This window comes from Cetorhinus maximus, chromosome 25 (assembly GCF_964194155.1).
Source record: "Cetorhinus maximus chromosome 25, sCetMax3.hap1.1, whole genome shotgun sequence".
NCBI classification, from domain to species: Eukaryota; Metazoa; Chordata; class Chondrichthyes; order Lamniformes; family Cetorhinidae; genus Cetorhinus; species Cetorhinus maximus.
The window spans coordinates 29,600,328-29,744,506 of record NC_135903.1 but is presented as its reverse complement, the minus strand read 5'-3'; the positions used below and the strand labels follow the sequence as shown (position 1 = coordinate 29,744,506).

General features: G+C 45.2%; 1 protein-coding gene across 1 annotated transcript; it reads left to right on the top strand.

Moving 5' to 3' along the window:
* The first annotated feature begins 48,719 nt into the window (after positions 1 to 48,719).
* LOC144667997 (G protein-activated inward rectifier potassium channel 1-like) lies at positions 48,720 to 128,584 on the top strand. The gene is made up of 3 exons (XM_078529694.1): positions 48,720 to 49,905; positions 74,454 to 74,670; positions 125,904 to 128,584. The coding sequence occupies exons 1-3, from the start codon at positions 49,240 to 49,242 to the stop codon at positions 126,506 to 126,508; spliced, it is 1,488 nt and encodes a 495-aa protein (XP_078385820.1). The 5' UTR covers positions 48,720 to 49,239; the 3' UTR covers positions 126,509 to 128,584.
* Positions 128,585 to 144,179: the final 15,595 nt, after the last annotated feature.

Genomic DNA, 144,179 nt, shown 5'->3' with positions numbered 1-144,179 from the left:
CATTATTATGACCCTCCATTTTCTGCTCGAAATGATGGAGGATGCATAATGCATTATCAGGGAGGAAGAAAACCCATGCTGTCATCTCTTTCTAATATTGGCATCCTGGCCCAGAGCTGTTAGGGAGGAATAGGAGCCTTTTATGGTCCCCACATAGAGCATCCTTTTCCTGGCTACTTGAACTGTGATTGAGACCATGAGTAACCTTCTATGACTAACCATTGCTAATATATTTTCTCCTTCTCTAGCGTCCTCTTCTTGCCTTCCTAATGCATCCAACATTTCCTGGAATGTGAAGAATGGAGCCCAATTCAGAGACAACTCATTCGAAGTTCTTTACTTGCCATCATACATTTACCCTAGCTGTTAGCGACTTGGCTGACTGCCTCTTTCAGTGATGTTAAATATAATAGAATGTTATCATTTTATTGCCAGGGAAATAGAATTCTAAAGTAGGGAGGTTATGCTTCAGTTGTACAGAGCACGCGTGAGACCACATTTGGAGTACTGTGTACAGTATTTGTCAACTTATTTAAGGGTGTAAATGCGTTGGAAGCACTTCAGAGAATGTTGACCAGACTAACACCTGGAATGAGTGGGTTGTCTTATGAGGAAAGTTTGGACAGGCTATGCTTGTATCCGCTGGAGTTTAGAAGAGTAAGAGGTGACTTGATTGAAACATATAAGATCCTCAGAGGTCTTGACAGGGTGGATGTGGAGAGGACATTTCCTCTTGTGGGAGAATCTAGAACTAGGGGCCACTGTTGAAAAATAAGGGGTCACCCATTTAAAACAGAAATTAGGTGAATTTTTTTCACTGAGAGGGTCATGAGCTTTAGGAACTCTCTTCTTGAAAAGGTGGTGGAAGCAGAGTCTTTGAATATTTTTAAGGCAGTGGTGGATAGATTCTTGGTAAGCAAGGGGGTGATAGGTTGTTGGGGATAGGTGGGATACAGATTTCAGGTTACTATTAGATCAGCCATAATCTTATTAAATGGCGGAGCTGGCTCGAGGGGCTGAATGGCCTACTCCTGCTCCTTGTTCATATGTTTGTAATATACTAGACAGGCAGGGCACATGGCCTGGCCAAAAATCTTTGAGTGTCTGCTAATTCCTGAAGCAGAGAGGAGCAGGGAATATGTACCTTAATCATCCAAGAATATCTATTGAATCATTTACCTTTGGGAATGTGTTCCAATATTTTAGGGGGATTCTTTTTATTAATAACCTTTTTTTTATTCATTCACGGGATGTGGGCTTTGCTGGCTGGGCCAGCATTTATTGCTCATTCCTAGTTTCCCTTGAGCAGGTGGTAGTGAGCTGCCTTCTTGAACCGCTGCAGTCCACGTGGTGTAGGTACACCCACAGTGCTGTTGGGAAGGGAGTTCCAGGATTTTGACCCAATGACAGTGAAGGAAAGGCGATATATTTCCAAGACAGCAATGTGAGTGACTTGGAGGGGAACTTCCAGATGGTGGTGTTCCCATCTATCTGCTGTGCTTGTCTTTCTAGATGATAGTGGTTGTGGGTTTGAAAGGTGCAGTTGATGGAGCCTTGGTGAATTCCTGCAGTGCATCTTGTAGATGGTGCACACTGCTGCCACTGTGTGTTGGTGATGGAGGGTGTGAATGTTTGTGGATGTGGTGCCAATCAAGCAGACTGCTTTTTCCTGGATGGTGTCAATCTTCTTGAGTGCTGTGGGAGCTGCACTCATCCAGACAAGTGGGGAGTATTCCATCACACTCCTGACTTGTGCCTTGTAGATGGTGGACAGGCTTTGGGGAGTCAGAAGGTAGTTACTCATCACATGATTCCTAACCTCTGATCTGTTCTTGTAGCCACAGTATTTATATGCCTTGTCCAGTTCAGTTTCTGATCAATGGTAACCTCGATGGTGTTGATAGTGGGGGATGATAATGCCATTGAACATCAAGGGGCAATGGTTGGATTCTCTTTTGTTGGAGATGGTCATTGCCTGGCACTTGTGTAGCATGAATGTTACTTGCCACATGTCAGTCCAAGCCTGGATATTATCCAGGTCTTGCTGCATTTGGATATGGACTGCTTCAGTATCTGAGGAATCGTGAATAGTGCTGAACGTTGTGCAATCATCAGCGAACAACTCCACTTCTGACCTTCTGATGGAAGGAAGGTCATTGATGAAGCAGCTGAAGATGGTTGTGCCTAGGACACTACCCTGAGGAACTCCTGCAGTGATGTCCTGGAGCTGAGATGATTGACCTCCAACAACCACAACCGTCTTCCTTTGTGCTAGATATGGCTCCAACCAGTGTAGAGTTTTCCCCCTGATTCCCATTGACTCCAGTTTTACTAGGGCTCCTTGATGCCACACTCGATCAAATGCGGCCTTGATGTCAAGAGCAGTTGCTTTCACCTCACTTCAGGAGTTCAGCTCTTTTGTCTATGTTTGAACCAAGGCTGTAATGAGGTCAGGAGCTGAGTGGCCGTGGTGGAACCCAAACTGGGTGTCAGTGAGCAGATTATTGCTAACCAAGTGCGGCTTGATAGCACTGTTGATGACGCCTCCCATTACTTTACTGATGATGACTAATAATCTGACTACTAATCTACTGACTACTAATTTTAAGATTAATCTTCATTTTATGATTTGGCTGTGAAAGCTAAGCAACTACCGAGCAAGTACTGATTGTTTTTGTTTGAAACAAAGCGAAAAAGCATTCTACATCAGTTCCAAAAGCAGTTCCAAATCATTGGTGTTACGAAAGCTAACTTAACTTCTTGGCCAGATCAGAGGCCAGGAACTCAAATCCTAGCCGACCTCGGAGTTTCCATGCATGCATGGACCGGGAGCAGGCTGTGCTTGTGCAATTCAGCATTTTAGGTTCCTTAGGCCAAGGGTGTGGGCCCAGTGCACCTGCACAAAATGGGAAAATGGCATGAAAGTCCAGGCCATAGGACCAGGAGCAAAGCGCCATTGCAGACAGGTGTCCCAGGCAAGGGGTCAAGTAGAGGTCTCAAAGGGAGAGGGAACAAGAAGAGATCCAAAAATAAGAATTACAGGCAGGAGACAGGGACAGGGAGAGGTCCCAGTTAAGTTAAGAAGAAAGAGGAGCAGAGAAGGAGACTCAAAGCGGTTGGCAGACTTTAAGTGTGAGGGCTCGAGAGAAGCCCTGGCAATTGAAGAGGGCTCAGGGAGAAGTCCTGAAGATCTAAAGAGGCAGCAGAAGTTGGTGACTCCATGCTTTGGGCCCTTGGGACGAGGGTACCCATTTGGTGCAGTAGTATTTGGCTCAATGTGATTGAGGAGCTGAAGTTGTGCTTGTGAGTTGAATGTTTGCTCGGGAATCCAGGGAAATGGAATCTCGGGAAACAAGATTGAAACCCTGCGAGATGGGCCATTGTTGAGGCTGTCCGAGTTGGAGTGACTTTTGGAGAGAATTCCAAGGTGAGATCTTCGAAGGTGAAGGCTGGAATCCCTCATGAGAGACACAGAGTTTCAACAAAATTGGTGACTCAGTGTTTACTGACATCTGGATGAAGTTGTTGAGAAATCCATGGGACCCGTCTTGGTCCCATCTGCCATTTATTGTTCAGTGTGGCGTAGTTTGCCTGTTGATTCACATGTACCTCATATTAACCCTGAATATTAGAGTATGAGAAAGATACTATAAAATGTTTTACCTTCTGACCTTTATAGTAAAGTTTATTTTTGTTTGTTTAAAATCTGTGGAATCTTGTGGGCTTTTTCACTTAGCAAGTGTCTTGGATATCAAACATTGTCCACTATAAACAAAACGTTATTAGTCCCTAACGGAATCGTACCAAACATTTGGGGGTCGTGTCCTGGATCATAATAACGGAAGGATGCAGTTTACCATCAGTTTGGAAAGATTGTACTCAGACAGGTAGCACTCTTACCTCTGAGTCAGAAGGTTGTGGGTCCATGCCCCAATCCTTCAAATTGAGCATATAAATCAAGTTGACACTGAAGTGCAATACTGAGGGAGTGCTGCACTATGTGAAGTGCCATCTTTTGATGAGACATTAAACTGGAGCTCTCTTAGCTGTAAGAAATTCTATGGCATGATTCAAAGAACAATGGGGCAGTTCTTCCCAGTTTCCTGCTCAATATTTATCTGTCAATCATCATCACTCACATAAATTGTCTGGTTACTCATTTCTGTTTCTACAACCTTGCTACCCTGCTGTGCTGCCAACATACAGCAGTGATGACACATCAAAAGTATTTGCTGTAAAGCTCTTTGGGATGCCTCGAGGTAGCAAAAGCAGCTATATAGAGTTTTTTCTTTAGATGCACTGTCATGGAGATACACCAGCTGTTAAGTCAGCCACCCCTCCACAGAGCTACTAAGTGAGGGCTGGGGATGGACATTCAATGTGAAATGCTCTTGCAAGCTTTCAACAGGCGGAAACACTCTGGTCACTGGTTAATTGATATAATCCCAACTGAATGAGTTGTTTACTGTTTCTGTATCTTCTTTATTTTCCAAATGTTTTTTGCTGCATATGCAATCTGAAGCACTGTGGGACTGGGTTCCACTTAATTACTGTCAATGGATAACTAATTTAGCTGCTAGACTACATAACAATCACAGAAAATAGTTTCTGTTATACCATCATTTGAATTGGTGCTTCCAACACAGAACATTAGGTAGTGTGAGTATAGATGGGAATTTGGGCATGATGGTCAATGCACTCCATTATAATTCATGCACAGGAAGATGCCAATTACATTCAGCTATCACCCCTGTACCCACTGACCCTACATTAGCTCCCAGTCCACCAATAGTTCAATTTTAAAATTCCCATCACTCTGCTCAAATCCCTTCATAGCCCTACCTTTGTAACTCCTCCAGCCCTACAACTCTCTGCGAACTCAATATTCCTCAAACTTTGCCAGCTTTCCCAACTCTGTTCAGGGCACCACCGGCAGTCGTACCATCTATGCCCGAACCCCTGGAATTCTCTTTCTTAGGCACCATGCCTCACCATATCTCTTTCCTTTTTTTAACTCGCTCTTTAAAACCTACCTCTGAACAAACTTATGGTCGCTTGTCTTCATGTCTTCTTTGGTTCCGAGTTAAATGCGTCTTATGTATCTGCAGTGAAGCAGCTTGGGATGTTTTATGGCATTAAAGGCTTTATATAAATGCAAATTGTTCTTGTTTAAATTAGCTCTGCAACTTTAGCGCTAGTTATAAAAATCTACTCCAATATCATTACATACCCTCTCAGTTAGAAATGGCACACTTGCTGGACTGATGGTAGTAAGGGAGAAAAAGGAAGTGATCAGTTTTCATTTTATCATCCATCATGTTAGACACTTTGTATAATGCCACCTGGCACATGTGAAACCAAAGAAGATTTGAACTGATAGTACAGGGGAGGTGGTGGTGTAGTGATATTGTCACTGGACTAGTAATCCAGAGACCCAGGGTAATGTTGTGGGGACCTGGGTTTGAATCCCACCACACCAGATGGTGAATTTAATGGTTCAATTTTTAAAAACCTGGAATAAATCTAATGATGACTGTGAAACCATTGTCAATTGTCATAAAAACCTACCTGGTTTACTAATGCTGTCCTTACCCAATCTGGCCTATGTGTGACTCCAGACCCACACCAATGTGGTTGACTCTGAAATGGCTTAGCAAGCCTCTCCCTTCTCAGGGGCAATTAGGGATGAGCAATAAATGCTGGTCTAGCCAGTAATGCCCCCTGCCCCCATCCCATGATCGATTAAAAAAAGGGCTGACAGTTAAGGTGATTTTGGGTAAATACTGTAATTAATGAGTTAGCAGCTTGAATTCCCAATGGGTGCTAATTTAATGCCAGTGTTGACAAGAGAGGATCTGCAGAAATTCACCCCTTAGTTATTTACCCTTGTTCATCTGTACTTTAGCATTCAGTTCTGAAATATAGGTCTTGTGGCACCATGGGGAGCCTCCCTGTCTCTGAGGCAGAAGCTCTGGGTTCAAGTCCTATGCCACGACTTGATGATAAAGGAAAGGTGCATATGTAACACGGCCAAACAGGTTGAGTATCAATTTATAAATCCTTCCAACATATGCCAATTGCAGGAGGTATGGCATTCATGTATAACTGTATCTTGCCACAGCAACTCAGACTCTTTGGGGGCTGGATGGCTGGCGTGGAGCAGATTGTGGCCAGCAGCACAAATCCCTCTTCTGGCTGGGGAGGATTCAGAACTAGCCTCCTTGCCCTACCTGTGGTGGTTGTTTGTGATGCTGTGGATCAGACATGCCTTCAGGTACAGAGCTCAAGAAGAGGAAGACTGAAACATACCAACTCGCTGTCCTAGTTAAATCTTTTTCCGAATGTTTATTCTTCAATTGGTTCATTGTGTACTTGCCCTGCAAAATGCAACCCTGAGCCATGCGTCTTAGGAAGGTCACAGTATGATCTGTGGGGCGTTGTGAAGCAGTGGTGGGGAGTTATGATTATCCTAGCGTACTTGGGGAATGTGGGGAATTTTCATTATTTTATCATTTCTTTCCAATGTTCCTTATAATTTTATTCCCTCACCGATCCGTGGAGGAGCTCAAGAATAACATTCACAACCTTTATACAATGACCTCAGTTGGAACTGTGACAGTGTGACGGGTCAGAATCTCTCATGTTTAAATCTTTCCATAGCCCTGACCTCCCCTATTGCTGTAACCCCCTCTGTTCTATAACCCACCGAGATCTCTGTGCTCCTCCATGCATTGGTGAGGGGATAAAATTATAAGGAACATTGAAGAGAATTGTTAAAATAATGAAAATTTAGCTTACAGCACATTCCCAAAGAAGTTTATTTTTCACATCTAGCTGAAACCTACACTTTCATGGTGCCTTTCCTATAACAAAGTGTTCAAAGACATTTATAGGGCTGCTAGAGGATAAAAGCAGCAAACTTGATGATGGATTAGACACGGAATGCAGCCAGGTTCAAGCAGACCATCGGTCGCATTTAGCCTGATTGAAGAGTTAAAGAAGGGGACATCACAATTTATACATTCTCTTGTGGAAGCTGAACAGAATTGTTTTAATATTATTGATGTTACATCGAGGCCTATTTAGGACTTGGCAGTTGAATGGCAGTTATAGATTTATAGGTGGTGATGAAGAGATAAAATTAAGGTGTCATGTGGAAGTCATCCCTTTCCCCACATAAAACTTCACTGAATGACAACGTCTTTATGAGAAGTAGCAGGGAACTGAAGTTGGCCATGTGGGCCTTAAAACACTTACCAGGATACAGCAGCTAGTGTTGTAAAAAGTGGTAGGGGTGGGGGTAGTGAGGTGGCAGTGTGGCCTCTGCCCTTATTCTCTTCGCTGCTCTCTGTGAGGATTCCTGTGCTGAGGGAGTTGTTCTGCATCGTGGATCAGAAATCGGAGCCTTTTCAACATATGCAGGCAGGTGGGTAGTTTTCTGTCTGACTGATCAGCATTGGACACAGTGTTCTGACTCTGCTCGGAAGTGTTGGGCCAAGATTCCCACTATCATGTGTGTGAAGAAGCGCTCCCTGACATTATCCCTAATGGCCTATCTCTAATTTTAAGATTATGTCTCTTTGCTCTGGACTCTCCCACTCTCCCACCAGAAGGAATAATTTCTTTGTCTCTAGCCTATCAAACCCCTTAATCATGTTAAAAAACCTCAATTATCCATAACGTGTGGGAGTGGGGGCAGGATTAACACAACCGGTTATATCTCTTGTTCATCAAATAGTTTTCCTAAATCAAAGCATTTAATAATGGATTCCAGTTTTGGCATACATTTTGCCAAATACTAGTAACTGAAATATTTTTAACCTTCGATTTTCATGTGATATTTGTACTTCATTGAAAGATGATGATGAACTGTTGGCAGAACGAACTTGCCTGGGACATACAAGTTTGCAGAAATGAGTAAACGGTGAAGTATGCAAATTATAATCTAATGAGACATCCACATTCTAATAGCCAACATTTGTTTTTAATGAACTTTCCAATACTTACTTCATGATAATACTTAGGAGAAAGTTAGAACCAAGCCATTGGGCAGAATTTTGCCCTTGATGGGCGAGTGGGCCCAACTGACTCAGTGGTGGGTGGGCAGCCAATTGCCGCTGCCGAAACGGGCTGCGCCACTATTTTGCACGGGCGGGCCAATTAAGGCCCGCCCAGTGGGTTAGCGACTCCCGTGGAGAACGGGAAAATCGTCACGGAGGCGGGTGGCCTCAGACTGCTGGTTCCAATGGGGAGCCGGCAGTCTGTATAAAGAGTGGCCAGGCAGCCTGCTTGAGGCAGTGCACCGTGGCCACTCGGGGAGAGAGAGAGGCAGCTACAGGACAGGAGCAGGAGGAGGGGGGCAGGATGCAGGAGAGGCCAGTGGGGTGGGGGGGGGGGGGGGCACTGTGCCCCTCGCCTTCTCCGATGCCTGCCTTGCTGTCCTCCTCCAAGAGGTGTCCAGCCGTCGGGATATATTGTATCCGGAGGATGGGAGGAGGAGGGCCCCCCATGTCACCAGGCAGGCGTGGGAGGAGGTGGATGACGCTGTAAGCGCCCATGATGATGTGCGGCACACAGGCACCCATTGATTTGCTGTGATCTGGAAGGGTGAGGACCATGTCAGCCTTGGCCATTTGACCCAGCAGGTAGCCTTAGCCTTTGAGCGCCCCCCCCACCATGTCTTGCTGTTGTTACTGCATTGGGCATCTGTCGCACGCTGGGTGGGCAAACAGATAGTGACCATGCTTACATCAGCCTTAGTGGTTGAGGAGTAGATGGATTCTCCCCGCATCATATGTTGGTGTTTGTCGCATTTGAGTAGCCTGGGGGCAACCTGCAGGGGAGGCAGCTAGACACATACTCAGAACTCCAACACATGTCTTACTGATGGTGCTGAGATGGTGGAGGGGGAGCCTCAAGGTGTCGTGGCCAAGAGCCATCTGCTGGCCTCGGCGCCGCACCTAGTTGCGCCTCCTTGCCATGGGCGCTAAGACCCGTGTGTTATTGAAAGTGATGGACGCCGAATGTGTCCAAGGTGGCCGTTGGGGGAGGGGGTTGGGAGCAGCCGTACTATCTTCTGGTGACTGATCACCAGTAGTGTCGACAGGAGCCGCTGGAGGCCTCAGATGGGCCACAGTGGTTGGGGTGCGGCGTGCGTGTGCAGAGTACATGAGCGATCAGCCCCAATAAATCCTCTTCTATGTTCTGCAGGCAAAAACAGAGAGCAATAGCTGGGAGCGTCTGCGGACTGGTGGTGGGCACACCCTGCTCCAGCGCCTCATCACCTTCCAGGAGCAGGCCATGGAGCTGGGGAGGAGGCAGGAGGCCAGGGCGGCGAGGCTGGGGTCCAGCAGCCAGGTATTTGAGGTCCACAGTTCCCTCCACTCTGTCTCCCCACCATCCAAACCACTGATGGTTGCTGCAATCGTTAATGCTGAAACACTGCTCATTCACAGACTGAGACACTCTGACGTGTGCCCCTCATCCCCTTGAGGATTCACGTCTCCACCACCTTCCAAAGTCGCCTTATCCCATTTGTGACCACTATTCCCATGGTCTAACATGCCATGGCATCGCTGCTGCACAGGCAAAGACGTTTTGCATCTTAGTGGGGTTTGAACCTCCATCACCCTTTCAGCCAGTGCGTCCCACATTACTCTGTCCAAAAGGTCCTCAGCACCTCAGCTGTGAACCTCATGGCACTCAACTTAGATAAATGCCACCACGTTACTCATCCCTGCGCCAAGGGGAAATGTTGCCTCTGCCCACCCGGTCTATGCCCCTCATAACAGTATGAAGGTCAATAATGTGACCTGTCAATCTCCTGAGCTCCACGGCAAATGTCGCAACTGTTTGCGATGTTTCCTCAGCCCCGCAACTATCCAGGCCAGCATGCATCCAGGTCAGGTACTTCTGCACTCTGCCCACTCCAATGGTACATAACATGCCATGTGGCATTCCTGAGGCCATCTGACCAGCCTGTCTATATGTGCGTCTAATGTTTGGGCCTCCTCTTGACTCTTTCCCACCTCACCAATGTTCGTCTCCTTAGGCTCTTGAAGGCTGAGCGACTTATGAGGCTGGGGGGGAAAGGGATGGAAGGTGTTACTGACTGAACGCTAACTGATCCACTGTCCTTGTTGTTAATTTCAGCATCACCACCGCATGGCCGTGGCCAACAAGACCGCAGCCCCCCCTCCACACCTGAGGGCCAAGACGTGCAACTTACGGCACATCATTTCAGCCAGCCAGGCACCAGTGCAGCCACAAACACCTCGGTGGGGAATTTACCGTCGGCTAGTGTCCCGGGTCACAGTGGAGAAGGCACTTCACAATCGCTGGAGGAGATGGCACGGACAGAGAGTGCCGATGGTGCCAGCAGCCGGAGGACTGCAGGAGACCAGGCACATGCTGAATCTGGCAGTAATGATGTGCCTCTGGAGATGTCACCAATGCAGCAGCTGCAGGACAAGCGGTAGGAATCGCGTTTGCATCTGGCAGGGTTGCATGAGGGTGTGCTTCAGTTGGTCTCTGTGATGGAGGAGTCCAGGCAGAGTGCACGTGAAGGCATGAACCTCAGGGCAGAGCTTCAGGCTTCCTCCACTGAGAGATTGGCGACTCTCATGGAGAGGGGGTTCAATCGGATAGAGACTCTCCTGATTGGGTTACGCTCTGACCTGCAAGCCCTCACAGCGCTAATGGCCACGGGTGGTCATTCCCAATGTGGGAGATGTTCTGGGCACCAAGTGTCGGCGCTCGGTGCCCATCCATCTGTGGTGAGCAGGGAGGTCCAATGTGACCTCACGTTGGCGCAGCAGCTGCCTGTCGTCGCTGCGAGGTCCTCTCAGGGCACTCTGGATGAGGGCAGCAGCTCCTCCCCCCCTCTGCCAGTCAACGTTGCATCCGTTGAGGCTGCAACAACTGGGGAGGTGCCAGTTCTGGAACTGGCCACTCCCTCCCAGGCGGGGCCAGCACAGGCTCCACGGGCCAGAGGACGCCCGCCAAGGTCATCGAGGCCAACAGGACAGCAGAGTCGGCAGGTTGTCTCACAAGCCACTCCGAGCGATGGGGCGGCACCAAGACGTAGCGCCCGCAAACGAAAGCATAAGGCACGTTAGGCACTCCACGGGTTTGTCACTGGTGATTTTGTGTTGGCCTTAGATTAGGGAAAAATATACTTATGTTTGCCATAGAGACATTTCTGTTTTATGTTAGACAGAATAAAGTCCACTTTTCTGACCACGGCTGAGGGTGTTTCCTTTGTGCTGCATTTGTATGTTTCACAGACTTATCATGAGTGTTAGAGTAGACATTGATGTTTCTGTACTAGGCCCTTAGTTGCAGCTGATGAAGTGGAAGATGTAGCACCTAAGTGCCACGTGTGGAAGCGTCAGGCAATGCTGGTCCTGCAGATCCATGTGTGTGGAGCTAGCTGAAGGATCGTTGGATTAAATTGTCCCGGGTGTCCCTGCCTCCTTGGTGTAATAGCGGGTTGGCGTGCTGCCCCTCATCATCGCCCTGTGCTTCCTCATCCTCTGAGCCACTGCTAGATTCATCATGTGCAGCCTCATCCAGGGCGTCAAGGTCTTCATCGTCAACTGCATCCCCCCTTTCCAGCGCAAGATTGTGCAGAGCGCAGCATGCTACCACTATCAGAGAGACTCGATCTGGGGGGTACTGGAGTGCGTCCCCTGAGCGGTCCAGGCAACGGAAGCGCATCTTGAGAAGACCGATGGTTCTCTCCACCACAGCCCTTGTGGAGCCGTGGCTCCTATTGTAGCGCTGCTCAGCTTCTGTTCTTGGATGGCGGAGAGGCGTCATGAGCCACCTTCTGAGGGGATAGCCCTTGTCACCCAGCAGCCAACCATCCAGCCGAGCCAGAGCACTGAAGAGACCCGGCACCTGGGAGTGTCTGAGGATGTAGGCGTCGTGGGAGCTGCCTGGGTACCTTGCACAGACTTGTAGAATCTGCATCCTGCGATCACACACTATCTGCACGTTCATGGAGTGGAATCCCTTCCTGTTGACAAAGGCATCGGGCTCACCTGCTGGCGCTTTGATGGCCACATGTGTACAGTCTATAGCACCCTGGACATGGGGGAAGCCAGCAATGGCTGCAAAACCTCTGGCTCGCTGTGCCTGACTTGCCTGGTCACAGCGGATGTGGATGAACGTCAATACCCGTCTGAACAGAGCATCTGTAACCTGCTTGACACAAGTGTGGACATCTGATTGGGAGACACTGCAAAGATCACCCACCGAGCCCTGGAAGGAGCCAGAGGCATAGAAGTTGAGGGCAGCTGTGACCTTTAGAGCCATTGGCATGGGGTATCCACCCACACATTTAGGGGAGATCTCAGGGCCAATCATCTGACAGATATAGTTGACTGTCTCCCTTGAGAGTCGGAGCCTCCTTCGGCACTGCACCTCAGTCATATTGAGGTAGCTGCCTCACCGCCTGTATACCCTGGCAGCAGGATAGTGGCGTCTTCTGCGGTCCCTTCCACCTTGGACAGCCTCTTGGCCCTGCACCCCTTGTGCCTGCGCCTGGCCTCCCAAAGGTCGCTCCCCTGGAGGCTGATTGTCCAGTCCTGGCCTCCTCCTTATTCTATCCCTCTCTTCCTCCTCAGGGGAGCTGCCTCCAGTGGAGATGTCAGCACCCATACCCCCAGGCTAAATGGAGGCCTCCGGAAAGCTGCAGGCCCAGGAAAGATTACTGTCTGCAGACTGGTTTCAAACTAGACAAAAAGCTCTTGGAAATCAATGTGAACTGCTAACAATCACACAGGTAACTTTAAAACACTTTCTGCATTAAATACTTCATGGAAAACATGAACGACCCCTCTGAGTCCACATATCCCGCCAGGGCATCAGTTTTAATAAAAAATCAGTTACCCGCCTGCCTGTTGGGCCTGTGCGCAGAGCCGAAGTTCACACGGGCCCCTCAAAACCATCGACAATTGGCAAGTTAAGGGCCTTAATGAGGCCTTTAATTATTGGCGGGCGCGCGTCCCGCTGCTGTGCGCACCCGCCGACCTAAATATCGCAATGCCGCGCGCTGACATCGGGACGCTCGCGCGACATTTTAAGCGCTGATGTGCGGGCTCCGCCACCCACACGTCAACCAGACGATTCTGCCCATTGTTTCCCAGCCCAGACACACACACACACATCAAACTCCAGCCCCCACTTCCCACACTGAAAACCTGTCACAATTTCCAGAACTGCAATTGAAAACCCTTAGCTGATTTAATTAGCTGAAGTGCACCTCAGGGATAGGAGGTTTTCTTCTGAGGAGATTTATGCATCTAACTCCTCGCATTTTCAGCCATAACGGAAACGCCATCTGCTGCCTCATTAGCAGCAGATGCCCTTCCAGTCCCAGGTATTGCCTACAAGACCTGCTTTAAAATCTTCCCTTCTGCCTGTGGAAAGCCTTACTTATTTATCATATCTTTAACTCATCCAGCCAAGGATTGTACTTGCACTGAAGGCGTATGCAGCAAATATTTGTTGCGTTCTTTTTCTAAGTCAGTGCAATTTTCTTTCTTCCAAGCCATTTTGCATGGCTTCCACTGTAGTTCTCTGCCCGAAAGCAGGTTACTCAGTGATTATTTGCTGAAACACAGTAAAGTGTCATGATATTTTTACTATAGGTATGACACGGAGGAAGAATCCCCCCAGTCTGCTACAGCTAGAACAGCGAGTGAGCCCCACGCTGTTGGTATTAATCAAATCCCCGTACTAGCTAACCGGCTCCACATTTGCACGTGCAGGTGCCTAAAGAGACAAAGTGGCAGGGAGCCATGCATGTGAAAATACTCAGTGAGCCTCCCAATTACAATCCAATCGCACTGCCAGTAAAGGTTACTTTGAGCTCTGTTGGTCTGAATTGTTCTTAAATTGTCTTGAAAATCACCCATCATGTTGTTCATGGTAAGATGAATAAGATGCTCTTTTATGATGGCAGATGGGTTCATTTTGCTGTGAAAATGAATGCACAAGTAAGTTCTTTTAATGTCTCAGAGTCTAATTGTTGTTGCTAAACACAGCTTGAGGTCAATAAGAGTTCGGTTGGAGAAGCTTACAAATCAGAAAGCGCCTTTCATTAAAAAAACCCTTAGAATTTTGAAGTGCAATTAATAGTATCAAAGTTTTGCTATATAGATAGATTCCATATAGATAGTTGCCCTGTAATTCACATCCTTCCTCAGGCAAGAGGACTGGCAGATAATCCCATGAGAACATCTGCAATCATCCACAAACAGACTTCAGGGATATCTTTGATTGATTGATGTAGTTTCTCTCCCTCTCTCTTTCTTTGTGGAAATTTTTTCATCTCTCCTCTGACTTTTCAGTTGGCCTGATCAGGATTTTGAATCTTGCCAAAGGAGCTGCAGATTCAATTCTACACTGAACTCTAACATTACTTTAACGTGTAATTGGATCATCAGAAAAATTAAGCCGTGACATAAATGGCCCAGAAGTTGCTGGAAATCTCATTGCAAATTCATGGCTCTCGCCGTGTTAAAAAATAACATTTTGTGGTGAAAGACTGTGGGCAGAATTTTCTGCCTGTCGGGCGGGCGGGCCCGACCCAATCTCCGGCGGGTGGGGAGATGATCCCCGCCGGAGAAGTGGGCCCCGCCGCCATTTTACGTGGGCGGGCCAATTAAGGCCCGCCCAGCGTGACATCCGGAGGGAAGCGCTATGTGCTCCTTGTGCGGGTGGGAGGGGCGGTGGGATTCCCCAAAAGCGAGAGTGCACTCTTTTGTGCATGCGCACGAAAGAGCGCACATCTCCCTGAGGCTAAGTGCTGCCTCAGGGAGATGGCTTACACTTTTAAAAAGATTAAAAATAGAAATAAAATAAAAAATTCTTAACATGTCCCCCTCATGTGACAATGTCACATGAGATGGGACATGTTCATAAATTACAGTAAAACTTAATTAAACTGTTTAAAACCCCGCATGAAACCTCATCCCGCCGCTGGATGAGGTTTCATGTTTTATCTATTTGCCGCCGGGTCTCCTGGTCTGCCCACCAACCTTAAGGTTGGACGGGCAGGTCCTTTAATTGATTCAATGATCCTGTCAATGGCCTCAGTGGCCATTGACAGGTCGGCGCGTCCACAGCTGATTTTGCTGCGCCCCCGCCTTCCTGAAAATTTAAATGGGGCGGGATGACGTTGGGGGTTCCGCCCGACGTCATCCTGCGTCAGTGAGCGGGCCCCACCCCCTGCTCGCTGACAGCAAAATTCTGCCCACTGTTTTAATATGTTAAAGGCACTATACAAATATATAAACTGCTGTTGTTGAGAAAGAGAATATGCCATAAATTGCGAGTTGGCATCAATTAGCGCCGCTCCACCATTAGCCTTATGTAATGAAACTCAAATACTTACCTTAATCTAACGTCAGAGGTCAGGACCTCCAGGCTTTTTGTTAGAAGTTTATGATGTTAAGTTCTTGTAAAGAAAGTGCAAAGCCATTGTAAAGAATCCTTCTTTTCTGAGGAGGGAAAAAACTACAAGGCTATTGGGACAGTAACTAACTGAATAATCAGTTAAAGGACTCAGTAAGGTAATCACTTAGCAGAGCTGCTACTGGAAGACTGAGTTTAGGGAACACATTTGTTTGCTCCGCAGTTGAAGAAACAGTGATTTTCGAGTGAAACTTGCTCTCTTCCAAGGGGAAAGGGGTGATGAAACACAGATACTTACCTTAATCTGAAGTCAGAGGTCAGGAACTCCTGATGAGCTTTGAGCCTTTTGCACATGTGCCGGCTGGGAAATGGCCTCACATGCGCTGTTTGTTTATTTTTCCTTCTTCAGGCTGGGAATCAGTCCTGCACAGAAGCAAAGAAGGACAAATGATGCAAAAAGCAGGTCAGATGACCTGAACTGGAGCACCATCACCAAGCACATATCCCAGGGAGCAGGACACGGGAGAGAGGCAGGGAGAGGCCCCAGAAGGAAGTCTCAGGTAAGGGACAAAGACAGGAATCAGGAATAGTGCCCGTTAAGTTAAGCTAAAAGAAAAAGAGCAGAGAAATAGGCTCCAAGTTAAAGAAAGATTTGCAATGAAGTGGAAGCCCTGAAGGTCCAAGGAGGCAGCTGTAATAAACTTGGTGTACCAGACTTGAAACAGATAATTTTATTTGCAGAGCTCTTGTAGAAGCTATATACTTGAACCAGGTCCATGACTAGAAAATGCCACCCCTGAGATTACCTGAATTTAGGGCTGATTCGTCAGTACAATCAAGTGGCCCCTAAAAACAGTAGGAAAGGTTTTACCCACAATCACTGCATTCCTCCTCCTTTAATTTTTAAAAAATATTTCTTACTTACAAGAATATCTTAATCCACACCATATACATATAAACGCAGGTCATGCAATTATAGATTAAGTCTCTGAGGTGGTTTTCTAATTTGGTCACAGCAATGCAGCTCTACAATTTGAGATTCTTCCAATGGATCGACATGATGCAGCATCAGGGACATCCTCAGACAGTGGCAGGTCAGAATGAGGTAATTCAACAGACACATCAGGTATGTCTATTCTAAACTGATCTGTCACCTCAGAGATTAAAGGTTCGACATCAATTACAGGTGGAATAACTGGTGGTTGGAATGTCTCTCTACTCCTTAAATGATCCACATGTTTTCAAACAATCTGGTCTTCCACTTCCACTTGGTGTGACAAGGGTCCAGTTTCAGAGACAATTATACCAGGAACTGATCTTTCTGCTAAACCATTGGATGGGTGATGATATAGTGCTGTTTTAACATATTTAATTCAATTTAAACTCATGAATCTCTGGAATTCTGTATTAGTGAAGGCAGTATCGTTATCTGAAACAGTGACTTCTGGTAGGCCATGCACACTAAAACATTGGTGCAATTTTTCAAAAGGTGCATATGGTGTCAGTGTCTAACTTCATACACATCCACCCACTTAAAATGTGCATTGCTGACCAATAAAAACATGGTACCTAGAAATGGACCTACATAGTCTGTATGTAGTTTAACCCAGGGTCGACGAGGCCACTCCTACAGATGCAGTGGAGCAGAAACAGGCAACTTGTGTTGTTGCTGACACTGGAGATAGCAATTAATCATTCTTTCTATATCACTGTCTATACCTGGCCACCAGACATAGTTTCACGCAAGCATCTTCATCTTCAAAATGTCTGAATGGCACTGTAAAGCTCTGTCAAGAGTGGTTCTCTTCCTTGCAAGGGGACAATGACTCTTGATCCCCACAAGATTCCATCTTGACAACTTGCTGTCATTGTGGGCAGAATTTCACAGTTGGCGTGCGGGGGCGGGCCCGAAAAGCATGCGCATAAAATGACGCGCGATGACATCGGGCGTGTGCCCCAATGTCACAGTGCCCCATCGCGATATTTCGGGTGGGCTATGAGTTCGGAGGTGCGCCCGCCATTAATTAACGGGCCAGCTAAGGAACTTGAGGCAGTAATTGAAATCGAAATTGCGCAGCCTGTGCGATTTTCAGGCCGTCGCATGGGCGCTATGGGCAGGCAGGTAGACCACATTTTTAAAAACCTCATCCATGGGCGGGATAAGAGGGGTGAGTGGGCTCGCGAATGCGAGTTGTTATTACTTACTGCTACTTGCTTGTGTGAACAGGACAACTTCATTTCGCTTCAGAGCTGCTTTGACAGAAATAACAGGCTTCAGTTCAGGACTCTGGAGGAGTCATAACACTTACCTGGGGCCTTCCAGGTATCAGACAGCCTTCCCTTACCCTGGGAAAGGGGATTGTGGTCTCCGCTGGAGGCACCTCCTCTGAGGAGGAAGATAGGGACAGAAGTGGGAGGAGGCCTGGTGTCCCTATTCAGCCTCCAGGGGAACGAACTGTGGGAGGGCTGGCACAAGGGGCGCAGGGCCAACAGGAAGTGCAAGGTGGAAGGGGCCGCTAAAGATGCCAATATCCTGCTGCCAGGTTTACAGCGGCTATGCAGCTACCTCAATATGTCTGAGGTTCAATGCCAAAGGAGGCTCCGCCTCTCAAGGGTGACCATGACCTCCATTTGTCAGATAATCGGCCCTGAGATCAGCTCCAACTGTGTGGGTGGACACCCCATGCCAGTGGCGCTGAAGGTCACAGTGGCTCTCAACTTCTATGCCTCCGGCTCTTTCCAGGGGTCAGTGGGTGATCTGTGTGGAGTCTCCCAATCAGCTGCCCACAGTTGCGTCAAGCTGGTGACAGATGCTCTGTTCAGGTGTGCATTGACTTTTGTTCACTACCACATGGACGAGACCAGCCAGGCAGAGCAAGCTAGATGTTCTGCAGTGATTGCTGGGTTCCCCCATGTCCAGGGTGCAATCGACTGCACACATTTGGCCATCAAGGCCCCAGCAGGTGAGCCTGGTGCCTTTGTAAACAGGAAGGGCTTCCACTCCATGAACGTGCAGATACTGTGTGACCACAGGATGCAGATTCTGCAAGTCTGTGCAAGGTACCCAGGCAGCTCTCATGACATTTACATCCTGAGACACTCCCAGGTGCCGGGGCTCTTCAGTGCTCCAGCCCGGCTGGATGGATGGCTGCTGGGTGACCAGGGATATTCCCTCAAAAGGTGGATCATGACGGCTCTCTGGCATCCAAGAACAGAAGCCAAGCAGCGGTACAATAGGAGCCACGACTCCCCAAGGGCGGTGGTAGAGAGAACCATCTGCCTTCTCAAGATGCGCCTCCTATGCCTGGACCATTCAGGGGGTGCACGGCAATACCCCCCAGATCGTGTGTCACTGATAGTGGTTGCATGCTGTGCTCTCCACAATCTGGCGCTGGAAATGGGGGACGCAGTGGAGGAAGAAGATGTTGACGCAGCTGTTCTGGCAACAGACGATGAGCCCAGTAGTGAGTCTGAGGACGAGCACGGTCAGAAGAACACTGAGGGGATAGACGATGATCTGGGCAACCTCCAGGGAGGCAGGGACTCCCGGGAGGCTTTGATCCAATACTCCTTTAGCTAGCCTACCAAAGATGAACCACTACCACATGCCAGGGCTGCAGGCTCCATACTCGATACCTGACAGGAACATTTGCTTGGTGTACAACATGCACTATATGCAATTTCAATAAAGCTCAATGACAAACAAGTCACTCATAACATCATGGGTTCTCCTGCACCTGCAGAACTAATGAATCTTCCAGAGGCTTGTTGAGAACAAACACATTTACTGCTTTGCAGCTTGGCATACATAAATCAAAGTAAATGAAAAGGTGTTCAACATCACACCAACTTAAAAACAACTTAAAAGTGGGGCAGAAGAAAAACACTAGTGATAAGCCCGTGTTGTGCTTAAGGTGCTTTAAGTTTTCGCTTGCAGGTGCTATGTCTAGGTGCTCCCCCCTCGCTGGCACCGGCATTGGAGACAGCGTGCTGACTCTGCTGCCCTGTTGCCTTTGATGACCTTTGAGGGCGTCCTCTGGCCTGTGGAGCCTGTGCTGACCCCGCCTGGGAGGGAGCGGCCAGTGCCACGGCTGGCATCTCCCCAGCCGCCGCAGCCTCATCGGATGCCACCGATACTGGCAGAGGGGCGGAGGAGCTGCTGCCTTCATCCGGAGCGCCCTGAGAGGAGCCTGCAGAGACGACAAGCAGCTTGTGCGCCAACGTCAGGTGGTTTTGGACCTCTCTGCTCACCATTGGTGGATGGTCACTTAGCTGGGATTCTGGGTGCCCAATCCATCTCCCACACTCACCACCTGAGGTCACTGCCGGTGTGAGGGCTTGTAGTTCCGGGCGCATCCCCAGGAAGCCCTGATTCAGCTCCTGGAGGAGCCTCTCCATGAGAGTCGCCACTCTCTCCATGGAGGGGGCAGTGCGCTCGGCCATGAGGGTCATTGCATTGCTCATGCTCCACAAGGACTCCTCCACAACGGAGACCATGGCACGTATGCCCTCTTGTATCTCCGCCAGATCCTCCCGCACACCCTGCTGGACTTCCAGCATCTACTGCCTCAGGCACATCATCGTTCACCAACTGAGCATGTGCCTGGTCTCCAGCAATCCTCCGACTGCCGGCGTCCTGGGCACTCTCTGCCTCCGCCTGCACCTCAAGCGAGTGTGAAGTGGCCTCACTGCTGTGCACCGAGATACTAGCCGATGATCTTATTCCCACCGAGGTGCTGGTATCTGTGCTGGTGCCTGCCTGGCTGAGAGGGGGTGACGCTGGTGCCTCCAGATCATCTGTGCCCTCAGGGGTGAGTGGCGGTCCTTTGGGCTCCTGAGACCGAGGGTGTTCTGGTGAGCCTGAAAGGAAGAACAAGGACATCTGATTAGCTGAAGTAGTTGCACTGTTACTGTGCATGCCTGGCACCTGGATCAGGGTGCCCTCATCTTTCCATTATCAACGGGGATTCCACGTTAGAGGCTGAGATCAATATGCAGTCAACAGTGGAATGGTTACAATGACAAACATTCTGACCTCAGTGCACTGCACTCTTACCTCCCTGTGGCACCCCAACCTCACTGCGGCCGGTTGATCTAGGCACATGGCACCTCTCCAGCGCCAGTACCTCCTGCTCGTGCCTGGTAAGGATGAGAAGGTGGGCCGGCCCTCTGTTAGTCCGCAACCTCTCTGAGCTATTGTGGGCTGCCTTCTCCTGAAAGGGAGAGAGGAGCATTGATTAGTCCACCTTATACCTGCAGCGCTATTGCAGCCTGGCCAACCCCAACCTGAGGAACACCTCGCAGGGCTCAGCCGATTCGTGACCCTGGAGACACAAAACACTCATTCCAAGCAGCCAGAGCTCACCCAGTTTTTTTTTTTTGCAGCTTTGTAGAACTGAATGTAATTATTTGTAGGTCTGCAGCTCCCTGAAGCAGCTGTCTGCCTTCAGGGAGTTCCCTCGCAGCGCTCATCTGTGCCTGCAGTGACGTCATCGTCTACCCTCTCCTCACCCCCACCCCGGCAGCGCCGAGCTTCTCAGCGCGCATTTCACCCGGGCTGGCCAATTCATGGCGTGAAATCGTGGCCAGGGGTCAATCAGGGTCAGGGGGTCCGTTTCCCGGCTGCTCCCCGGCCTGCCGATCTTGCGCGCCCGATGACCGAGAAGGTCAGGCCACATGAGCAGGATTTTATGTCCTGCGGGTGGGTGCACGGCCTACTCGATTGGGCATAAAAATCGCGTGAGATGACGTCCGGCGAGCATCCCGACACCATCGCGCATTTGTGCGATATTTCGCTTGGGCCAGCGCGCGCATAATTGGGAAGCGTGCCTGCCAACAACTAAGCCCATTTATGGCGCAATTGTCTGCGATTTTTCATGGCCCATCCAACCTTACAGTTGGTGAACAGACCAGTCGGCCAATTGGCCTTTACATTTTTCATCAAACCTCATCCAAGGGCAGGATGAAATCTCTGTTAGGAAATAAAATAGAAAGAAATTGAAGGGGACAGCATTTTTATGAGGTGGGCTTGATTATAAAGCATGGACATTTTTTTGCCGCTTTTTTTAGAGCTTTATTTCATTATTTGCAGGTCTGCAGCCCCCTTGATGCAGCTACCCACCTTCAGGGAGCTCTCTCGCAGCGCTTACCCGTGCCTGTGGTGGCATGGACGCCCGCCCTCTTCCCGCCCCCCACCCAGCGCTGAGATTACCAGCCGGCGTTTCACACTGGCTGGTGGTTAATTGGCCAGCCGAGGGAAAACCGCGTTCGGGGGTCGATCGCAGTCGGGGGTCCATTTCCCGGCCGATCCGGGACCCGCCGATCGCGGGTGTCCGACAACCGAGAAGCTCAGGCCACGAAGCCAGATAAAAACTCTCAGATTTAGTTACTAGGAAATTAACACGGGGCAGGGTTTTCCCGTTGGCGAACGGGGGGGTGGGGCCCGCTCGCCGACACGTAAAATGACGCGCGGTGACATTTGGCAGAACTCCCGACATCACCCCGCCCCATTTAATTTTCAGGAAGGTGGGGGCTCAGCAAAATCAGCTGTGGGCCCACCAACCTGTCAATGGCCACTTGAGGCCTTTGGCAAAGTCATTAAAGTAATTAATGGACCTGCCCATCCAACCTTAAGGTTGGCGGGCAGGCCGGGAGCCCTGGCGGGCATTAGAAAAAGCATGAAACCTCATCCACGGGCGGGATGAGGTTTCATGTAGGTTTTAAAAAATTTAATTAAAGTTTTTGAACAAGTTATGGACATGTCGCAACTCATGTGACAGTGTCACATGAGGGGACATATCAGGGATTTAAAATTTTTTTTTGATATTTTTGACAGTAGAGCCAATCTTCCTGAGGCATCACTTTGCCTCAGGGAGATGAGTGCGCAGTCCCGGCTGAGGGAATCTCCCCCCAGCCCGCATAGCGCTCCCGCGCGGACATCACGCTGGGCGGGCCTTAATTGGCCCGCCCACATAAAATGGCGACGCACCCCCCGATCGATCGGAGGCGCACCCGCTCCTGAACCCCCCCACCCCCCCACAACCAATAGGGGGAAATTTCTGCCCATTGTGTTTTAATATTTTTCAAGCAGCAAATTGGTTTTAATCTGGATAGCATGTGCCCTTAGGAGAAAAATATATAATTTGTACTGGAATAAAATCACTCAGCTCCTTCACAATTATTTTTCTTCAGAAGTGCGTAAGTGGCGCACTTCAACTTCGCCCCCGACGGGGGGAACATCCTGCCCACGGCGACAAAATCTAGCCAGTGAATAAATTTAATAATTGCAAGGTCATTTTTTATGATCCTTGCTAAACACAAACCAAAAATAAAACACAGTTTCTTCCAAGAATTAAGCTTTGAATACACACAAGCTCAGACACCTGACGCAGATGTTTTGCTCGTTTCTCCTACTGTGACCTGGTTGAGAGCTGACAATATTCAAAGGTAAAACTGTGCCCACCCCAGACCCACCACCTCCCTCCCTCTCAGGAGTACAAGCGATTCACTGAATCTCTCTACTTATTGAATATGTTTTTGTTCTGCTTCTCTCATATAACCTCCAAAACCCTACAAGTTACACTCTGAATTAGAAAATAAGCAGGTAGGCTACTTTTTTTCTATTCATTCACAGGATGTGGGCTTCGCTGGCTGGGTCAGCATTTATTGCCCATCCCTAGTTGCCCTTGAGAAGGTGGTGGTGAGCTGCCTTCTTGAAACGCTGCAGTCCATGTGGTGTAGGTACACCCACAGTGCTGTTAGGGAGGAAGTTCCAGGATTTTGACCCAGCGATAGTGAAGGAACGGTGATATATTTCCAAGTCAGTATGGTCAGTGACTCGGAGGGGAACTTCCAGGTGGTGGTGTTCCCATCTATCTGCTGCCTTTGTTCTTCTAGATGGTAGTGGGCATGGGTTTGAAAGGTGCTGCCTGAGGAGCCTTGGTGAATTCCTGCATCTTGTAGATGGTACACACTGCTGCTACTGTGCGTCAGTGATGGAGGGAGTGAATATTTGTGGATGTGGTGTCAATCAAGCAGACTGCTTTGTCTTGGACGGTGTCAAGCTTCTTGAATGTTGTGGGAGCAGCACTCATCCAGGCAAGTGGAGAGTATTCCATCACACTCCTGACTTTTGCCTTGTAGATTGTGGACAGAGTTTGGGGAGTCAGGAGGTGAGTTACTTGCCACAGGATTCCTAGCTTCTGACCTGCTTTTGTAGCCACAGTATTTATATGGCTAGTCCAGTTCAATTTCTGATTAATGTTAACCCCCAGGATGTTGATAGTGAGGGATTCAGTGATGGTAATGCCATTGAACATCAAGGGCTGATGGTTAGATTCTCTCTTGTTGGAGATGGTCATTGCCTGGCACTTGTGTGGCACGACTGTTGCTTGCCACTTGTCAGCCCAAGCCTGGATATTGTCCAGGTCTTGCTGCATTTGGACATGGACTGCCTCAGTATCTCAGGAGTCGTGAATGGTGCTGAACATTGTATAAACATCAGCAAATATCCCGTCTTCTGACCTTATGATGGAAGGAAGGTCATTGATGAAGCTGCTGAAGCTGGTTGGGCCTAGGACACTACCCTGAGGAACTCCTGCAGTGATGTCCCGGAACTGAGAAGACTGACCTCCAACAACCACAACCATCTTCCCTTGTGCTCGGTGTGGCTTCAGGCAGTGGAGAGTTTCCCCCCTCATTCCCATTGACTCCAGTTTTGCTAGGGCTTCTTGATGCCACACTCTATCAAATGCTGCCTTGATGTCAAGGGCAGTCACTCTCACCTCACCTCTGTGGACATAATTATGAAGTATCAATATCAAATCCATCGGTGTCATACAAACCCTTTGTAGAGTTGACCTACCAGGATCTAGCATAAAAGTGCTTGATCTTCTGCAGGTTTCAACCCAGCATCATTAACCCTTGTTCTGCCTGACGTTCAAACATCTCATGTGGAATCTTGCACCACCAAAGGGGGATTTGTAAATTGCCGAGTCATGGCTGCACGTTTTTGTGGATCCTCTGTTTTCAGTGTCATAAATTTAGAATTCTTTCCATGTACACAAATGTGAAAAGATGTGACAAAAAACAGCAGTGTAGCTCAGGGCTGCAGTACCGCTATGTCCTGGTGGTGGCAGTAACGAGAGCAGCGACTTTGAAATGTGGGCAGATCTCCAACAGGAAGTTACAGATGTTGCAGCTGTTTGTTTGTGAAGAATTACTCTATTATGATCTTCACCTGTTAAGAATCAAGTTATCATTTCCAGCCTGACCTTTTGTCATTGTGGTAAACTGTTGAGCAAACCTCTTCCAGGAAATGGAAATCCCAAACGTGTGGACTCGGGAGGGATGTCCCAGATTTGAAATGAATGGCTGAGGCAGGTTCAAGTTTCATAAGTGAGAAGGCTTTAGGACCGGAACAATGATGATATAACTTGCAGTAAATTTTGCAGCTTGTACTCCTGCAGCGGAGAGAGTTGAGGGGTTTGGGGGGGGAGGGCAAAGTTATACTTTTGAATATTGTCAGCTCTCAGCCAGGGTACAGTAGGAGAAATGAACAAAACCTCTCCGCCAGATGTTCAAGCTCATGTGTATTCAAAACTTGATTCTTTGAAGAAGCTGCATTTCATTTTAATTTTGTGTTTTAACACTCAAGGATCATAAAAAGTGACCATGCAATTATTACATTTATTCGCTGGTTAGATTTTTGTCACTGTGTTAATCTCCTAGTAACTAACTCTGCAAGCTTTTATCTGGCTTTACGTGTTTGGTTCCATTTTGACCAACAAAACCTGGGTTCAAATCCCAACATGGGAGATGGTGGAATTTGAATTCAATAAAAATCTGGAATTAAAAGTCAGGAGATGACGATCATGAAACCATTGTCGTAAAAACCCATTTGGTTCACTAATATCCATCCTTACCTGGCCTGGCTTACATGTGATTCCAGTCCCACAGCAATGTGGTTGACTCTTAAATGCCTCCTGAAATTCCTTCTGAAACTCAGTTGTATCAAGCCACTATGAAGCCTAAAAGGAATGAAACCGGATGGGCCACCTGGCATACACAGACTGCAGCGGTTGGAGAAGACAGTTCACCACCACTTTCCCAAGGGCCATTAGGGATGGGCTATGAATGCTGGCCTTAGCCAGCGATGTTCACATCCCATGAACGAATTAAAAAAAGGTTACCCAGGGACATTTTGCAGGCTGCTCAGGCTACTGTCAATACTCAGGCAGATCGCAAAGCAGGAAGCTAAAATTGAAAATATAAATTATATGTATATTGTACAGGAAGGGAATTAAAGTATGTGACATACACATGGGGCTATGGGAGAGACACGAAAGAGAAAAACAAAGTCTAAAAAGGAATTATATATATATATTTAAAAATCTGTACCATTAATTTTCTTTTCATGGAATATACTTATAAAATTAATTTTTCAGGCCAATGTGGTTGTGCAGCACAAATTACCACTTTTTATACCATTAAAAACTCAATTACTCCTGATTACATTAGTCTTAATGTTTTCACTTGTCTTTAGTATGAAAAGTGGGTTGATACCCTAAGTTCATGCCATTACAGTGAGTCTTGGACAGAATTCATCGGTGACTGCAATAGCACAACGTGTAGAGGAACAGGTTATCACCAACAGCAGCCTTATGGACATCTGCATTTAATTGCACATATGCAGATGCAAGATGTTTCTGTCAGTTTTACCCTGTAATAATGTCAACCATTGACTGTCTCACCACTATTAATACAGCAAAATCAGGGTCAGTAACTCAATGAGAGTGGATTGGGTACTTTTCAGGCTTAATGCTTGAGTGTTAAAATGGTGGTGTTGTTTGCATGCCTATTGCCCGATTTTCCATTCCACTGAATTTTAGAATTCTCATCCCTATTTTCAAATCCCTCCATGGCCTGGCCCTCTCTAACTTTGTAATCTCCAATAGCTCCACAGCTCCCCAAGATATCTGCGCTCCTCTAATTCTGGCCCCTTGAGCATGCCCAATTTTAATTGTTCCATCTTTGGTGGATGTGCCTTCTGCTGCAAAGACCCTAAAACTCTGGAATTCCCTCCCTAAACCTCTCTATCTCACTCCCTCTATCTCCCCTTGTAAAACATTCCTTCAAATCCACATCTTTGATCAAGTTTCTGGTCATCTGCCCTAATACCTCCTATTGGGGCTCCATTTCAAATTTGTTTTATACCGCGTCTGCTTTTGAAAAATCTCTGATATATGTTTATTGGCAATATCAATCAATAGGTTTGCAAATGGACAGGATTTTTCTACCTTATTCACAGTGAGTGTTAACAGAATCCCAGCAGTGATTGCGACCTCAGAGAGGTTAAGCTCGTTTTATGTTAAGGCGCTAGATAAATGCAAATTATAGGCAAATAACAACACGTTAAAATTTCCTAAGGGGTTCTGTGATCTCTGGCTGTAACTTTGGTGAAAATTCTTGAGATATGAAAGAGATACTGTATCTCGGGCTTCAGTTGAACATCAGTTGAAGTATGAGAGGAGATGGGATGAGCTTCCCCAGATATTCCAAGAGAACCCCACTCTGACAAACAAAATGCTCTTAAATTATAGTCTTCCAAGTTTGACCAGCAAAGCCTGATTCGATTACCCATTCTAATCAATTAATTGAGCTCCTGCTCTAGAAAGAGATAAATCTACGATATATGTTTATTGGCAGTATCAATCAGTAGATTTGTAAGTGGACTGGATTTTCTACCTTATTCACAGTGAGTGTTAACAGAATCCCAGCAGTGGCTGTGACCTCACTGAGAGGTTTGGATGACGCTCCAGTCATTGTCATTTTATCATTATCATTTAAAATCTACATCTCATAAAACCACTCTCAGAAATCATTCCCAGTTTTTATCCATTACCAAAGCCTTTGCCATTGCTCACAGTATGTTGGCTGGTGCATTGTGTTAAAACAGGCAAAGCACATTGGCCCAGATCTTCCAAGGAGGGGCAATTGTCGTCGAATTGCTGCTCCGCGTTTCGGGCCTGGTCTTCCGAGTCCAGCTTTTGTTTTTCTCTCCACAGATGCTGTCAGACCTGCTGAGTTTTTCCAGCACTTTTTGTTTTTTGCTTCAGATTTCCAGCATCTGCAGTATTTTGCCTTTAACATACGCTAGAATTTTCCAGCTCTTCACTCCGGTGGGATCTTCCAGTCCCGCCGACGTGAATGGCGATTTCAATGGCTCACTGGCCCCACCTTGGTGGGCTGGAAAATTCTGAGAGGTGTTGCAGGTGGCTAAACTGATATTGTTCATTGTACAGTGTCGCCCAACATCAAAATTACCTCTATAACTATTTTTGTGACCTCTAAGGAGTAAATCTGCTTAATAAATTCTGATTTGTACTTATAAAGACTTTTTCTTTCCCACGGTCATATGAATGCGAATGAAATTGATGCTAGCAGGAAATCAATAAAGAAATAATGTAAGGATGGAACCGCAACTCTATATCACATCAATATGTGCCTTGAATTAATAAGCTGGCGATAAGTCTGGTCAATCATAGTTACCAGAAAGGCCTTTGGTCCTTGAAAGAAATGTATTAATATCTCTTGTTAGAGTAAATACCATTACTGCCAAAAGTAGTTTCTCACTTTACATTATCAATCCATAAACTTACATTTCAATTTGAATCCTACCAAGGTGTAGCAGGTTTTGATTTATGTGAAACATTTTAAAATATTTCCACAAGGGGTCACTCTTTGACTAGCAAAAGAGAATCATTTTTTTAAAAAAAATTGTTATATAAATTCTAACAGCAATTGAAAAATAGAGTGTAGTGAAGAATACAAATCTATACCCCAAGTCATCTTCTTCATTCTCTTCCTGTGCTTATAGCACATGAGGCAGACTGAGCACATACTCACATCTGCTTTCCATAGCTTATTTCCCTCAACCTATAGCCTCTGGCGTCAGGCTTATGGCCTGTCACTAGCCTGAAGTCAGAGGCTATAGGTTGAAGAACACCACTCCGTAATCAAACATGGCTGACCAGGGGTCTCTCCAACTCTTACTACCTGCCATAGCCATATTGGAAGGATTTGCAATCATAGTTACCAGAAGGGCCTCATAACCAACCTGTTCAGCCCTGCTATGGACTTCCATGGCCATCAAGTCCTGGAGTAGGACTCAATCCCAGAGATTCTGGTTCAGAGGCAGGGACACTACCCACTGCACCATAGCACCACACTCCCAGTAATCAATTAAATTATTCCTCTGTAAACCCAATGAGATAATGTTCCAAAGACCATTAATATCCACTTGTGAAGTCACAGCAACCTGCCCCGAACACGGGGATCCTACATTGCAGAAAGATTGCCTCAGCTCCTATCACCTCTCTCTTTTCATTAAAATTATAAAGAACTGAAATATTTAATCCACTTCAACATGTTGAAAAACAAAAGTTGCCACTCAGTACATCCAGGCACAAAATAGTTTTTAAAAATGAATAAAGCTGTGTGACGCCCGGTTAACAATGGGCGGATTCGTCCCAGATTTGCACCAGATGTGGTGGTGGGCGGGGAAAATGACATTTTACCTGCTGGCCATGATGGTGGGGTTTTATGCAGTATCGTCCCAAACCCCATCTCATTGTTTCTGCACTCCTGGGAGACACACTGTTTCAATGGTGGGCGGCCTCTCATTCGCCCGCCTGGCATCACCTCGCTGCTTCATCACGCCGGACGCCATATTTAAAGTCCAGCTGCAAGCACACGTCTCAGTGTTTCCACACCACAACTGCGGCATGGAAGACAGGATGGCCCTGAAAGGCAAAAAGACTGCAGCCCCCCGCCGACTTCAGCGACATGCCTTTTGGATGCAGTGGAGTCCTGCCGGATGTCCTATACCCCCTGCTCTGGCTGCAAGATGGGCAGCAGCATCACCAACCAGACTTAGGAAGTGGTGGCAGTGGTGGTCAGCACTTATACCCTTCAAATGAGGACAGCTACCCAGTGCTGCAAGAGGGCGAATGATCTCCTTCATTCCACCAGGCTAAGTCACTATTCTCATCAATCTCAACTCACACTCACAAACCCATCACACACCCATGGGGCCCTCACTCACTGCCAGTTCAAGGGACATCACCATTTGCTCTCTCACACACACCTTCATTGTCCTCACCCCGTCCATGGGACCACTCACTGCCCACACATGCCAGGCATACTTATCATCAGGCCTGGCAGGGGTCCTGCTTACGCTCTCTCCATCTATTCACGCAGGACAAGCTGCCTCACAACAACAGGGAGAGGTCGCAGACCGGTGACGAACTGGACCGGTCCTGTGCTGATGGTGAGGTCGGCGGTGCTCTACCAAGTGAGGGTCCAGCAGTGCAACATACATCAGACACCATGCTGTGAGTGATGTGTCCTGTTTCACAGGCCACTGCCATGCACTAATTATCTCTCCTTGCTTTCACAGGCACATCTGGGAAATAGCCAAGAGAGTCCATGACCCAGGGCCTCTAATCAAGCCCCGAAGATGCCTCGGAAGGCACATTCCTTGAAGTCCTGTCACAGCGCTCACCCACAACCTCCACCAGCACAGAGACACGCACCTTGGCGAGACCCAGCTTTAGAGTAGCCTCGGGATCACAATCTGGTGAGCACATCGCACTGTCTGATCCACAGCAGGCAGCGGCAGGGACTTCCCAGGTGTCCGGCACTCGGAGGAATGCTGGAGGCCAGAAATCTGCTGAGTCTGCGTCAGGTGATGAGCCTCTGGACTTGCTCATGTCACAATTACTGGAACTGCAAAGGCAAGCTCGGGAACATCAGGAAGGGATGTCAACTGCACTCCCCAGATTGCAAGGCCTGATGGAGGACTCCATCCACCTTCAGACTGAGGTAATAGTGCTGGCATTGCCAATGCACCGAGGTCAACACTGGTAGGATGGCGGCCGCCAAGAAGACCTTGGTCCAGGACATTGTTCCTGCACCGCTGAAGGCCATGGTTGGCCTCAGCAATGTGCACATGAGAGGGGTGCAGGTCAGCCTGATCTCACTCCAGCTACCCCTTTTCCTCAAGGAGTCAGCCTGGGGCCCTCGGGCACCCATAGGGAGCAGGATCAGCAGGTGCACATCCCGGGGACATCCATCCAGGTGACTCCGAGGATGTCCGGCCCATCCGAATCCCCTCTTCCTGTGACTTCAGCAGCTCCAGCTCCACAGGCCAAGGAGGGTGACACTGCCACACAGCAGGACCCTGAAAGTAGGCCAGGGCCCTCCAAGTCTCAGCCCTCCAGAGGACGCCTGCCAAGGTCAGGACAGACAGGGTGTAGCAGTCACCAGGCTGCCTCCACCTCCGCTGTGGATGTCTGGGGAGCACCAAGATGTAGCAGCAGGGATAGGAAAGTTAAGAAGAATTAGTTGCACAGCCTGAGCATGGGTGTTAATCACTTGTGTATAATGTTCACTGTTGTCAATAAACTCCCAAGAATGTCTCCCTGCCTATGACTCCTTGTTTTGATGAGTAGTGTTCTTGTCACTCAGATGTGAAACCTTTCTGCACAAGATAAAGTCATGTGTCTCAGCCCAGAGCCTCTTCCCCATGCTCTGTGCAGCCTCCGGACCAAAGTGATGGTCCAGCCTCACACTCTTTGGACACATTACCAATACCTGCACCTCGGTGGTGCTGGCCATTGCTGCTAGAGTGTATTGGACAGGTGTCACAGAGTTCCGTCATTCTCTCTGTGTGCTCTGAGCACCTTTAAGATGGGGCTGGCCCCCATCTCTTCAGGATCTGTGACCAGTGACGCTGTGTTCCTGAAGGGGTCAGGTGCTGAAGGCAGACAAAAGATCAAATGTTTCTGAAGTTTCATGGCTGCGATTCTATGATATGACCCTAATCACAGAGCTCAATCGAGCTGCCCTCAGCCAGACAGGAGTCAGACATTCTCAGAGGCTTTGTGAAGATCTGTGGAGTGTCCTCACTGCATGTCATCATCATCCTCCTGCAATGGAGTGGCTATTTAGGCCTCCACTGCGTCTCCAGAGGGTATTCGCGCTGCCATAAGCCAGACTGGAGTCAAACATTCACAGATGCAATGTGGGGATTTAAGGGGTCACCTCACTGTATGTCGTCATCATCCTCCACAAATCCAGCAGCTATGAGGGCCTCCTGAGTGCGCCTGCCTCGTCCAGCAAGTGCGAGGGCCTCATCCCTGTTATTGTCACCTCCAAGGACCTCCTCACCCTTATCCCTATCGGCGTCCTCCTCATCGCGGAGGAGACCTCGAGCTCGTCCATCTCCTCTTCAGCCAGCTCCTCTCCCTGTTGCAGCACCAGGTTGTAATGGGCACAGTAGGTGATGACGATGCGTGACACCCTCTGCGGACTGTATTGCAGGGCTCCACCAGACTGGTCCGGGCACCGGAACCTCATTTTCAGCATCCCGATGGTCTCTCCACCAAGTTGCGAGTTGCTGCATGAGCCTTATTATAGCGTCGCTCTGCTGCAGTCTGAGGCCGCCGCACGGGTGTCATCAGCCATGGCCTCTGCAGGTAGCCCTTGTCCCAGAGGAGCCATCCCTGCAGCCTCTGTGGACCCTGGAAGACGCCAGGGATCTGTGACTGACTGAGGATGTAGGAGTCGTGCACACTCCCTGGAAACCGTGCACACACCTACAGAATTCGTTTCTGTTAGTTGCACATCAGCTGCACATTCAGTGAATGGAAGCCCTTACAGTTGATATAGTTCACGCCGTGTTGCAATGGAGGTTTGGGTGCCATGTGAGTGCAGTTGATCGCACCCTGAACCTGTGGGAAACCCAAGATCTGGGCGAATCCAATCGCTCTTGCATCCTGGCTGTCCTGGTCCCAGGTGAAATGCACAAAGTTTTGTGCCCTCCCGAAGATGGCATCCGTGACCTCATGGGTGCATTTGTGGGTGGAGGCTTGTGAGATCCCTCAAGGCGGGGTAAAAAGCTTTGGAGCACTTGGTGGCACTTTGATGTCTCTGCATTGCTTGGGTGGGCAGATAAACTAGAGGCCCGACTCCAATCATATCAATGTGGCTGCACCTGAACTGCCTGAGTTGCAGAGGAATGGTCACTTTATACAGGTTTCCCTAATGCGTGGCCTCTTCCCTCACCCACACTATCCCCCCCACCCCTAATGCTTGTGCGCTACATTCAACAGCAGGCGCTTGACCACTCCTGCCCAACAAGTCGCCTCAACGGCAGGGCTGCCTTTAACCCTGACCCGCCAGTGCCCCTCAAGCTTTAAGTCCAACAGGCGACCCTGGTGAGCGCTTTACAACGTTACTATGTACTCACCTCCGAGTTCCCCTCAAAGTGCACGCCGCTTATGTGCTGTTGTGAAACACGTCGGCTTGTTTTCCCGCTGACGTGGACGGACGATCCGGTGACATGGGGGGGAGGGGGCAGGTGGGAAGGAGACAATTCCGGCGGGCAGGCCTAATAATGATACGCTGATGTATTACTATGATGTACCTGACGTCTGATGGTGTGAAATGTGGCCCGCCATTGGCAGGCTGAGCAGACAATCGCAAACTGGTTTCACGCTGTCATAAAACCGATTGTGCCATATTGTCCGCTCACACCACTGAACACGCCCGATGCTGGTGGGCAAGGGAAATTCTGCCCAAATGCTGGAAGGGGTAGGTTTTATGGATTTAATAAAACCTCTGGCTTCAAACGATGGATTTATATGCCTCAATAGGATGAAAATAGGTCAGATTTTATAATGGCCACTTCACTGGATTACTACTCATGTAACAAATAGAAAAAGTTACCCACGTGTATCTTATAACACAATTTAGGACGGAATCATCTCAGGATTGCACTATAGCGTGATAGCGGGCCGCAATGGCAGGTTTTACCTGCCGGCCGCAATGGTAGGTTTTTGCACAGTAACGTCCGCTTCCTGACTCATTAATTATGCAGCCACAGGAAACAAGTTATCTCGCTGCTGGATGGTCTCTGAATCGCCCACCACTCCGTTACCTCACCATTTCCTCACTCCGGGTGCCATATCTAAACTGCAGCCGCGCACACAGTTCTCAATGATTGCAGCCCAGGCCTGCGCCAGTGAAGATATGGTCCTAAAAGCCAAGAGGAGTTCAGTGACCGGTCACTGGAATGTCTTTTGGAGGCCCACCGTGATGTCCTCCAGCCCCGCAGGAGGTCCAGCAATCTCACCACTATAGCTTGGGAGGCGGTGGCAGTGTTGGTCAGTGCCAACACTGCATACAAGAGGCCAGCCAACCAGTGCAGGGAGAGGATGAATGATCTCATCTGTGCCACCATGGTAAGGCCACCATATTATCACTCTAAACTCTCACACTCACAAGCCCATCACACATTCACTGGCATCTCACTCACTGCCAACTTAAGGGACATCACCACCCATTCTCACACACACACCCAAACATCTCCATCTGGCCTCATCTCCTCTGGAGATTGCCTCCTCAGCCTTCACCATCTTGAGGCCACTTGCACAGGTCAACATGTGCCCCCACACACACCCTGGGATACCCTCCTTCCCCAGTACAGATCTTGTCCTGCAGCCTCTTCCCTTGCCTGAGGCCACTTCTCCCCCTTCCCCAAGCAAGCCCTAGCCTTGCAGCCGTTGAAAGCCACCCCCACCTTACCATTGGTCTGGTAGGTAGATACCTGCCCAGGAGCCCCCTCTAAAAGTGATGTAGTGCTCTCTGTGAAGCCTGGTGCTGATGATCGCCAGTGCTGCCCGAAGCAAGATAGGTAAACAAACCTCACAGTTCTGAGTGAAGTGCAGCTCACCAGGTGCATGTCACTTATGTACAATTGTGAAACACGTCGGCTCGATTGCCCGATGATCCAGCGTGGGGCGATGATTCCAGCGAGCAGGGCTTATAATGAGATGCTAAAGTATTGAAATTAGGTTCCCGTCGTGTGGCAGTGGGAAATGTGACCTGCCATTGATGGGTGAAGCGGACGATCGTAAACTGGAATCACGGAGGCCTTTTTATTGGACTTCTGGCCATTTTGTTTAATTCATTCACCGGATGTGGGCTTCGCTGTTAGGCCAGCATTTATTGCCCATCCCTAATTGTCCTTGAGAAGGTGGTGGTGAGCTGCCTTCTTGAACCGCTGCAGTCCATGTGGTGTAGGTAAACCCACAGTGCTGTTAGGGAGGGAGTTCCAGGATTTTGACCCAGCGACAGTGAAGGAACGGTGATATATTTCCAAGTCAGGACGGTGAGTGACTAGGAGGGGGACTTCCAGGTGGTGGTGTTCCCATCTGCCCTTATTGTCCTCTCACACCCGCCAGGACACCCACCACCAACAGGACTGGAAAATTCCGGCCTTAGATTTCATTTACTCCCAGATATTAACTATGTAATAATTTGACTTAAAAATTTATGCACGAATAATGTTTAGAACTATTTTCCCATTGCAATTTTTCTTATCTTTCTCTAGTTTATTGACATTTCTTATCTGAATTGATCCTGCTTGTTTCTCTCAAGGCCTCACTCATGCTTTCCATTAAGTTATTTTTCATTCCTGCACCCTCAATGTGTCAAGAACAAAATTTATTGTACTATCTCTTACTCAAACTCATTCTTCCCATGGGCCTCAAAACTGTGGAACTTCCTATTCCCCTTGCCACAAGAGTCCTACTATTTGCAGTCTTTAATAAAAAAACTAAGTTGTTACACAATTACCTCACTGCCACTTCTCTCTCAATTCACCTCTCGTATTCTGTTCAATGCTTTTGGGATCCTGATCTATGCATCATAGCCCTTTACCAACATTTCTCAGTTTAGAAGTGGAGAAATCCTATTTCTTTGCACATTCTGCATCATCCTTTCATCAACTTATCAAAGCATCTTCCCTATGTAAAAGGGAAGACGCAGTTTGGATGAATTAGGACCAGAAAATAAGCATTAGTGCTTCGAAAACTCCTGACCATAACAAGGATTCAAAATGTCTCTTCAGGTCTCTCTATTATGGTAATTCTAATACCACAAGAGAGGACACATGAGATGCACTATAAGCCATCGCAACAGTAATTGCTGTTCTCAGTTTTTGAATATTTAATTATTGTTACATTTAAAAGTTCCAAGTAGATGAGAAGTGCTAATTGAATGCAGGGTAAAGCATCATGTGATGCCAAAACTCACAAATACTTCATGTTATTATTACAGGTCCAAGATGGATCTATGCTGATATTGGCTATGGGGAATGGGCTAGCGATTCAGCCCCTCAAACCAGTTCCACCGTTCAGTTAGATTGCATCTGATCTGTAGCTTTATTCCACTTATTTCTCCTTGCATCAAATCCTTCGATAGGTAACCCTGTTGAAGTGCAAAACGCTTGCAACTTAGGCTTTCATCCTGGGGGTTGTTGACTGATGGCCACATTACAGAATCAAGTGTCTGCACAGTAAAAAGCACATTGAATTAGCTCTGAAGTCTCTGTTGTTTGCTACAACCTGGCATGTTAGAACAAAGGTTATGGAATCTTCACTTTGCAGATGTTTCATGAATCCAATACTTTCAGACTGCCTACCGTGGAGTAAATAAAAACAGGGAATGTTATCAGAGGGCATGTAACCTGCTACCCCTCACAGGAGCCAATGATATAGGTCTGAAAAAAAAACACCCCTGGCAATTCTGTAGCTGGAGATCTACTTTGGTCCCATATCAAACCCCACAGTTAGTGAAGGCGGCTATACTCCCACCTAATTGAACCCACCTACATTTCCTTTGTAACTCTTTACCCTGTATGAGTCACACAAATCAGCACTTGAATGGACTAGAAAAAAGTACCATGCCCCAAAAATCCATGTGTGATTCTGATGGTTATGTTGGGATCATGTACGTCAATTCCCTCCAGTGTTGACATCAGATTTTATGGGCTCAGTAAGATGGCATCCGGTTTCAATGTGGTGGGGGGGAACTGGAGTCCAGCTCCCATAGGCAGCTGGAAAATCTGGTGCCCAGATGAAGCCCAGAGCCATTCACATAGAAATTGGGAGCTGAACAGTCGCCTACACCTCTGGGGATGGCTGGCAGGAAGTGCACACCCAATGCAAGTCAGAAGCTTGCCACCTTGGTCAAAGTCAAAAAAGCCCACATGGTGCCCATGTTTGAAATGCAAGGGGCAAGTAAGGGGCCCAACATCTGTTTGAAGCTTTCTGCTACAAGATTGGTTTGCCCTGAGGCTTCTGGCACCAGATACATTCAGGAGATTGAAGGGATTGCCACAAACTGCATCCAACTGGGTCACATATTGAAATATTATTATCTGAACATGAAGGCAGGAAAAACAGGAATGATTCTCCAGGCCACACATTCAGAGGACATGGACCACTGCTGGCCACCTCTCTCCTCACTACCCCCTTGGGCACTGTTAATTCCTAACCTGATTGCTGCTCCCCTTATCATACTTAGAAAGGAAGATGGCTGTGTTTGTTGATGCCCAATCATCTCAGTCCCAGGACATCGCTGCAGGAGTTCCTCAGGGTAATGTCCTAGGCACAAGCATCTTCAGCTGCTTTAGCTATGACCTTCCCTCCATCATAAGGTCATAAATGGGGATGTTCGCTGCTGATTACACAAAGTTCAGCACCATTCGCGACTCCTCAGATACTGAAACAGTCCATCCCCATATGCAGCAAGACCTGGACAACATTCACACTTGGGCTGATAAGTGGCAACTAATATTCTCTCCACACAAGTGCCAGTCAATGACCGTCTCCAACAAGAGAGAATCCAACCATCTCTCCTTGACATTCATTGGTATTACCATCATTCAATACTCCACTATCAACATCCTGGGGGTTACCATTGATGAGAAACTGAACTGGACTAGCCATATAAATACTGTGGCTACAAGGGCAGGTCAGAGGCTTTGAATTCTGCGAAGAGTAACTCACCTACTGAGTCCCCAAAGCTTGTCCACCATCTACAAGGCACAAGTCAGGAGTGTGATGGATACTCTCCACTTGCCTGGATGAGTGCAGCTCCAACAACACTCAAGAAACTCAACACCATCTAGGACAAAGCAGCCTGCTTGATTGGCATCCCATCCACCACCTTCAACATCCACTCCCTCCACCACTGATGTACAATGGCAGCGGTGTGTACCATCTACAAGATGCACTGCAACAACTGTCCAAGGACCCTTTCACAGCACCTCCCAAATATTGACCTCTACCACCTAGAAGGACAAGGACAGCAGATACATGGGAACACTACCACCTGCAAGTTCCCCTCCAAGCCACTCATCATCCTGACTTGGAAATATATCACTGTTTCTTTACTGTCGCTGGGTCAAAATCCTGGAAGGTTCTCCCTAACAGCACTGTGGATGTACCTACACCACATGAACTGCAGCGGTTCAAGAAGGCAGTGCACCACTACCTTTTCAAGGGCAATTAGGGGTGGGCAATAAATGCTGGCCTAGTCAGCAATGCCCACATCCCATGAAGGAATAAAAAAAATGTAGCCCATTACTTAGCCAGCGCACATATCATAATACCAGGCATGATGGATTAGAGGGTCTGCAATGAAACTTGCCTGATTTTCTGTAGGATAGCCTGCCTAATAGCTGCACTATCTACCAGGCCAGATATTCCCATGTCGCACCTGGCATGGAATGCTCTGTGACAGAACACAAAGGCAGAAAATTATCCCTTTACCTCATTAATCAATGATAGTTTAAAAAAAAAATCCGTGTTGTAAATGATTGGAAATTTAACACTGAAAGTCATTTTTTTAGTCATCAGTTCAAGTCTGTGCAACTTGCAGAGGTTATTAACATTTATATATATTTCCCAGCTGAATTTTTATGTTTATGATGTTTATACTTTCACAATAACAGTATGAGTAATGGCAGATCCACTAGTTTTAAAATTACTTATAACTGAAGTACCACATCTGCTACCTTCCACTGTCACCACTTTCTTTGCGAGTGGCTAAGCAGACTGCAGTTAACAAACACCAGCCTATGTGTCATGGCAGGGCACAGGACAGTGATTGGTGGCATAAATTCATTGTTCTATCTGTCATTCTAGCTAGTCCACAGAAAGATTGGAAGGAGCGGAGATCAGGTGGCTGAGGGAATTAATTCCTGATTGATCAAGTTGAATGAAGCCATTTTTATACATACATTTCAATTGTGTTTTTTCTTTGCAAGCAGCAAATTTGTTTTAATCTGGATAGGATGTGCCCTTAGGGGAAAATATATAATTTGTACTGGAGTAAAATGACTCAGCTCCTTCACAATTATTTTTCCTCAGCAATGGTGGTCAGAAATGTAAATAATATTAGTTACAGTGTAACACAGAAGTCCTGGGTGAGGCCAGTACTGTGTTATACGCTTACAAAGCTGAATACTTATTCTAAGGTTTGGACAGAGTTGTGTTTGAATAATTCAAGTATCTAGTGAAGAGGTTGTTGAGAAATATTAAAATTATACGCTATAGTGGAAACCCCATTATATGCAGTGAGAGTTGGACAAATGAAGGATGTGACAGGATTTATTGTGTTACCACTGATTACAGAAAGAATATCATTTGGACTTTTTTTTTATTCCTTCATGGGATGTGGGTGTCGCTGCCTTGGGCAGCATTTATTGCCCATCTCTAATTGCCCTTGTTCAGAGGGCATTTAAGAGTAAACCACATTATTGTGGATCTGGAGTCACATGTAGGCCAGACCAGGTAAGGACAGCAGATTTCCTCCCCTAAAGGATATCAGTAAGCCGGATGGGTTTTTACGACAATTGACAATGGTTTCATGTTCATCATTAGACTTTTAATTCCAGATTTTTATTGAATTCAAGTTCAAACCTGGGTCCCTAGAGCATTATCCTAGGTCTCTGGATTACCACTACACCACCAGCTCCCCCCATAGTACATTAAAATATTGCAAGGAATGTTCTTATGATAATAACAATTTGCTGTCCTTCAGTGTTACACATTTACTACAGGCCTACAATAACCACAAAGATTGGACATCTAAACAATTGTAAATCATACTTGGTAACCAGTTTACCTTTTAAATCTAACATGTGTCATTAATTAAAATGCCAGTATTGACCAACACGTGTACTGGTCATATTGGATTTGGAATTCCTTGGCTCTGTTATTGCACTATATGCCTCATCTTAGAAGGGACAGTCAACCTTTGTTTTGTATGATGAGTCTATACCTCTGTTTTCAGTTTCCTTAATTCCCTGATCTCCTGGTGTAATATACAAGTTGTAACTAGGCAAGCTAATGGATGGTTTCCAAGCATTGGTCAATGATGGTGACATGGAGTTGAACCTCCATCATATCCTTTGCCCTTCATTTTGTAGAGAAGTTATCTTGGTTTTTCTTACTGGTTCCTTATAATAATGAAATGCGATTTTAAAAAATGGGAAATGATACACAAACAAATATCCCAATGCCTTTGGTCCAGAATGTTGACACTGCTTTCAAACTCTTGAAAAATGCCTTACCATAGACCGTAAGACCATAAGGAGTAAGCCATTTGGCCCATCGTGTCTGCTCAGCCATTCAATGAGATCATGGCTGATCTGATAATCCTCAACTCCACTTTCCTGCCTTTTCCCATAACCCTTAATTCCCTTACTGATTAAAAATCTGTATATTTCAGCCTTGGATATACTTAACGACCCAGCCTCTATAGCCCTCTGCGGTAAAGAATTCCACAGATTGACTACCCTCTGAGAGAAGAAATTCCTCCTCATCTCTGTTTTAAATGGGAAACCCCTTACTCTGAGATTATGCCCTCTGGCCCTAGACTCTCCCACAAGGGGAAACAACCTCTCAGCACCTACCCTGTCAAGCCCCCTAAGATTCTTATATGTTTCAATAAGGTTGCCTCTCATTCTTCTAAACTCAAATGAGTACAGGCCAAATCTACTCAACCTTTCCTCATAAGAAAATCCCTCCATACCTGGGATAAACCTTGTGAACCTTCTCTGGACTGCCTCCAATGCCAGTATATCTTTCCTTAGATAAGCGGACCAAAATTGTTCACAGTATTCTAGGTGTGGTCTAACTAGTGCCTTGTATAATTTTAGCAAGACTTCCCTATTTTTATACTCCATTCCCTTTGAAATAAAGGCCAACATTCCATTTGCCTTCCCTGTTACCTGTTGAACCTGTATGTTAGCTTTTTTGGGGTTCATACACACGGATTCCCAAATCCCTCTGTGCTGCAGCCTTCTGCAGTCTTTCTCCATTTAAGTAATCTTCAGCTCCCCTATTCTTCCTGTCAAAGTGCATAACCTCACATTTTCCCACGTTATATTCCATCTGCCAAGATTTTGCCCACTTACTTAACCTGTCTATATCCCTCTGTAGACTCCTTGAGTCATCCTCACCACTTGTCTTCCCACCTATTTTTGTGTCATCTGCAAACCTAGCGACAGTACATTCACTTCCCTCATCTAAGTCATTAATATATATTGTAAATAATTGAAGTCCCAGCACTGATCCCTGTGGCACTCCGCTAGTTACAGGTTGCCATCTTGAAAATGCCCCCCTTATCCCAACTCTCTGTCTTCTATTAGTTAGCCAATCCTCTATCCATGCTAATATACTACTCCCAACACCATGGGCTCTTATCTTATTAAGTAGCCTTATGTGCGGTACCTTATTGAAAGCCTTTTGGAAATCCAAATATATTACATCTACTGGTTCCCCTTTATCTATCCTGCATGTTACCTCCTCAAAGAATTCTAATAAATTTGTCAGGCATGATTTCCCTTTCATGACGTCATGCTGACTCTGCTTGATTAGATTATGTATTTCTAAATGCCCTGCTATTACATCCTTTATAATAGACTCCAACATTTACTATACTTGGCTGGATTTTCTAACCAGTGGGATGACCCATACTTGGACTAGGCAAACAAGGGATGGGGACATTGGGCAGAGAACCACATCTTTGGAATCTTGCACAAATCACAGTGCAGATTTTTTTGGTTGGTCTTTGTTGTGTAAAAGATTCATTTAAATATTAAATTCCACGATAATAACATGAAAATGAGGCTGGCAAAATGCCCCAGTGTTCTTGTGGGGAATGTACCAGCTGCTCAGCTCCCCAAGTGAAAGATCTTTGAAGGGAAAGCAGGATGCATATTTTCAGGAAGTGACTATTTATAGTAGTGCTGCTATATATTTCATTGCAGCAATCTAAACACTGAAAATTTGCCGTGGATCAAGTGCTATTCTCTATTTTTGCTTTTTGGATATGGAGAGGAATGCAAGACAGATTTGTTTGCACTAGAGATAGACAGCTTTCATCTAACCTTACACGCAACTGGGACTGTATATATAACAGGCATGCCTACCTATATTAGAAAATAAGAAATAGAGCAGGAATAGGTCATTTGGTACTTTGAGCTTCCTCCACCATTCTCCATGATCATGGCTAATCTTCTACCTCAATTTCACCTTCCCACACTAGTCCTATATCTCTTAATTCCCTTAGTACCCAAATATCAATTGATCTCTGTCTTGAATATGCTTAACAACTGAACATCCACAGCACCCTGGCTTAGAGAATTCCAAAGATTCAAATCACTTTGAGCGAAGCCATTTCTCCTCATCTCAGTCCTAAATGGTCCACCTTGAGACACTCATCCCTAGTTCTAGGGAATATCTAAGGGAAATTATTTCCACAGGCACTATTTAATCAAGGAGGCAGTGATGGGAATATGCTACCTGTTGGAATCTAACCTGCAGATGACTGCCATCAAAAGAACTGTGACTGTAAGTGTTGTCAAGGTCACCATGTCCTTTTGGAACTTTATGCTTCAGGCTAAATCAAAGCTTTTGACGGTGTATTAATAGCATTAGTCATTCTGCATTGTATGGCTGCATATCACTTCATGTTGCCAGGGTTAATACCATCTCCAACAATGCCAACAACATGTCTTTATATAATGCCCATTAATTTGTAGAGCTGCCAAAAACAGGGGTGATGAGTGGGTGATACATTCAGGGACAGAATACGTGTGACAGAGACAAATTTGTGTTTATAGAGGGTGGGAGACCAAAAAAGAAAGCATTGGAGTAATGATGCTTTGAGATGCTGGTTTCATCTAGAGGAGGGCATCTCTAATTATTTCTTCAGGACTTTTATAAATACAGTGCACTTGTTAGTATCCCTTCAAATACTATTAACCTTGTAATAAATTGTTATTCTTGAGTCCATGAGCGAGTGAGTACAGCACAGAGACAATAATAATAGAGGCTCGAGTAAAGATTGTTAAGATGGAAATGGTAGACAGCTCCCCAACACATATGAAACCAGCATCTCAAAGCATGTTGGCAATATGTCATCTAAAGGAAATGTTTCCTCTCCAGCTTTGAAGATATGGATGACCATGTTGAAAAAGAAGCACAAAGAAGAGGCAAGAATATAAAATTACTTTGAAGTAGGAACACAGCGTATTTACTTATATGAGGGTAAGCTGCAGTGTAAAAGATATACGATGTATTCAGTGACAACTTCAACTCACTTGGAGAATGGTTTTGGGCACCAATGTTGGAAGGCAAAATTGAAGGAAGAAAGACTTGTAATGCCTTTCCCAACCTCCGGACGTCTCAAAGCGCTTTACAGCTAATGAAATGCAGTCACTGTTGTAATGTAGGAAATTAATGGAGGAATTCCCAAAATCTTCGGAATGCCCATTTTCAGATCAATGGCCACCAGACACGCTACCAGTTTTGTATGAAGTGCAACCAAGACGTTGCTGGTCTGAAATGATTTCAATAGCGCTGTGACAAGATTGGTATAATTGTCATGGGGTAAGATTGTATTGCTCCTTTGAATGCTAACTCAACCGAAGCTGAAAGGTGATGTTGTTCTGCTCAGTTGTGTTTAAACATCAAAGAAAAGGAATCGCTAAAATCCAAGGACCCTCCCATGACTTACGACAAATACTGCAGAATTATGAAAACTGAACGCAATCATCTGAAATAAGTCATCATCAGAGACTTTGTCACAAAGAATTTGTTGGTGCTTCAAGAATTTCAGATATTGACCATGAATTTCCTTCAGGGCCTGCAAAATTAGCCATATGCAGCATATAGGCCATAAGCAGAAAGCAAGATTGGACAGGACCAGGAAACAATGGGCCCTTCAGTTTTGACCGGACCTGGGTTAGATGCAATTCTTATCTATCTAAAACTTAGCTCTTGATTTAGTAACAGTCCATACAGAATGAACAGATTTCCCATGACTCCAACCTCCGTTCTATCCTTCCATCTGGATGCTGGGAAAACTCCAACATACAAGTCACAGTTAGAATGGATGTGAGGCCTGTGTGGTCATGGCCTGCAAGATCCTGGAAACCTGCCAGCAAAAGATTTGACTGGCCCTCCTATAAAGGGATCTGAGTTGTTGAGGTGCTTGCACTGTTGGAGTGCTGCCTCAGAAAGCACAGAGCCCTAATGACGACACAAACCCTCCGCCCTGATTTCAGGGTTATTGCAGTTAGTTATCAGATGCTTGCAATTCACCAGTTATCTATGTAGAAACATAGAAACATAGAAACTAGGAGCAGGAGTAGGCCATTTGGCCCTTCGAGCCTGCTCCGCCATTCATTATGATCATGGCTGATCATCCAACTCAATAGCCTGCTCCCGCTTTCTACCCATACTCTTTGATCCCTTTCGCCCCAAGAGCTATCTCTAACTCCTTCTTGAAAACATACAATGCTTTGGCCTCAACTACTTTCTGTGGTAACGAATTCCACAGGCTCACCACTCTCTGGGTGAAGAAATTTCTCCTCAGCTCAGTTCTAAATGGTCTACCCCATATCCTCAGACTGTGACCCCTGGTTCTGGACTCCCCCACCATCGGGAACATCCTTCCTGCATCTACCCTGTCTAGTCCTGTTAGAATTTTATATGTTTCTATGAAATCCCCCCTCATTCTTCTGAACTCCAGTGAATATAATCCTAATCGACTCAATCTCTCCTCATATGTCAGTCCCGCCATCCCAGGAATCAGTCGGGTAAACCTTCGCTGCACTCCCTCAATAGCAAGTACATCCTTCCTCAGATAAGGAGACCAAAACTGCACACAATATTCCAGGTGTGGTCTCACCAAGGCCCTGTACAATTGCAGCAAGACATCCCTGTTCCTGTACTAGAATCCTCTGGCTATGAAGGCCAACATACCATTTGCCTTCTTTGCCGCCTGCTGCACCTGCATGCTTACCTTCAGCGACTGGTGTACAAGAACACCCAGGTCTCGTTGCACATTCCCCTCTCTCAATTTATAGCCATTCAGATAATAATCTGCCTTCCTGTTTTTACTACCAAAATGGATAACCTCACATTTATCCACATTATATCCACATATCTGCCATGCATTTGCCCACTCACTCAGCTTGTCCAAATCACACTGAAGCATCTCTACATCCTCCTCACAGCTCACCCTCCCACCCAGCTTTGTGTCATCTGTGAATTTGGAGATATTACATTTAATTCCCTTATCTCATTCATTAATATATATTGTGAATAACTGCGGTCCCAGCACCGATCCCTGCGGTACCTCACTAGTCACTGCCTGCCATTCAGAAAAAGTCCCGTTTATTCCTACTCTTTGATTCCTGTCTGCCAACCAGTTTTCTATCCATCTCAATACACTACCCCCAATCCCATGAGCTTTACACGCCAATCTCTTATATGGGACTTTGTCAAAAGCCTTCTGAAAGTCCAAATAAACCACATCCACTGGCTCCCCCTCATCAACTCTACTAGTTACATCCTCGAAAAATTACAGTAGATTTGTCAAGCATGATTTCCCTTTCATAAATCCATGCTGACTCTGTCCGATTCTGCCACTGTTTTCCACGTGCTCCGCTATTAAATCTTTTATAATGGACTCTAGAATTGTCCCCACTACTGATGTCAGGCTGACTGGTCTATAATTCCCTGTTTTCTCTCTGCCTCCCTTTTTAAATAGTGGGGCTACATTAGCTACCCTCCAATCTGTAGGAACTGTTCCAGAGTCTATAGAATCTTGGAAGATGACCACCAATGCATCCACTATCTCTAGGGCCACTTCCTTAAGTACTCTGGGATATAGATTATCAGGCCCCGGGGATTTATCGGCTTTCAATCCCATCAATTTCCCCAACACCATTTCCCTACTAATACTGATTTCTTTCAGTTCCTCCCTCTCACTAAACCCTGTGTTCCCCAACATTTCTGGTATGTTATTAGTGTCCTCCTTTGTGAAGACAGGACCAAAGTATGTATTTAGTTGGTCAGCCATTTCTTTGTTCCCCATTATAAATTCCCCTGTTTCTGACTGTAAGGGACCTACATTTGTCTTCGCCAATCTTTTTCTCTTCACATACCCATAGAAACTTTTACAGTCAGTTTTTATGTTCCTTGAAAGCTTACTCTCATACTCTATTTTCCCCTTCTTAATCAATCCCTTGGTCCTCCTTTGCTGAATTCTAAACTGCTCCCAATCCTCAGGTCTGTTGTTTTTTCTGGCTAATTTGTATGCCTCTTCCTTGGATCTAATACTATCTCTAATTTCCCTTGTAAGCCATGGTTTGGCCACCTTTCCTGTTTTACTTTTGCGCCAGACAGGGTGTAGCCACCACCAGTCTTGCAACTAAGGGAGCATGTAGTTGTCAAGCACATCCACAACTATAATGGGAAATTCATCACACAAGCAGAAAACATGATGAAAAATCATTAAAAACCCATCAGCAATGGAGCTGTATTATTTAACAAAATTAATTCACTGCTACTGCGCCCCAGATTTTCACTCCGAGGTCGGATGCACAGAGCCGTGGCATTTCCCAGCTCCGCGAATATGACCCAGAAAGGAGAGGCCTGGAAGTTGGGACTTTTGATCCGGGAAAGTGGGGGAGGCAGCTGGATTAGAAGTCAGTCCCTGGAACGAGCGCAGAGGTTGGCCGGATGTGGAGGCATGTTGGCCAGAAGGCCTGCCTCTGTGCACCAACGCTGTTGAAAGGTTGAAAAAAGTAAAACACAAAACATCCCTCCAGCCCTCACGCCACTCATCCCCCCACATGCTCCCCATGCCCCATCCGTGTCATTCATGCCCCTGTACAGATCCCCATGCCCCCCATACCCTCCTTGCCAAACTGTGCCCCTGTATCCATAGCAAGCAATATTTTTAAATACACCAGACATTGTTTTTTCAAAAATGTAAAGGGCAGGCCTTTTAAATGCCTTGACAGCTTGACTGCTGTCTTTGACAGTTGTTTTTGACAGGTTCTCTTGATGGTCTTGACAGATCCTGTTGACAGCCTGGACAAATCCTCTTGACAGTTCTGACAGGTCCTGACAGTTTAGGCGGTTGAATTTGACAAGTCTGTTGACACTTCCAATGAACTTGATTGACAGTAATGAGTTTAAGCACTTTTTACACACATTTATGCCTTCTTTTGACAATTCCAAAGGGCACCTGACCTCCATCAAAGGTGTCCTGGGACCAGATCCAAAGGGGTATCTTACCTCTCCAAAGGGTAACCTGGGTATCCAAACAGATCTACAAAGTTCAAACCAGATCTGCACACTCTGGATTTCACACTCCTGGCCTTCCAAAATCCCGCTTCAGTGGAGGCAGATGATGATTTCAATGGCCAGCTGCCTCCACAAACCATGCATGTGTGAACCCCGGCCTGACTCTATTCCCGCCCCTGTGAAAATAGGGAGTCCCGTGTTCGGAGGCGGGATTTCTGATTTTCAGGCACGCCCACCATTTTCACCACGATGGAGAGGCTCTCTGTTGTGGCGAAAATCCAGCCCTATGCCTTTCAGTCTGTCATCCCTTCATTATGTAGAAAATACAGCACTAGTTGCCCAGACACCAAACAGTAATATATGTAGCATACAGTTGACAGGAATGGAAAACAGCAGAGTCACAATGATCAATTAATCCTAGAGGGAAAAAAGGGGGAGTTTTGAATTCCTCTGCCTGGCATGAACCAGGCAGACTAGGAGTTAAAACATAAGCCATTTGGTTGCTCTTCATTTCCCACAGAGCTCACTGAAAAGACTGAGCAAAAAAGAACCCTCCTACATCTGTTTCCCTGCCTCCAATTGCTGGTCCGCAGCTAGTTAAGGATGTGTAGTGTGGAATGTGTAGTGGGGGAGAGTGGTAGCAGGCTTCTAATGGCAGGTGCTGTAATGCCCTGTTGTATAAAAGTTGATGGAAATCAAGATCTTCGGTGGTCATATGTGTCAGATAGTTGACTGTCCTTGCAGGCCTTCCTGAACCAAGTGGTCTCCCTTAGTAACATTAACATTAATGAGCCTGAGCCCCCTCTGGAACTGTCCCTCACTATGTTTTGATTGACTCTACGATGGTTGACCTGTTGCCTGGGACAGTAGCTATGATTGTGAGCTTATCAGTCCCTATTCATAACAACATTAAACGATCAATACCAGAAATATCTGGAACTATTCCCAACTCACCAAATACTCAGTTATTCCAGGTTTGAACTACTATAACTGTTAACTGTTTGATGTACCTCCTGCAGAATGCAGTATTAGTTTAAGACAATCTTAAATCCATGATCAAATTTTCACCAGCAATTCTAACTCCCCTTTCTCAGGGATTTGGATGCTTGGAGCATGGAAGTTTAATCTGTTGCTGCTTTGATGGATTTACCAATTTTTTATACAGGTCTTAGTTCATAAGGTTTCACGAACAGGAGAATGCTAGGTCTTAGGTCTGTGTCCTGAAATTATGTGATATCAGACGCTTGTGTGAAATTCCTTTGCTATTTCATTGGAGATATTAACCCACCTAAAACCTCTGCAAAATCACACGAGAAGGATTTCAGACAAACACAAAGCCCACCACATGCTTGGAGAGCTCTAGTTTCTTTAAGTTTTATGGATAACTCCTAACTGTAGGGGGCAGCATTATGTTTAGTTGAAATAATATTCTCATTTTCATCTCAATCCATTATAAACTGATATTTGTTTTCTAAAAAAATCTGGATTTTATGATGCTGCTTAGACTTTTCTTGTTCTCTTTATTCAACCAACGTATTTCAATTAAATTTATTCAAATTACATCTTGGAATAAGGACTTTTTATTTGTTACGCTAGACTGCTATAATGATCATTAAGACATCTAGTTAATGAACAACAGATCCATAATTTAATTTGAAATGATAATCGGGGTGATACTACTTGATAGTTTTCTGGATGTCTGAACTTTGCATTAATAAAATGATTTGCGATCTTCACTTACATTATTTGTTTCTGGCTCTCCTTTTTAGTTATGTTTGCTTCATGGTTCCATTTCCCAATCTCATTTTCATTTTACTTTATCCTTTTATGTGTTCGCCACTGTTTTTTCTCCCTGTTGTTCACTCATTCTGTTTATCTCTTCCCTGAGGGACCATTGCAAGGCAGCAGCCTGCTCCAATTGGTCAACCAGCTGCCGTGTACAGCTCCTATCTCCAGAATCACCGTGATGCTGGATACAGTTCCCAGGGAGTCCTATAACAATGCTGCACATTCTCCTGAGCCTTCTACCTTCACAGAACACCACAAGAGCAGCTGAAGCGAGGACAGCCCCCAGTTTCCTACATTATCTGGAAGCCATTAAGCCACCTAGCAACAGGGAAACATCTTTCGAAGTGAAAATTCTAGGCTACCTAGCAACTAAACAATGTTATTTAGTGCCTCTCTAACTTCCAGATTCGAAAGGGGACCTGTCTCATAACACAAAGACTAGGGTTGCCTCAAGAATAAAACAACACCGGACAAGGATTGATGGTATCAGTGTGCTGCTGAAAGAATGTCTGCACTCCGTAGAAAATTCGGTGAAGACTATCAAGTTGTGAATACTTCCCGGATTTCCACCTACAATGCTCCCGTGAAAAAGAAAAGGCAAAGGTTTGTAGACAAGAATGGTCGTTGCAATGTTCAGCATGGGAACTTAGGCGGAGAGACAAGTAGGTACATTTCTGACTTGTTCACTACTTTAGTGGATCTGAAGTGGAGATGGAACCTCCTAATCTTCATTCTGACTTACACAATCGCCTGGCTAGTGATGGCTTCAATGTGGTGGATCATAGCCTACATCCGAGGAGATATAAACCAGACCCATGGCGAGAACTATACCCCGTGTGTGGCCAATGTTTACAATTTTCCATCCGCTTTTCTTTTCTTCATAGAAACAGAGGCCACTATCGGTTATGGCTTCAGATACATAACCGAGAAGTGCCCTGAGGGCATCATCCTCTTTTTGTTCCAGTCCTTGCTTGGTTCCATCGTGGATGCCTTTTTGATCGGGTGTATGTTCATCAAAATGTCCCAGCCAAAGAAAAGAGCAGAGACTTTGATGTTCAGCCACAGCGCAGTCATCTCCCAGCGTGATGGCAAAATGTGCCTGATGTTTCGAGTAGGGAACCTTAGAAATAGCCATATGGTCTCTGCACAGATGAGATGCAAAGTGATAAAGGTAAGCACAAACTAACTAATTTGCCAATAGAAGCCACTGCGATGTGTTCAAATAAACCCAGACACTCTTAACTGGATTTTGCTGTCTGGATAATATGTTAGGCTGAACTGATATAGTTCTTCAACAAATGTTTTATTGCAAGGTTTTGTTGTAATCGGTAATGGAAATGGTTGCAAATTTAATTTTAAAGCATTTAACATGTACTGGCTGAAACATTTAAGTGGAAGAAATGTTGTTCTCAGGAGCGTTCAGCAGTGGAGGAGTTAACAAAGAAAGTCAGTACGGGGACTATAAGTGCATTCAGTACTCGTGCCTCCTTCAAAATTAGCTTCACAAACAGACTTCGTCAGAATATGTTCAAATAATATGAATATTCCCTGCTCCCCAGATGTCTCGGAAGATATTGAAATGGTTGGGGAGAGTGGGCTCAAATTTCTGTTGCTGATATTAACAGCTAACGCTTAATATGACAGTAAGGCATTTGCTGTTCCTCTATCTTGCTGGAGGTGCTATTCAGTGTGTTAAAATATGGAATTTCAATAAGTTGCTTGTGTCTATATGGTTGATTCCTAATTTGAATTATTAGTCAAATAAAAACAATGGCCGCAAAATTCAACAGATGTGAATCCTGGCAGCTGGAATTTACAGAATGAGTGGAAGACACCACAGTGCCATAGACTAGTTGGATACAGTGTCTTTTGGGATTCATCTTTGAACACCCATTTGACCATGGCCAGAATTTTATGCTCCTCCACCAGCGGGTTTTTAGGTGGGGTGGTGGGGCTGGAGCGTGAAATTGAAGGGATGAGATTTCCTCTGGGTTCCCGCCTGCCTCTACTACACAGCCATTTTAACCTGGGGGAGGCAAGGTCTCAGGCGGGAAGCCTGGTCTTACCTCAGTTGAGGCCCTAGGGCTGTTTCCTGCCCAGCCTCAATTTTTAGGCTGGCAGGAGGATTGAACATTTGAGGGGGAAGCCCGAGAAAGAGCAGAGTTAGATCCCGGGTGGGAAGGTGGGGGTGCAGTGCCTCCATCAGAAACCCCCTTCTGATTGGTGGCACCGCCCCCACCACCCCTTAAAGTCCAGTGGCTTCCAGACCTCCCTCAACCCCAGGCCTCGCTCCTGAGACCCTGGTCGCCCATTTTGTGCACCCTCCCTCCCCCCCTAGGCCTTCCATACCCTCCCTGCCCTGGGGCCCCTTGAACTTACCTGGGCCTCCAGTGCCCAGACTTAGGCTCCGAAGTCCTCCTGCATTTCTTCCTCTGTCCACTGCAGTGCTGTTGCTGCAGGGAGTGGAGAGCTGTCGGCCAATCTGATTGGTCAACAGCTCTCTAAGGCGAGACTTCCTTCCAAGTGAAGGGTAGAAGTCCCACCAGCGGCCTCCTGATGCTCATTCGAGCATGAAATGGCTGAGGGGCACTCGGGGTTGGCAGGGTCTCCTCGCATGGCAGAAAGCGAGACCCCACCTTCCGATAAATTTAGGCCCATGTCTTCTGGAAACGCTGGCAACTGAGCATTGTTGGGCAGATGTTGGGGGGGTGGGAGTGAGGGTGTCGGTTATCCAGGCCTCCCTCTGACTATTAATTCCTTGGCCAGGGGTCAGATCTTCAACAATTTAAAAAAAAAAGATTGGGAGGGAGATCTTTGGGGAATCAAGCCATATGTCTGTCCTGGCGTCCTTTGTGGGGCCCACACAAAGTAAGAAGTTGCATTGATATTGCAGCCTCCTGGATGCGCCAGTGCTTCACAGCCAAGGAAGTGTTTTGGAAGAGCGGCCGTTGTTGTAGGGAAACATGAGAGCCAATTTGTACACAGCATTTTTGGTGCTGTTAATTGGGAAATATATGTTGGCCAGGACAAGCTGCCTGTTTTTCTAATAGTGCCACAGGATCTTAAGCATCCACCTGAAAGGGTGGACAAAATCTCAGCTACTGTCTCATTCGAAAGATTGCACCTTCAACAGGCCATCCCTCCTTCTGTACTGCTCCAAAGTGCTGATTGAGATAATGGTGCCAAAGGGAGGATTTTATGTAGCCCACAAGGAGGAGAAATGTTGCAAAGTGACTGAATCAGGCTGGATGCAAATTAAATTTTGACTTTAGATTAATCAGCGGCGTGTTTGCAGTGTATTGGGCCTCACACCATCCTGTGGTGGATTCGTAATTGCAATACATTTGCATGCAGTGAATACTCAGTAGCATAAAACTTTTTCAGTAAAGTCCTACCTTTAAAATAAAGTCAGTGGCGCATGAGAATCTTGTTGCACCCAATTCACGTTTGTTTAATGGTGGCGTGCACCCAGGCGGCTTTGTGCTGTTGTGTCTGAGGTCAGTGGTTTTCCTTGTTGAACTCTACAGCAGAAGAGAGAGGGGCAAGAGCATGGCAGCTTGCATGGAGGTTCAGGACTGGCAAGGGTGAGTCAGTAATGAGTTGGGGGGGGTGGGGTGGAATTGTTTCGGACACATAGAAGAATGGAAAAGGGCTCAAAGGGAGGACAGAGGTTGGGGAGAGGGGCATGGAGGAATGAAGTGGGAAGGGCCTGGCATCTTGGGTGTGGTGGGGGTTGCTGAGAACAGTCAGTCAAGGTAAAAAAATGAGCGGCCGAAAGGACAGTGTTAGTACTGCCCAAACGTGGGTCCAATCGCGGACTGGCAGGGCTCTTCCAGGGTTTTGAGTTCACCTACAACATTCCTGTTATCCCTACTGAGGGTGATCTTGGACAATGTGACTCTTGCCCGAAAAGCAGTGTAGACTGGGTCATTGAATTTGTTAGATATGAGTTAGATAGATTTTTGATGGACAAGGTTATGAGGGGAGGACAGGAAAGTGGAGTTGAGACCACAACCAGATCAGCCATGATCTTATCAAACAACAGAGCAGTCTTGAAGGGCCGAATTGCCTACAACTGCTCCTAAGTCCCATGTTCCTCTGTTCCTCATGTCCTTTACAATGCAAAGAAGGGAGGGCCAGCTGAGCCTGCAAGTACAGCCACGTCCCACAGGGTGGTCAGTACCACACTGGACACTAACATGAACATTCAATAAAGAGTGAACAGAAAAACACAATATTGTTTCTTCCACAATAAAGGAAACGTCCCCAACACTCCTGTAACTATCAATGCATGCCAATCATGAGGCATGCCAGTACCTTTAGATCTCTCACTAAGCTAGACTCAACATATAACGATGAATAAAGTGAAATCAATGCAATGTGAATTATTTACAAGTGAAATTTAAATTTGCACTCTCGATAAATCTTATGTTTATGGCTATGAGTTTGGGCAAGGAAGTTACTGCCATGATGAAGAGCCTCCTCTGTTTGACCAGGAGGCTCTTTTATGGCCCACCCACAGCTGCTGCATTGTCGGCTGATGGCGGGTTTCACCACTGAAAAGCAACTGCCACTGCGTGATCCTACACGTCTCCTGCGCACGCCGCCGCCATTTAAAATTTTAATTAGAATCACGAGGGAGACAGCAAAAAGAAAGAGAACGGAAGTGGTGCACACTTCCAATTCGGCCAATAGAAACGCACGCCACTGACAAAACTCTGCCCAAAGTCTTTGGAATGGAACTTGAACCCATGCATGACCTTTGAACTACTACGGCCATTGCTACCACTGAGGCAAAGTTGACACCTGGCACCAGGATGCCTGCAATCACTTGGCATGCCGTCCACCACTACAGCGCTGCATCTACTAATGAGGATCAGGAGCAGGAACATCTGACCGAGAGAGTAACCTCGCCACCCCCCCACCCCGCCCCCACCGGTCCCTCATTTGCTTTGGATGGGGCAGGTGGAAACGCAGCAACACAACTCGCAGAAACAGCTGAGTGCCAGCAAATCCGGCTGCCATTCTCCTGGGAAGCTCTGCCGAAACTCCAGTGGGGAATTGTTGGAATTTTTGGGTCACGAAATTCTAAAGTACGCTTGGCTGATTTGTCTCCCTTGGAATCATGCGAGCTTTTGTGCAATTTCCATTTTGCATGAGCGGCTGTTTTAGGGTGCAAAGTTATTTACCAGAATCGTAGTGAAAAAAAAAGCTGTTGCACCCTCAAAATCAATGGTATGTTTGGAAGTGTGCTTGTTAAGTCAAAAGGTTAATTAGAGTTTCAAGTGATTGCCATTGTAAAAAGATTAAAAGTTAAAACACTTGAGTACGACTCGAGAGTGAAGTCAAAGTCCTGAAATATAGAGCAGGATTTTCCATTTGACGTGCAGGGAGTGGGCCCCACACGTCCGCGCGTAAAATGACGCGCGGTGATGTCGGGCGAGCGTCCAGATGTCACCGTGCGCCATCGTGATATTTCACTGGGCAGGCGCACGATGAAGTCTGACACGTGCTCGTCATTAATTAACAGGCCACTTAAGGCCTTTTAGTCTTCAAAACGACATCGATTTTTCGGCGCCCGTGTGATCTTTGGGTCACCCCACGGGCACAACGGGCAGGCAGGTAGGAGACTTTTCTATTAACCTCATCCACGGGCGGGATAAGAGGGCTCAGTGGGCTCGTGAATCTGCTTTGTGAAGTATTTATTGCAGAAAGTCTTTTAACCTTGCCTGTGTGATCTGCAGTAGTTCAGAACGCACCCCAGCATCTTTTTCGGGACTCTTGACCTTCAGGTCAGCACTCTGCAGTGAGGAATCTTTTCTGGGCCTGTAGCTTTCAGGAGGTCTTGCCTTAGCCTGGGTATGGGATCTGATCTGTCCACTGGAGACAGCTCCTCTAAGGAGGAAGGGAGGGCTAGAAGGAAGAGGAGGCCAGGAGTGCACATTCAGCCTCTAGGCGAGCCACCTTTGGGAGGACAGGCTGAGGCACAAGGGGTGCAGGGCCAAGAGGTTGTCCAAGGTGGAAGGAGCTGCAGAAGACGCCACTATCCTGCTGCCAGAGTAGACAGGCGGTGAAGTAGTTACCTCAATATGACTGAGGTGCAGTGCTGAAGGAGGCTTTGACTGTCAAAGAGACAGTGAACTATATCTGTCAGATGTTTGGGCTGAGATCTCCCCTAACTGTGTGGGTGGACACCCCATACCAGAGGCTCTGAAGGTCACAGCTGCCCTCAACTTCTATGCCTCTGGCTCCTTCCAGGGCTCGGTGGGTGATCTTTGCGGTGTCTCCCAATCAACTGTCCACACTGTGTCAAGCAGGTTACAGACGCTCTGTTCAGACGGGCATTGACCTTCATCCACTGCCATTGGGACCAGGCAAATCAGGCACAGTGAGCCAGAGGCTTCGCGGCAATTGCTGGCTTCCCCCGTGTCCAGGGTGCAATAGACTGTACACATGTGGCCATCAAGGCGCCAGCAGGTGAGCCCGGTGCCTTCGTCAACAGGAAGGGCTTCCACTCCTTGAACGTGCAGATAGTGTGTGATCACAGGATGCTGGTTTTACAAGTCTGTGCAAGGTACCCAGACAACTCCCACGACGCCTACATTCTCAGACACTCCCAGGTGCCGGAGCTCTTCAGTGCTCCAGCTCGGCTGGATGGATGGTTGCTGGGTGACAAGGGCTATCCCCTCAGAAGGTGGCTCATGACGCCTCTCCACCATCCAAGAACAGAAGCTGAGCAGCGCTACAATAGGAGCCACGGCACCACAAGGTCTGTGGTGGAGAGAGCCATCGGTCTTCTCAAGATGCGCTTCTGATGCCTGGACCGCTCAGGGGACGCACTCCAGTACCCTCCAGATCGTGTCTCGGTGATGGTGGTTGCATGCTGCGCTCTCCACAATCTTGCGCTGGAAAGGGGGGGACGCAGTGGACGATGAAGATGTCGGCGCAGTGTCTGCGGCTGCACACGATGAGTCCAGCAGTGAGTCCGTGGATGAGCATGAACAGGGAAATGCTGAGGGGGTAGACGCTGACCCGGGACTACTCCAGGGAGGCAGAGACACCCGGGATGCTTTAATCCAATGAACCTTCAGTTAGCACAACACAGATGGATGACCAGGACCAGCCTTGCCTTGCGCCTCGATACTTGATACCTGTGCAAAATCTGCCAGGTCATCAGCAGGAACTAAGGGCCTTGTACATAAAGCTGAATGTCCAAAGAAACACTCATGATGCTTTTCTTAAACATACGCATGCAGAAGAAACAAGCCACCCTTAAGCTTTCATTTCATGTTGACTCTGCTGCCCTGTTGGCCACAATGACCTTGGTGGTCGTCCTCTGGCCTTTGGAGCCTGTGCTGGCCCCGCCTGGGAGGGAGCTGCCAGTTCCACAGTTAGCATCTCCCCAGTCACCGCAGCCTCACCGGATGATACGGTCACTGGGAGAGGGATGGAAGAGCTGGTGCCCTCATCTGGAGCGCCCTGAGAGGTGCCCGCAGAGACAACAGGCAGCTGCTGTGCCGACGTGAGGTTGCCTTGGACCTTCCTGCTCACCATGGATGGATGGGCAACGAGCTGGGAAGCTGAATATCCACACCATCTCCCACACTGCCAGTGACTAGCTGAGGTCAATGTCGATGTGAGGGCTTGCTGGACCGAGCGCATCCCCAAGAAGCCCTGGCGGGTCTCCTGAAGTAGCCTCTCCCCGAGAGTCGCCACTCTCTCCATGGAGAACGCATGGCGCTCTGACCTGTAGCTCATTGCTTCGGCAATCGTCCGCGTAGACTCCTCCACCACGGAGACCAAGTGAAGCACAGCCTCATGTATCTCCCCCAGATGCTCCCGCACACCCGGTCGCATTTCCTGCAGCTGCCACGTCGCGGACGACTCCAGAGGCACATCATCAGGCACTGACTGAGCATGTGCCTGGTCCCCTGCAGTCCTCTGGCTGCTGGCGACATGGGCACTCTCTGTCTCTGCCAGCTCCTCCAGCAACTGTGATGTGCCCTCACCATTGTGCCCCAGGACACTAGCCGATGTTTGAATTCTCACCGAGGTGCTAGTATCTGCGCTGGTACCTGCCTGGCAGAGATGGTGTGACGCTGGTGAGACCTCAGGCCCCTCAGGTGTGAGAGGGGGCCTCTGCTGCTCCTCCTCCCAGCCCTGCTCTGATGATGCCGAAAGGAAGAACAAGGACAGTGGATCAGTTAACGTGCAGCTAGTGACAAACTTCAGCCCTGTACCCTCGGCTCATTACGCGCTGAACCTTCCAGAACCAATAGCCCAGTAATGTTGCAACAATAACTAATTTAACAATCTTCAGTGCTATGGCTGTTGGGAGGACAATGCGGACATCACTGTTGGCCTTAAATACCTGGCTGTGCCACCCCAGCCTCACCAACGCCGCTGGGTGCATGATGCCTCTCTAGCTCAAGGGCCCCCTGCTCGAACTGGCTTAATATGGAGAGCTGTGCCTGGCCACCCCTAGTCCTCGCACACTTGGACACGTTATGAGCATTCTTCTCCTGAAAAAGAGAGAAGACTATTCATTAGGGCAAATTGCACATGGACCCTGCTTGCGCACGCCAACCAGAGTGGGGCTGATCAGGCCTCCAGTGCCTCCTCTCCCCACTGCTGCTGATCACTCAGACAAAGATGCTAAGCCTGCTCCCTAGCCCCCCACCGCCCCCTTGGACACATGCTGCCTACATCACATTAGGAACCACACGGTATTTCCTCCCATAGCAAGGAGGCGCAACCAAGTGCGGCATAGAGGGCAGCAGATGGTTCTTTGCCATGACACCTTGAGGCTCCCCTTCCACCATCTCATCACCCTGAATAGGACATGTGCTGGAGTTCTCATTACGCGCCTAGCTGCAGCTCCTCCAGGTTGCCCCCAAACTAGTCATGTGCGACTAAGAACAACACATGCTGCGGGGGAGAACTCATCTCCTCATGACCCACTCAGGCTGACCTCAGCATGGGCACTATCTCCTTGGCCACCCAGCAAAGGAAAAATGCCCTAAATGATTCAATGCAGTCACGACAGTAAGACTTGGGGTGGGGGTCCTCAGGGGGTAAGGCTACCTGCTGGGTTAAGTGCCCAATGCCAACATAGTACTTACCCTGCCAAAGCGCAACAAATCGTTGAAGCGCTTGCGGCACTGGATCCAGGTGCGCCGCACCACGTCGTGGGAGCTCACCACCTCCACCACCTCCTCCCAGGCAGGTTTCGTCATGTGGCGGGGCCTCCTCCTCCCATCCTGGGGGACCAACACCTCCCACCGTGCTGCCACCTCCTCGAGGAGGGCAGCAAGGCAGTCATCAGAAAAACGAGGGGCGCTTTGGCCTACCCTGCAGCCTGCCCTGCTCCTCTGGCCATCCCCCAAGCCTGGCCTGCTCACCCGAACCCCTCCGGTGTGGCCTGGAACTGGCCATTGTGAGCAGCCTACAAAAGGCTGCCAGGCCTTCTTTTAAACAGATGCCGGGTCGCCATTGAACCCGGTGGTCTGTGCATGCCCGCTGCTGCCCACACACTCCCGCTATCCACAGGAGTTGGGAAATACGCTGGGCGGGTCTTAATTGGCCCACCCGTGTAAAATGGCGGCGCGGACCCGATTGCGGGCGGCAATTGGGTCCATGCCTGCGTCCGCCCACTCCCACTCCCACACTTCCAAAATGGAAAATCCTGGCCATAGAAATTTTACAGGTGATAGAAATAGGGAATAATTCACTACACTTGAATATGATTAATATAATGCAAATATCTAATATATATTCTATTAATGTTTGCACTAAAAGTCAGTATAATACATTTAAAGCATGTAAATGGATACATTAGCAAGTAGAATCTAAAAATAAAATAGACCCAGTGAGAGGTTATCCCAACAAAGGGTTTGTTAAAAATTCTAATCGCATTTTTCTGTAAACCACTTTTATAATAAATTAATTCTTATGATTTTTTTACATGACCAGCCATGTATCAAGATGTTCCGGTGACGTAAAAGATAGTTTTAAATCTCTAATGAGTTTTTATAAATGCATTAATCAAAAGCAGCAAAACTGACATGTGCATTTAAAATGAATAAATAATTGGCTTAAAATGAATTTGTGTAAATCTGTAACGTAATAACAGTCTCACTATAGACTTGCACTGTGTAATGAATATACCCTCTGTTTTAGACCTTTCTTTTGTAAAGTGCAAATAGTTCTAGGTCTAACGTATATACTCTGTTTTTGTATTGAATATAATTTCAGTTATAGATTTATGAAGATATATCAGCTACACATCTGCTGTAATGTATTGTAATTTCAGCTGCTGACCTTTGTTGTGGAAGGTGCACAGCTTGAATTGTTGGGCTGAATCCTGTTGAGGCACTGCGGGTATTGCCTGCCAGCTGGAGAGCCAACAAGAGACTTGCCATGCCTCTTGTCAGAAAGGCCTGCTGAACCACAAGCCAACCAAGCAGCGGCGATTCCCTTGGAATCAAGCCCCCGCAGGCAGACGCCTCACCTACCAAGAGCTGCCGGCCAATCAGGAAATAAAGTGTGGGGGTGTTTTATGGGGCAGGGTCATGGGGAGAGGCTTGCAGAGGGAGTCAGCATCAAAGGTGGGAGGAGGGTGGCTCTCCATCGGGCCCCCTCCCCACACACCACTCTTCCCAATGTCCGGTCCCTCGATCAGCGAGGGACCCCTCCCCCCTCCACCAACAAGGAGGTAACAAATTGCTGCATAATTTTAATTGCCATGCACGCTCCATGACGATAGGCCCACCTGCTGCTGGGATAATACCAGCGACGATGAGATGGTCATTAATTTTTGAATAATTAGCAAGGTTTTATGTCAAGTTCAATACTTAGTTTATTGTAAAAATCACGGTAAAATCCATGGTTTGCCACTATGCCAGAATTGACCATATTCGCAGCTATCAGATACTATTCTTCCTTTTGCCAAGATAATTCCCCTTTAACCCGTTTGAAGTCTGCAACAATATTCTTGTCCATTAATCAAATATGGCATTTTCTATTATTTTTTTGACTGCCTTGTGAATTGAACCATTTTCATGTCCCCATACTTATGTCTCACAGTTTATTGTACTGGGAAGAAATCCGATGAGGGAATGAAAATATTTCTTACTTTTAATGTGTTCAGACTCTAAGGATACAAAGATGATAAAGGTTTCAAACTACCATCGTTCTTGTATTTCAAATAAAAGCATTGAGTACAAGCTATAAACATTTCCCTTTTTTCAATTAGTAACCATCACCATTTCAAATATTCAGAAGTGTAATAGGGATATTTTGATATTCTCTTTCGTACCAAGTATGGTGAAAGAGTTTTTCTGAAAAAGCTTTTACTTTTAATGATTCAGCGAATGTGTAGCAAGCAAATAATTGAAAAGGCTTGTTCCAAAAATGGGCTAATATTCAGACAATGGTAAAGGATGCCTCCTGTTTATCCTATGCACGCTTGCCATTTGATAATATACACAAGTGTCTCAGCCCCCTTTATGTTCATACATGGCCTTGTAGCATCTAAAATTGGGTGCTACTTGGCTCAATTTAGCCCCTGGCCTCTCCAACTGTGCAAGATTGCTGTCAGAGCCGAGATTGTGCATTGAGATCTCTGCAGTGGAGTTTGAACCCACAACTTGCTGTCTAGACTGTGAGTGCTATCATTGAACTGAGGTTGACAAAGTGATTTAAAACTTCCCAGTTGTGGACTATTTACTGAATAGACACATTATGGCACTTAGTGTTCAGCTCCACTTTTCCATTGACATAGTGAATGTGAAAGAAAGACAGGATGTCTCTCAGCATCTGAATGTGGGTGTATGTACAGCTCCATTTTTCATGACCCATAATTTTGTTGCACATTTGCAGACGGACTATATACTACTTTGTACAAAAAAAAATGTCATCTGTGCGTAATGTTTTTAATTAAAATGTTATATCCCTAACTGATGACCTTGTGAGAAAAATGTTTGCCTCTGCCGTATAAAAATCCAATTCCTGTTGGTTTAGTAGTATATTAGGATGTGACTAGTCTGTTTCATAACTGATCAATTAAAGAAAAATTTCTTCCCTAAATTTGTGTATGTCTAATACAGAGTGGGAGTGGAGGAAACTTGAAGGGGAAGACTTCATTCATTGACACTCTGATATTGAGGGCCATATAATATAGCTGATTGCATTGTATAGTTTGTTTCTGATAATTTCACCCATTGAGTTAGTGCAAGTAGGTCTAATGGCCATATATTGGTAGATGTGCAAGCTCCAAATTCTGAGTTTTCAAATAGAAGGAGCCACAGGAAGCAAGGGTCAGTTAGCTCAGTTGGCCAATTTACTAGATTGCAGTGCAGAATAACAACAACAGCGCAGGTTTAGTCGTGGCTGAGGTCGTTCTTGCGGCCTGTCCCCTTGCCTTCCCACAGGGGGATGCCATGATGAGCAACCCTTGGACAATGAGGATGCTACATGAGCAGGGAGAACAAGAACCAGGTGCTTGCTAATTTTGAGAGAATAGCATGCATTACTAGGTTTTATATCATGGGTTTAAGGTCAGAGGTTCGAACTTGGAACCCAGGAGTCTCTGGGAAAATTTTTCAGTATGCAAAAACTCCCAAAGTCTCTGGAGTCAGAACTGTCACCTATTCATAAGTAAAATACAATGCTGTGGACTATCAGGTAGAATTCTCATGAGCAATGGCTCACATTTTCTCCAAATTTTGAGGACCTGTTAATGACAAGGCCAAGTAGAATTTAATGGATCAAAACCACATATCCTATCTAATTTCTAGATCAACTAAACTGGCATGTTTTTTATAGACAGCTCATCAGTAACCTTAATTTTGTACTGCTTAAGAAAAGATAGTTTCCTTGCTAAACCTAGCTATTTCAGAACTGTACAGGTCCAAACATATAGAAATCTCCCTTTTTTTAATCACATGCATCATTATGTATGGATTTCATCTGTGTTTGCCTTTATTTATTTTGTCACCAAGACAGTTAATCCTCTTGAATCTCTTAATTTGTGACATGCTAGTGAATTATAAACTGGAACAGTAAACAGGCAGCTCACCACCACCTTCTCAAGGGCAATTAGGGATGGGCAATAAATGCTGGCCCAGCCAGCGAAGCCCACATCCCGTGAATGAATAAAAAAAAACTGCTGTTCACAGACCTGTAACTCTTGTCGCACCTCCACAGGTAGTTCACCAATTTTGGCTCACTTGTCCAGCGGGCAGTGGCAATCAGGTAAGTGCTTTTGCGGGGGGGTGGAGGGTAGCGGGTGGTCAAGGACAGACAGAGGGGGACAATCCCAGACATTAGAAATACTGTGGAGCGGACTCACCTGCCCCTCATGGTTTCACGTGAAAGAGTTTAGTTTTATCTTTTTGTTGGCAGCCACAATTGCACCTGGAAAGCCTGAGTGGAGCAGGCCCATGACAAGGCAGCCCAATTTCTCTGCCCAATAAGCGTTTGTCCCCTATTTAATGTAAGCAATGGGCCTAATGCTTGTTTTAAATGGCTGCCCTGGATGCCTGGGAATGTCAGAGGCCAACAGGGCATTCCATTTTTTTCAGGCTCCCTGGTTTCCTGGGCATAGACTCGGAAACTTAGGGCGGAATTTTACGCCAACGGGATTTTACAGTCCTGCCGAAGTCAATGGACTTTTGAACGGCTTGCCCCATTTTATGGCCCTGCCCCCACCATGACAGGGCAGTAAAATTCCGCCCTTAGTTATTTTTACCCCATTCTGCATTTCCCATCCAGAAAATGAGGCCAACAATGACCAATTTCTACCCCATGGTGTTTTCTTGCCTTCCTCAGCCATGTTATTCTTGTTAAACTATTGATTCCAATATGAATTTAGTCAAGTCCAATAGGGTAAAGCAGAAATATGAGAATAATGATCATTTAAATACTAAGGTTGTAAACATTCATATCATTACACAAAACTGACCTGTGTGTTGCATTGCCGGGCTGTTGTACCATTCTGCAGTTTGTATGCACATTCTGAAGCTGTTGGTGAGCTGTGCATGTAGGCAGACAGGCCAGAGTAGTCATCACACACCAGCAGAAGAGAAACACAAAACTTTAACAGAATAATCTTCATCGGTCCCTTATGTCTTTTTCTGTAGTGCTGAAGAACAGAAGAGATCATTGCGTTTGTAGGGTTGAGGGCTGGTTACTGTTTAGTGTTTAGGTCTGTTTTGGTACCTGTAATACCACAGTAAAGAGTGTTGTAATATGCTTTTAAGGGATTGCAGCATGACATCACTAGAAGGAAGTGTGTCATGCGGTCTAGTTTTACTTTTGCTTTCAAGCGTGGCACACATAAACAGCTCTGCTTCTGGTGTCTTCAAGCTTTGATGCCTCTGTATAAATGTTCCCATGTGCCTAGTCTCAATAAATGAACGCACAATGAGTTTGCACAATTCCATATGAGAGATTGGTGCCTTTATATCATTATAAAAACACAACAAAGAGTACAAATAAACAATACTGGGTAACCAAAAACAGGTAACTGGGAATGATTAGAAGGCAATCTTCTCGAGATTCAGATAACCCACTTGAATGTTTTGTAACTAAGTAATAAACCTTGAATCCTGAGGGAATATCACAGCCTTGACATCACTCTCATGAACACATAGATATATTTTTTACATATACAATAGAGTTCATTTTGCATTCAGTCCCTATTATTGCTAGTAAGACAACAGACCTAGAAGCCTAGGCTTAAGGTTACCTTGTTGACTTTTGGCTGTAATTGGGCAATGGCTAAAAGGATTTGTTAGCTGTTATACATGTCGTAACTTTATCTCTTTGTTTCTTGTTGTTATCTAACACACGTTGAGAAGACACTAGTAAATAGAATAGCAATTTTTTGTGTCTTTTGGCATTTTTATTCCTTATTAATTTTTAACAGCAGTGTACAATCTATTATGGTTTATGGTATTATCTATCGAGCACCCTTTTGATTTTATTCAAGGAATCAGCTTCCACCATCTTTTTAAGCAGAGCATTCCAGACCCCGACAGTTCTCTGAGTCAAATAATTTCCCCTCATCTCCCTTTGCTATTGATTTTGAATTTATGACCTGTACTTATCAGCGACTCATGAGGGGAAATATTTTTCTCTAACCAGTCTATCAAAACTTCTCAGCATCTGAAAAACCAATATTAGCTCACCTCTTAACCTTTTCTATTTCAAGGAGAAGAGTCCGAAGGGCGGAATTTTATGGCTTCTCCCTCCGGTGGAGTTTTCCAGTCCTGCCAAAGTCAATGGACTTTTGAATGGATCACCACATTTTCTGGCCCCACCCCCACTGTGACAGGGCCGTAAAATTCCAGCCTTAATATTCCCAACATCACCTCATAACTGAAGACTCTCACCCTGGTAAACCTCTGTATCATGTCTAATGCATTTACACCCTTCCTGCACTGTGGTGTTCAGAATTGTCTACAACACTACAGCTGAGGTTTAACCAGTTAGTAATAAAGTTCGAGCAACATTTCTCTCTTTTTGTATTATACTCTTCCATTTATTTCCTAGAAGTTCAAAATTATCACACTATTTTACACAGATACAGGAGCTGACACCGAATGTATTTCTCAGATCTCACCATGTGCTGCAGAGTTGTTAGTTGGTACACAGACTGTCATGCTGCAGTCAGTGATGTGGCATCCTGGATACTTATGGGGCAGAATTTTACATTCGGTGTGTGGGGACGGGCCCGACACGCCAGAACGTAAAATGACGCATGGTGATGTCGGGCGTGCGTTCCGATGTTATCGCGCTGTCTCGTGATATTTCATTCGGCGGACACGCGCCGGAGTTGGCTGCCCACCCGCTGATAATTGATAGGCCTATTAAGGCCATTGAACAGGCAATAAACATGAATTTTACTCTGGCAAAAAGGCCAAGCAGCCTTTACGGTTTTTTAGGAAACCTCATCCACGAGCGGGATGAAGTTTCCTAAAGTTATTACAGATGACATAAAAACTTTCTTTGAAAAAAAAAACATGTCCCATCTCCTGTGACAGTCACATGAGGGGACATGTTTAATTAAATTTCTCATGTCTTTATTTATTTTGTTATAAAGTGCAGATTGAAGCGCTCTTTCGTGCGCATGCGCGAAAGACCTTTGGACCCGACTCTCCCTCCTCCCCCTCCTCCCCCTGCCCCACAGACTCCGCAACAGCCCCCACCCGCTCCTGCTGAGCCTGCCCGATTAATGGAAAATCCTGGCCATGTAGACAGGTGCATAACAATACAGTTCCTAACTCTTTATGAATAATATAACAATATAATAGCGAACCATTTGATTTTTAAACACCTTATCAACTTGCCATGCCAACTTTAAGGACCTTTGTATATAGACGTCAAAGTCTCTCAGCTCCTCGATACTTTTCAAAAGATTACAATTTATACTGCACTGCCTTTCCACATTGGTTCTCCGATTGTGCATCACTTCATATATCTCTGCGCTGAACTCCACCTGCCATGCTTCTGCCCATTTCACCATCCTGTCCATGTTATCCTGAAACCTATGGCCTGAACTACCCCTCGTTGGGCATGCACGATTGGTGGGCCCAGGAGCGGTCGGGAAACAGGCCCCTGTCCGCGATTTCATGTTGTTTGGCCAATTAATGGCCAGCCAGCGTGAAACGTGCACTGAGAAGCTCAGCGCTGATGGGGTGGGGGCGGGAAGAGGGCTGGTGACGACGTCACTGTGGGTGTGGGTGAGCGCTGCGAGAGAGCCCCCTGAAGACAGACAGCTGCCTCAGGGAGCTTCAAACCTGCAAATAATGAAATAAAACATAAAAAAGCTGCATAACATGTTCATGCAGCACAATCAAGCACCTAAAAACATACCCCATAAAAATGCTGTCCACCGATGTTTCTTGCTATTTTACTTCCTAATGGGGATTTCATCCCACCTTTGGATGAGGCTTCATGAAAAATGTAAAGGCCGCCTGGCTGATTAGCTCGTCCGCCAACCGTAAGGTTGGACAGGCCACAAAAAAAATCGAGTTCAATTGCGCCATTAATCATGATTTACTGCTTTGTCAAGTTTTATATAACCTGCAAATTTTATAATGCTCCTCCCTGCAGCCAAGTCTAGGTCATTTATAAAAATTGTAATGTGCCCAAAACCGGAGAGCATTGCCTCAAACCACATCCCTGTCTGACACATATCCATCCAGCATCAGCCTTTGTTACCTGTCACTGCCAATTTTGTATCCATACAACCACTTTCCTCCTAAATCCCTGGGCTTCCATCTGAATGAGTTTTCTGGGCAGTGCTTTGTAGAATGCCTTCTACAGGTCCATATATACATCTGCTGCACTACCTTGATAAATCTTATTTCCTCATCAAAGAATTCAACCGAGCTAATCAGTTTTTAACAAATCCATGCTGTCTCTCTTTGCTTAACTCATACTTTTTTGAATTGAAGCTTATTTTGTCCCAGGTAATGGGTTCCAATAACATCTTCACTACTGATGTTAGGCTGACTGGTGTGTAGTTTCCTAGGGCCAGCATTTTCCCCCCATTGAGGGGGGAATATGCGGGAGCGGGCGCAAGCAGGTTCCCGATCGGCTCCCGTGGTCGGGGGTGCGCCGCCATTTTACGTGGGTGGGTCAATTAAGGCCCGCCCAGTGTGACGTTCGCTCGGAAGCGCTGTGCGCTCCCTGTGTGGGCGGGGGGGGTGTGGGGGGAGAGGGTGATTCCCAGAGCTGGGAGTGGCAAAGTGCTGCCTCAGCTGGATGTGTTAAAAATTTCTGGAAGGGTAGGAAAAATATTCCTGACATGTCCCCTCATGTGACACTGTCACACGAGCTGGGACATGTCAATTTCTTATATTTAAACACTTTATACACATTTTAACTCCCTCATGAAACCTCATCCCGCCCATGGATGAAGTTTCATGTTTTTTCTGAAGGCCGCCTGGGCTCTTCGCCTGCCCGCCAACCTTAAGGTTGGACGGGCAGGTCTATTAATTGGTTTAATTACTTTATTAATGGCTCTATGTGGCCATTGACAGGTCGGCGGGTGCACACCCGACTCGGCTGCGCACCCGCTGAACTGAAAATCTAAATGATGCGCGGTGACGTAGAGATGCCCGCCTGATGTCACCCCGCGTCATTTTATGTGTCGGCGAGTGGGCCCCGCCCCCCCAGCTCACCTACCGGATGATGCAGACCCTAGTTTATCCCTCTCCCCCTTCTTCATTCATGGCAAAATATTAGCAATTCTCCAGTCATCCGGCACCACCCCTGTATTCAATGAAGATTGAAAGATAGTGACCAGTGTTTCTGCTATGCCCCTCATAACGGTTTGAAGGTCAATAATGTGACCTGTCAACCTCCTGTGCTCCATGGCAAATGTCGCAAGTGTTTGCAATGTTTCCTCATAACTCCAACTCTCCAGGCCAGCATGCATCCTGGTCAGGAACCTCTGCACTCTCCCCACTCCAAAGCCATCCCTCCCATGAAGCGCAGGTGACAACTGAACGCAGAAGTGTAGCTGTGGCCTCGACAGCATTTTCTGCACTTGCAACATGACCTCCCTTTTCCTACATTCTATTCCTCAGCTAATAAAGGCAAGTCTGGCTTTGACCTTGTTAAGCGCCTTATGTTCCTGTTCTGCTACCTTATCGGGTCTGCCCAGCAAGGTCCCTGTCATCGTCCTGACTTCCCACAGTCCTACCATTACTCATGTATTCCCATACCTTGTTTGTCTTGCCCAAGTGCTTAACCGCACACTTATCCACATAACATTCCATGTGGCATTCCTTAGGCCATCTGACCAGCCTGTCTGTAAGCGCGTGTAATGTTTGGCCTCCTCTTAACTAATTACCACCCCACCAATGTTCGTCTCTTTAGGTTCTTGAAGGGTGAGCGCATTATGAAGCCTGGGGAGGAAAGGGATGGAAGGTGTTACTGACTGAACGCTAACTGATGCACTGTCCTTGTTGTTAATTTCAGTATCACCACCACATGGCCACCACCAACAAGTCCGGAGCCCCCCCTCCACACCTGAGGGCCAAGACTTGCAACTTGTGTCACATCATTTCAGCCAGCCAGGCACCAGCATAGACACAAACACTTCGGTGGGGAATATAATGTCGGCCAGTGTCCCGGGGCACAGTGGAGAGGGCACTTCACGATCGCTGGAGGAGATGGCACGGACAGAGAGTGCCGATGGCGCCAGCAGCCGGAGGTCTGCAGGGGACCAGGCACATGCTGAGTCCGGCAGTGATGATGTGCCTCTGGAGATGTCACCAATGCAGCAGCTGCAATACAAGCGGCAGGATGCGCGGGAGCATCTGGCAGGGTTGCATGAGGGTGTGCTTCAGTTGGTCTCTGTGGTGGAGGAATCCAGACAAAGTGTCAGTGATGGCATGAACCTCAGGGCAGAGCTTCAGGCTTCCTCCATGGAGAGATTGGCGACTCTCATGGAGAGGGGCTTCGATCGGATGGAGACTCTTCTGATTGGGTTACGCTCTGACCTGCAAGCCCTCACAGAAGTAATGGCCACAGGTGGTCATTCCCAATGTGGGAGATGTTTTGGGCACCAAGTGTCGGCGCCTGGTGCCCCATCGATCTGAGGTGAGCAGGGAGGTCCAATGTGACCTCACGTCGGCACAGCAGCTGCCTGTCGTCGCTGCGAGCTCCTCTCAGGGCACTCCGGATGAGGGCAGCAGCTCCTCCGCCCCTCTGCCAGTGACCGTTGCATCCGTTGAGGCTGCGACAACTGGGGAGGTGCCAGTTTTGGAACTGGCCACTCCCTCCCAGGCGGGGCCATCACAGGCTCCACGGGCCAGAGGATGCCCGCCAAGGTCATCGAGGCCAATAGGACAGCAGAGTCAGCAGGCTGGCTCACAAGTCATTCCGAGAGATGGGGCAGCACCTAGACATAGCACCCGAAAACGAAAGCATAAGGCACGTTAGGCACACCATGGGTATGTCACTGGTGATTTTGTGTTGGCCCTGGATTAGGGAAAAAATAGTTATGTACATCAGAGCGACGTTTGTGTTTTATGTTGGACTGAATAAAGTCCACTTTTCTGACGATGGCTGAGGGTGTTTCCTTTGTGCTGCATTTGTATGTTTCACAGACATATCATGAGTGTTTGAGTGGATATTGATGTTTCTGTACTAAGCCCTTAGTTGCAGTGGATGCGGTGGAAGATGTAGCACCTAAGTGCCACGTGTGGAAGTGCCAGGCAATGCTGGTCCTGCAGATCCATGTGTGTGGATCTAGCTGAAGGTTCTTTGGATTAAAGTGTCCCGGGTGTCCCTGCCTCCTTGGTGTAGAAGCGGGTCGGCGTGCTGCCCCTCATCATTGCCCTGTGCTTCCTCATCCTCTGAGCCACTGCTGGATTCATCATGTGCAGCCTCATTCCCTGCGTCAAGGTCTTCATCGTCAACTGCATCCCCCCTTTCCAGCGCAAGATTTTGCAGAGTGCAGCATGCTGCCACTATCACAGAGACGCGATCTGGGGGGTACTGGAGTGCGTCCCCTGAGTGGTCCAGGCAACGGAAGTGCATCTTGGGAAGACCGATGGCTCTCTCCACCACAGCCCTTGTGGTGCTGTGGCTCCTATTGTAGCGCTGCTCAGCTTCTGTTCTTGGATGGTGGAGAGGCGTCATGAGCCACCTTCTGAGGGGATAGCCCTTGTCACCCAGCAGCCAACCATCCAGCCGGGCTGGAGCACTGAAGAGCCCCGGCACCTGGGAGTGTCTGAGGATGTAGGCGTCGTGGGAGCTGCCTGGGTAGCTTGCACAGACTTGCAGAATCTGCATCCTGTGATCACACACTATCTACACGTTCATGGAGTGGAAGTCCTTCCTGTTGACGAAGGCACCGGGCTCACCTGCTGGCGCCTTGATGGCCACATCTGTACAGTCTATTGCACCCTGGAAGCGGGGGAAGTCAACAATGGCCGCGAAGCCTCTGGCTCGCTGTGCCTGACTTGCCTGGTCGCAGCGGAAGTGGATGAAGGTCAATGCCCGTCTGAACAGAGCGTCTGTAACCTGCTTGACACAGTGTGGACAGCTGATTAGGAGACACCGCAAAGATCACCCACCGAGCCCTGGAAGGAGCCAGAGGCATAGAAGTGGAGGGCAGCTGTGAGCTTCAGAGCCACTGGCATGGGGTGTCCGCCCACACATTTAGGAGAGATCTCAGGGCCAATCATCTGACAGATAGTGTTGACTGTCTCCCTTGACAGTTGGAGCCTCCTTTGGCACTGCACCTCAGTCATATTGAGGTAGCTGCTTCGCCGCCTGTATACCCTGGCAGCAGGATAGTGGCGTCTTCTGTGGCCCCTTCCACCTTGGACAACCTCTTGGCCCTGCGCCCCTCCACAGGCAAGTTTAAAACACTTTCTGCATTAAATACTTCAGAAAAAACATGAGCAACCCCTCTGAGCCCACATATCCCGCCAGTGCATGAATTTTGTTAAAAAATCACTTACCCGCCTGCCCGTTGGGCCCATGCGCCGAGCCTAAGATCGCATGGGCTCCTCAAAATCGGTGCCAATTGCCGAGCATAGCGCACCCGCCCACCTAAATATCACGATGCCGCACGCTGAATTCAGGACGCTCGCGCGATGTCAGCGCGCGACATTTTAAGCGTTGACTTGCAGGCTCCGCCACCTGCGCGTCAGCCAAAAAATTCTGCCCATTAACTTTGAATGTTCTGCCTTTTTTCTTCCTAGGGGTAAGTCTGTATCTGAGGCATCTCTTCCTGAATGTCCTCCATATTCTCTGTTATAGCTTTACCCTGCAATTGCCTCTTCCAATCAACACCCGATCTAACCCTTATACATGCCTGTGTAATTCTGTTTTGAATGATCTTTAAAAACCTCTTAAAATATGTCTTGTTTTGTTTCTTTTTAAAGCCAATATTAATCAATGAGCAAGTCTCAGGGTATTGATGACAATGGACAAAATGTTTGCTATTTCTTTCCTTCAGTCAAGCTAACCTGTTAACTTACTGAGATCAATTATTTTTTTTCAACTGAAATTAACAATTAGATGGAAATAAATCCTTAATTGTTAGCAGATAATTTGATAGGGCACAGAATAGTCTTCAAACATGGCACTAATTTGATGTTTTTATTTACAGTAGACATAGTGATGAAGTGTGTCCAGAATTAAATGATTGCACTGGGTTTAAATTATTAGCATCAAGGGATAGAATACTGACAGGCAGTTTACCATCGTCAATTTTTCATTTTAATGTGGTTAGGCTGTTGTTCTGGTTCCCATGAATGTATTATGGCTTGATACAATCAAATACTGCAGTGTTAGTACATTTTATGTTTAAGATCCTAGGGAAGGATAAAATATACGGGGAAATGAGAGACAGAGACAGATAGAAAATGCAAAGGAAATAAAAGAGCAAAATGAAATCTACTAAAATGAAAAAGAAACTTAAAAAAGGGGAAGAAAATAAATAAGAATAACAAAAAGCATTAAGAAAGTGAAAAATTGGACAAATGAAGGAGTCAGAAAGCAAAGAAGAAATGGGAAGATGAACTCAACAATTCACCCATTTCTATCTGCAATCTCCATTGTATTGGTATTAACTAGCAATTATTTATTCTAGGAGGTTGCTGGTGAGAATTTGATTTTCTTTGTGATTCAATGACATAATTCTAAAAAATCTGCAATGGATGTTGCTTTACTTTCCACCTAACCATTTTGGTTTGGAGGTACCTTTTCCTTCTCTCCCTGCTAAACGTGCAATGTCTTTATCCCATCATTTCCTCCTTATGACTGATAGACAAGTTCTCTCCTCTCTCTTCCCTTCCATAGACTGCCAGGACAGCTCCCTTCTGGGCTCCTAGATAGTAGATGAGAATTATAGGGCTGGATTTTTGTGGAGTCAGGGAGACTCTATGGAGGGGTGAAAATGGTGGCCAGGACCTGATTCAGGATTTCCAACCACATTCCCGAGATTTCCAATTTTCCTCAATGCTATTTTAGGATGTACCCTGCACTCCTGACCTGGAGTCAAACCAGCTTTTCAAAGAGTCATGGTTCAGAGCACCTCATTGGTGTTGTGAACCATAGTTTGGATGAGGGAACCTAATTTCAAAAGGTCTTATTCATGGTCCCCTTGCCAAGTTACGTCCTTCCAGCCAAGAATGCAAAATGATGCTTGGCTGAGAGCCCAGAGATCGATTAGAGTACTGAAACAGCTATGTCACAGGGAAAACATTGCTTGATTGACAGCTCTGGCTCTCTGATCTCTTCTGTCAATTTCACAATGTTTACTTACACAAGATAAAGAGGTTTCAAGTGCTTGCAGTTCTGCTATTGACACTTTAAAGGGTCTGGATGATTGACACTTTTATTTGACTGTATTGAAAGCAGTTATTAAGAATGAATGACTGTTTAAACACATCCTATTGTCACTATAGGGTTCATTGGTTCTATACAGAGTGTATAGTGAGTAAATGGGCAAGTAGGTGTCACAACTTGGCATGGAAGGTATGAGAGGCCATGGGAGGTAGGTGGAAGGAAATTGTTTGGCATAGGGGTTATAAAGGGATATGAAGGGTTGGTGGGGGAGCATATGGTATAGGAACTATAAAGGGACATGAGGTGGGGAGAGGAAGATAGGTTGGCATAGGGAATATGAGGGGCCCAGGGAGGTGGGCGGACCACATGAAGTGGCATGGATGGGGAGTGTGTGGGGCTGAGTGGGCATGAGGGGTGAGGACTAGATGGGTGAGGACTAGAGGGCCTTACTGTTTTTATTATAACTGGGACAAAGTCCCAAAGCACCGAGGCAGGCCATTTAAACAGCTTGCCTCGGAATCCAGGGAATAGCTGTATTCCAAGCTTTTGTTTAGTTGAAAAAGGCGCAATGCGTGTTCATGATCCTCCTGTCCGAAAAGGACAGAGCCCTGTATGTGAATATATGCTGCTTCTAGCATGCGTAAATGAACCACACTGCAAGCCTGACTGATAATCTTAAATTTGTTATCAGTGTAATTCATAGCACAATCAGGATTGTTTAGCAAGTGCTGTCCAATCGCAGCAAAACATCTAATGTTGGACACTATGGCCAGGATTTTACAGCCCTGCCACGGTGTCTCTCCCCGCTGGCAGGTGCACTGACCCATTTAAATCTCCATTCAGTTCAGTGGGATCATAATATCCCATCAGGCAGGATGGGCCATAAAACCCTGACCTATGGGCAGAATTTTCCACCCATTAGAGGGGGAGTTGAGGAGTGGGCGTGCGGAGGTGCACCTCTGATCGGGGGCATGCAACCATTTTACGTGGGTGGGCCAATTAAGGCCCGCCCAGCGTGATGTCCGCACGGAGGCGCTGAGCGCTCCCTGTGCAGGTGGGGGTTATCCCTCAGCCAAGTGCGCTCTTTCATGCATGCACATGGAAGAGCACACTCATCTCCCTGAGGCAAAGTGCTGCCTCAGGGAGATCGGCTGTGCATTAAAAAATATTAAAAATAGAAAAAAAAATCCCTGACATGTCCCCTCATGTGACACTGTCACATGAGTTGGGACATGTCCATAACCTTTAAAAACACTTTAATTAAATTTTTTTAAACCTACATGAAACCTCATCCCGCCCGTGGATGAGGTTTCTTGCTATTTCTAATGCCCACTAGGGCTCCTGGCCTGCCCGCCAACCTTAAGGTTGGACGGGCAGGTCCATTAATTACTTAATTGACACTGTCAAAGGCCTCAGTTGGCCATTGACAGGTCGGTGGGTGCACAGCTGATTTTGCTGAGCCCCCGCCTTCCTGAAAATTTAAATGGGGCGGGATGACGTTGGGACTTCCGCCCAACATCACCGCGCGTCATTTTATGCGACGGTGAGCGGGCCCTGCCCCCCCCGCTCGCCAATGGGAAAATCATGGCCTATGTGTTGAGTATTGCGAGCATGGACTGGTTGGGAACAGTCAGTACTTTGCCTGTTATGAATGGACGAAGGTCGGTGCTGTTTGATACGATTCTCCAGTTTCTTGGTTCATTCCCCATGGCAATGTCTTGACAATCAGAGTTAACTTGCCTGGTGTGAATTTGAATAAAAGCTTGGCAGTTAACTGTTCCCTGATGCCTTCTCCATGGCAACACCCCTACTAATCAGTCCACCTACCAAGCAATCAGCACTCTCTTCTCATGCAGTATAAATTGTTGTTTTCTTTACTATTGGTAATCTTGTGATCTGTCCTGATGAGTGCAAGATAAAAGCTTAGGCAGCATATTTCTTTTTTCAGCAATACATCTCTTTTTTTTCATCTCTTGCTTTACCACTCAATAACTTTCACAAAAGCTGTTATAGTGATCTGTACATCAAAGCCCAAGAATAGAACACAAAAGAACATGAGCAAATTCAAATTCTAAAAATTGTCAAGTATTACTTTACTTCTGGAAGGTATTAATAGTCCACGGATCTGAATATAAGTTGGAAATATAACAACTTGATGTAGTGTGAAAAACCCTATAAATATATATATTTTTATCCATCCACGAGGTGTGGGCTTCGCTGGCTAGGCCAACATTTATTACCCATCCCTAGTTGCCCTTGAGAAGGTGGTGGTGAGCTGCCTTCTTGAACCACTGCAGTCCATGTGGTGCAGGTGCACCCATAGTGCTTCATGAGCAAGCAGAAACAACACAAAATCTAGCTTCAGATCTAATTTTGTCTTTTCTCTCTTGTCTTCAGTCCAGGCAGACCCCAGAAGGAGAGTTCCTGCCCCTGGATCAGTGTGAATTGGATGTTGGATTTGGGACTGGTGCTGACCAACTGTTTCTTGTTTCACCTCTGACTATTTGCCATGAAATAAATCCTAAAAGTCCCTTCTTTGACCTATCACAACGATCCCTAAGAAGTGACCAGTTTGAAATTGTGGTGATCCTGGAGGGAATTGTGGAGACCACTGGTAAGTCTGTGATTACTTCTGTGTGGCATTAAGCTATTCTATCTCTTCTTTACCTTTTACATAATCCACAGTGCTGTTTCTAACCGGCTGCTCTAAGCTTTTACGAGACAAGGGCTGAGATTTTTGCCAAGACGGAGTGCCTCTCTCATTCCCACCTTCGTGTAGGCGAGAATGGGGTGGGGCATTTCGCGCATTCACTTTTCTTTGGAGGCAGCTGGCCGTTCAAATAACCGGCTGCCTCCACTGAAGTGGGATTTTGATAGGCCAGGAGTGTGAAACCTGTAGTGTGCAGGTTAGACCAGGTAAGAACAGATCTGAGCTTTGTGGATTCATTTGGATAGCCATAGGGCAGAATTTTGCCCTCGTCGGGCGGGCTCGGCAGGGGTGGCCAGGAAGCCGAATGTCTCCTGCGATCAGGGTCGGATCGCGATTTCACTCTGGCAGGCCAATTAAGGCCCCAATTCAGCGCTCAACACTGCCTGTGTGTGGCTGGGAGAGGGGGGCCGGGGGAGGAGGGCAAGAGTGCAAGTTCACGCATGCACACAGGTGCGCGCTGGAAAAGCTCCCTGAGACACAGAGCTGCCTCAGGGAGATGACGATATGAAAAATTAAAAATAAAGATTTTTAAAGCATTGTAAAACATGTCCCCTCATGTGACTCTGTCACAGGAGCAGGGACATGTTATTGATAAAATGTTAACATTTTTATTTTATTTTTATTTGCTGTTGGAAACCTCATCTCACCGTGGGTGAGGTTTCCTAGAAAATGCAAAGGCCGCTTGGCCTTCTCGCTCACCCGCCAGCCGTAAGGTTGGACGGGCAGTGAAAAATTTCTTTCAATTATAACTTTAATGGCCTTAGTAGGCCTTTTAATTGTCGGCGGGCACGCTGCTGACTCCCGCACAGGCCCGCTGACCGAAATAGCGCACGAGTGCACAATGACATCGGGACGCTCACCCAACGTCATCATGCATCATTTTATGCTTGTTCGGGTCGGGCGCGTGCCCACCTGAGGGGCATTAGATTCTGGCCATAAGGTACCCCTTTGGATCTGATCCCAGGACATCTTTGGGGAAGGTAAGGTGTCATTTGGTGGAGGTCAGGTGTCCTTTGGAGTAGGTCAGGTGCCCTTTGGAATTGCAAAAGTAGGCAAAAAAATGTGCATAAGCTCATTACTGTCAAGCTCATTAGAATGGTCAACAAATCTGTCAAAATAAATTGTCAAAACTGTCAGAAGCACTTGTCAAAAGGAGCTGTCAAAGAGACCTGTCAAACTGTCAAGGCATTTAAAAATCCTGCCCTTTAATTCTTAAAAAAAATGTCTGGAGTATTAAAAACTGATCGCTTGCTTTACCTGTTGACATAAGCCTGAGGGCTCCCATTGCTGGATTAATGCTGCATGACTGATTTCACAGCCATCTACTATCACAGTAGGGTGCTTGTTAGTTCACAGTTTGAGTGACGGCTACAAGTGGCTTGATGTGGGACCATGAAGTCCATTACTTATTGTTGGAAGGGATTGTGCACTTGAATGAAATCTTTATTGTTATAAGACTTTATTTAGTTGAAGGAATGTAAATGTAGTAAATGGGTTTTTATGAATGAGAGTGTTCTTTTCAATATAGTGAAGTCTGCCAGAGACACTTAGGGGGAATTTTACAGCCCCATTATGGAAGGGGGGATGCTGTAAAATGCAGTGAGCCATTGAAAAGTCCATTTCCTTCGGAGGGACTGGAAAATCCCACTGGCAGGAGGGGCTGTAAAATTCCACCCTTGGAACTTAATTTTATCTTATATCTGCATGGGTCCTGAGGTCTACCCATGGTGAATGCTGTATGAGTTGACATGGTAGGTGTAAGGGTAAAAGGTTGTGGGGGGGGGAGGTGTGTTGGGCATATGTTGGTATGAATTGGCATTAAATTGGCATAGAGGCTATAACTGGTTCTGGGGCGGAGTGGGGAGGATGGATGGGCGGAAGGGCATAGTTTTGCATAGGCACTATAAAAGGCCATGAGGGGTCGGTGTGGTCATAGGTTGACATGGAGGGTATGAGGGCTTATGGGTGTGGGTGGGGCATGAGGCGGCATGGGTTGGCATGGGTGGGGCCTGGGGAGTGATGGGGGGAGAGTGGTGCTGAGGGATGATAGATGGAGGGATGTTTCATGCTTTCATTCTTATTTTTAAATCTTGGACACGGTGTTGGAGTCCTGAGGCAGGTTTTCTGCCTAGCCCGTCTCTGCACTGGAATCCTCCTCACTTCTTCCCGGGTCACCCACCCCAACTTCTAATCCAGCCTGCGCAACCGCACTCCCACTGCTCCCCGCCAGAGTGAAAATCCGATTTCTGGGCAACCATTTCTAAAGGTTGGGTTTGCAGAGTTGGGAATTCTTTGAGCTATTGCTTTCGATGGAAAGAAAGAAAGAATTGCATTTATATAGCAACTAGCATGGTCTCAGGATGTTCCAAAGCGATTTACAGCCAATTAGGTACCTTTGAAGTGTTGGCATTGTGGTGATGTTTTGCTAGTGTGCGTAGGATTGTATTAAGTTGGATTTGTTGTTTTGATGCTTAATTTTTCAATCAGTCTTGCTGCTGCTTTGTACCAGTGTGCTTCATCCTGCAGCCAGTCTGGGCACTAACGCTGGTATGAGTCTCACCAGATCCCCCAATATCGGTGCACGCCTCACGGAGTACTGGTGGGGTGATGCCGAGAGCCAGGCCTTGATTTACGAAGAAATTTGTCCTATCTAAAAAACAAACAGCAGCTTTTCTGTTTTGCTCCTGTCCATCCTGTTCATGTGAGGCTAAGGTAATGAAATATCAAATTTCAAGTATAAGTAATTCATCATTTCAATAGCTACTGTCAATTTGAAGGACAAGATTTCTCCCCTCCATTTCAGCAGTACAGTGCTGACTCTTATTACGGTTGAAACACTTAACTACTGTAACTACATTATCTTCTGTGGAGAAATCTGCTGCCCAGATTCGCATAACAGCAGACAACCCTGAACTTGCAGTTGATTGGCTAACGCCTTAGCCTGGGCCTGATTTTAACTTCTTTAAATGGATGGGTTTTTTGGCCCCAGCCTGTCACAACTCAGGAACAGAAAGTTAAAATGGAGGTTAGAAGAGCTAAACACAGCGACATTTATAGAATATATTGGGACAGAAAAATGGGACTAATTTGTTTATTTATAGTTAATTTAAAGTGTAAAATCAGAACGGTGTAAAAAATAGTGCAAGTAGAGCTCTGAAAAATACAACAAACCAATCCCAATTGCCTTGCATGTTACTCAACTGCTTTTGAAAAGGACGTCAATTCAAAGTGATTACATGAGTTCATGCTCAAGCCAGCTAACATCGTTATTTGTTAAATATTATAAAATATCAGTGGCTGTGCAATCATACAGTGAATTAATTGAGGGAGCCTGCATTGTGACAAAGCACTGTCTTAATGTCTTTTTCCTCACCTGAGTTAGGCACAAGGCAGCACTTTAAATAGCTCCTGTGCTCACAGTGTAACCTTGGAGAATGGGCCACGTCAGGTGTGCAGGGAAAACATGGGTGTAAGGTCAGAGCTGACAAACACCCACTGCTATTGTGCTGAAGAGGAAATTTGGGCCTCTTGCCTCTCTGAGAAGCTACTGAATAAAACTTACAAAGTTGCAATTGCACCTGTTCTTACATCGCCATTTTTATATTTTGCTTAAATATGCTTTCCGAGCCATGAAGTCGAGAAGACTGGATATCTGGGAGCTATTACAATACAGCAATCTCATTCAGGATCTCAGAAAGTTTCCTTTCAGTCCAGTGTCAGTTTATAAGCCTAGGCCAGAAAGTTACCTGTTTCGGGTGGGCTGGGCGGGAGCGGGCGCGGAGCCAATTACCGCCTGCGATCGGCCTCGCGTGGCCATTTTATGTGGGTGGGCCAATTAAGGCTTGCCCAGCCTGATGCATGGCCTGTGCGGGTAGGGGGAGGAGGGAGAGTCGGGGCCTTGGCTCTTTGCGCGCGAAAGAGCGCAGCAATCTCCCTGAGGCACGCAGCTGCCTCAGGGAGATTAAGTTGTTTAAAAAATTTTGCAATATTAAAGTACAAAATTATTTAAACATGTCCCCTCATGTGACAGTGTCATATGAGCTGGGGCATGTTTTTATATTCAGAAAAATTTTATCATCTAATTAATAAAAGCTTTAGGAAACCTCATCCCGCCCGTGGATGAGGTTTCCTAAAAAAACGCAAAGGCCGCTTGGGCTCTTCACCTGTCCGCCAACCTTAAGGTAGGATGGGCAGTGTTGAAAACAACTTTAATTTTTTAATGGTCTTAATAGGCCGTTGACAGTTCGGCGGGCGCGCAGCTGCCTCTGGCGTGCGTCCACCGAATGAAAAACCCAAATGTTGCGCGATGACGTTGGGACGCATGCCCGACGGCATCTCGCGTCATTTTGCGCGTTGGCATGTCGGGCCCGTCAACAGCAATATTCTGGCCCTAACTTGGGGCAGGATTTTCATTTTTCGGTTGGGATGCCGACATTGGCAGGAAAATGTGGGTGCCGACCCCACACTGTGTCCGAAGTATGCAACCCAACATTATTTCTGCTGGTTTGGCCAATTAGTGCGTGGAGGATGAGCTTGCTGTCAACTTAAGGATGGCAGGCAGGGTCTCGATGCTGGAGGGGTAATAGGAGGCCTTCCAGAATTGAAGGAACTTCAGCCTGCTGTTGCAGGTAAGGGAGAGACAGGGTATGTCTATCTTGAGGGCTTCCCTCAACATTTTAAAAATATTTGAAAAGAAAGTAACCACAACTGCCAGATCACCATTGTGGAGAGGGACCCCTTCCACTAGGCGGTCCAGCCGCAGTTGTGGCTGGGTAGATGGGGAGAGAGGGTCCTCAAAGTTATCCTGGGGCCTGGTTCTAGCTACTGCTGAGAAGCCACCTCCAGGCAGCTGCCATTTTTCCAACACCCTGGGGATCCTGCAGGCCAGCAGGATGATTCCGATTGATTCTGATCAGTGGTCTTTTAATTAGCTGAATAAGCTACCCATTTTGTAATATGCCTTTAAAGGATAGCAGCATGACATCACTAGAAGGGAAACGTGTCATGTGATCCGGTCTTAGTTTCACTTTTGCCTTGAGCAGAACACAGCACACAACTCTGGCGTCTTCAAGCTTTATACCTATGGATAACTGTTCCCATCCATGTGCCTAGTCTTAATAAATGAACCCATAACATGTTTACCAGATCCCTTTGAGGCAAACGGAGTGCAGCTGACAAAACTGAGTGCAGACCTGGAGTTTGGTGAGTTGGGGGGCTTCGGTGAAGGGGGAAAGGAGGTGTTTCTTTCCTTTTTTCTATCTTTCTCACCCTGTAGGAATTGATTCTTACTCTACTACAGCGAAAGGAGCCTAGCTGTTTGGTGAGTATCTAGTAAGTGGGTAAGTTCTATTCTATCCCCAAGGTTAAAAATAGTACACAAATTGGTGGTAAAGTTAATAAAATATATGAAGAAAGCAACATGAATAAGTGAATAATATAATTAAGTAATTATTTAAAACACACTAAGGATGGCAGGACAGGTGATGTGTCAAGGTTGCAGCATGTAGGGTCTCCTGGATAACAGTGTGATCCAGGGCAAACACGTCTGTAGTTTGAGGAGCTTCAGCTCAGAGCCATTGAGCCGGACTCTGAGTTGCAGACTCTGCGACTCATCAGGGAGGGGGAAGGTTACCTGGATGCTTTGTACCAGGAGGCAGTCACACCACTTAGGATAGGGTCTTCTGATTTGGTCAGTGGTCAGGGACAGGAGGGTATGACTGTGAATGAGGCAGGTAAGGGGAGCCAAGGGCAAAAGTGTCAGCCTCAGCAATTGTCCAATAAGTTTGAGGTTCTGTCAAATTGTTTAGATGAGAGCGGTGGCTGCAGGGTGAATGAGCAAACTGGCCATGGCACCTTGGCACAGGAAGCCATTCAAGTGGGGGGAGAAAAAAGGAACGTAGTTGTAGTAGGGGACAGTCAGTGGGGGGATTGACACTGTTCTCTGTAGCAAAGAGCGAGAGTCCAGACAGCTGTGTTACCTGCCCATTGCCAGGGTTTGGGACATCTGCTCAGGGTTGAAGAGAAACTTGCAGTGGGAGGGGGAGGATCCAGTTGTCTTGGCCCACATAGGTACCAACAACATAGGTAGAACTAGGAAAGAGGGTCTGCATAGAGAGTATGAGGAGCTGGGCACTAAATTGGAAAGCAGAAAAGTTATAATCTCTGGATTATGACCTAAACCGCATGCAAATTGGCACAAGGTACATAGAATTAGATGAATACATGGCTCAAAGGCTGGTGTGGGAGAAGTGGGTTCTGGTTTGTGGAGCACTGGCACCAGTACTAGGGAAAGTGTGGGCAGTACCATTGAGACAGCCTACACCTGAACCATGCTAAGGCATGTGCTCTTGCAAATGACATAACTAAGGAAGTAGAGTGGATTTTAAACTAAATAGTGGGAGCAAGGGATCAAATGTGGAAATATGTGTAATATCAAAGAGTAGAGGCAAGGTGAGAGAGAAAAATAGTAACATGGGAAATAAAGGTCAGAGGATGGCAGGAAGGGCCATAGAGAAAAAAAATGTAAGAATGCACCAAGAATCAAGACTAGCTGTTATGAAGATAACAAAAAGACTAAACTAAAGGCTCTGTATCTGAATGTGCGTAGCATTCATAACAAAGTAAATTAATTGAAAGCGCACATTGAAGTAAATAAATATTATCTAACAGCCATCACGGAGACGTGGCTGCAGGGTGACAAGGGCTGGGTCCTGAATATTGAGGGTATATGACATTCAAGAAGAATAGGAAGCTAGGTAAAGGTGGATGGGTAACACTGTTAATCAAAGATGGCATTGGTGCAATAGTTAGAGATGACCTTGGTTCAGGGGATTGGGATGTAGAATCGGTTTGGGTGGAGATGAGGAATAGTAGAGGAAAGAAGTCACTAGTGGGAGTGGTCTATAGGCTCCCTAACAGTAACCACAATGTAGGACAAAATATGCAAGAAGAAATATTCGTGCTTGTAATAAAGGAACGGCAATAATCATGGGTGACTTCAATCTACATATAAACTGGAAAAATCAGGTTGGCAGTAGGCGCCTGGATGAGGAGTTCATAGAATGCTTTTGAGATAGTTTCGTAGAGTAGTACGCTCTGGGACCAACCAGAGAACAGGTTATGTTAGACTTGGTATTGTGTAATGTGGCAGGATTCATTAATTACCTTGGAATAAAGGCACCCCTCGGTAGCAACAATCAAAATATGATTGAATTTTACATCCAGTATGAAAGGGGGAAGAGTGGGTCTAAGACCAGTATTTTAAACTTAAATAAGGGCAACTATGTGGACACAAAAGCTGAGCTAGCTGAAGTGAACTGGGATACTAAGCTAGGGGATAGATTTATAGAGAAGGAATGGCAGACATTTAAGGGGATATTTCAGAATACTCAGAACAATTTATTCTTACTATAAAGACAAATTCTAAGAGGAGGACCCACCATCCATAGTTAATTAATGAAATTAGGTAAAGCATCAAATTTAAGGAAAAAGCATATAATTGCGCAAAGATGAGTGGCAGGTCAGATGATTGGTCAGAATATAAAGAAGGGCAGAGAATGACTAAAAGGTTAATCAAGAGAAAGAATTTAAGAGTATGAGAGGAAGCTAGCTAGAAATGTAAAAATGGATAGCAAGAGTTTCTAAAGGTATTTAAACAGGAAAAGAATAGATAAAGTAAATGTTGGCCCTCTAGAGAGTGAGACTGGGGAGTTAATAGTAGATAATAAGGAAATGGCTGATGAAATGAACAAATATTTTGCTTCTGTCTTCACTATAGAGGATACAAAACATTCCAATAATAGCTGTAAATCAGGAGGTGGCGGGAGAGGGGAACTTGGCAAAATTATAATCACTAGGGAAGCAGTACTGAGCAAACTGAAGGGCCAGAGTTTTGATGTTGGCTTGTGGGGGAGGGACTGACATGCCAATGTACTAAATGATGCGCGATGATGTCGGGCGTGCGCCCCAACGTCACTGCGTGTCATTTAGATCTTTCGCTTGGCGGGTGTGTGCTGGAGGTGGCTGCGCACCCGCCGAACTGTCAAGGCCTCTTAAGGCCATTAGGAAAGTAATTTAGGTAATTAACAGCGCTGCCTGTCCATCCTTAAGGTTGACAGGCAAAGAGCCAAAGCGGCCTTCACGTTTTTCAGGAAACCTCATCCACGGACGGGATGAGGTTTCCTGAAGGTTTAATAAAATAATTAAATCAATTTTGCTAACCGTACAAACATACCCCAGCTCATGTGACACTACCAATTTAATCTCCCTGAGGCAGCTCTATGACTCAGGGAGATTGCTGCGCTCTTTCGTGTGCATGCACATGAAAGAGCACAGGCCCCAACTCTCCCTCCTCCCCCCGCCTGCACAGGTAACGCTGAGTGCTACCGGCGGTGCGTCACGCTGGACAGGCCTTAATTGGCTCACCTGCATAAAATGGCGGCACGCAGCCAATCACGGGCGACGCTCGGCTCTGCACCCGCCCCCGCCCACTCCTGCCCGACATAGGTAAGTTTCTGGTCATGGACTTGCAGGCTGACAAGTCTCCGAGTCCTGATGGACTTCATCCTAGGGTCTTAAAAGAGGTGGCTATTGAGGTAGTAGATGCGCTGCTGTTAATTTTCCAAAATTCTCTAGATCCTGGAATGGTTCCATCAGACTGGAAAGTAGCAAATATAACCCCTTTATTCAAGAAGGGAAGAAGGCAGAAAACAGGAAACTATAGGCCAGTCAGCTTAACATCTGTTGTGGAGAAGGTGTTAGAAGTCTATTATTAAAGAGGTTATAACTGGACACTTACAAAAAACACAGAGTAATCGAGAAGAGTCAGCATGGTTTTTTGAAAGGGAAATCATGTTTGAAGGAGTAACATGTGCTGTGGATAAAGGGGAGTCTGTAGACGTGCTGTACTTGGATTTCCAGAAGGCATTTGATAAAGTGCCACATCAAAGGTTATTGCAGAAAATAAAAGTTCATGGTGCAGGAGGTAACACATTAGCATGGATAGAAAATTGACTGGCTTGGGGAAAATAGAGAGTATGCATAAATAGGTCTTTGTTTGACAGAATGTGATGAATGGAACCCCACAGGGGTCTGTGCTAGGGCTTCAACTTCTTACAATTTACATCAACGACGAAGCAAAGGCAGCAAAGTATGTTGTGCAGACGACATAAGGAGTTTGCAGACCGATATAGATAGGTTGAGTGAGTGGGCCAAAATCTGGCAGATGGGGTATAATGTGGGTAAATGTGAAGTTGTTCACTTTGGCAGGAAGAATAAAAAAGCAGAGTATTATTTAAATGGAGAACGGCTGCAGAATTCCGAGGTGCAGAGGGATCTAGGTGTTCTCGTGAATGAGTCACAGGAAGTTGGTATGCAGGTACAGCATGTAATCAGGAAGGCTAATGGAATGCTATCCTTTATTACGAGAGGAATTGAACATATAAGTAAGGATGTTATGCTTCAGTTATACCGGGTTTTGAAGTGCAGAGCTAGCAGACAGAAATGTTGATTGGCGATTATATCCACTTACATGGAAGGTTTCCAGAAAGAAAGATCTTCCAGAAAAACCAAAATGTATAGCACTGAAGAGCTACTCAAGGATGGGGGTAAGTACAAAGTGATCGTCGCAGTTCAACAAAGCTTACAGGTCCTAAGAACAACCCCGTTTGTTGACACTTACTAGAACACCCAAACCCAGACTGTATCTCGAATACTGTGTGCAGTTTTAGTCTCCTTATTTAAGGAAGGATGTAAATGCGTTAGATGCAGTTCAGAGGAGATTTACTAGATTGATACCTGGAATGAGCGGGTTGTCTTATGAGGATAGGTTGGACAGGCTGGGCTTGTTTCCACTGGAGTTTAGAAGAGTGAGGGGTGACTTGATTGAAGTGTATAAGATCCTGAATGGTATTGACAAGGTGGATGTGGAAAGGATGTTTCCTCCTGTTGGTGAGTCCAGAACTAGGGCCACAGTTTTAAAATTAGGGGTCGCCCTTTTAGGACAGAGAAGAAGAGAAATTTTTTCTCTCAGAAGGTTGTGTGATTTTGGAATTCTCTGTTTCAAAAGGCGGTGGAAGGAGGGTCACTGAATGTTCTTAAACAAAGGTAGATAGATTCTTGTTGGGCAAGGGAATCAGAAGTTATCGGGGGTAGATGGGAATGTGGAACTCGAAACACAAACAGTTCAGCCATGATTTTATTGAATAGTGGAGCAGAGTTGAGGGGCCGAATGATCTACTTCTGCTTCTATTTCGTGTGTTCCATGTTATGAGTTATTGGTGCCTTGTTCTTTTATAGTAAATAAGCCCCAGGTACTATATTATTATAATAACACAACATGGTGATCACTGGTGGTCAGATTGGTGGCAGCAAGATCATGTACAGGTATGACATGGTGAACTGGCTTATATTGTGCTATATGGCATGAGGAAACCTTGACATTTTGGTCAGAATGCAACTAAGTCACAGCGTCGGAGAGTGTTGAAAATGCAGGTAGTGACTGCGGAGAAAAGTTTTGAAGAAACAGCACCAAGCTAGTGCTCAAATAAAGAGCTGGTAAGCAGACAGATTCCTCATGATAAAATTACACTGAACTGTCAGTTCAGTGAGAGAGACAGCGTGTTGAGAGGACTATTTCAGGATATGAATGAGAAGTGGAATATAGATCACACTACTTCTTCCCTCCTCATTACCCTAGGCCGAGTGGCCTAACTGAATGAATGATTCACCCAGTGAAATCCTTAATTCTCAAATGTAGACAGGCCTAGCAAAATCTATACATTGCATCTGAGAACAACACCTTTAAGTGCAACTATTCCATCACTGACAGAGCTCATGTTTGGCAGACCAGTGCATAACAATTTACTATCTTACTCATTCTACTCTGTCAGAAACTACAGAGCAACTTATAAAACTGTAAGGGAAGATAACCAACATGCACAATAAAAATGTAGTTACAGAGTTGCCAAGATTAGAGTTGGGACAACAAGTTCACATCCAGGATCCCACAGAAGGTATGTGGCCACCAGCTGAGGTGATAAGGATTTGTTCAGAACCGAGGTCCTATGAAGTCAATATGCACAAAGGTGCAATGGTGAGGTATAACTGAGGACAAATCAGATCCAAACCAGTCCCTCAGCCATCGTACAGCCCTATTGCATCTAGAACAAGATCCCAACAAGGAACAACATCCAAGAATGATAATCCCACAGATCACTGTGAGCAATCAAATACACCTCCAGACAAGTTTGCCATTACAAAATCTGGGTGTACTGGCAGATTACCTATACGCTTTAGAAACTCATAGATTCATCAGTTCTATACACTCGTGGTAACTAAACATGAGCATGTATTGTAAATTGTTACTTCTTTGGAAGGGGGGTGGGGGGGGAAGTATCTTTAAAAAGAAAGTGGGATGTTGTAATATGCTTTTAAGGGATAGTAGCGTGGCATATTTGGAAGGGGAACGTGTCATGTGATCCAGTCTTGGTTTCACTTTCGCTTTGAGTAGAGCACACGCACAAACACAGCTCTGATATGTTCCAGCTTTATACTTATGTATAACTATTCTCATGTGCCTAGTCTTAATAAATGAGTCCACAATGTATTTACCAAGTCCCTCACGAGCAATTGGTGACTTGTGTCTTGTATAGTAAATAAGCCCAAGGTATTAAATCATTATAATAACATGGCCACTGCTGCTTGCCTTCCGTGTCTGATCTGGCCTTCTTGAAAACGGCGCTGGAGCGGGAGCTTGGTGGCAAAACGGCATGCCGGCCAATGGCACAATGTTACCCATCTGTCGACTTCAGTTCTGGCCCCCACCGGCCTTTGAAAATCCTGCCATTGCAAATCTTTGCCAGCCCAGCTTTGATATTGACCTAATTTCTATTGCGATTCCAAAGGGATTTTCCATGTTTGCCTTGAAATTAATTCTATTCATGATCTGGATGTATTCTGAGTGTCAGGAAGTGGTTAAAGTAGGTGAAAGTCTTTGAAACCTCAGAATCGAAATATTTGCCCTCAGCTAGAAAAATTGAATATTCTTCTCTACACATTTGTCTGTTGGCAGCATTTATAAATTCTCTTTTAAAACAAACTGTCTTTTTCCAGGTAAAAGGATTAAAATCCACTTATTAAATTTTATTTAGCTAATGGTTTTATGAGCAATTTCCTGCTTCATTGTGTTGACTTTGTGTTTCCTAATTCTTGTGATTGGGCCGTAAAGAAAATACATATTTTTCTGATCTGCTTTGTATTCTCTTTAAGAAGTTTGACAGGGCTGAAAAGTAGAAAATGTTTTTTCTGTCCTTACCCAGTCCAAGTGTCAAGCATTTGTTCCCTCAGTGGGTTTCAACTGTAAGGTCAGAAGCAACCCTACCCATGCTGCCTCTTAGCTCAAATCATGTGACACTTCCACCCATCTCATGCTGCTGGGCTTTGAGTGAGGTATCCCAGACAAAGGCAAGACCAGGGTTTTCACTAAATCAGGGTCGGATGCCAGGAATTCCCAGCAGCAAGGAGGAAAAATCCCTTCCTTGCACTTTTTTTCGTTGCACTAGACTATTAAAGGGTCATTGAGAGCAACATTTGGCTCTAAAACACCTGTAGTTTTGGCATTGTGGGTGCCATTTTCATCCCAAAATAGCATCTGGGCTGCACATGCACATTTCTTACATGGCCCATCCCAGTTGCCATTTTGGGGAGATGAGTTGTAGGAGCAGATGCCGGAAGGAGGCAGAGTTCCCATTGGTGGAAGGGTCGAGGACCAGACTCAAAGTGATTGGCAAAAGAAGCAACAGCGACATGAGGAAAATCTTTTCTACACAGCGAGTGGTCAGCACCTGGAATGCACTGCCTGAGAGTGTGGTGGAAGAAGATTCAATTGTGGCTTTCAAAAGGGAATTGGATAAGGACCTGAATAGAAAATGTTTGCAGGGCTAAGGGGAAATGGATGGGGAGTGGGGCCAGCTGGGTAGCTCTTGCAGAGAGCTGGCATAAACACAACAGGTCAAATGGCCTCCTCCTGTGCTCTAACCATTTTGTGATTCTAGTGAGCAGATTGTGATGCCAGTCAGTGTGTGGCATTGATTTGACACCAGCACTGACATTTTTGAACTTGCCACTCCAGCTAATGCCCTCTTTAAACATGCACAGCTGACCATCAGTTCTAGAGCAGTAACACCCACCAGCACTATTGAAAGGGATCATCAACTGTTCTCAGGTTAGTTGCTAATTACTTTCTACTGGCTCGATCTGAGTTTGTAGAAGCTGGTGCTTGGTGGTGGTTTGGGAGTTGGTTAAAGTTGGTGAAGTTGACGGGGAGTGGAACTGCACATGCAGAAGGCCTTCATTTTGACTTCAAAGACCATTGTCAGACCACTTGCTCCAAGTCTTGACTTGCAACAACCAGACCCTCCTTGGCCTATGCAGAGGCAGCACAGAAGAGGGCATGTTGCTCACATAGGGAGGAGTAGAAGAAGGAGGGGGCTGTCAGCAGGAAGTTTTACCCAACCAGGATCTTCTGGAAGCATTTCCCTTGCAGTAACCTAAGCCAGGGGAGCAGTGTGTACGTTATCTCCATTTTATGAAGGAGGTGTCCTGCCAACTCCTTGTGACCACGATGATGAAATAAAAAGCATCACAAACTTTCCAAACTAACCCAGTATACTAGAGTCAACTAGCCATACTTGTGCATTCCTTCCCTTAGTGTCTGTCTGGTTGCCTGAGTCTGGCTGAGTGTTCCTGTGCACTGCCACCCTAGTGGCTGCAGCATGGCAGGCAGAAGGCTACTGACATTCGGTGAAGGAGAGGCAGGTGGCCTTACGAGTAGCTGTTGAGACCCAGAAGGCTCTGCTTCAGACTGTAACACCTGGACATGGTTGGCAGCAGTCAGGTTTAGCTGGCTAACAGGCCTCACCAGGGGTACTGGTAGAGTGAGAGAGGCGGGGAGATGGATGCGGCAGCTCGGAGAAAAAGATTGCAGGTCCTTGCCACTGCCACTCCCCAGGGATACCCCCCAGCAACCCTAGTAATCTGCTGGAGGATAGACTGTTGGATTGCTGTGAAACCCTCTGAGGTTCTTTCAGTATTGGTCGCCGCAGCCATGATGATAAAAGCCTGAGCCTACATGTTCGCAGGTTGAGATTTCATAACCTCAGACTGAGCTTTTCCTGCAGCACTCAGTCATTGGGTGTCTTCTGCTTGTGCTGCAATGGAAGCTGAGACATTGGCTCTCAGATGCTTCATCATGGTCATCTGCATTGACCTTCAAAAGTGACAGGGGTGACCTAACTGAGGTTGCATTGGATACATGGGGAATTGTGGTACAAATGTTTCTTAAACAGTTCATTCATTACATATGCACACTTTCAATTGGAGGGATGGATGCTAGCTTCATCTGTACTGATAAAATAACACTTCCTTTTTCATCATACTGCCAATCTCTTCTTTCCTTCCTTGAAGGCTTTGACCTCTTCCTAGAAAATAGTTCCCTGGAAATTAATAACCTTTTCATGCTTCACCCAATTGGCCATTCTTGGTGTGTGAGCTTTCAGCCTTAGCAATGAGAGTTGGCAGGTAACCAGACTACAGGGGGCCAATCTTGTCTCACCTCCCCCAGTATCCACACGCTTCATCAAGGTTGGCTGCATAGTGATTAAGAGAAAGAGTCCTGTTCAATTTTTCCTCCCCTATCCTCCCCCAGTATGCCAGCTCTGATGAACTAACTCAGTGCAGACTGGGAGCTTCCAGAGCTGTATCTCAGTTACCTGCAGGACAAATTCGTTCAGTTATCAAAAACGGCCTTTCTTCGTCGGACCAGCCAATCACTGTTGGCTTTGCAACGTATTGCTACATCCAAGAATGAAATTTGAAAGATCCTATGAATCAATCCAGTTTTAAAAGGGAGGGTTTGGTGTGTACTCTTTATTGGTCTGGCTTATACAAATAATAAATTCACTGGTTGAATCCACTTCTGAAGCAAATTCAACAGTTTAGTACCAGTAGAGAACATTTGTGATTCTGGAGCGCTTCATGCAAAAAATCTTCATGTATTGGTGTAAAATAAGAATGTGCAACAGCTGGAGTTGAGATCTTACATGTTGAAGGTTGTTTCTGCTTAGCTTCACTTCACTGCTATGAGCGGTGGTGTTGGAGATGGTGAGCAATGAGTATATAAAATCTGGTTATTTCACATTTAACTGATGCCTCAATTTAAACAGAAACAGCAGTTATGAAATCCTATCTAAAGCTTTTCTGTTGCTTCAAAGGTAATTATAATTATGAATGTCCATTCGACATGGTTAGGAGAACAAACCTCATGGTCTTTGAATTCTCACCTGCAATATCCACCTTTAAAAATCACACATTTAGTTCCCACTGGTGTTGTTTACTCTCATGTAGATTATATGTTGAAACAACATGAGAATGACATCATTACAATGCAGTCATTGATAACCTATACACTGTTTGATGTATCTAGATAGCCTTGGGTCTTCCCATCTTGGGATGGACTTTAAAGGCCTGTTTGGAATGAAACTGTTAAAGGTACACTGACATTTCTAACTGGCTAACTTTCTAACTAACTTTTATAAAATTTGGCCAATTCTTTCAAAGCACTCCTTCAGATAAAATCATTGATTTCAATTATTGATTTGGCTTTTGTATTGATAGCAGCCTGAGAAGTTCTTAATCAAGGTTTACACTGAAATTGCCCAACCTGTTCAAAACACATTGGGGAGAATTTTTAGCTCCGCGTGTGGGTGCGTGCCTGACCCGACTGAACGTAAAATGACGTGCGATGACGCCCGGCAAGAGTCCCGATGTCATCACGCACTTGCATGATATTTTGGCTGGCGGGTACGCGCAGGAGTCGGCAGCACGCCCACCGACAATTAAAAGGCCATTAAAACAGTAATTAAAAGAAATTTTTCGCAGCCCGTCCAACCTGACGGTTGGCGGGCAGGCGAAAAGGCCAAGCGGCCTTCGCATTTTTCAGGAAACCTCATGCACGGGTGGAGTGAAGTTTCCAACAGCAAATAAAAATAAAATTAAAATTTTGAAATTTAATTCATAACATGTCCCTGCTCATGTGACAGAGCCACATGAGTGGGGACATGTTTTATAGCATTTTATAAACCTTTATTTTTTTATTTTGAAAACTGTTCATCTCCCTGAGGCAGCTCTGTGCCTCAGGGAGGTTTTTAAGCGTGCAGTCCCGCGCGTGCGTGAAGTTCGTGCTCACCCTCCTCCCCCTCCCACACAGGTAGCGCTGAGCGCTGCCTCTCGCATTTCATGCTGCACGGGCCGTAAGTGGCCCACCAGCGTGAAATCGGGGTCCAACTCCGATCGTGGATGGCGGTCGGCTTCCCGCTCGCCCCTGCTGAGCCCGCCCAACGAGGGAAAGATCCTCACCGTTAAACTCAGAGCCCAGACTAATCATCTGAGTGGGTATTGATGAGATATCCATATCTAATTAGTAATTTGTTCTTGTCACATAATAGAACATTTAATATATCAATTGCTCAAATGGCCCTAGTCATTCTTGCTTGTTGCATGAACAATCACCCAGATAATGTGGTCAGTGTCATTATAATAGTTGATTGTGCTAGTGGACTCTAGCATTAGGTACTATACGGTACCCTGTACTAGATAGGGGTCACCTGGCCTGGGAGTTGAAGATCAGATCGCACATGTTGGAACCGTTTTTGAGAGAATTCAGTTACTGCAGATTTGTGTTTATGTTAGGAAAATGTATTATTAATAAAGTTAGCTCAGCTACAATGTCAACGTCCTGTGTGCATCGCTGAAACAAAAAACAAGACAGTCAGCGGTGAAGGAACTCCGCTCCCATTCACCTCATTGACCGCTGATCACAAAGTTTTTTGCTTATTAGTGGAAACCTGCTCTAATTGGGTGACAGTGTGACAAACTCTACAGCACATCTGTAGAATCTGTGAGCAAGGAAGGAAACAACGAGGATTTGCAACCAATCAGATTGAAGAATCTTCACTCTAACACACAGTGGGGAGTTTTAACCCCGAAGAACAGGCAGATTTGGTCGAGGTTGGATGTTGAAAATCTGAATCCCACCTCATTCCATCTCCAGCTCGCCCACTTCCAACTTTAACTGAGACAGGACAGAGGACGGGAAACTAATCGCTTCAAGGAATTGGGTTGGCACTTCAAACATTATAAGGAGCCTTATTTGTAATCACCATTTCAAATATAACTGTGGATAGCTGCATCTTCCAAGCCTCTGGAAATTGGGCAGCTAAACCCAGGTGAGGACAGTCTGAACTGAGAGGGATGTATGCATTTACCCCCTGACCCTTCAGGTCTTCCCCTGACCTTCACCCCGAGTCTGATGATTCTCTATAGCTTTTTGACACCACTCTCCAGTGTGAAGCCTTGGACCCCCCACCCCTGCCCAGGCCTCAGACACCCCCAGCTGGACCTCAGAATCAGACACCCTCTGAACCCCAGGACTGGCGCAACTTGTTTGCCCTGTCCACTTTTGGGCAATGGGATCGACACTCTCTGGACCCCAGGATCAGATCTCATCCCAGGATCTCCCACCCCTGCCAGACCATAGAACTGAACCCACCCCTGCCCTCCACCAGGTTTGACTCACCCAAGTCTACAGGATTGGCTAGCCCTGGGATTGAGCCCCCCGCCTCCCAGGGTTTATCTGGTCCTGTGGCCTCCTCTGGAGTTCTCCAACTGGAAGCCAATCCTGTTAATCAGACAGGTTGCTAGGCAGGGAAGCTATTGGGGAGGCACATGCATGCTATCAAGTTAAAATTCCACAGCTTGCGGGGGAACCTTGACTTACCAGTTCTCTGAGCTCCCTGAGCCTCAGCCACTGAGTGGGTCAACTAAGTTAAAATCCAGCAGAGTCTAAGCCAGAATATATAAAGCAGGAAGTATAAATTAGATTTAAATTATGTACAGAGAGCAGAATAAAAATTGGGAATAACAGAATGCGATTACAAAAGCAAAATTAAAGAGACAGGCAGAAAAATATAAATACTTTTAATTACTGTTTTCAAAAAGTCTCCAACGCTGATTAACCAATGGGGGAATGAAACTTCACATTTGTAAAATTAGAATTTCATAGCCCAAGAGGTTTTTTGTCATAATTATTACTTCTCACACCATTAAAAATTCACTTACTTGCTGAATGCACCAGCCTTGACTTTTTCTGCCATCTTTAGCAGACCACTAGTGGGCTAGTACCCCAAGTTCACACCATTGCATTCATTTCAGTACTGAGCCTATCAGTGGGGGCTGTAACAATGCATTCTATAGAGGGGCAGGTATCTTTGACAGCAACCTTTGAAATTGCACATGATGCTGGAAGTCACTGTATGATTAACTGTTACTATCTATGCAACATTCTGCCAATTGTTTCTGTTTCTGTTTAAATACTGTGAATCAATGGTTCAATGAAGAGTGCAGGAACGCATGCCAGGAGCAGCATCAGGCATAGCTAAGTATGAGGTGACAATCTGATGAAGCAACAACACAGGACTGCTTGCGTGCCAAACAGTGAAAACAGCACACGATAGACAGAGCTAAGCGATCCCACAACCAACAGATCAGATCTGAGCTCTGCAGTTCTGCCACATCCAGTTGTGGATGGTGGTGGACAATTAAACAACTAACAGGAGGCGGAGGCTCCACAAATATCCCCATCCTCAATGATGGGAGAGCCCAGCGCATCAGCGCAAAAGACAAAGCTGAAGCATTTGCAACAATCTTCAGCCAGAAGTGTTGAATGGATGATCCATCTCGGCCTCCTCCAGAGGTCCCTAGCATCAGAGATGCCAGACTTCAGCCAATTTGATGCGCTCTACATGATATCAAGAAATTGCTAAAGGCACTGGATACTGCAAAGGCAATGGGCCCTGATTATAGACCAGCAATAGTACTGAAGACTTATGCTCCAGAACGAGCTCTACTCTTAGCCAAGCTGTTCCAGTACAGCCACAACGCTGGTACCTAACCAGCAATATGGAAAACTGCCCAGGTATGTCCTGTACACAAGAAGCAGGAAAAATCCAACCTGACCAATTACTGCCCCATCAGTCTCCTCTTGATCATCAGCAAAGTGATGGAAAGTGTCGTAGATAGTGCTATCAAGCAGCACTTACTCAGCAATAACCTGCTTGTTGATGCTCAGTTTGGGTTCTGCCAGGGCCACTCAGCTCCTTACCTCATTACATCCTTAGAACAAACATGGACAAAAGAGCTGAACTCAAGGAGTGAGGTGAGAGTGACTGCCCTTGACATCAAAGCAGCAGTTGGCCAAATGTGGCATCAAGGAGCCCTAGCAAAACTGGAGTCAATGGGAATCAGGAGGAAAACTCTCCACTGGTTGGAGTCATCCCTAGCACAAAGGAAGATGGTTGTGGTTGTTGGAGGTCCCAGGATATCACTGCAGGAGTCTGTCAGGGTAGCGTCCTCAGCCCAAACATTTCAGCTGCTTTATCAATGACCTTCCCTCTATCATAAGGTCAGAAATGGGGATGTTCGCTGATGATTGCACAATGTTCAGTGCCATTTCGACTCCTCAAATACAGAAGCAGTACACGCTGATATACAGCAAGACTTGGATAACATTCATGCTTGGGCTGATAAGTGGCAGGAAACATTCGCACCACACAAGTGCCAATGACCATCTCCATCAAGAGAGAATCCAACCATCTTCCTTTGACATTCAATGACATTACCATTGCTGAATCCCCCACTATCCTGGGGGTTACCATTGACCAGAAACTGAACTGGACTAGCCATATAAATACTGTGGCTACAAGAGAAAGTCAGAAGCTAGGGGCAGAAATTTGCCCTCGGATGGCGTGCAGGCCCCACCGGCTCAGCAGTGGGCGGACAGCCAACCCCTGCCACAGAAACAGGGCCCGCCGCCATTTTGAGTGGGCAGACCAATTAAGGCTCGCCCAGCGGCCTGCCCGACAGTAAGCACTATGCGCTACCTGTGTGTGAAGGGAAGAGATTCCTCATCTGTCAAAGTCCTGTCTCAGGGAGATTCGTGAGAGGTAAGTAAAGTCTAAAAATAGATAAATATTAAAATTATTAACATGCTCCCCTTATGTGACAATGTCACACGAGATGGGACATGTTAATAATAAACACATAAAATTAATTAAATTTTTAAAAAATGGACATGAAACCTCATCCCGCCAGTGGATGAAGTTTCATGAATAATCTGGAGCCCGCTGGGTCTCCTGGCCTGCCCACCAGCCTTAAGCTTAGACGGGCAGGTCTTTAATTATCTTAATTAGCTTGCCAATGGTCTCAATTGGTCATTGACAGGTCGGCGGGTGAACAGCTGATTTCGCTGTCCGCCTGCCTTCCTAAAAATTTAATGGGACCGAGATAATGTCGGGGATTCCTCTCGACCTCATCCCGCGTCATTTTCCCCTCGGCGAGCGGGCCCCGGCCCCAAATCGCCAAGGGGAAAATCCTGGCCTAAGAATCCTCTGGCGAGCAACTCACCTCCTGACTCCCCAAAGCCTGTCGACCATCTATAAGGCACAAGTCAGGAGTGTGATGGAATACTCTCCAGCTTGGGTGAGTGCAACTCCAACAACAATCAAGAAGCTCGACACCATTCAGGACAATGCAGCCCGCTTGATTGGCACCCCACCCCCGACCTTCAATGTCCACTCCCTCCACCACAGTCACACAATGGCAGCAGTATCTACCATCTGCAGCCAATCTAGATAATTTAAGTACATTTATTTTATTATTTTTCATTGTTTTGTCTTGTCTTTACTGGTTCTTGAACAGGTAACTCAAATAAACCGGTACAGATTGATAGTGGATTCATGGGTCAAAGGAGAAAGGGTAAGAGAGTTCAGTGATTGACTGCGAACAAGTGTTGCTAGTCTGGTTTTATCTGGGCTGCACATATTGACACCATATCTGCAGTGAAGACAGTATAGTAAGTTGAAAGAAGTACAATTAAATTGTTGTTAGAGTGTTCAGGACAGCCATATCCAGGAAACTGGTTTCTAAAGCTTGGGATAGAATTATTATATTGCTGCAGGATTTATAATTACAGGAGCTTAAAAAAGACACGCTGATAACATTATTTTAAAGCATACCTGAAAATTACGTGGATAGTTTGGAGAGGGTGGGCTGTACTCCTTAGAGCAGAGAAGGTTGAGAGGAAATTTGACAGAGGTGTCCAAAGCCATGAAGGTTCTAAACAGAGTAGATAGAGAACAACTGTTCCCATTGGCAGAAGGCACGAGCAGGGGGCACTGATTTAAAGTGACTGCCAAAAGAACCAACGGCGACATGAGGAAAATCTCTTTTACTCAGCGAGTGTTCATGATGTGGAATGCACTGCCTGAAAGGCTGCTGGGGTCAGATTCAATCATGGCTATCAAGAAGGAAATTGGTTAGTACTTCAAAGGAAAAATTTGCAGGGCAATTGTGAAAGGGCAGGGGAGTGGGACTAACTCGATTGTTCTTGTAGTCCACTGGCATGGACTCAAAGAGTCAAATGGCCTCCTCCTGTGTAGTAACCATTATATAATGCAATCACTCTATGAAAGTTACTTGTATGTCTTCATCTCACCTCCTTTAATGTCTCTAGTTTTGCAGTGATTATACCATTTCTACTTGAAATGGTGCGCGTGTGAGACTGAATTTTAATTAATTTACACCGTTACCAAAGAGTGTCACGACCACAATGTGAAGCATTAATTGTGTTCAATGGTGCTTCAACAAAGCATTGCATTATAATATTTCCATCAGTAGCAACCCAATAATTCAGCTCTACATAGGAGTGAAGAGACAAGAACAGGTACCTTGATGTTCAGCAATATGATGAACATCATTACATGTCAGCCTGATTCAACAGCACTCTTACTTCTAAGTTAGAGGGGTGATGATTTCAAGGTCACATAATGTAAGCTGACCCTCCAGTGCAATACTCAGGCAGTGCTTCGTTGTTGGAGGCAAATTCCTTTGGATCAGATGTGTTTCTTTTGTCCTGTCAAGTCAATGTTAAAGGATACAATTTGAAGATCTGCAGACAGATTTCCCAGATAATATGCCTCCCTGTAGCAACAATTTAATAAACAGGTCCATCGCCTCATTGCTGTTTGCAATTACATATGAACATCTGAACAAGGAGCAGGAGTAGGCCATTCAGCCCCTCGAGCCTGCTCCGCCATTTAATAAGATCATGGCTGATCTGATAGTAACCTGAAATCTGCATCCCACCTACCCCCAATAACTTATCACCCCCTTGCCAAGAATCTATCCACCTCTGCCTTAAAAATATTCAAAGGCTCTGCTTCCACCACCTTTTCAAGAAGAGAGTTCCAAAGATTCACGACCCTCTGGGTGAAAAAATTTCACCTCATCTCTGTTTTAAATGGGCGACCCTATTTTTAAACAGTGACCCCTGGTTCTAGATTTTTCCACAAGAGGAAACATCCTCTCCACATCCACCCTGTCAAGACCCCTCAGGATTTTATACGTTTCAATCAAGTCGCCTCTCACTCTTCTAAACTCCAGCAGATACAAGCCTGGCCTTCCCAACCTTTCCTCATAAGACAACACACCTATTCCAGGTATTAGCCTGGTAAACCTTCTCTCAACTGCTTCCAATGCATTTACATCCTTCTTTAAGGTGACCAATACTGTACACAGTACTCCAAATGTGGCCCTATACAACTAAAGCGTAACCTCCCCACTTTTGTATTCAATTCCCCTCACAATAAGTGATAACATCCTATTATCTTTCTTAAATACTTGCTGTACTTGCATTCCGGCCTTTTGTGATTCATGGACTAAGACACACAGATCCCTCTGCATCTCAGAGCTCTGCAATCTCTCACCATTTATAATATGTTTCTCTTTATCCTTCAAGCCAAAATGGACGATTTCACACTTTCCCACATTATAGTCTATTTGCCAGATCTTTGCCCATTCACTCAGCCTATCTATATCTTTTTGTAGCCTCCTTATGTCCTCTTCACAATTTACTTTCCTACCTATCTTTGAGTCATCAGCAAATTTGGCAACCATCCCTTCAATTCCTTCATCCAATTCCACCAGCAAGTCTTTTATTGGTCCCATTATCTTCAATGCCATTATCTCCGTGGAGATGATGACCCCAAAATCGTGCAGGCTTGCACTTACACTGGCATTCAGCCTGCCAGTAGCCTTTGTCACTGATTTTACTGGAGTATGCAGTACAATAAAGAGGAACTGACTAACAGAAGCAGCATATCCTGGACATTTACCAACCTGGGATGCCACAAGATGTGATCCTCGTGCCAGACCAGAGGAGGCGTTGGGTCTCTCTCTGCCCAGAAAAAAATGGTGAGGCCCCGATATCCCCTTGTGGGGGAGCCATTGGTGGGGTGGGGGGTGGGGTATTGAAATTCAAAGTTAGTGATCTTGTCCATTGCCTTTGAGGGTTTGGCTATTTTCCGAGCCTTAACCCCTAAGCCGACCCAAAACTGGTATGCCCCTCCCTTTCCGACATACCAGCCTCCAAAGTTAATCCAGAGCTGTGACAGGAACAAATTGCAGGGACCCCTATTGTAGGGGGTTAGTGTCTTTGACCTCACCCCTCTGATGCAGATGCCCTTATGAAAGCTGGATGGTGATTCTTCCCCTTAGGCCCTGTAGGTTCTGACAACATAGGCTGAGGCCCAGCCTTTTATCCAGCGTTGTCACCACCGTGGACTACTGAAGTCACCTTGACAAATATTTTTAAAAATATCTCTTCCTTTGTCGGATGTATCGTCACCTCTAATTAAAAGGCTGTGAGCTCAAACCCTCCTCCTGAAATTACCCACAATGGGTAGAGTTTAATGCCCTCCCGTGTAGCAAGTTTGGTGGCAGGGGATATTTAATCAGACGGGAGGATGATGGGGGGTGGGACACTGTCACCTTCCTACATCCACCCCGATTAAATCTGGGGCAGGAAGGTCATTGGACGGCTTCCTGCTCTGCTGCCAATTGAGGTCCTTAAAAGTGCAATGGATGCCTTGAGGGCCTCATCCCGCTGCTGCTGGTATTAACCAAACGGCGGGTTGGGGGCTCACCGTGCAGTAAGTTCAGAATACAAACCCAATCTGGGCTGGCTGTTGTTTATGGGCTCCCAAGTGGTGGGGATTGGGAGTGGGGTGGAGGCACTCAGTATCTGATTGAGGGATCCAGCATCAGAAAGATGGGGTTGTGGGGAGGGGGACGTGGTGGGCAGTTGGACACTGAAAGCTGCCACCCTGCCCTCTTCTGCCATAACTCCCCATGGTCCCCCTTCCGACAACACTCATCCAAGGCCTGGGTCCATCCACAACCCTAGGACTCGGGTGGATGTTGTACCAGCAGCCGTCACTATCTCCCTGGAGGTGCTGACATTTAATACAGCTGCCAACCTCTGATAGGCTGACAGCTCTGGGCAAGCAGGACTTCTACCCTTGGGATCCTTGTACCCGGGGAAGACCTGCTGCTGTCCAGTCGCTGGAGTGGCAGTTAATGCAGCAGGTTTTCCTTAAAAGAGATGACAAGGGGCTCTCACTTGTTCTCCAGCTGGTGGGCAAGACCCGCATCACCTCCATTAAATCCAGCCCAATATTTAGACTGAAACTCCAGTTGTTATGCTGAGCACTGCATAATCAGAGGTGTCATTCTTCAGATAAAATTTTAAATGGAGGTCAAACCTGTGGCTCAAATGGATATTAAAAGCCATATGGCACTGTCCAAAGAAGGACAGGCTGTTCATCAACGTGCTTCTGTCAAAGTGTTCACCCATGTCTGAGAAAAGCATTTTAATTTAATACTTGAACCACATTACCAGAGTAAGCAAATTTTCATCTGAACCTGTCGAAACTGAGGAGATGATAGAGGTTTTGTTGCTTAGTCTGTGGTAAAGACTTTCTGTGAATGCAGTGTCTTTGTACCAGTACAGCATGAGTTCTATGATCAAACTGAGGGTAGGACAATCCTTCATTCTAATCACACTCCCCAAACATATAGCTATCTTGGATCCTGTACAGTCAGCCAGAGGCAACATCCATATTATTGCTTGTTTTGAAAATGTGGCATAGAATGGTAAGGAACCATCAATGTGCGACTGATAATGAATTATGATTGGATGAAATTTATATTACAAGACCTTCAAGTGTTGCATTAGATGAATGGTATTGTCAAAAAGTATTAGCATAAACGGGACTTGAACCTATGAGCTATCAGAACAGATTTGCAAAGTGATATGCTTACCCTCTAGAAAAAATTCACAAATCTGTGTGCGTTTAATTTATTTGTGGTTAGAACATGATAATATGAGAGGTCAAAGGTTGAAACTGTGGCCTGGATTTTCAGTGAAAGGGTTAAAATCCTAATCTCTGCAGTCCCATTCTCTAATATTAATGGTGCTGATTCAGGCCTGGGTAAGTCTCCCACTAAAACCAGGCAGGGTAGATTCAAAGGCCGTGGCCCAATGATGTCATCGACACCACAATTTTAAGGTCTATGCAGAGGGAATCTTGCATGTCCATCACTCAGCAACTGAACCAGAGCAGGATGAGTCATCTGGCTTGAAAAGGCCCAAGAAAGTTTAAAGGCTTGCCTGTCTTTGAGCTCCTTGTGTGCCCAGAGAAGCAGGAGTGTACTCCCAGGTCTCTCAAGGCGTTATTGGGTCTCCCAAGCTCTGGAATTCCTATGATTTTTAGCGAACTTCCAGTCACAGTAAGCCCTGCCTAGAATGGTTCACCCATTAAGAGAAAACCCTGGCTGCCTTTCCAGTGTGATGCAGGGGAATCCCTTCCAGCCACTGACCACTCTGCAATTATTTGAATGAGGCCCTGTCCTCAAGATCAGCAGGGCCTGAATGCCGAAATTTACTCCCACTTCTGGGCTTCCCCCTACCCTCCTATACAAATCAAGGTCCATGTGTCTCCATGCTTCTCTCTGACTGTCACCTTTTCCTTCTGTCTCTGGGTGTCTCTGTCTCCACCTTTGTCTCTCACTGTCTGCCTTCTGTCTGTCAGCCAAGTTTGCTTAAATCCTCTGGTGGAGCTCAACCCACAATCTTCAGAGGTAGAGCTGAGAACGTTATCAAATGAGCTAGCTGACGTGTGAGTTATGATCGAAAAGAGGGAAAAGGCTTACGGAGCCAGTTACATATTGTGAGTTGAGTTTTTATGGGGGTTTCCCTCACCATCTACCAAAACACTGATGGAAGTTCTGCAGAAACCACAGAGAAACAGCGTAATAATGAGGTACATCAAAACGGATTTACATAAATCAAATGGAAAGAAATGAGCCTGACTGTGGAGCTCCCAAATGAGCTTTGGTAGGTTTGCATGATGAAGAAAGAAAATTAAAAAGTAAAAGTAATTGCTAATAATAATTTCTACACTCTGGGTTGAATTTCTCCTGTGTATTATCTTACTGCATTAGCTAATGGGTCTAGAAAATATAATGACATGTTGACAACAGACAGGTTTCTCATTAGAAACATCGAGCTTTATTTACAGGCTGCTGCAGCAGTTACAAGCTTCCATCAAGCTCCACAACTAGAAGAACTCCCACTCTAAGGTTCCCCAGGCTTCAAACTGATTGGTTTACACAGATCATGTGATCTTACGACGCAGAATTATTCTTAAAGCTACAGTCCTATGTTTATCAAAACTATAACTATTACAAATGCACAGCATTATTGATGCACAAGTAAGCCAACAAGTTCAGGGGATGAAGAGACAGGCATTTGTTATGAATCTCCTGGACCTGATGGTTAATTTACGCCACTCCACCATTTATTTTGCACAAATGGTATCTTGCACTATAGCCTCCCTGATATTTTTAAGAATTTACTGGATTTACATTTTAATTGCTTTCTAAATTTGTCACAGAATTTCAGAGCTGTTGATTAAGAGTGTAAGTTCCCTATTAATAACATGGTAAGTGTTAATTCAATATTAATCAGCCTCTCTGGCTCAGAATGGGAACAATTCAAACTGATCAATCTCATCCTTGCATGTAGTAAATTGTTAGGGCTCTTAAAATGTCAATTTGAAAATTTTTGAACACTTTACTTACTTATCCTTTCTGTCCTTTCTCTCTCTGCCTCATCTTTCCTTCCCTCTCTATTTCTTATTCAGGGCTCTAATTCATCCTCCTTCTCCATTGCTCCGCTTCTTCTTTCTCAATCCTTATGTCTCCTTGGTGAAAGAGATAAACTGTTGATCTCACTGTCCCCTAAGGTCCCAGATGCTAAATTGCCCTCGCCATATCATCAGTTTGCACTTCCAGCAAATTACACTACCAAAAAATGTTCAAGTTGCGGGGTGGAGAAATAATTCTAATGGCATGTCCCGTGAGATGCCCATTGTGTTTCTGTGGGGTTGAAGCTACATTTGTCTGTAGAAAATTTCCATCTCAAATGATAGTCAGCACTGAGAGTCCAATTCTCTGCTTTTGGAAACGCCATTCACAATCTGCTGTTCCAATACATTTAGCATTATTGCACTGCTAGTTATATCATTTCTACAGTATTTTCTGCTGGTCAGTGGAATACATGTTAATCAGTTCATTGTCCGCTGATGGTTTCATCATATGATGCTGGAAGAAGTCTAACAGTGCCCACAGCAAAATGCTCTGCTCCAACAGGTTTTGACCCATTATGTTTGCATTAAATTGCTGTTAAATGCGCTTGCTAACCTGGGAATGTAACAACACTTTGTCAATCAACATTTAAACAATAGAACACTGAGGAAATTAAATCCTTTTATGTTTTAGAGAATAACAGGCAGCTGGCAGTGAGTAAGATAAGGGACCCAATGATATTGGTGAATGACCTGAGATTTTCTCCGACCATTTATAATACCAGAACAGCATGATTAAGTTATTACCTTGTAACTTACAACATCTATATTCTATTTAAGTAAATGTTTTGAAAGAGTTTGCCCAAGAGTCAATCTCCAGCCATCAAATTTTGTATAAAATGGCAACATCATAACTGCACAATTTCTAAATGTGTGGACAAAAATAGAGGGAAGAATTCAGTAACTTTCTAATGCTCGCTTCTGAGATAACATGGAGACGTTATTAAGAAAACAGAAAAAGAGATCAAGCAATTGTTAATCCAGAGAAAGTTTCAACAAGAAAAATAATTAACCTCTGATTGAGCTCAGGACCAACTTAAAACATTTGTTCACAGGTAACGCTTAGGCAGTGGACTTAAAAGGACAGGTCAGGTTAGCAGTCGAACATTGCAACCATGCTTTGGATCCCCATGAATAGCAACACGGAAGATCAGTTGGTATATATAATACTCACGCATACCACTTCGGTCCCATTTGGAAGCGTCACACTTGGAAGTATTAAGCTTGCAAAGCCTGTGTTAGCTTTTCACCGGATATTCAGAAAACTTAAGTAAACAGCCACTGAGCCTACCAATGAGAAAGCAGGATCTTAAAAAAAATTCCAAAAATGGGGAAGGGAATTAATAATTTCTTGTTCTTTTCTTCTGACCTGACATTGGCATTTACAAGCAATGGCCAATCAATAAGTTTTTATCAGCAACAGCAATTAGCCAGTGATTGACTTTGATATACAGCAATTAGACTTTGTGATGTTAAAGGGACAAGCCAGGTTAAACACAGGCTCTACCATATTTGAAAAGAGTACATTGTGCATTTCATGCTGTAATGCTCTGGACATGTTAAAACAGTGCATAGAATTTACAACACAGGAATAATCCGTTTGGCTCAACCAGTCTGTGTTATTAGTTGCACGGCAAGTGGGCAAATAGTTCCAACCACATTTACCCACCATGCTACCCTATCCATTCACCCCCCTCTTTCCTTCATCCATCTTGTGAAACAGCTTTTGTTTTGTTTGTTCGTGGGATGTGGGTGTCACTGACAAGACCAGCATTTATTACCCACTCCTAATTACGCTTGAGAAGGTGGTGGTGAACACCTTCTTGAACCACTGCAGTCTGTTTGATGAAGATACACTCACAGTGCTTTTAGGCAGAGAGTTCCAGCATTTTGGCCCAAGGACAATAAAGCGATATATTTCTAAGTCAGGATGAAACGCAACTGGGAGGGGAACCTGTGGAGTTGGTGGTGTTCCCATGTGCTTACTGCCCCTGTCCTTCAAAGTGTTAGAGATCACGGGTTTGGAAGGTATTGTTGAAGAACTCTTAGCGAATTGCCACAGTGTGTCTTGTAGTTGATACATACAGTAGCCACTGTGCACTGGTGGTAGAGGGAGTGAATGTTTAAGGTGGTAGATGAGGTGCCAATTAAGCGGACTGCTTTGTCCTAGATGGTATCCACTTCCTGAGTGTTTGTTGATGAAGCTGCACTCATCCAGGCAAGTGGAGAGTATTCTATCATACTCCTGACTTGTGCCTGATAGATAATGGAACAGATGTGAATACCTCTTCAAAATAAATTAATATTTGGTCCACTATTTTCCTGTATAGCTCCAATCTGCCACTTTAATAAACTCTTAAACTTAATAAACAGAACTTAACTTTAATAAATCCACACTGTGAGCCTTTGAATAATTTATGCATTTCTAAATTATTATAGACAGGGTCGGGAGAGAACTGAAATATTTGTACCCTTTTCCTTTACTGTTCATAATCAGCATGGTTTTGGAAAGGAAAGTGTGGGCATGTGTGTTTGTGTGTGTGTGTGTTTGTGTGTGTTAGCCCCCTGAGTGTGTGGTCAATTTGCAGAACAGCAGTAAGCTTTTGTGGGCTTAAATAAAGAGAATTATTTATTCATGCACTCACCCCAAAAGTCTAAAGCTTATCACTCACACACTCAGACACTCAAGAAAGATACTGTTAAAGAGAATAGTGCACTTTTACAAGTGGTAAACAAAATAATAGTTCATTGTTCACGTGTTTGGTTCATCGTGGGAGGACAGTCATTGCAGGCCCAGCAAAATGGCATTTTCAATCCAAAAAAGGTAGTTTGCAGTGGTTTCAATAGCTGGAGCCACATATCTGGATTATTGCAAGATTCCCTCAAACAGATGGATGTTCAGCAGGTCACAAAGTTAGTCAATTCTAGTTTCTTCTTAGCAGGAGGACAAGTTTCTTTATAATTGGGCTTGGAATTGGAGGCAAGGATACCTTTTTTTAGATGTAACAGTCTCCAGGTTTTAAAAGGCTTGGGTCTACTACTTTTTCTGCTGCTGATGTTCTGTAGCTAGTGGTCAGTCCAGGAGTTTTTTCTCTGGGTCTTGAGATAAGTACAATTCATTATCTGAAGGTGGTTTCAGTCACATGGTCACATTCTATTGTCCACCCAGAAGGATCTAAAAGTCAGAAACCTTGGCTACACAATGGGATAATGGATAAGTTCTTCACACTTACTTAGGATGGTTTGGTTTCTGCCCAGCTCTCATTGTTAAGGTTCAAACCCAGATACATGGGGTCTGGACTTGTGTTTGAGGTAAACCCATGAACAAAAGCAAGTGTAAATTCCATAGATAACATTCGTCATGGTATGTCTATTCAAGGGGGAGCATTCGACCCATAGGAATTCAAGCAGGAACTTTCTGGAAACTTGAGGTAGTCTTTGTAGAAACTGCAGAAGTCACATATCAATACCTCTACTGTCCACCCAGAATGATTTGAAAAACTGTCTTCAGATAACTAATCTTACTTACACCAAGCAGTAGGGAGAACCCAGTCAGTCTGCAAAGAATACAGCAAGAAACAGCAGCAAAGTCAGCAATATCTATGCCTTAAACCTGGAGATTGCAACATCATAGGGTCTCCCAGCCTGTTCCACTTCAAGTCCACTAGTACAGTGGAACCAACGTCCTAGTGGTAAGACTACAAGCAACTAACTTTATAACCTGCTGAAAATCCACCTCTTTTCAAGCAAATCTTGCAATAATCCTGATATACGACTCTGGCTATTGACTACAGCTAGACTACCCTTCAGATATGAAAATGACTTCTTCATCCAGCCTGCAATGCAAATTTTTCTCTAAGAGAAGCCAAACGTGTGAATTATGAACTCTTTTGTTTATTCTCACTATTCTCTTTGACTTTATTTTTTGCTCGTGTGTGTGTGTGTGTGTGTGTTTCTGTTTGTGTGTGTGCGTGTATGTGTGTGTGTGTGTGCATGCATGTGTGTTGGACTTTTTGAGTGAATGCATGAATAAATAATCCTCTTTATTTAAACCCACAAAAGCTTGCTGTTGGTTATTCAAATTGATCACACGCTCGGGGGTTAAGAAACACACATCCTCATTTTCAAAAACACACTGATTATGGACAGTAAGGAAAGGGAACTGTGGTTTCAGATCTCTCTCATCCCTGCCCCTAATATTTGAAATACTGGGTTTACTTTATATATACCATTTCATGTTTTGTATAGTTAAATACCTTCTTTCTAGACTGTAAAGCTTAAAGATCTTTATATAACCTTGGGTTTTGTTATCTGTCCTCTATTACATGATAGACTAGACATTATGCTGTGTGACATTAGTGAATGACAGCTTAATGCATTCCTTTGAACTAATAATATCTTCTATTTAAACAGGGTGATAATTATGAAGCTGGCTTCTGACCAAATGTAAGATTTTAGCACAATGTTCTATAAATTATTGAGAATACAAATTACTATTGATGTCTAAAAATATTGCATCTGTTAGGAGTCACGATTTTAGTTAAAACACCTTTTGACTTGGGAGCATCGTGTTCAACTCCATTACAAACCTACAGCTAAAGTTTATTAAGTGCCGGAGTACATGCTGTACTATGTATCCCAACCATAATTCAGAATAAAAAGCTCCCACCATTAAATTATGGAGTTTTCCTGCAGTGTGGTAAATGAGATTTATGTCAATCTGATAGAAAAGAACAAGCAAAAAAATCTCACCTCAAGCGCCAGAGTGATTATTTAAAAGCACTCAGTGCAGAAATCTAATCTGAACCTACACTCCACAAATTCAGGGAAACTGCAATCACATCGAAACCTTATAACCCTTCACAGGACTGTAGTGAAATAATGGGCTGAACTTCATTGTTTTGATGTGCTCACAGCAGGAGGAGGCTGACAGTGTGTCAGGAACCTGGAGCAGCTGGTTTTTCAATGGCTTTTTAACTAAGCAACATCATTAGCTATCCCACTCCCTGACCAATTAGAATGCGCAGGAGTGATCATGACCTGCACTCAACTGTTGAAGCTTTAGTATTTAAAAGGATTCTGCGAGGATCAGAACATTACCACTATGAAGGGAGAGACAGCTACCTGAGTGATAGAGTCTTAGCAAAGGGAAAGCTGCCCCACTGGCCTCGGATGCATTCCTGGGCATCGTACTACAGCAGGGCCCACTGGGAGATTCTGTTCCTGGCGGACGGGAGAAAGAAGCCGGCCTTGGTGGTTAGAAGTGGCAGAGCAAGTAACAGGAGTGCGGTGCCTCACTCCTTGTACACGGCCACAAGAGGTTCAATGACCTAATCAGACCATAATCTCTGCACCCATTTTGTTTACTTTTTAAAGTCATTTACAGTACAGAAGGAGGCAATTCGGCCCATCGAGTCCATGCCAGCTCTCTGTAGAGCAATTTAGTCATTCAACTTCCTTGGACAGGTAAAGTGCCAACACATGCCACATTCAAATGCCAACTCCCTCACCCTGACTTCCCCAGTTTTCTCCTGCACAGCTTCCCTCAGACCAACACCTTGCAGGTGCACCCATCCTACTCAAAATATCTCCTCCTGTCCCCATCGGACCTGCCACCACACCCATCCATCACTGCATCTTTCATCATCCAAACACATTCCATTTGTCACACTCATAATTCTCTTCTTGCGGGAGAAGAGAGCATAGAATACCATTGGGAGGCAGAGAACCAGGGGCAACCCTTCAGTCATCATGACCATGACCACTGCAGTGGAGGATGGGGGTGGGGCAGTCTTTGACAGGGGCCTCATGGACTCCAAATCTCAGAGGGCATTGACCACCAGCATCTCAGCAGTCAGAGCAGGGGAGCGGGCAATCTGCTTCTAGTTCTTCTGAAGCCACAAGGGTTGCAGGAGTGCTAAGAAAAGCAAGAGAAAACATTTGTTGTTGCACAGCATAATCACTTGTATGTTTAACACTGTGCTAAATTGTTAATTTTATATTCAATGTTTCTGCACCATAAACTTTATTTCAAAGCTCCGATGTCCAGGCATCCCCATTGTTGCCTGTTGTCTGCCAAGTGGCCTTCAACCTTGAAGAAAAGAATATGACAAAAGAAATGGATGTCAGTGAGAGGGATGGACTGTCGACTGTGGGAATGCTTTATGCTGGTGTGCCAGATGACTGTAATGCCTCAGGTTGGCTGAAGTGTGTCTGAATGAGCCTGTCCTTCAGGCATCCCTGGCAGCAAAGTGAGCAGCTGCAGGGATCCTGGCCAAATCAGGCTCCTCTTTCTGCTTCTCCAAAGATGCAGAGTGGCCATAGCCTCTCTCCTCTGCCTCTCTATATTGGGCAAAGCAGTCCTCTCTGCTGCTCTGAGTTGGGCAAAGCACAGCACATCAATATCATGGTGGATACCCTTGCTCGTGCATACTGAAGGGCGCCCCCAGATCTGTCCAGCCACATGAATTGTGCCTTCAGCATCCCAATGGCTTGCTCAGTAACAACATTTGTGCCCATGTGGCTTTGATTGGACTTTTCCAGGGTGTCAGTAGTAGGGCTCCTCACAGGTGTCATCAACTACACCCTTAGAGGGCATCCTTTGCCTCCAAGGTCCCAGCCACTGACTCTACTTGGAGGTGCAAATGTAGGAGACTTGACTGGTGCAGAATAAAGGCATCACTGCAACTTCCCTGGTATCTTGCACAGACATGCGTGATGATCTTTGGTTGCGTACCAGCTGAACAATCATGGAGAACAATCATTTGATTGATGAATACTGCTGGTTGATCTAAGGGTGGCTTGATAGCCACATGTGTGCAATCTATGGCTCCTTGTAACTATGGGAATCCAATGAGAGCAGCAAATCTTCTGGCCCTCTCATTCTGACTGGCCTCATCTGTAGCAAATTGGATGTAAACGGTGGCCCCATCACCTGGGGGATGCACTTGTGCGCAGCAGATTGTGGGATTTCTCCAACTACCACCAGAAGACTCCTGGAAGTGAAGGAGGGAAGGAAGGAGAGAAGGAAGGAAAGAAAGGAGGAAGAAAACAAGGAAACAAAGGAAAGGAAAGGAGGAAGGAAAGCTAGGAAAGGAAGGAAAGAAGTGTAGTCACTGAGAATACAGGAAATGTGGCAGCCAATTTGTGCAAAGAAATCTCCCACAAAACAGCAATGTGATAATGACCTGTTTTTATGATGTTATTGAGGGCTAATTATTGGACACTGGGGATAACTCCCCTGCTCTTCTTCAGAACACTACTATGGGACTTATTATGTCCAACTGGGAAAGTTCAATGTCTCATTTGAAAGAAAGCACCTATGACAGTGCAACATTCCCTCAATACTGCACTGGAGCGCCAGGCTTGAATCTGGAATCTTATGGCTCAGAGGCATGACTGCTACCACCTGAGCCATGCTCATATGCCACCCCCATATAACTGAATTAATGTATATACATCAATGATCATTGTGAATTATACACACAGATGAAATCATATTTAAGATCAATGTTCTAATTAGTTTTCATTGTGAATAGTTAGAAGTCAAGTATACAATTATTCAAGCTATTCTAGGTTTGTGCTTCAATTGTTTATGATTCAATCACTGTGAACAAGCTTGGAGAAAATATATTCCAGGGTTGGGGGTGGCTGTTCAGTATTTAATTATCAGACAAGCCACAGATCAGCAGCTAACATAGACTCTTATTCCATCTCAATTCCTTGCTGAATGACACACTAATCATTTTTGAACATGTTGTATGTTATGTTTGAACCTAGAGCTACTCTTTTTAAAGCAATGTATCTTGAGCCTTGCCAGCAATCTTTATGAATTGTTTAACAAAGTCTTCCTTCAATCCATTCCATTCCTGAGATGGAAGCTATTTTTCAATCTCTGAACCATCTCTTGCAATACATTGAAACCTAGCAGACTTCCTGTATTTCAAATATCTCTCTTAGTAACATCAATTCTACAGTAAATAACAAGACGTTTTGTTCACAACAGACATTGAGAAATACTCATACCAGAAAAAGAACATCACTCCAGAATAAAAAGTCAGCACTCCAGAATAAAAAATATTCACCCCAGTAAAAGGGTCCACTCTGCTGTTGTAAACTTCTGCAAATGCTGACTGTAATACATGAATATAAAGGAGATAATTGATTTCTGTGATGTTATTTATAGGCTGTCAGAGGCTACAAACATTTTCTCATGCCCAGTGAGAGCATGTCCTATTCATAACTTTAAAAGTAGATTGGCTCATTTTATAATTTTCTGAAACTGTCTTTTATTTTAAAAAATGGACACTAACAATGCTGTTAATATGCTTGCCGAGGTTCATGTGACTTACAGAGCCATTGCTACAAAATGAGAGATGGATGGTGGCTATTCACAACTACATATGATTAACTGGTTTCTGCAGCTGTCTTTTGTTAAGTATCGAACTCGGAGACAGTCGGCCAGGACTCCTTAGGTTTTGAGTTTTGGGTAAGTCAACAAACAGTGGGAGGTGTGAATTCCACAAATGGTTTTTTCTTGGTATGTCCACACAAGGGAGGCACTCCATCCATGGTCATTCAATTAGGAACTTTCCAGAAACTTGAGATACTTCTGAGTCTATGCAAAAATGACAAAAGTCACCTGAATCTTGGCAGCCATCTTAGCAACCTTTTAATGTCCGTGTTAAAAAGAAAAGTTAGTTCCAGGAAATCCTATACTGAATACAGTCCATGTTTAAAGTTACGAATGTGGCACACCATTACTGGGCATGCCACAAAGTACTCCAAGAAGTCAGAATCAGAGGACAGAAATGGAAATTAGTGATATGTACGTTTAGAATAGATACCCAGAAGGACTTCCCTACTCCATGAATAATCTACCAAGTAATTTAATAAAGACAGAATAATTGGATAATTCAGAATACAATTAGATCTTGTGATTGGAGATGTAATGTCCTGGAGGAATTAGCTTTGGTGGCCTAACTGGCCTCTTATCTCTGAAATATGTTCTTTTTTTAACTAGCAATACCCTTTTACTTGCATACAGCGCAAGCGATGACATTGGTTGGATCAAATATACAATATTGATGGAGTGCTACAAAATAATTTATTTTGGATGAATTGTGCTCATAGAGATATGGTGTGTAGCTGGGAAATACAACATTTTTCAACATACTTGAACTCGTGGTTGAGCATGCCAGGCCTAGTGAAACGAAGAGAAGAGGCCTCAACAAATGAATTTAATGTTAATATCAGAACTGGATCCCATGCTGCCTCAGTGGGCCATTTTCACTTTCAATTCCCGCACCAAATATCTTTATAAATTAAGTCAGAGGCAATTTTGTGCCCAGTGATATTGTGTTGTCAATAGATTTAACTGGAGACTCGTGCTGGTCTCCAATTCAAATGGGTTGTGGGTATCCAAACTATTTTCACTTTCCTGTTAGGAAATCCATTGATCTGTGAGTCCCTGTTTGTACCTGTGGAGATTATAATATTTAAGGTACAGCATGCTCCAATGCTGTTACGGTGGTTCCTGCCTAGCAACAAGGGTGGGACCCCATGGGAGTGTGTTGATAGGTCCACTAGATCATTTCAAGCGTTAGTGAAGAGCAGTTCAAGGGTGAGTCAGTTTTGAATCAGGCAGAGTTATTCAGAAGCAGTCAAGAAAGGAAGGTCGCTAACTCCACACAGCTGAAATGCTCTTATTGGCTTGGAAGAGCTGAGGTGGCAGGCTCCAGGTAGAGAGAACTCAGGAGAAGCCCTGGAGAGCTGAAATTACACCAGTAATTAGAGGCTGGAGTGCAGCCTCAGGAATCCAGGGGTAGTCTGGGGAGTTGAGATTGAAACCCTGGGAAGTGAGCAGTAGTTGAGGCAGTCTGAGTCAGAGAGGCTTTGAGGCAGTCCTTAGGCTAGATTTTTGAAAGAACAGAATTGGAATCCCTTGTGAAGAAGACTGAGTTTTAAACAGATTGTATAACTTACAGTGAACGCTGACGTCTGGGTGGGTTCTTGAGAAATCTATGGACACTGCCTTGGTCGCATTTGTCATTTACTCTAAAGGGTGGTGTGTTCAAGCACAGTTTGCCTGTTAATTCATGTGTGCCTCATGTTAATTCTGAATGTTAGAGTATAAGGTATATATATATATATATATATATATAGTAGATTGTGTTACTTCCCTAACTTTGTATAGAGAGGATTATTGTGTTTGTTCAAAACCCATGGAATCTTGTGGCTTTATTCAAAAAGCTGGTGTCTTGAATCTACTTTAAATAAAATGTTACTGGTCCCTAACTGGTCTCTTTCACCAACACTTCGACCCCCCGACTCCCCAACCATCACCAGTAGCACCCCCCCACCACCACACCACCGTGTCCCGAGATCTGGCCAAGGTTTGTAACATACATTGGGGGCTTTTGCAGGATTTTCGATCCACAGACAGGTGTAAGTGCTGATACCTGCTGAGGTTAAGCTTTATAAGATTTCCATGGTGAATGTTACTATACTAATTGAAAGATAGAATGGCTTTGTCAATTGCTATGACTTTCCTGGAGAAGGAAGATTTATCCCTGAGTGATTTGCAACAATTAACCAAGGATAGGCTAATTGCATTAGCAGAAAAGTTAAATTTAGAATGAAAAACAAGGGCTAAGAAAGCAGAAATAATTGCAGTAATAGCACGGCACCTGCAATTGGGAGAAGCAGAAGCGAATCCGGTTAACAATTCAATTGAATTAGTTAGAACTCAGTTGCAGATGAAGCAACTTGAGATGGAAAAAAAAATGTAAATACGAAAGCTTGAGTTTGAGTTTCAAAGAGAGAAAGAAATCAGGCAGCATGAACTGGCTAGAGAAAAGCTTAGGGTGGGGGTGAAAGAGAGTCTAGTAGTTTGGAAGAGGAATCAAGTCTCATTCCGAGCTTTGATATAACAAAGAATGTCCGTCTATTGCCTAAATTCACTGAAGACGGTGTTGAGAGATATTTTATCTCATTTGAAAAGGCAGCTAACCAACTAAAGTGGCCAAAGGACACATAGACTCTCATTTTGCAAAGTGTTTTGTTTGGGAAGGCTAAGGATGTATATTTAAGTTTGTCAGAGGAATAATCTTCAGATTATGAGATAGTTAAAGCTGAAGCATTTAATGTTTACAAACTTGTCCCTGAAGCATATCAGTTGAAATTTCGGACTTTAAAGCAAAGACTGAATGAGACATTTGTAGAATTTGCTAGGGAAAAAGAAATACTATAGGACCAGTGGTTTTGATCCCTAAAGTTAGAACAAAATTTGAGAATGTGAGGGAGTTAATGATAATGGAAAAATTCCAAAATAACATCCCAATCACTATTAGGTCACACCTGGAGAACCATAAGTATACTGAGGTACCAGGAGTGGCAGCTCTGGCGGATGGACATCATATATATCACATAGGCAGCTAGGGTCAATAGATCTCCCTCTGTAAACCAACAGGAAAACTGGAGGAACAGGAAAGAATCTAACTTTACAGAAGAGGCTACAGTCAAGAAACATGGTAGAAAATAAGAGGGGTGAAGATTTTGTTGCTGTAAATCCGTGCATGTCAAAGCCCATTGTTGGAAGCTGAAAGGTAAAACAGTGGCAGTAGTTAGAACATTTAAAGAGTCCTCAGAAAAGACTGTACTAGAAGAGGAAATGGATAATAAAGCGGTGGTACAGGTGAAATATGTTCCCTCAGAACACACTGGAAAGGGGGATATGGCTCAGGATAGTCAAGAGAATTCTTTCTTAACGACTGCTAATGCAAGCCAGGCTCCTGGAGGTCCTAAATGTTTTATCCCGCAGGGAAAAGTGTTCCCTCACTCCTCCAACAAAATAAGTAAACCAATTAATATTTTGAGAGATACTGGTGCAGATCAGTCATTGGTGATGGTTGATGACACAGTTTGTGTTCTAGGCAGTTGATGCAGGAAAAAGTATTAATAGCGGATGTAAATGGAACTTATGAACCTGTTCCCTTGTGTAAAGTTAATTTACGAAGTGACTTAGTAAACAGAATTGTTACGGTGGGAATTGTTCCTAGTTTACCTAAGGAAGGGATAGATTTTTTATTGGGAAATGAGTTGGCTAACAGAGGCAGTAACATGGTGATGACTGTGGGTGGAATCATCCCAGATCTGCACTAAGTGTGGTAGCAGGGGGAGAAACAATGTTTTATCTGCCGCCTGTAATGGCGGCTTTCATGCCGTATTGTCCCAAACCTGCCGCAATAATTATGCATACCTGGGATACACGCTATTTCGATGGTGGGCGGGCTCTGATTCACCTGCCACGCCGTCACCCGGCCACTTCATCACTCTGGGCAGCACATTTACAGTACAGCCACGCTCAGTGCTTCCAGCCCAGGACTGCAGCAAAGAAGACACGGCCCCAAAAGGCAAGAAGACTGCAGCCCTCGAGTGCCTTTTGGACTCCGTGGAGGCCCACTGTAATGTCCCTTACCCCAGCTCTAGCCACAGGAGGGGCAGCAACATTACCGTTCCATCTTGGTAGGTGATGGCAATGGTGATCAGTGCCAATTCTGCACAGAAGAGGTTGGCCATTCTATGCAGATGAACGATCTCATCCGTGCAGCCAGGGTAAGGCAACCATCTCATCACTCTAAACTCACACACTCAAGCCCATCACACATTCACTGGCATCTCACTCACTGCCAGCTCAAGGGACTCACCACCCATTCTCACACAAATACCCTCACATGTCCATCTGGCCTCATCTCCTCTGGAGATTGCCTCCTCGGGCATCACAATCTTGAGGCCACTTGCACAGATCAACATGTGCCCCCACACACACCCTGGGTCATCCTCCTTCCCCAGTACAGCCCTCTTCCTGCAGCCTCTTTCCTTGCCTGAGGCCACTTCTCCCTCTTCTCCAAGCAAAGCCCTAGTCCTGCAGCCATTGAAAAACCACCCACATATGGCTGATCTGTGAGGCCCACTAAAAGTGATACGGTTCTGTCTGTGAAACCTGGCGCTGATGATTGCGAGCTGAATGGAGCAAGGTAGGTAAACAAACCTTGAAGTCCCAAGTGAAGTGCAGCCTGCCAAGTGCATGCCTTATATATGCTTTGGTGAAAAATATCAGCGTGTTTTGTTGCCAACATGGGCAGATGGTGAGGGTGGCGGGAACGATTCTGGCGGGCTGGCCGAATAATGATGTGCAGATGTATTAAAATGAGGTTCCTGACATCCAATGGTAGGAAACGCAGCCTGCCATTTGCAGGCTGAGTGGGCGATTACCAACTGGTTTCATGCTATCGTGAAACCGATCACGCCATATTGTCCGATCATGTCACCGAACACACCCGACGTCAGCGGGCACAGAAACTCCTGGCCCTAATTGCAACAGGCACTTGTTCATGCTGATCTTACCAAACTCCTAGAAGTTACTCTGGCTAAGGATCATAAGAATCCCATCAGACTGGACAGGATTTGGATGCAAACTTCCAACACTCTGTGTTCTTTTAGTTTTATTCAGGCAGATTGTTTTAATGTGCAAATCAGCCAGAAAATTCAGAGGATTAAGAAAAAAAATACTTCCATTTATATAAAAGCAAAAAACTGCAGATGCTGGAAATCCAAAACAAAAACAAAAATACCTAGAAAAACTCAACAGGTCTGGCAGCATCTCCAGATAGGAGCACAGTTAACGTTTCGAGTCCAAATGACCCTTCAACAGAACTAAGTAAAAATAGAAGAGAGATAGTCTCTTTTTTTTCCAGGTATTTTTGTTTTTGTTTTGGTCTTCCATTTATATAGCATTTTCACAATGACCAGATATCCTAAAGTTCTTTACAGCTGGTGAAGTACTTTTGAAGTACTGTTCTAATGAAGGAAATGCAGCAGCCAATTTGAGCACAGCAAACTCCCACAAACAGCAATGCGATAAATGACCAGGTAAGTTTTTTGTTTGTGATGTTGAGGGATAAATATTGGCCTGGACACTGGGGATAACTCCCCTACTCGTCTTCAAAATAGTGCCATGGGTTATTTGAGCAGGCAGATGAGCCACAATTTTAATATTTCATCTGAAAGATAGCACCTCTGACAGTGTAGCACTCCCTCAGTACTGCACTGGAGTGTCAACCTTTGTTTCTTTGCTCAAGCTCTGGAGTGGGACTTGGACACAGAGCCTTGTGACGCAGGTCAGAGTGCTATTTCCTGAGCCACAGCTGACATTTATGGCTGATTTACATTGCTCCACTGTTAGCTTCACACAAACTGCATCTTGCCCTTAGTCCCTCCATTATTTTTAAGGAATTGTTGATTCTACACATTAATTGTCCATTAAAATTGCTACAGAAAGTTAGGGTTAGATTTTTACAGCATAAATACCTTTTCAACAGCATGTTAATTATTAATACAATACCATCTAACCTTTTGGTCTAAAAAGAGAACAATTGAAACTGTTCAACCTCGTTCTTGTATATTGTCAATTGTTGTTTGAGATTTTTTCAAAACCAAATTATAAATATTTAATGTTTTTCTTATTTTTTTCCTTCCTCATCTTTTCCTCTCTCTTAATCTTTCCCTTTCTATTTCACTTTCTGATTTGATTCCCAACCACCCTTCTTCTCCATCGTTCTTCTGTTTCTTTCTCAATTCATTAGTCAGAGGTTGGGAATTCTGCAGGGAGTCATTCATCTCCTCGTTCCCCAAAGCTTGTTCACCATCTACAAGGCACAAGTCAGGAATGCCATGGAATATTTTCCACTTGCCTGGATGAGAGTAGCTCCAACAACACTGAAGAAGCTCAACACCAGGCCACTCTAAATATTCACCCCCACCATCAATGTACAGCGGCACCAGTATGTACCATGTAGAAGATACACTGCAGCAACTTGCCAAGGCTCCTTCAATAGCACCTTCCAAATCCGTGACCTCTACCACCTTGAAGGACAAGGGCAGTAGACTCATGGGAACACCACCATCACTTGGAACTATATCACCATTCCTTCACTGTCGCTGGGTCAAAACCCTGGAGCTGCCTTCCAAACAGCACTGTGGGACTACTACACCAGATGGACTGCTGTGGTTCAAGGAGGCAACTCACCACCACCTGGAACTCCCTCCCTAACAGCACTGTGGGTGTACCTACACCACATTGACTGCTGTGGTTCAAGCAGGCAGCTCACCACCACCTTCTCATGGGCAATTAGGGATGGGCAATAAATGCTGGCCTATCCAGCGATGCCCACATCCCATGGGTGAATTAAAGAAAAACCTTCTCATGGGCCCTGCCAGCGATGCTCACACCCCAGGAACAAATGTTAAAAAAAGCAGACTGTTGGTTACTCTTTTCACCAAGGTGCCAGAAGTGTGTTGTCCTTGACTTCCAGCAAGTTATAGCACAACCATTTGATCAGCTGATGGGCACAGAGAAATGTTTAACTAATGTGCCATGCCATGAGAGGTCCTGTTCCAGCAAGATCCAGTTGTTATGTTTTTTGGGAGAAACTATATTTGTTTATAGAAAGTGTCCAAGTTGAAATGATAAACACTTGAGGGTTCAATGGTTTGCTGTTGGAAGGGTCATTCATAAGCTGCTTTTCCAACTTACTCAGCATTATTGTGCTGCTAGTTATCACATTTTTAGAGTATTGCCTACTGATTGGTTGCCTACCTTCAGCTGCCAAGGCCCCAAGCTCTGAAACTCTCTCACTAAACCTCCCACTCTCTCTACCTTTCTTTTCTCCTTTAGGATGCTCCTTAAAGCCTACCTCTAATATTTTTGAATGTAGCTTGGTGTCAAACCCTGTTTGATAACACTCCTGTGAAGTGCATTGAGTTGTTTACTGCATTAAAGGTGCTATATAAATATAAGTTGTTGTTGTTGATCTGTGTTATAATTTGTACAATGTAGTCTGATCATTTCATTGTAGGCTAAACAATGTAATATGGTGGAAGCGAATGGAATAAACTTATCCATATTTTTCCTCATGATTAGCAACACAATTTCATAAACTGCAAACTTCAAATAACAAAAATCAGATCCATTCTATCCCTCCCTGCATTTGTTTTTCTTTTCATTTTGTAACTGGCAAGTCACTGGCAGAATTGAAATGGCTGGTGAGTGATTCTACAGTTAATGCATTCACTGCCCTGTTCACAAAACCATTCCAGGTATTGATCACTCTTTGAAAGTAATTTTAACATTTGGAGATAGTGTAAACAATGTCGATCAGCTGCCTGTTACACATCACTCCTGGTTTTCATTTTCATTGTGTGAATAGGTGCTTCCTGACATTAATCTCGAACTTGCCTTTTACCAAATTTGTACGTGTATCACCTTGTTCTGCATTCATCAGTTAACTTAAGGTAACACAGGTTTATAGTTTCAATTCACAGGTTGGTTGTAGGGTCACAAATTTATGCCATGCCCTACATTGCGCTTGCTCTGAGGTGAGAAAATTCCTTTCATTTTTACGATTTGGTCAGCTTGTGCCGCTATGTTGCCTCAATAGGTGACCTCACTCCGCACTATAAATACCCACTTGAAACATGTCTGCACTGTAACCTAGGTTAAGTGCCACGATTAGTGCCACCACCAAACATGTGGTAAATCTCACTGCCCATGAATTCTCTGAAAGCAAGGAGTTTGTTCTTGCACATGGCTTTAGTTTTGATGTGCCTTCACCCCATATCAAATGGGGAGAGGTATTTGTTGAGTTCAAATTTCTCTATTTCCAGCTGTCCTGCCACAAACCAGTGTCCACAGAAGATGAATTCCTGAAAGCGTGCCTAGCCGATCTACACACACATATAACAGGATTCCAAATCACTTCGCCGATTTTCACATGCAACGCGAGTCATCCTCAACAAGTGTGACTATATCAACAAAATTCACACCATTCTTAATGATGAGTCCAAATTCGTACCCATTGGACCTGCTGCTAAGCATGACCGCACAGCCCTGCTTGAAAGCAAGTTACAAAAACGCTTGCCGGACTTGCGGGAGGGTAATGAGCTGCCAGGTGGTATTTATGATAAGGTTTGTCCCCACGGCTCACTGCATCCGCGTATGTATGGGCTGCCCAAGACACACAAAAGTGGCGTCCTGTTCACCCCTATCTTATCTATGGCTGTTTCTGCACAACATGATTTGGCCAAATGGTTGGACAAGTTGCTACAACCAGTTTTCCATATACGCAGTGAAGGACCCCTTCACCTTTGCAAGGACCATATAGGACTTGCAAATCGATAGCAATGCCTTGTTCATGTGCTTGTTCGATATTCTAGCCTATTCATCAATGTACCAATGAAGCCATAGACATTTGTATCATGTCATTATATCATGGTGGTCTTGATGCACCTCCAATTTCTGAGTCTGTATTCATTGAACTTATGAATTCAGCAATTCATGAAGTTGAGTTCAGTTTTAATGACACCATGTATGGTCAAATAGTTGGTGTTGCCATAGGATCCCCTCTAGGTCCAGCACTCGCAAACATCTTTGTCGATTTCCACGAGAATGCATCTTCGATGGAATGGCACCTAACCTCCTATCTCTTGCATATTTCCGGTGCGTAGATGATATGGTTGCTGTGTTTGCATCCACAGCTGCATGTAAGAATTTCCTTACACACCTTAATGGGCTCCATCCTGCGTTCAAATTCACCTTTGAAATGGAGCAGTCAACCTAGCTCCCTTTCCTCGAGGTGCTGGTGTCAGCAGCCTCGAATATAGGGCCTGAGCCATTTGCTCACAAGATTGATGCTGAAATAGAGCGGATCAAATTGGGATAGTGCCTATCCTGATCGGATCAAAACTTGCTGTATATCACGTAAACTCATGAATAGGCCTACGCCCACCACTTTTGGGACTGAAAAGTGCCCAATCTATCTCAGATTACCCTGTAAGGGTAAGATAACTCAAACACTTGAGCAACAGGTGAAGCTAGCCATTGCATGTTATTACTTTGCAGTAGCAACACAAGTGGCATTCTCCACTAACAGGATGCTGCCGTCAAGCCAAAAAGATGTTCCGCCTATCACACAGATGAGTAATGTGGTATGTGAATTTCAGTGCCAGTGTGACACCGTATGTCCCAATGATCGGTGGATCATATCAAACAGCGTGTCCCTTCAGCTGTTCACAACAGGCAAAGCACTGACCATACCCAACCAGCCCGTGCTTACAAACCTCAAAACATAGGTCGGGATTTTTTGGCCCCGCCACTCTCAAAATTTTCCTGTCCTGCCTGCAATGACACCCACCGCTGACAGGGCTGGAAAATCCTGCCCATTGTGTCCAACATTAGATGTGATTCCACAATTGGACAACACCTGCTAAACAATCCTGATTGTGTAAAGAATTACGCCGAAAACCAATTTAAGATTGTCAGCCGGGCTCGCAATGTGGCACACTCTTGTATGCTAGAAGCCACATATCTTTATATACAGGTCTCTGTCCTTTGCAGACAGAAGGGACATGTTCACATTTTGCGCCTTCTTCAACTAAACAAAAGCTTAAGGAACAGTCATTCCCTGGTTCATTCCCCAGAGCAATGTCTTGACCAATCAGAGTCAACCTGGGCAGTTAACTGTCCCATGTTGCATTCTCCTTGGCAACGCCTCCACCCAGTCAGAGTCCACTTGCCAACCATTCAGCATTCTCTTCTCATGGGGCTGAATTTTCCCCCCATCGGGGGGGTTGTGCGAGGGCGAGCGTGAACCCGATCGGTATCCCCCAATCAACTCACTGCCATTTTACATTGCCCACCCAGCATGACGCTTGCTTGGCAGCGCTTAATGCTCCATGTGTGGGTGGGGGGGATTCCCTGAGTCGTTCTCATGTGCGCAAAAGAGTGCAGAGATCTCCCTGAGGCACGGGAGATCGGTTTGACATGTGTAAATTTAAATAAAGGGAAATAAAGACTTTTAAAACATGTCCCCTCATGTGACACTGTCACATGAGCTGGGACATGTGAAAAAATTATTTTTTAAATTTTTATTGACTTTTAAAACATTTCATGAAACCTCATCCCGCCCGTGAATGAGGCTTCATGAAAAATGCAAAGGCCGCCTGGGGTCTTCGCCTGCCCGCCAACCTTAAGGTTGGACGGGCAGCTCAGCTAATTGAATTAATTACTACTTAAATGGCCTTAATAGGGCTTTGACAGTTCGGCGGGCATGCAGCCGATTCGGCTGTGCGCCCGCTGAACTGAAAATCTAAATGATGCGCGGTGACATCGGGACGCCTGCCTGAGTCACCGTGTATCATTTTATGCATCAGCGAGCGGGCCCCACCCCTGCTTGTCGACCAGAGAATTCTGCCCATGCAGTATAAATTGTTGTTCCCCCGTTACAGTTGGTAATTTCTTGCGAGCTATCCTGATGAGTGCAAGATGAAAAGCTTTGATAGCATGTCTCTTTTTTCGGCAATACTCAAGTTTCAATTCTGTTTAGTATCTCATATAGCTCTATAAGATTCCCTATCATTCACCTTCTTTCTGGTGAAGGCTGAGGAGCAAAAGATTGTTTCATCTTTCCTCGTAACTCAGTTGCTAAGTAATCTGAATCAGACCCGTGGACTTTCCTGGTGTCCATGTTATGACCAGCGAACAGCAAACATGCTTCTTTTAGTGGTAATGATGTGAGGTGGTTATTGCTGCAGACAGTTTGATCATTTGCACGTCCTCATTCTCGCTGGACTGGCTTCATCAATTATTTGCCATTTCACTGATCGCAGTAGAGTGCTGCCTCTCACAGCCGGTGTGAAAGCTCTCACATCCAGACAGTGAGGCAGCTGCTGACAGTAAATTGGCACTGATGCAGCTTATGGGGGAAACTGCAGTGATGGAGCTTCCCCTGGTTCAGCAGAAGGTAGGGAGCAGTGTCAGGTGGCATTAAAGAAGATGCATATATACATACAAATCAATATATGGAGGTCTCAACCAGGAGGAGAATTAAGTTCAGATTTGAGTTGAAAGAAAAGGGGGCAATTACTTTTAGGTCAGGAGATCCAATCTGGATCTGCTACAGTACTTTAGCATGGAAGTTCTATAATGAAGTCAGGGCAGATTGAAGCTGTTTTAATTACTTGGATTTTAATTTGGTTTTGGATGCTCCTGCTGTCATTAATTTTGATTGCAGTGTTAACATTGCACCAATTTTTATTATAACCCTTCTTCAAAATCTGGCTGATTGCAATTCTTGCATAATTTTGTTTCAGTTCAAAGCTCTCCTTTGGATTTTTAGCAATAGATTTTTCCATGAATAGGAAATACATTAAAATTTTACCTACACATAAGAGTTTTTTTTTCTATGGTTTATTTTAACCCTTTCGGCAGCATATGCCCAATAGAACTTTCAAATGCCTCACATATAACTCATGCATCATGTGTGCTTGCATCTCTCTTGTCCTCCACTAAAGTAAATATTGACAAGATATTTGGCTCTGGGCAACTCTAAAAGAAGGCATGAAAGTTGTGTTAAACCTTTATATATCACAGGTTAGACCTCAGTTGGTGGAATGTGTCCCATTCTGGTCTCTACACTTTCGGCAGCTGTCGAGGACTTGGGGATGGTGCAGGGAAGATTTACTAGAATGACCAGGGATGCGGGATTTCAATTATGCAGGGAGACTATAAAAGCTGGAATTTTTTCCCCTTGAGTAGAGAAAATTAATGGGAGATTTAACAGAAGTTCCCACTGGCTGCGGTGACCAGTTCAGGTGCCTTTCAGTGGCCTTCTAGTGGCAGACCGGGGTCCTATAGACCATGCCTGCCTGGGCGTTGCAGAAGCCTCAGGCCCCCCTAAACCCACCCTCACCCCACCTCACACCCTGCCACTGCTGCATGCGCACGCACACTCACACACACCTACACAAGCACACACACACACCACACACACACACATACACACACAACACAGTGATGGCCTGCCTGCAAAACCCATTTTTTAAAATTTAAACTTTAACAATTAGCGGAGAAAGGGCACCTCCATTTGGAAACACCCCCTCCTTTACTTACCCTCCCTCCATTGCAACCTGCTGCTTTCAAGTTGGCCTGCAGATTCAAGACCCCATCCACCTCCCTTAATTGATGGCGAGCTTTCCCCCTGGCCATTAATTGGATGCTCCAAGGAAAATAACAATGAGTGTCCGTTTCCAACACAATGCGGGCTTCTGGCCGTACTTCAGCCTGACTGCGAGGTTCAGAAACCCGAAAGGAAAATCCTGCCCCGTGATTCAATTTACAAAAAAGGATATTTTTCTCAAGCAATTTCCTGGTCGGTAACAGATTGAATTGTTTGAATGTAGAACAGTGTTAGTGGAATTAGAAAAGAGTGCAGGTCAATTTAAATGTCTGAGGAGTCCTAATCGATTAGTCTCGAGTTTAATAGTAGCTGTGATTTTCCCAGCTGATTATGTTTCATTTAAAGTATTTCAAATTTGCTTCCTATTTTTGAACAAGCAAAAGTCAGGCTTGTTAAAGGATCAATGAACTGCAATGAAGTCTGAAATAAAGACAGATCTCAAATCAGATTAGAATGGAGATTCCAGTGAAGGGTTAGGCCAGAATCATTATTTTGCCTTTTATCTTTTTCAAATAAAGCAGATCTGCTGTTTATTTCCAGTATTTTCTGTCTTTATTATGGAATTCAGGGGCTTTCTGTTTGATTTTGCTCATTCTTCTGCTGTTTGTTACAGCTACTCCATGCATTTTTAAAAAAAAATTAATTCACGGGATGTGGGCTTCGCTGGCTGGACTGGCATTTATTGCCCATCCCTAGTTGCCCTTGAGAAGGTGGTGGTGGTGAGCTGCCTCCTTGAACCGCTGCAGTCCATGTGGTGTAGGTACACCCACAGCGCTGTTAGGACTTTATGTACAAATGGAAAGCTTATAAATAGTTACTGATCTCCATGTTAAACACTTTATGAAAAGAGTCTGTAAATATCTGCTTCATTGTGCATTTTTAAAGAGCTTTGACTCATGCCGTACTCACACTGGAATGGTAATGTTCTTCAATACAAACAGAAAACAAATGCATGGCAGGGAGCATCTGAAAAGACGATTGACAGGTTAACCCGTCAACAGAACTGAATATAATAATCTTATTATGCACTTGAAATGATGTCTGAGACATCAATGTTCTGTGCAGCTATACTAGGGAATGACTCTCAATCTGCTTTTCAGCACTGCATTCCTTTTCCCTCTTTCCCAGCTTATTTTTTCCTTTCCCAGTTTATTTTTTCCTTTTCAAAATCCCCATGAGAAAGAAAAAAATAAACTTATTTATATAGTGCCCTTCATGACTTCAGGACATTTCAAAGCACCATACAGCTGAATACTTTTGAAGTGTAGTCACTATTGTGTGTCCAAAATGCAGCAGCCAATTTGAGGACAGGCAAGGTTCCACAAACAGCAGTAAGATAATGACCAGATATTCTGTTGAAGAGTTATACGGACTCGAAACGTTAACTGTGTTCCTCTCCGCAGATGCTGTCAGACCTGCTGAGTTTTTCCAGGTATTTTTATTTTTCTTTTGGATTTCCAGCATCCGCAGTTTTTTGCTTTTAACCAGATAATCTAGGTTTTTTTTATGGTGTTGGTTGAGAGATAAGTATTGGTCGGGACACTGGGGAAAACTTGCGTGCTCTCTTTTGAAACAGTGTCGTGGGATCTTTTGCATCCACCTGAGAGAACAGATCTGACCTTGTCAAATTTTGTTTGATAGTGCTCCTGTCAAATGTCTTGGGATGTTTTACTAAATTGAAGCTGCAATATAAGGACAGATTGTTGTTGTCCCATCCAAAAGACCATCCTCCGACAGTGCCACACTGCCTCAGTACTATAGTAGATTGTCAGTCTATAGTTGTGTGCTCATGTCTTGAATTCACAAACTTCTGACTCAGGCAAGAGTGCAACTATTGAGTGCTGACTGATACCCGATACACAAATTATTTATTAATTAATCTCCTTCATATCTTCCAAGATGAAAATTGCTTCATAAGTAGAAGAATTTCACTTTGGCAGGTGTATCTCTCTTCAGCAATTACTGGATTCAATTGTATAATTAACCAAGGAATGGTTGGGTTAATTCAACCTCTGACCCTCACCCTAAGATTTATTTCCCTTCAGTAGCCTCACCCAAATTGGGAGCTCACTATATAGGATATATGAAATTATGGTCCAATCCCATATTTGTGCCACAAACCAATAAATAACATTGATAAGCACACCTTCCTTGATGTTAATTATGAACAAAAAAGTAAATGTTTGCTAATAAGTAGAAAGTTACTTGTCTTTTCTGTTCTTTTCCTGAACCTTTTTCCTCCTTCAAGCATTTACCCAATTTCCTCATAAATATTGTGATTGAATTGGTTGAATAGTATATTGTGATAATACATTCCATATTCTATTCAATGTCGTAAAAGTTTAGTTCTATTTTCCCTTTTATGCTTTTAGTACTAATCCTGAGTTTATGCTCCATTGTTACTGATTTATCTGCAGGCAGAAGTCATCTGTTTACTGTTTACTCTCTCAAATCCCTTCATTATTTTGACCATTCCTCTTGGATTTGTTCAAGCTTCTGTGTTCCAGTGAATATAGTCCACGTTCTTCCAAGTCTCTCATCAGTTGTCTTAACCATAATTTGTAAAATATTTAATTTGAGCAGAATTGTAGTTAAAGCATGGCATTTTGTGGCAAATTAAGACATGTATTTACAAGGCGAGAGCTGTTTCTGATCATCTACCATGTATGAAGAATTAACTGTTCTTAATCATGTGATAAATCTTCTATTTCTATTAGAAATTTGTTCTCATAATGGGAGCATTAATAGGCACTTTTGGTCAACTACGATAATTATCTTGACACTTGTGATTTGCAAATGCATTTTATATTAGCATTTTTCTCTAATTATTATAATTGAAATAATGATCTAATTTTGTAAACTATATCTATTTAGAAAGCTTTAATTCTGTTATTCTGTTTTGCAGGAATGACATGTCAAGCGAGGACCTCGTACACAGAAGATGAAGTTCTTTGGGGTCATAGGTTCCTTCCGGTCATGTCACTAGAAGAAGGCTTTTTCCGTGTAGATTATTCCCAATTCCACTCCACATTTGAGGTCCCCACTTCTCCCTATAGTGTAAAGGAACAAGATGAGAAGCTGTCGCTTACATCGCTCTGTGCCACACCCTGCTTCAGCAACAGCAAGAACAGAAGAGAGAGAATCTTCTCCTTGGATTGTATTGATACTCTAGAGGAAAGGGGCAGCAAATTACCAGCCAAACTTCAGAAAATGAGCACCAGCAAAGAGGAACAGCAGAGGAAAGTTCTGAGGATGACTGCCGATATAGGTGAAAAAACTTGCAGCACTGGAGACCTCCCTTTAAAACTGCAGAGGTTAAGTTCTAACCCCAGCAATTTTGGTGTTGAGGAAAGACTCCCACTGAAGAGTTTCAAAGTCAATTCGGAATCCATCACTCAGTCAACAGGAGATCTGCCACATAGGGAACATGGCCTACAGCCCATAGGGACACAGATGGGGGACAATTTGCCTGCCAAACTGAGGAAAATGAATTCTGGCCGCTTCACTTAGAAGCAAACAATATCAAATACAGCATGTTTCTTTTTGAATATCTGTAAAATTCAGAGACTTAAGACCTTAAGTCAAGTGCATTGGTCTGTTTTAGGGTATACGTTCTCAATTAATGTTGGCTTTGGTTTGCATAACTAGGTGACTACTAAGTTGAGGGGTTAATGTGAAGATACATGTTGAACATGTTGGATTATTAAGGCCATCCAAAGTAAATGTATAAACAGAAAAGGCATCTCTTGTGTTTCCAGAGAGGCCCAGTCAAACTCAATTGAAGTAATTTATTACAAATTAGCTTTTAAATGACCTGAGCAAAGCCCCTTGCTGGAGCTCTTTATGTGCCCAGTAGATTAATTCACTGTCTGCTATCAGTCAATTGTACTGACTAGGAAAGTGCCAGGGTCAATGTGTATTCTGGATTGAGTTAGATCATCAACTGGGTAACAATCAAAGCTTAAAATTGATTTTAGCTAAAGACGAGAAAGAAAACAAGCAATGACCATCTAGTGACTCCTAAGGGTGAATTTTAACACCCAAAAATGGATGGGTTGGAGCCATATCCATTATTAAAAATGTGAAACTCAACCCAATCCTGCCTCAAACCTACCAATACCAGGTTCAACAGAGTCAGAGCTTGTTGGGCGTGGGGTCCCAGTCAAATCACTCCCAGGGGGCATGTTGGCATTAGCTGGGCTCAGCTGAAAGGAGGTGAGGGCAGCTTCAGAGACAATGTAATTGCCTTTACAGCACTGCTATTGGGCCAGGAGGAGCAGGAATGATTTCCACCCCCATCCCCTGGTTTGCTCACTAAGTGACCCCATTCCATCATATGTCTCTCGCACAGAGGTGCATAGGGACAGAGATAGATCCCCTTCATTGTGAATCAGCTCCCCAACCTCAGGTCATGGTTGAGTACTGCCCCCCAACCCCACCCCACAACAACCATGAATCTGACCAAGCCGTTCCTGCGGCCTCGTTTCAGAGACCTCCCCGCTCAACCTGGAAGCGAGGCTGTTAAATCAGGCTGACTTCCGGGTGAGGAACGTGTCGACCACAAAAGACGCAGGTTGTGGAGTGAAAACATCTGGATTTCCCATGCAATACTCCACCCCTTTTAATATCCAGCCCATATTGTTTATGGTGATGTGCTTAATTTAACTAGTTTCAAGGTTCTTTGTGGTCTCAGATAGAATGAAAAGAAGTGCCCATGTTGAGGTCTAACATCAATGTCATTGCAGAATTCAGCCTCTAATAACAAACTTCATCTTATGGTCCTACCTAGAGCAATTTGGCTTAAACCAGTCAGCTAACTGAAGCTTTGTCGGAGATGAATTGATAAGGAAACGTCTATATTTCCTACTGAAATCAAATAAAACATTGACGCTTGCTGAAATAAACAAACATCCACGAAGATTATTCAGAACTTTTGTAAAGCACTGGTTAGGCCCCAGCTGGAGTGTTGTGGCCGTTTCTGGACTCCATACTTTAGGAAGGTTGTCAAGTTCTTAAGAGAGGAGAGTTTTTAGAATGGTACCAGTGATGAAAGATTTGAGTTTTTGTGGAAAAGCTAAAGCAGAGAAGGTTAAGGGTAGATTTGATGGCGGTTTTCAAAATCAGGAAGGATTTTGTTTAAATAAGGAGGGACAGATTCCAGTGGTGGAATGTCACAAACAAGAGGACTCAGGTTTAAAGCAAGAAGCAGAGGCGACATCAGGAAAACATTTTTTAAGGAGTGAGCATTTATGATTGGGTAAGCAGTGTCTGTAAGGATGGTGGAAGTAGATTCAATTATAATGGCCAAAAGGGAATTGGATAATTACTTGAAGGGGGGAAATTTGCAGGGATATTTGGAAGTAGCAGGCAAGAGGGACTAATTGAATAGCTCTTTCTGTTCTGTACTATTCCACAGTTCTATGACATTCGTGTGGATGGGTGTCAGGTCAGGCTTAGCTGTGATGCACTCAGTGAACAAATAGCTGACCAGCATTCACTGTCTAAGCTTCTCCCTACAGGATGGCCACCCACCTGCAAATTGCGGCTGAGAGTCTATAGCACCAGTGAATTATAAACCTGCACTGCAGGGAGAAAAAGAGAGAAAATGAAAGGGAAATACTTTTTGTAATTTTTTCTGACATGAAAAATAGTACTTAGTGAAATAATGCAAACTGAATCAGGAATCCAGCTGTGTATTTTGGCTACAAAATAATGAATGCATTACTTTAAAATTGAATGTATATTGCTTCCATTCTGATAACTTTCAGTGTGGTTGATTCTAGCTATGGCATTTTGATCTCCGAAAGCACCACAATGAAGCCTAATCATCTGGTCTCCAAGCAACCCCAGCCATCTAAATTTCATATTGAAGCCATATGAAGCATTGGCACACTTATTGATGTAAACAAACATCCATAAATACTGATATCTGAAGGTTATTCTGAACTTTTGTTAAGTATTGGTTAGGCCCCAGCTGGAGTATTGTGGCCATCCCTAGGTCAGCTTCAATCTCAGAAAACACTTATTGTGGGGAAGATACAATCCTTTCATGCAATGGCCTTGATCCTTTCATACAACTAATGAGTGACCCGCGTCTGATCAAATTGCTTTTAGAAACAAGATGAACACAAAGACCAATCCTCAATTTGGAATGCTTGCATTGTGTCATTATGACTCCTTCCCTGCTGTCAGTCTCTCACTTCTGTCTTTCTCTACATTTCTGGTGAGTCTCTTGTCCTTCCGCATGTCTCTCCTCCAATTACTTCAACCCCTCTCTCTCTCCCTACTTTTGTCACTCTCCATATTCAAGTCCCTGGGGGAAAAATTGTAAGAGGTGCAAGGATTGTGAAGTGGGATAAACCTGCACCCATTTACGGTGACGCAGGTATCACCAAACTCTGTGCTGTCTGTTCATTATAATGACAGTAGTGTACAGCCTAGTGCCTTTTAATATCCAGGCCATATTGTTTATGGTGATGCATTAAATTTAACTAATTTCAAGGTTCTTTATGGTCTCAGATAGAATGAAAAGAAGTGCCCATGTTAAGGTCTAAAATCAATGTCACTGCAGAATTCAGCCTCTAATAACAAACTTCATCTTGTGGTCCTACCTAGAGCAATTTGGCTTAAACCAGTCAGCTAATTGAAACTTTATCGGAGATGAATTGATAAGGAAACGTCTATATTTCCTACTGAAATCGAACAAAACATTGACGCTTGCTGAAATAAACAAACATCCACGAAGATTATTCGGAACATTTGTAAAGCACTGGTTAGGCCCCAGCTGGAGTGTTGTGGCCATTTCTGGACTCCACACTTTAGGAAGGTTGTCAAGTTCTTAGGAGAGTTTTTAGAATGGCACCAGTGATGAAAGATTTGCGTTTTTGTGGGGAAACTAAAGCAGGGAAGGTTAAGGATAGATTTGATGGTGGTTTTCAAAATCAGGAAGGGTTTTGAGTAAATAAGGAGGGACAGGATGGTCAGTAACAAATTTAAGTCTAAAGTAAATGCCAGAGGTGACATGAGGAAAACATTTTTTACGGAGTGAGTTGTATGTTCAGGGAAGCAGTGTCTGTGAGGATGGTGGAAGCAGATTCACTAAGAACAATGAAAACTGTGTGGTGCCAAGGACCTGAACTCAGTGCAGAAAGAAGTTTAATGGCCTCACCTGAGTGGTCAAAGTCAGTGAATGCATTGTCAAATGACATATCCTTGCAAATGGACCACTAACCTCAAAAGCTGCTCCATTCCCTCTCCTCCCTTCACATTCTCTAAATGACTCATGCCTAATATTCATAGCCACACCTCACCCTCGCACATTTGGCACTGCTGAAACCCGGCGTCCACATCTCACAGTACGCACTGCCAACTCTTCAACTAGACTGGCACATCACCCAGATACATTGCAACGCACTTACTGGCACATTTTACTCACTCTTTCAGAATGTGGTACACAATCACAGCTAACAGCATCTAAGAGGCAGGGTCTGGACATGATTGCATGCTTGGACCCCCATGGAGGAGATGGTGCTGGTTATCATTGGTGCAGCCACAACTGAGTCAATGGCCAGTGGCGGGGCTGAAGCCACAGAAGATGATGGTATGTTCCTACCTAATCCAACTTCTCGCCCCACATTCCACAATATCTTCTGATATACAAGCTGCAGATGATGTAAACATGGACCTCTTCCATTTCCCCCATCCCTCACTGCAACCCTTTGTGTGTTTCTCCTTTCAGATACCCAAGATCTACCACCTGTTCAAGCACTGATGAGGAGCATGAGGTGCAAGAGGAACAAGACATTGATGATGAAGAAACACTGTCACTCTTTCTCACAATCGCAGCCACCAGCTCAAATACTGGAACTGTGCAGCCGTTAGAGGGTAGCATAGGATCTGCATGTGGTGAGTCACTGGGCATAAATGACCTGCTAGGGCAGGGAGGAAGAGTAGTGCAGGCACCAGCTCTGCTGAGGGTGAGATAGCACTGTCCTGTCATTATAATGATATAGTCACCTTGAGCTCGTTTGCTGCACACAGTCACCAATTTCTCACAAGGGATTGGATAAACATATTGTGGGTTCATTTAATGAGACTAGGCACATGAGAGCACCACCACCTTCTCAAGGACAATTAGGGATGGGCAATAAGTGCTGGCTTAGCCAGCAACACCCACATCCCATAAATGAATAAAAAAAACATTTCAGGTGGTGGGTGGGCTCGGCGGGAGCAGGTGGGGGCAGTCGCGGAGCTGATTGCCGCCCGCGATTGGCTCTGCGCTGCCATTTTACATGGGTGGGCCAATTAAGGCCTGCCCAGCATAAGATGTGAGCCATAGCGCTCGGTGCTACCTGTGTGGGTGGGGGGAGGAGAGAGAGTCGGAGCCAGCGCTCTTTCACACATGCGCGCAAAACAGCACTTCAATCTCCCTGAGGCAGCTCCGTGCCTCAGGGAGATTGAACCGCTACTGAAATGATTAAATAAATGGTTTAAAAATTTAATTAAACATGTCCCCCCTTGTGACTGTGTCACATGAGATGGGACATGTTTTATATTTTGGAAAAATTATTTATTTAATTAATAGAAGCTTCAGGAAACCTCATCCCACTCGTGGATCAGGTTTCCTAAAAAACGTGAAGGCTGCATGGCCTTTACGCCTGCCCTCCGGCCTTAAACAAATCCCTTAATCACTTCCTTAATAGGCCGTTTACAGATCGGCAGGCCGCAGCCGACTCTGGTACGCACCTGTTGAACGTAACATTGCAAGACAGCGCGATGATGTCAGGATGCGAACCCAATCTAATCGTGCGTCACCTTACGTGTTGGCATGTTGAGTCCATAGGTATGAAGCTTGAAGACATCAGAACTATGTGGTGTGTGTGTGTGTTCTGCCCAAAGCAAAAGTGAAACTAAGACTGGATCACATGGTACACTTCCCTTCTAGTGATGTCATGCTGATATTCCTTAAAGGTGTATTACAAGCACGAGCTATGTTGCAGGGGACTTAGATGAGGACTTTGATGGGGTAACATATGGAAAAAGCTGATAGGCTTGCTGCATTGGCAGGCCTGCCAGAAAGCTTGCTGTCATGGTCAAAAAGTATGGAGGGGTTCAGCAACAAAGTGGCACAGGGCTTTGTGCAGAATTTGGAACCCATTCTTTCCAGTGTGGAAGTGGTGTCCAATTCCATGAGAGCACTTGTGGATCTGACCATGATGCAGCATCTGATGGCTGATGTCTCAGCTGCCAAAGCAGCACCAGCCAGAAGCCACTCAAACTCTACACGGTGCAGTGGAAGCCCAGGCTGAGGCTCTGAAATCTCAGTTTGTTGCCACATGAAGACAGCTTGCTACATGCAGGCTCAGCCCGTTGCTACCATGGCTGTGGATACTAATCTTCAAAGGGGCAACCTGCCTACTTTGCCCATCGGCACACTTCTGCTTGGAAATGTATGGGCATGGCATCAAAACCATTTTGGGATCAAAATGACACACGTAGCACCAAAGGTGTTGGCGCTCTCCAGCCAAATTTTTCTTCCTGTCTCTTTGCTCCTTCACTTCCATTTATATGGCTTTAACTTTACCCTTTTGGAGCAGGTGTGCGGCGGTCCTGATCTCGCGAAAAATCGCACGAGAAGACCTCTGGGGGTGGGGGCGATGGGACATCATGACATCATCGTGCCATTATGTGGTAGGCGCGCACTCACAGATCTCAAAAGGGCGCCTGCCGACAATTAAAGAGCAATTAGGCCAATTAAACAGGTAATTCGCAAGGATTTTAGGAGGGTTGTGCGATTTCATGCTCGGCACTTGGGCCACTTGGCCAGGTTTTTAACTAAACCACGATCCCTGGTAGGAGAAAAGGCAAACAGGATCTTGGAAAGTTGAGTAGCTAGGTGTTTGGCTGGTGAGTTGGCTGGAGGTGGTTTTCAGACGGTTCATTGCATTTTGTCTGTGTTCTGGAGGACTCTTTGGTTTACCAGCATTTTCAGAGGCTTTCTGCCCAGAGCCCCCTTCAGTACACTATCCTGTACAAACTGTGTTTCAGCAAATGGGGATTGCCTACTTTGCTGGAGGGATCCCCTCAGAAGAGGAGGAGAGGGCCAGAAGGGAGATGAGGGCAGGAGCCCATGGGCCGTGTCTCAGAGAGCGACCTGTAGAAAGAGAGGCACAGCCAGATGGGGTGCAGGACCAGCAGGAACTGAGAGGCAAAAGGCTACCAGAAAACCATCAGACCATAAGATGTAGGCCATTGGGCCTAATGAGTCTGCTCTGCCATTCAGTGAGATCATGGTTGATCTGATAATCCTCAACTCCACGTTCCTGCCTTTTCCCCATAACCCTTGATTCCCTTACTGATTAGAAATCTGTCTATCTCAGGCTTGAATATATTTAACGAAGAGGGACCACAGAAGACACCATTTCCTGTAGCCAGAGTTTACAGGCAGCACTCTTGCTACCTGGACATGTCCGAGATCCAGTGCCGAAGGAGGCCCTGCCTCTCTAAGGACACTGTAACCTCCAGATGATAGGCCCAGTGATCGCCTCAAACTATGTAGGTGGCCACCCTATGCCAGTGGCTCTTAAGGTTACAATGGCCCTGAATTTTTTCACTTCAGGTTCTTTCCAGGGCTCAGCAGGTGATCTCTGTGATGTTTCCCAATCTGCTGCCCACAGCTGTGTCAAGCTGGTCACCGGCACTCTGTTTAGATGGGTCAGTAACTTCATTCATTTCCTGACTGATGAAGTCATCCAGGCTGAGTGAGCCAGAGGCTTTGCTGCAATTACAGGGTTTCCCCACATTCAGGGAGCCTTAGATTACATGCATGTGGCCATAAAGGCACCAGTGGGCGAAGTGGGTTCCACTCCCTGACCGTCCAGCTTGTTTGCGACTGCAAGACTCAGATATTGCAGGTCTGCGCAGGTACCCTGGCAACTGTTATGATGCATACATCCTGCTAAACTCTCAGGTGCCAAGGTTATTCGTCACTGCTGCTTGGTTGGATGGTTGGCTCCTGAGGTGCAAAGGCTATCTCCTGCAAAGGTGGCTCATGATGCCACTCAGATACCCAAGGGCAGAAGTGGAGGAGAGATACAATAGAAGTCATGGAACTACAAGGGTGGTAATTCAAAGGACCAGTGGGCTGCTCAAGATGAGGTTCAGATGCCTGGACCAATCAGGGGGAGCACTGCAATATCCTCCAGAGTGTGTCTCACTTATTGTCATTGTCTGCTGCGCTATGCACTACCTGGCTCTATCAAGGAGGCACCAACTGGAGGATGAAGACATGATCCTGCTCCACTTGCTACAGGGATGGGTCTGAGTCTGAGAACGAATCAGAGGAGGCCAATGTGAGGATCCCTATGGGAGGCAGGGAGACCAGGGAGGCCTTGACTCTGAGAACTTACAGCTAGGCATCCAATGCAAGGAGTCAAGGCGATGGCAAGGGTAGTGCCATCTTAATGACCTTTCCTGATGAGACAATCCTGTCATCCTTAAGTCAAGGTCCAACCTCTGAAATAAAGTTAGCATCCTTCCCTCTGTATCACACATGACTCGCAGGCCTATTCCCTTTCCAAAGCATGAAACACACTATCGCCATTGCACATAATGAGGCATTTTTATAAGGAAGCCCCGTATACAAATGAACTAATGCACACGTGCCAAGGAAACATAAATCTCCCATGACAAGCCCTTTTGCAATCATAGTGGCTTAAACTTCCGTTTGCGAGTGCTATGTCTTGGTGTACCCCCACCACCCAACCCCGCTCTCGCTGGCAGCTGGATTGGAGGCAGGCTGCTGACCCTGATGCCTTTTTGGCCTTGATGATATTGGTGGCCATCCCCTGACCAGCGGAGCCTGTGCAGGCCCAATCTGGGCGGGAGAATACAGCGCCATGCCTGGGTACTCTTCAGTCGTTGCGGTGTCACCAGATGTGACGGCCACTGGCAGTGGGGCAGAGAATCATCCGCATCCCCCTGACAGGAGGTTGCAGATGTGAGCAGCAGCTCGTCAGCCAACATGAGGTTGGTTTGAACCTCCCTGCTCACCATTGATGGACAGGCAGCTAGCAGAGTTACTTGCTGCTTCATCCATATCTCACACTGGCAGTGACTTGCTGAGGTCAATGCCAGTGTGTGGGCTTGCAGGTCTGAACGCAACCTCAGAAATCCCTGATTGAGTCCCTGGAGCTGCCTCTCCATGAGAGTTGCCACTATCTCCATGGAGGAGGCTGTGTGTTCAGAGCTCGGGCTCAACACAGTGTTCATGTTCCGCATGCACTCCTCCAAGACAGAGACCATGGCACACAGACTCTCAGAGATCTCTGCCAGACCTTCCCGTGCATCCCGCTGGACATACAGCATCTGCTACCTGATGGATGACTCCAGATGTTCATCATCTGCCTTGGATTCAGCGTTGTCCTGGTCTCCAGAAATCCTCTGGCTGCCAGTGCCCTCTGTATTCTCTGCCTCCAGCAGCTCCTCAGGCGGGTGTGATGAGCCTTCACCACTGTGCAGTGACATCTGATCCGATATTCTAATACCCACTGACATGTCTGTGTGTGTGCTGGTGCTTGGTGCAGAGGATGTGACATGGGTGCAACTGTGAGTGGCTCCTTCTCGGGGATCAAGGGAAGGTCCTTGTGATCTGCCTGGATGGAGCATCTGAGCGAGGAAGAGAAAATGTCAGTAGCAAACATCATTACAAAGTCATAGTGCATGCACTTTGGTTTAGTTCCTCCAAGAACCCTGTCTCTTCGTGACCTGTGGACCTGGCTCCACACTCACAGGCCATCTCCAGAGCTTTCTCCTCTGCCTACATCAAAATAAGGAGGTTGGGCACACCTCCGCCCATTCGTCCTCGCTCCTGAGTGTTATGACTCCTCTTCTGCTGTAAGGACAAATGTGCTTTCATGAGTCACCCTTCCATATGCCAGACCATGCTGGCCACGCTCTCCCCACCCCACCCAAGTATAGGTGCCTATCACAGTGGTACACCTCATCCTTGCATACGTCCAAGCCAACCGGGCACATTTTTCAGCCTGTCAAGGCACAGGGATATGTGCCATTTGGCAGTCTGCATTTCATACCCATGAGCACCAAGAAGTCCTGCCACCTGCTAAGACATCTATATACAGTTGCAAACGGACTCAGTACTCACCCTGGCAGAGTGCAGAAGGTCATTGAACCTTTTCCTGCACTGGAGCCAACATCATGGCCGCTCACTTGGGCAGCCACCTCCATCCATGCCTTCTAGTTTTGTTGAGGTGGCCTCCTCTTACCATTCCCGCGGGATCAATATATCCCAACAGGCACTCACTGCCTCCAGAAGAACACATAGGCGTTCATCAGTAAAATGAGGAGCAGAGTGCCCATGGGCACTGCCTTCCCACCTGGCATGGGATGCAGGTCCATAATTACCATAATTACTGCTCCGACAGAAAATATCCTTCCAGGCAATGACACGCTCACATCCAGCTCCCTGAGACTTCTGACCACCTCTTGGCAGCCTTCAGGGAGCTCCCTGTCCACTTTTAAATCCCACTCCCCCACCTTGGAACCTCATTGGACCAGGCGTCCACCCGGCTCCCAACCCTGCTGACAACGCTGATCCAGTCTCAGTGCATTTCATGCTGGCCGGCCGTTGATTGGTCAGCCAGCTGAAATTGGGGCCAGGAGCCAATCGTGGGCGGAAGCAGATATCGCATCCATGATAGCGCTCCCGAAACAAGTGTAAAATTCAAGCCTATGTTTCTTAATCACATCCTTCAACTCTGGGTTCTCTCTTTATTCCTGTCTATCCTCTCTGTTGCTTTTCTTGCATCTCTTCATTTTTAATTTTTCTCTTTCCGTTTCTAAACTGTGGGAGCTTAGAGGTCATCGAGTCAGATGGCAGCATTTGGGAGTGACCCAGGATTGAAGAAACAGCAGCAGCAGCAATATTGGAGAAACAGAGTTAATATTTCAAGTTGAATATGACTCTTCTTCAGAATTGGACTGTTTTTAGCTCTTTTAGTTTGGTTATTATCCTGCCTTGAGCTATCTGGGGAACACTGACTTGGCAGGATTTTACAACTTTCCCAAAATAGCCCAGTACCTGGACTTAGCACCTTCGCAAATAAATGTTATTACAAGCACGCAAGGAGGGGTCAAATAACTCCCCTATTCTCCCACTCCATGATTCATCATAACAGGGTCTTTTTGAATTTAGAGGATGTGCTTCACCGATTCTGGAGGAGTCCCACTATGTACGTTTTGAGGTTGTAAAGAATTATTCAGACAGGTTTTCTGGGGTAAACAAAGAACAAGATAAGTTTATTGAAACCTTTTCCTGAGCTGAAAAAAGAACTAGGAGGAATTGAATTGAAAAGTAGGGAAGCTGTACAGTTGTACAGGGCACTAGTGAGACCACATTTGGAGCACTGTGTACAGTATTGGTCTTCTTATTTAAGGAAGGATGTAAATGTGTTGGAAGCAGTTCAGAGAAGGTTTACGAGACTGATGCCTGGAGTGGGTGGGTGATGAGGAAAGGTTCGACAGGCCAGGCTTGTATCCGCTGGAGTTTAGAAGGGTAAGAGGTGACTTGATAGAAACATATAAGATCCTGAGGGGTCTTGATAAGGTGGATGTGAAGAGGATGTTTCCCCTTGTGAAAAAATCTAGAACCAGGGGTCACTGTTTAAAAATAAGGGGTCGCCCATTTAAAACAGAGATGAGGTGAAATTTTTCCACTCAGAGGGTCGTAAGTCTTTGGAACTCTCTTCCTGGAAGGATAGTTGAAGCAGAGTCTTTGAATATTTTTAAGGCAGAGGGGGATAGATTCCTGGTAAGCAAGGGGGTGATAGGTTATCGGGAATAGGTGGGATGCAGATTTCAGGTTACTATCAGATGAGCTATGATCTTATTAATGGTGAAGCAGGCTCGAGGGGCTGAATGGCCTACTCCTGCTTGTTGTTTGTATGTTCATAAAATGCAACCAGTATTCATATGTCGCATCTATTCGTCTGCCCATACATATACACACACACACACACAAGCACAGATGGCAGAGTAAGAGGATAGACTTATAGATTTTTTACAGCTCATGAAAGATTAAACAAAGGAGTATACAGTTAGCTGTTCCTTTACTGTTTTCGATGTGGTGGTTCAATGCTACGGCAGTATTGTTCAGCTGTCCTCTGGCTGCTGTTGTATCGAGCAGATTTCTATGTTTTTTTGAAAAAATTTCAGTTCATAGTCGGTTTTGCATCTCAGGGTGGTTACTTCGCAAACCGAGTGCAGCGTGTCCAAGAGAGAAAGAGAGAGGGAGCATAAAGCTTCAATCTGCCTGAGTTTAGTACAGCATTGTGTTTTGTCTCTTCTCTCCTGCTGGGAAAGGCCTGGTAAGGCCCTTGATGTACCTTGCTGGATGTATATTCCAGAGGAACCCTATTAGTTCATGTCTGCTGCAGTTGTTATTTCAGAACAGGCAATTGCATTTTGTTGCCTCATCTCAGAAACATTTGCAAAGCCTCAGGGTGATGTGAATTGACAGGGGCTGGGGTCTTTCATGCTCCCCAGGGGATTGAGTGGCTGTCTTCATCCCACTTGGTGGAATGCAAATATGAGTGTAATGCAGCAGCCTGGGTAGTTTTCCCGTTACTTGTCCCAGTGTTTTAAAATCCAGCCAGAAAAAGAAAGATTATAAATTGTATCAACAGGAAGCACATCCTCGTAACAATATTTAAAGTTTTGGTATTGTGGCTTTAAGCAGGAGCCCTGTTACTACTCGGGTCGGGGGTGGAGACGAGGGTAGGGGTGGTGATGTAAGTAAACCAGGTTAGTTTGGATGCAGTTTTCTTCTCAACATTTGAATATACAGTGCTACCTTGGTGAGTTCTATGTTTTATTCAGACCCAGTAAGCAATGTATTCATTAGCCTGCTAAAGATAAAAAAGTTTTTTAACAGCCTGCTGATCTCAGGTTTCAGGAGGTAAAAGAGACCTTTCATCCAACCACATTCTGACTGCCAGAGACCAGGAATTGCCAATATTAAATGATAACGAAGAGAGAATGATGCACCAGGAATGATTTCTACTCTGATCGATTTCAGGGAATGTTCAGACTTGATCCAGGATTTTGAGGTCGGGGCAAAATGTTATCTTAGGTGAAGAGCAATGTAGGAAATGTGATTATCCATTTTTGTTGCAAATAGATGTCATTTGCCAAATGAAATTATGTTTCCCAAACTCATCATCTATCTAACTGATCTAGTCAGGCTTGGCAGTTTAGAATGAACACGACCCATAAACAAAGTAAAAGTGCTTAAATACTGTAAGATACTTAAAAAATCCAGTCATGCCAATGAAGGGATCAAATTTCAACCTCACGTGAGGTATGGCTCCAGTCTTAAAAGTAGAGGTCAGTTCATACTGTAGCTTCCAGAGCTTATTGCTCTCCCAACTGCAGAACCTCCTTTTTTGCAAGGAGTAAGAGATAATTTAAATGAAAATGTTTCTCAACTAAGCATGGGCTGCTTTTAAACTCCCAGAAAGTTAACCTCTTTATCATAACCTGAACTATTCCGCTGGTGACCTGTCCTTCAGTCTAAGGATGTTTTAGGGCATTCTCAGTTCAGCTAGTCCCTTTCAGTTGGTGATTCTTCTTTGGCAGATTCTGTTGATTCTTTGGAGAGTCTGTGATTGCCAACAATACAAGTTTGGTATAATCGGCAAGTCAAGGCGTCCTTGACCCTTCCACAAATGGGCACCTCTTTCCATCTCTTCACTTTTTGAAGATGTTGAACTGCAGACTGCAGCATTCATTCCCCTATGATGGGATAGGGCTATTTGTGATTTGTAACGCTCACATAATGAGTAATTTAAAACTAGCAAACTGCTGAATGCTACAGCATAGAAGGTGGCCTTTTGACTCATTACTGTATATCTGTGTCAGTTTATGGCAATTCAGAACTAATTCCAATTTCATTTTATTTTATGTGTAAAGTATTTTAAAGAATGAGTAATTTTTAAGTCAGTATGGGGGAAGAGAATTGAGTTGTCATGGATCCTATTCATGTGGGAATAGGAGGATCTCAAGGGGCAAGTTAATAGCTAGCCAGGTTCCTATGGTGCTTCTGAAGAATAAGAAGACTATGCAAGGTAATCTTGGTCATATAGTTTAATTTTCGTGCCTCTGGTTAAAACTGAAAGAGAAATTTGGCAGTGTGTCAAGCATCAAGGTCTGTCACTGGAACAGATTTTCGTGAGGCTTGGGGAAGAAAACAGATGGCCCTTTTAGCAAAATGGATGAATATTTGAATAATTTCACCAGAAACATGTGCTTGAACTAGGTTTGAATGAGAAATTAGAACTGGAGGAGAGTTGGAGGCTGATGCTAAGAGATGCCTCACGTCGCTGTTGATACATACATGTCTAGGTGGCAATTAATTTCATTAGAATCCAATGGGACTAGTTGCAAGGTATTTTTTAAGAAAGGTAAATCTATAAATTCCAATGAACCTACTTATGACTTTAATTATTACAGTTTTATTTCATTTATGTATATGTTTAGTGCAGTGTTCAAATAGAGTAATAAAATATTTACTCAATGAGGCATGCTCTAACCCCAGTACCTTTTGTATTCAAGTTAAATGGGCACTTACCTGCATTTCAATCTTCAGGGTCATAACTTTAATTCCCATCCTTCATGGACAAAAAATTAGATTTGTGAGCTGTGTTTCTCTATTCTTGACAAGGCCGTTACAGGTAAAGAAAAAACTGGCTTTATACTTTGGAATTTATTGGGAAAAATACAACACTTCTAAATAATATTAAAAATATTTTTAAAAGCTTTTGAAAAGGATGAGTAGAGGGAATATTGGGAGGCAAGTCTACAAGACAAAATGTCTTCTGTCAACAGAAATGCATCAAAGATGGCTGCCTTGATTTAACATGTTGTAGGAATTATGTTTTTTTTTATAAATTACTTTAAAAATACTTCTCAGAAGAACATTAGAGAAGAAGACCAATGGATGCCACGTCCTCAATGATTCATTAAATGTGAAACCACACAACAACAATGAGATTCTTTCACAATTAAATTGGCTCCACAGCCAAAGCAGCACCATGAGCTATCTGGAAACAGCAATAGCCCGCGCTAGAATGCTTTGTTGGACTGTGCATGGAATTAAATATGCACACAAAAGATTAATATGAAACATGTAAAGAGTTTAACATTTCTAAGCAGCTTAATTATGTGAATAGTGTAGTCAATGGGTGCCAGTGTGCCATACTCTTTTTTAACGACCTGTTGTCCCTATTACACTTGATTTTTGTCACTTATATGTTATTCAGTTAGCCTTCATCCTGTGTTATAAATGATCACCTACAACTACTTCTATCTCGATGGAAAGAAAGAGTTGGCAGAATCAGCCTTGCTCCTCAGATAAATGTGATCTTCAGTGATATTGATGCTGGCAGCAGTTGTAAAATGGCAAATAGACTGGCGGCATGAAAAATGATCTGTAATCTTTCAAGAACTGATGACAGAGCTTTGTAGAAATTGGATTATATAGAACACCTAAAATGGCGATAAAACCTAGCCTCCAGTAATCCACTTCTCACAGCAAATAATGGTCACTAAGAACTGTTATCTTCATACACCTGAATTTCTCTCACAAGTGTGTTTCACCAGAACCATGCATTAGAAGGTTTAAAGGAAAAGTTTCTTATCCATAAAATGTTGTATAGTTGTGATTTCTCTAAGGGCCCATGCTTTCCCAGATTTGGATCAATGTAACATCACTTAAATCGATAATAATATCACACTAATCTATAGTTTAGTGGAAGTGTTGCTCTCTAACATATTAATGCATGGCAGCAACTTTGCCACAATGGGAAAAAAAATGAACCAATAATAAAAGAGGACTAACTTACTGGAAAATCAAGCTTTGATGTTTTGAATTATGCACAAAAGCCTCATGCATTAACTGCCACTGTACGAGAAGACAGGTAAGATCATCATTTGTAATCGGTTACATAATTTTAAATGGAAAATGCACATGTTAACTGAATATGATCTGGTATAAAATATCATCTGATCACAAAGCTGATTTTTTGCTAAATAATCCTCAGTGTGCTAAGAATTACATTAACAACTAATTTAAGCTTGTCAGTTGGGCTTGCAGTGTGGCGCATTTGCCTGTACTGGAAGCTACATATATTAATACACAGGGTCCTGTTCTTTGCAGACAGAAAGAACATGTACACACATTGCGCCTGTTTCCACTAAACAAAAGAAGTGACAGCCATCCATTGACTCATTCCTCAGGGCAATGCCTTGACCAATTAGGGTCAATCTGCTTGGTTTAAATTTCAAACAATGCTTGGCAGTTAACTGTCAGTTACCATCAGTGGTGCATTCTCCATGGCAATGCCTCTACCAATCAGAGTCCACTTGCCAAGCAATCAGCACTCTTTTCTCATACATATAAATTGTTGTTTTCCCCTTATAATGGTATTCTTGCGAAGTGTCCTGATGAGTGTGAGATGCAAAGCATGTCTCTTTTTTCAGCAATACTGAAGTTCTGTACCACCAAACGACTAACAGTATATTTTTATTATTAACAATGTTTTTTTTACTAAAATGAACATATAATAACTTATATTTGTTCATTCCTTTTAATTTGCACCACACAAGTGTCAGGAAGTGACCATCTCCAACAAGAGAGAATCCAACCATCCCCCCTTGATATTCATTGGCATTTCCCAATACTGAATTCCCCCACTATCAACATCCTGGCCAGAAACTGAATTCGAATAACCATTTAATACTGTAACTACAAGAACAGGTCAAAGGCTGGGAATTCTGCAGAGAGTAACTCACCTCCTGACTTCCCAAAGCATGTCCACTGTCTACAAGGCACAAGTCAGGAGTGTAATGGAATACTCTCCGCTTGCCTGGATGAGTGCAGTTCCAATAACACTTAAAAAAATTGACACCATCCAAGACAAAGCAGCTGCTTGTTTGGCAACCCACCCACCATATTCAACATTTACTCCCTCCATCACTGATGGACAGTAGCAGCAGTGTGTACCATCGGCAAGATGCACTGCAGCAACTCACCAAGGCTCCTTTGACAGCACCTTCCAAACCCACAAGCTCTACCACCAAGAAGGACAAGGGCAGCGGATGCATGGGAACAACACCACCACCTGCAAATTCCCCTCCAAGCCACACACCATCCTGACTTGGAACTATATCGCTGTTCCTTCAATGTCGCTAGGTCAAAATCCAGGAACTCCCCCTCTAACAGCACTGTGGGTGTACCTACACCACATGGACTGCAGCAGTATATCAAGCCAGCTCACCGCCACCTTCTCAAGGGAAATTAGGTATGGGCAATAAATGCTGGCCCAGCCAGCAATGCCCACATCCCATGAAAGAATTTAAACAAAATTCCTTTTAAGGTATAGAATGTTCCAAGGGTTTCTCAGTTGAATTCATGGAAAAGAGCCCTGAGTCAAAGAGAGATTAAGAGAAGGTGACCAAAAACTTAGTCAGAGTTGTGTTTTGGGGAAGTTTTTAAAGCAAGAGAGAGGTTGAGGGGGTTTAAGAATAGATTTTCAGGGAGTGGAGCACAAATGGCTAAAAACTATGTTGTCAACAGCATTGTAAAAGGAGTGGGAACATGCAAGATGCCAGAATCATAGGAACAGAGTGTTCGGAGGGGTCATAGGGCTGGCGGAGGCTGCAGAGATAAGGTGGTCTATGCTGTGGGGATTTAAAGACAAGGATGACTATTTTAAATTTGTGGCTTTGGGGAACATGGAACCAGTGCAGACAAGTATAATCCACTATTGAAGTTTTGGTTAGGGGTAAGGTGTTGCCATTTGTGAGGCAAGTTTCAGCCAAAGCCAAGATTTTAACATGCCAATATTCACAATATTGTCAAAGGTGGCACAGGGGTCCTGAATGAGAATGAATGGACATTCTAAAGGGAAAAGTAGGGAGGGGTGGTGATTGATCCACTGCCAGATTCAAAATGATGGGTTGGGTGAGCAAGATGGGAAAACGGTTGGTAAGGAAACCCCCACTGGTTGCACTGGGTGGGATGGTCGACAAGAGAGTGGGTCTGGGGCTGCTGGGTTTGCTGCTTATAAATAGGCAGCGATGGATGCCTCATTGGGGCCCTTGGACA

Bases quoted from the DNA above. Each gene is read 5' to 3' on its own strand.
- LOC144667997 (XM_078529694.1), top strand. From the start codon at position 49,240: ATGTCTGCACTCCGTAGAAAATTCGGTGAAGACTATCAAGTTGTGAAT. The intron at 49,906-74,453 runs GTAAGCACAAAC...TCTTGTCTTCAG, and splicing joins TGAGATGCAAAGTGATAAAG to TCCAGGCAGACCCCAGAAGG. The intron at 74,671-125,903 runs GTAAGTCTGTGA...TCTGTTTTGCAG, and splicing joins GGGAATTGTGGAGACCACTG to GAATGACATGTCAAGCGAGG.